This window comes from Malus sylvestris, chromosome 5 (assembly GCF_916048215.2).
Source record: "Malus sylvestris chromosome 5, drMalSylv7.2, whole genome shotgun sequence".
NCBI lineage: Eukaryota > Viridiplantae > Streptophyta > Magnoliopsida > Rosales > Rosaceae > Malus > Malus sylvestris.
Window position 1 is genome coordinate 43,828,612 of NC_062264.1, and position 142,265 is coordinate 43,970,876.

At 36.3% G+C, this 142,265-nt stretch overlaps 11 protein-coding genes, 4 long non-coding RNA genes and 3 pseudogenes across 28 annotated transcripts in view; 11 read left to right on the forward strand and 7 right to left on the reverse strand.

The window, feature by feature from the left end:
* The first annotated feature begins 1,733 nt into the window (after positions 1-1,733).
* Positions 1,734-3,503, forward strand: LOC126624164 (polyphenol oxidase latent form, chloroplastic-like; annotated as a pseudogene).
* Positions 3,504-5,801: 2,298 nt separating this feature from the next.
* Positions 5,802-69,534, reverse strand: LOC126624158 (uncharacterized protein At4g04980-like). 3 transcript variants are annotated; one of them, XM_050293197.1, is made up of 11 exons: positions 69,388-69,525; positions 68,906-69,100; positions 68,610-68,705; positions 68,345-68,471; positions 66,875-68,219; positions 66,579-66,744; positions 66,352-66,476; positions 61,443-61,482; positions 60,991-61,143; positions 17,589-17,675; positions 5,802-6,080 (listed from the first exon to the last, which is right to left on the reverse strand). In XM_050293197.1, exons 1-11 carry the CDS (start codon positions 69,442-69,444, stop codon positions 5,964-5,966), a joined length of 2,508 nt encoding a protein of 835 aa, XP_050149154.1. In that variant the 5' UTR covers positions 69,445-69,525; the 3' UTR covers positions 5,802-5,963. The 3 variants fall into 3 exon arrangements, with proteins under 3 accessions (XP_050149154.1, XP_050149155.1, XP_050149153.1); XM_050293196.1 differs by lacking the exons at positions 5,802-6,080; positions 17,589-17,675 and adding an exon at positions 60,635-60,925 and having other exon boundaries at positions 69,388-69,459; XM_050293198.1 differs by lacking the exons at positions 5,802-6,080; positions 17,589-17,675; positions 60,991-61,143 and adding an exon at positions 17,817-17,925 and having other exon boundaries at positions 69,388-69,534.
* LOC126624159 (uncharacterized protein At4g04980-like) lies at positions 7,239-10,616 on the reverse strand (annotated as a pseudogene).
* On the forward strand, positions 13,820-15,792 carry LOC126624163 (polyphenol oxidase latent form, chloroplastic-like). The gene has a single exon (XM_050293202.1). It carries the CDS (start codon positions 13,864-13,866, stop codon positions 15,619-15,621), a length of 1,758 nt encoding a protein of 585 aa, XP_050149159.1. The 5' UTR covers positions 13,820-13,863; the 3' UTR covers positions 15,622-15,792.
* On the reverse strand, positions 25,231-27,184 carry LOC126624167 (uncharacterized). Its single transcript, XM_050293206.1, has 5 exons — positions 26,541-27,184; positions 26,055-26,249; positions 25,759-25,854; positions 25,495-25,620; positions 25,231-25,369 (listed from the first exon to the last, which is right to left on the reverse strand). Exons 1-4 carry the CDS (start codon positions 26,595-26,597, stop codon positions 25,594-25,596), a joined length of 375 nt encoding a protein of 124 aa, XP_050149163.1. The 5' UTR covers positions 26,598-27,184; the 3' UTR covers positions 25,231-25,369; positions 25,495-25,593.
* LOC126624170 (uncharacterized) lies at positions 34,441-47,678 on the forward strand. Its single transcript, XR_007623997.1, has 2 exons — positions 34,441-34,530; positions 46,555-47,678. It is a non-coding gene; the product is annotated as an uncharacterized LOC126624170 (long non-coding RNA).
* On the forward strand, positions 35,608-37,585 carry LOC126624165 (uncharacterized). Of its 2 annotated transcripts, none has more exons than XM_050293203.1 (2): positions 35,608-36,222; positions 36,367-37,585. In XM_050293203.1, the coding sequence occupies exons 1-2, from the start codon at positions 35,970-35,972 to the stop codon at positions 37,380-37,382; spliced, it is 1,269 nt and encodes a 422-aa protein (XP_050149160.1). In that variant the 5' UTR covers positions 35,608-35,969; the 3' UTR covers positions 37,383-37,585. The 2 variants fall into 2 exon arrangements, with proteins under 2 accessions (XP_050149160.1, XP_050149161.1); XM_050293204.1 differs by having other exon boundaries at positions 36,388-37,585.
* LOC126624171 (uncharacterized) lies at positions 46,323-46,851 on the reverse strand. Of its 2 annotated transcripts, none has more exons than XR_007623998.1 (2): positions 46,818-46,851; positions 46,323-46,482 (listed from the first exon to the last, which is right to left on the reverse strand). It is a non-coding gene; the product is annotated as an uncharacterized LOC126624171 (long non-coding RNA). The 2 variants fall into 2 exon arrangements; XR_007623999.1 differs by having other exon boundaries at positions 46,740-46,829.
* On the forward strand, positions 49,764-51,790 carry LOC126624162 (polyphenol oxidase latent form, chloroplastic-like; annotated as a pseudogene).
* Positions 69,535-71,083: 1,549 nt separating the features above from the next.
* On the reverse strand, positions 71,084-75,058 carry LOC126623615 (COP1-interacting protein 7-like). Its single transcript, XM_050292564.1, has 8 exons — positions 74,807-75,058; positions 74,389-74,565; positions 74,187-74,284; positions 73,839-73,888; positions 73,690-73,739; positions 73,432-73,584; positions 71,598-73,296; positions 71,084-71,484 (listed from the first exon to the last, which is right to left on the reverse strand). The coding sequence occupies exons 1-8, from the start codon at positions 74,857-74,859 to the stop codon at positions 71,338-71,340; spliced, it is 2,427 nt and encodes an 808-aa protein (XP_050148521.1). The 5' UTR covers positions 74,860-75,058; the 3' UTR covers positions 71,084-71,337.
* Positions 75,059-78,195: 3,137 nt separating this feature from the next.
* LOC126622947 (TIR-only protein-like) lies at positions 78,196-79,003 on the forward strand. The gene is made up of 2 exons (XM_050291615.1): positions 78,196-78,677; positions 78,922-79,003. The coding sequence occupies exons 1-2, from the start codon at positions 78,196-78,198 to the stop codon at positions 79,001-79,003; spliced, it is 564 nt and encodes a 187-aa protein (XP_050147572.1).
* Positions 79,004-81,919: 2,916 nt separating this feature from the next.
* LOC126620878 (uncharacterized) lies at positions 81,920-85,082 on the forward strand. Of its 2 annotated transcripts, XR_007622707.1 has the most exons (4): positions 81,920-82,397; positions 82,571-83,963; positions 84,052-84,187; positions 84,322-85,082. It is a non-coding gene; the product is annotated as an uncharacterized LOC126620878 (long non-coding RNA). The 2 variants fall into 2 exon arrangements; XR_007622706.1 differs by having other exon boundaries at positions 81,920-83,963.
* A 1,873-nt stretch (positions 85,083-86,955) lies between these two features.
* On the forward strand, positions 86,956-89,197 carry LOC126621020 (uncharacterized). 5 transcript variants are annotated; one of them, XM_050289386.1, is made up of 4 exons: positions 86,956-87,135; positions 87,235-88,231; positions 88,368-88,482; positions 88,585-89,197. In XM_050289386.1, exon 4 carries the CDS (start codon positions 88,591-88,593, stop codon positions 89,068-89,070), a length of 480 nt encoding a protein of 159 aa, XP_050145343.1. In that variant the 5' UTR covers positions 86,956-87,135; positions 87,235-88,231; positions 88,368-88,482; positions 88,585-88,590; the 3' UTR covers positions 89,071-89,197. The 5 variants fall into 5 exon arrangements, with proteins under 5 accessions (XP_050145343.1, XP_050145342.1, XP_050145344.1 ...); XM_050289385.1 differs by having other exon boundaries at positions 87,235-87,402; positions 88,092-88,482; XM_050289387.1 differs by having other exon boundaries at positions 87,235-87,402.
* A 2,895-nt stretch (positions 89,198-92,092) lies between these two features.
* On the reverse strand, positions 92,093-93,820 carry LOC126623665 (uncharacterized). 2 transcript variants are annotated; one of them, XR_007623834.1, is made up of 5 exons: positions 93,372-93,820; positions 93,194-93,256; positions 92,838-92,930; positions 92,683-92,762; positions 92,093-92,345 (listed from the first exon to the last, which is right to left on the reverse strand). It is a non-coding gene; the product is annotated as an uncharacterized LOC126623665 (long non-coding RNA). The 2 variants fall into 2 exon arrangements; XR_007623833.1 differs by having other exon boundaries at positions 92,093-92,329; positions 93,372-93,813.
* Positions 93,821-96,974: 3,154 nt separating this feature from the next.
* Positions 96,975-99,960, forward strand: LOC126624831 (alpha-galactosidase-like). Its single transcript, XM_050293948.1, has 12 exons — positions 96,975-97,241; positions 97,323-97,381; positions 97,808-97,864; positions 97,963-98,101; positions 98,179-98,254; positions 98,399-98,523; positions 98,665-98,748; positions 98,874-98,938; positions 99,029-99,111; positions 99,204-99,344; positions 99,458-99,598; positions 99,715-99,960. The coding sequence occupies exons 1-12, from the start codon at positions 97,084-97,086 to the stop codon at positions 99,799-99,801; spliced, it is 1,215 nt and encodes a 404-aa protein (XP_050149905.1). The 5' UTR covers positions 96,975-97,083; the 3' UTR covers positions 99,802-99,960.
* Positions 99,961-111,364: 11,404 nt separating this feature from the next.
* Positions 111,365-131,142, forward strand: LOC126624830 (alpha-galactosidase-like). Of its 4 annotated transcripts, none has more exons than XM_050293944.1 (12): positions 111,365-111,621; positions 111,709-111,767; positions 117,019-117,075; positions 117,163-117,301; positions 117,381-117,456; positions 117,601-117,725; positions 117,867-117,950; positions 119,193-119,257; positions 119,348-119,430; positions 119,523-119,663; positions 119,777-119,917; positions 120,034-120,222. In XM_050293944.1, the coding sequence occupies exons 1-12, from the start codon at positions 111,464-111,466 to the stop codon at positions 120,118-120,120; spliced, it is 1,215 nt and encodes a 404-aa protein (XP_050149901.1). In that variant the 5' UTR covers positions 111,365-111,463; the 3' UTR covers positions 120,121-120,222. The 4 variants fall into 4 exon arrangements, with proteins under 4 accessions (XP_050149901.1, XP_050149904.1, XP_050149902.1 ...); XM_050293947.1 differs by lacking the exons at positions 119,777-119,917; positions 120,034-120,222 and adding exons at positions 130,643-130,783; positions 130,901-131,142 and having other exon boundaries at positions 111,366-111,621; XM_050293945.1 differs by lacking the exons at positions 111,709-111,767; positions 117,019-117,075; positions 117,163-117,301; ... (6 more) ...; positions 119,777-119,917; positions 120,034-120,222 and adding exons at positions 128,601-128,659; positions 129,033-129,089; positions 129,177-129,315; ... (6 more) ...; positions 130,643-130,783; positions 130,901-131,142 and having other exon boundaries at positions 111,369-111,621.
* A 3,188-nt stretch (positions 131,143-134,330) lies between these two features.
* On the forward strand, positions 134,331-136,760 carry LOC126624832 (NAC transcription factor 25-like). The gene is made up of 3 exons (XM_050293949.1): positions 134,331-135,059; positions 135,168-135,490; positions 135,911-136,760. The coding sequence occupies exons 1-3, from the start codon at positions 134,876-134,878 to the stop codon at positions 136,523-136,525; spliced, it is 1,122 nt and encodes a 373-aa protein (XP_050149906.1). The 5' UTR covers positions 134,331-134,875; the 3' UTR covers positions 136,526-136,760.
* Positions 136,761-140,438: 3,678 nt separating this feature from the next.
* The window catches only part of LOC126624829 (serine carboxypeptidase-like 31), a 4,313-nt gene continuing 2,486 nt past the window's right edge, over positions 140,439-142,265 (reverse strand). The window contains exons 6-10 of the mRNA XM_050293942.1: positions 142,258-142,265; positions 141,947-142,077; positions 141,182-141,277; positions 140,986-141,091; positions 140,439-140,840 (exon numbers count right to left, since the gene is read on the reverse strand). The exon at positions 142,258-142,265 is cut by the window's right edge and continues 280 nt beyond it. Of these exons, the coding sequence (XP_050149899.1) occupies positions 140,691-140,840; positions 140,986-141,091; positions 141,182-141,277; positions 141,947-142,077; positions 142,258-142,265 (491 nt within the window). The 3' untranslated portion in view covers positions 140,439-140,690. The remainder of the gene's footprint in view (positions 140,841-140,985; positions 141,092-141,181; positions 141,278-141,946; positions 142,078-142,257) is intronic.

Here is a 142,265-nt window from a genome sequence, read left to right on the forward strand (position 1 = left end):
CAAAAGATATGATCTATGCAATATCCAATTATTAATGTGAAGTTCCAATATTTTTTTTTATTTTTAAAAAGGAACAACTGGTGGTAAGGTACGACTATCCATCTTTTTTTGAAGTCAGGAAGACTCATAGAGGCATTTCAGCTTCCTTAGGCCTACAAGTTTGACTTTCACTCCAGCAACAGATTTCGAATTTGAGACCTCCAGCTTTTAGTTTTAAAAAAATTTCATAATCCTCTATTTACAACTGAATCACTATCTCGTAGTTAAGTTCTAATATATTTAATTCGTAAATATGATAAAGAAAGTAAGAGGTAATATTTCTTCCTCGGTCGAAAGAAAATATAACATTATAATATTTAATTGTCAAACGTGTTTGGTGATGGAGTAGGTGCGCTGCATATTCTAGGTTTTGGAGATAAAAGAACAGAAAACATGACCTCATCGACAGCGAAAAGATTAACGAATCCTACACTCTGTACTCATGCATGTTCAATACCTTTTTTCTTACTTTTGTGAAAGAAGTATTTTTCTTTTTTAACTTTTGAAATTAAATAATGATATAAATTTGCAGGTAAAATTTTATAAACTAAATAATAGGGAAATTTGAAAAAATAATCAAAATTTGAACTTCATATAGAACTATAGCCACTCTTTTAAATTTATGATAATTATAACAAAAAATTGATATGTAAATACTAATATACCTTTAAAATAGAAATTGAGAGATAAGGAGAGTTTGAAAACAAATCCAAAAAACCCAAATCAAATATGAGATTATCCCAATGTCTTACTGAGTTCTTTTTTTTTGGTTCCAAAGAAAAAAAATAGACTGTGTTAATAAAAGGATTTTCTCGGTTTGATTTGTGTGTGATAAGAAAATTTTATTTATTGTCGTTCAAAAATGATCTTTTGTTGGATCCACTCCCGAAGAGCATGGTCTGGGAAGCCATGAACACTCATGGCTAAGATCACTTGGAGATCATGTCAATATATATATTTACTGCCCCACACCACACACATTGATTCGTTTACATTAGCAATTTTTGTTTTTTACAAGTTTGGGGCATCTAGCAAGCATGAAAAAAAAGATCATTACCTATTAGCTGCTTTTTGTCCATTGCAAATTTTGTATCAGCTTTCATTTGGCATTTCTCTTCTGTATTATCTGATTTCGATATGTCATTTGTCTCTGAACTTGTAGTAGAAAGGGGATTTAATTGTCAATTTTTTGTGTTTTTATTTTGATACAAAATTATAAAGGTGTATCAAAGGGTATATTAGTACTTTTATATCAATTTTGGGTTATAATTATCATAAACCTAAAATGGTGGCTATAATTCTATATGGGATCCAAAATTTGGTTACTTTTCCAAATAGAAGTTGATGATGGGTAATCACTTAAGCGACGTGCTAATTTTTATTAGTGACAAATTATTTAGTTTGCAAATTTTATTTATATATTTAATCTCTTTAGCATTACACTTTGAAATTCTTGGGAGACTAAATTTGAAGATAAAATTTGTAAACTAATGATTGAATTATTACTTAAGCGTTGATAAACATACTCATTTACTATTGATAACATATCATTTAGTTTGCAAATTTAATATCTCTAACATTACTTCACCATTAATTATGCATACGCACATTTTTAGTGTGCCGTCCCACCAGTTTCCACTATAAAAACATTGCAATCCCATTTCCTTCTTAATTGCAAAGTGGAAAGGAAAACCAATTCAACCACGGCTTCATCTCCCTTACCACCAACTTCTACAATGGCCGCCCTGCCATCCACCATAACCACCATCTTCCGCTCTCCTTTATTCCTAAACAAGTCCTAGACTTCACTGCAACGAAAACCCAAACAATCCCTTGCGAGCAGAGTGCGCTGCAAAACAACAAAAGGTGACAATGATAACCTAGACCAGGGCCTAGCAAGACTCGACAGGAGGAACATGCTAATAGGTTTAAGCATCGGGGGTTTCTACGGTGTGGCATGAAACCCATTTGCTTTTGCCACACCAGTATCTGCCTCAGACCTGACCATGTGTGGCCCTGCCGACAAGCCAGACGGGTCCACCATCGATTGTTGCCCACCTACCACCACGACCATCATCGACTTCGAACTCACTGACTCAGGCCCACTTTGCACTAGGCCCGCTGCCCAGGACGTTGCAAATGACCCTGAATACTTGGCCAAATACAAAAAGGCCGTCGAGCTAATGCGGGCACTTCCAGACGACGACCCGTGCAGTCACGCCCAACAGGCCATGGTACACTGCTCCTACTATGACGGTGGATACCCACAAGTCGGATATTTGGATTTGGAGATCCAAGTTCACTATTGTTGGCTCTTCTTCCCGTTCCATCGTAAGTACCTCTACTTCTACGAGAAAATCATGGGCGAGCTCATTGGGGACCCAACGTTCGCCCTCCCCTTCTAGAACTGGGACGCGGCAGCTGGCATGTACATTCATGAGATTTTCACTAATACGTCGTCATCCCTCTACGACAAGTACAGAAATGCAGCACATCAGCCCCCGAAGCTCCTGGACTTGAATTACAGCGGGACCGACGATGACGTTGACGACGTGACACAAATCATAGAAAACTTAACAATGATGTACCAGCAAATGGTGTCGAAGGCCACTTCTCACAGACTCTTCTACGGAGAGCCCTACAGCGCAGGGGACGACCCTAGCCTTGGCGCCGGAAACATTGAGAGCATTCCTTATAACAATATTCACTTTTGGACTAGCGACCCAACCCAGACAAACGAGGAAGACATGAGGGCTTTTTACTCTACGGGGAGGGATCCGCTATTTTACTCCAACCATTCCAACGTGGACCACATGTGGTCTATATATAAAGATAAGTTGGGGGGTACGGACATAGAAAAGATTGACTAGTTGGACACGGAGTTCTTGTTCTACGACGAGAAAAAGAATCTCGTGCGCGTCAAGGTTCGGGACTTGCTTGACACGAAAAAACTCGGGTATGTGTACGACAAGAATGCCTCAATTCCGTGGCTAGAGTTGAAGCCGACGGCTCATAAGTCGACGAATAAGAGAAAGGCCACTGTTTCATCTTCTGATCTTACTACAACGTTCCCTGTTACACTGTCGGATACAATCAGCGTCGAGGTGACGAGGCTGTCTGCGATGAAGCGGACAGCTGCCCAGAAGAAGGCGCATGACGAGGTGCTTGTGATTAAAGGGATTGAGTTTGCCTGGAATGAGACTGTGAAGTTCGACGTGTATGTGAATAATGACGCAGACTCGCTAGCCGAGAAAGACAAGTCGGAGTTTGCTGGGAGTTTTGTTCACGTGCCGCATAAGCATAAGAAAAATATTAAGATGAACCTGCGGCTGAGCATTACGAGCTTGTTGGAGGAATGGGATGCGGAGACAGACATCAGTTTGGTGGTGACTTTGGTGCCAAAAGTTGGGAAGGGGCCAATCACCATCGAAGGGTTTAGCATTGAGCTTATTAATACTACCTGAGTATTCATGTTATTGTTGTTCTTGTTGTTGTTGTTGGGTTGGCTTAATCGTGGTTTTCTAGCTAATTAATCTTAAACGTACGTAATATGCTCATCTACTGCTTACGTGGCAGATGATGGTTGGTGTTCCTCGTGAATAAAAGCACTATTGTGTTTCAGTGTGTTTATTTATTGAATAAAGAATTGATGGTGGAGTTTAATCATAGTTTTCCAGAATTATTGATGGTAGAGTTCTTGAAAAATTAATGACCGTAATTGTGTGTAAAATTGTTTATAAAACTAGTACACTACTTTACTATTATTATTATTTGTGATAATGGAGAGGACTAACAATTGAGTCAAATTCTTGCGCAAAGAGAAAGATAACAAACATGTAAGCCAAAAAAGTGTAGGGGTAAAACCACAATAAAGCTAAATATGTGGTAGCGACTAGCATAAAAAGTTCTTTTTTTTTTTTTTTTGGAAGAAAGGTAAATTTTATAACAAATAACTATTTAGGGACTCTAACCTTCACATTTAAGTACTCATTTAAGTACTTAACTGAAATCTTTATATTCTTAAAGGAATATTGCCTCCAATTGGAGCGTCTTATAGTAGAATTCTTAAATTTGAAGTTTTTATGATTTTATATAATAATTTGATTACGTGCACATTTTTTGTTTATATTAACCTTTTATAATTAATTAAAAGCTTCAATCAAAATTGTAGGCCCCGTTTTCAACTCAAGGTACACATTTTTGCTTAGGGTATTACTAGATAGACTAAATTTGTAGACGGATGAGTAGACACATCCGTCGCCTACATACCGTTGAGATGGCACTATCAAAATCCAGCTAAGGCAAGAAACTCCGTGTCGTGGCTGCTCCACTCTGCAAAGACAAAACTTTGTAAACTAAATGACATGGAAGTTGATGATTGATTATTACTTAAGCGTTGATAAAAATTCTCATTTCTATTAGCGATACATCATTTGGTTTGCAAATTTTGTCTATAAATTTAGTCTCCTTAGCATTTCCTTTTGTGGGTAATGCTAGGGAGATTAAATTTGTAAACAAAATTTGCAAACAAAATTTGCAAACCAAATGATGTGTCATCAATAGGAATGAACACATTTATCAACGCTTAAGTAATAATCTAATCATCAACTTATATATCATTTAATTTATAAAATTTTGTTTACAGATTTAGTCTCTCTAGTATTACCCAAAAGACAAAATATACAATATTTGACACCCATATTTCGTTGACTATTCATTAAATCAAGTGATTCATCCATCAACTTTTACAACCACCTTTCCCTTTACTGACTTATTCTTTATATAGTCACTACCTAGGTTATCTTGCAAGTTAACTACTAACAACTTTCTCTAACAGACTTAAGGTTCATTTGGAAGTATTTTTAAAATGACTGAAAACGCTTTTGATAAAATTGATTTTGGGTTCCAAAAGAACTTTAAATGCTTTTTGAAGAAGCACAAAATATGTGCTTCTTGCAGGAAGCACATAAAGTGTTTTTCCATTATCTACTTAGATTTTTACTAAGGATTTGTTTCATAAATATTTTCACTTAAAGAGATTTCAGTTATTTAAAAAAAAATCCAAACGAGCCCTTATCCACTTAGCAACTATCTGTTATCCTAGTTAGCACTTCTACATCTCTGATTCAACATGCTGAGTCAGCAATTACATAGAATCCTATCACATGGCCATGTCTCCTTTTTTGTGTCTCTCATTGTAATAACTCTTTTGAGAATTCAACAAAAAAAAATGATATATATTGTAGCACTTAAATGGTAACTGGTTAGTAAGTTAGAATGACATTATATTTAACATGAATTATTTACCAGGGAAGGAAGCTTATCTGTTAGTTTCTTTTTTCTTAGACCATCTCTAACTGAAGTGACTAAATATAGCTCAGTTAAAAATTATAACCCTGCAAGAAATTATTTTCTATGAACAATGCCAAATTATATTCATTATTCATATACCATTTCCAACTAAAGTGACTAAACATAACCATACTAAAATAAAAATATCTTTAAATTTATTAAACATAACTTCCTCAATAATTTTTTTATTTTATGTGTTATTTAAATTTATTAATTAATTTAATTAAAGTACTACAACTTATACCATATTAAAGTAAAAATATCTTTTTCGGATATTATCGCGAGACACATGTCGAGCTCATGGAACTAATGTAACAACTAAAGCATATATGTATATATAAGAATATACAATTTACAAGGACACAACAAAGACAAGATTTGTATTCATTTCTGCCCGGATGTGGTACTAATTAATTCCAAAATCAAAACCATACTCATACATACAAAGCCTTAGTTTTTACAAGATTTTCTTCGGACCGGATTATTTACAAGGGTCACAACAAAAGAAAAAAAATCTTTTTTTTTTTTTTTGGTATTGCAAAAACAGTGCTATTTACAAGGAAATTAGGGTTTCAGTTATGTTGGGGACCTTCAGACTCGATTTCTTTAGCCAGTTCTTTTGTGAGCATGTCAGCCCGATCATCATGTCCACCAGCGAATGTGTAAACCCTAAAAGCAAACTGAAAAGCCTTCCGCTGCATTTTCACACAAATCTTTTGTTTGCTTCTGATCAGTTTTTGTTCCAGTCTTACCTGCGGCCTTTGCTTCTCTCCTTTCCTGCATCATTTAACATTTCAAAGTCAAAACTCCCTTTTCAAATCATTGTTATTTGTTTTTTAAAGTAGTTAATTCTGAGTACTAACCTTTAGTGCCATCTCCATGCAGCTTGAGGAGACATCCACCATGGCTTCTTTGATCCGGATGAGGATATTAAAGTCGAAATGGATATTCTGGCTCTGAAACTTCTTGGCTTCGTCGTCTTCAGTTCGTTCCATCGTGTCTATTTCTCCTTTTATCTGTGTATTACCTTTTTTTATTAGTTATGGAAAATGGAAAGAGACAATTAAGTTTTTTTATATAAGAAACGATAGTGAAGACAATTAAGTAAGGAGAGATTATATTCACATACCCCAAATTATTTCTCCCACATCCTTTTAAAATTTTTAATATTTTCTCACACCCACTAACACTTCCCACTAACACTTGATAGAAAAAAAATTAAAAAATTAAAAGGGTGTGAGAAAAGTAATAGTAGTAAGTTTTTTATATAAGAAACGATAGTGGAGACAATTAAGTAAGTAAGATTGTATAAAATGAACATTTGTGCACCTTTATCAAAGTAGCGTTCGGCCTTGTCAAGGAGCTGACCCAATGGAACCACTAGTTTCCAGTTTTGTAGTTCATTGAGCATTGTATTTAAATTTGTGTGTAGTGCTGCTGCCATCCTTATTGCTTCCAACTTCTTTGTTGGGAACCCTTCAAACCTGGAGAGCACCTGCAATTCAGAAAACGGCATGTCACAAAACACGATTATGAAGTGATCATAGAATTAGAATGGAAATGAACAAAAATAAAGCGGACAATTAATGGTATTGACCTGTGACTCATCAGTCAAGTGTTCAAGGACGGATTCGACTTTCTTGTGAAACTGCATCAACCCATTCATGTCTTTTGTTTTGAAAGAACCATGATTAAATTCGGGCTGGGTCAAACTTAATAGAGATGGTAGTGTAAGGGGAATTGCGGGTATTGCCACAGGAGGGGGTTTGCTTAGGGATGACAGTGGAAGATGGATCATGGGCTTTGGACTCAATATAGGAGGAGTATGCCCTGTGACCGCAGCAGAACTTTGGGCTTTATACCATGGGCTGGAACTGGCCTGGGCTGAAGGCCTCAGGAAAATCTCAGTGGCCGTGGATTCCACCGCTTTGTAGATTCTCCTTTCGGTAAAACCACTCATTTCTTTTCCTTGTCGAAGCCATTCTCTTCTTATCTCATTTCCGTGATAGGCTTTGCATACTTCTGAACATCTTCTTCAGTTTGTTGAAAGTATGCTGATCTGAGACACAAAAATTAGAAACATTATATGCATGGTTTTCGCATTATTTTGAGTACTTAGATTACTTATCCATACAATAAATACCTCTTTGTAATCTCTGCTAGAGCATCAGCCATTCCTTGTTTTCCACCAGAGCTGCTTCCAATTCCACTCTTTCTCCCGTTGGATGCCTTGCCATCCAAGCTAGATCCTTTCACCTTTCTCTTGAGAAGACGGTAGAGACTACCCATCTGAGGTGATCTCTTCAGTTAGTGTCTGTCTTGTGGCGCAAGGATCTTCCTGTGCCGAGTGCGGGAGGTGGGGGTGGAGCAGCTCCATTTGATGGGCCTTTTATCATGGGTGGTGGCTGTGGAGGACCTCCATTTGATGATCCTGGTGGAGGTGGTGGGGGTGGAGGACAGCCAATTGACGGTCCTGGTGGAGGTGGTGGTGCTGGAGCTCCATTTGATGATCCTGGCGGAGGTGAGAGTAGGGGTGGAACCACTTTTGTTGACCTTGGTATCACTGGTGTTGGTGGAGGGGTTGGATTTACTGACACTGGTCCTGGTTCCATTGGTAGAGGCGGTGGGGGTGGTGGCCCCCTAACTGCTACTACATTATGTGGGGTTAATGTTGGTGGTGGTGGAGTTGCTGTAACTTGTGGCCGCATGGCGGGTAGTGATGGTGGTGGCGGCGGTGGTGTTGCAACATTTAGCTTCAAAGTGTGTAGTGGTGGTGGTGGAGGGGATGTTGGTATTCTTGTTGCTGTTTCTGTATTGGGCAGTGAAAGTTGTTGCGTTGGTGGAGGTGGAGGTGGATGCGGAGGCGGAGGCGGAGGTGCTGATTTTGGTTGTGGAAGTGTAGGTGAGGGTGAAAGCAATGATGCTCCTGTGGTGTCTGCTTCCAATGCTTCAGAGGCCGTGGTTGGAGTTTCAACATCATCACTTGTGTTGTCGATACCCTGTCCACTAGACTTCTCATCCAAACTAAGATTTGGGGCTACTACTTCCTCATCTCATCTGTTGCTGCAATTGTCTTTTGAGGGTTGCTCTCTAATTCTGTCCCAATTGGTGGGTCTTCAAACAAATTTTCAATCTTGTCCAGGCCATTGTTGGTACCATGAGCTCCTTGTTTTGATAAGTGAAGAGACAAGTTCTTAACATCAATCGGATTTAGCTTCCCAACTGCTTGCACTCTCAGAGTCCAAAGTAATGGTGATTTGGAACCAATGTTGGCCTTCTTTCGTGCTCTCGGAGAACCATCAATCTCGGGTAGGACAGAAGATGGAGTGATCGGAGAAGGACAGGTGGAACCTGAGGCGTAGCTCTCCGAATCGCTCAAGAACTTCCCAAATGAGCAATTCCGAGGGCTGTAATCTTCTCTTTTCTGGCCATCCTCATCCATCATATCAAACTTGTCCAGTGCCATCTTCATCAAGCAATCAAACGTTTCCAGCACCGTGTCAACTACAAAATCGTATAGAGAATCAGCCTTAACTTAAAATTTCACAAATGGAAATAACAATTAGGCTGTTGCTTCCATTTCCAAATGGGAGGCCTCGACTAGTCCTCGAGAAAAATTTGTAGCATACCGAGTTCATCCTGATTGACATTCTCCTTGGGTGATGGGAAATCATATCTCGGTTTGTCCAACCTGTCATAACTTGTCATCCAAGACTCTCCAATAGATTTCAATGCCTTGCAGAAGGAGGCCATGACCTGATTGTGGATGTTTAATTTGAGAAATTAGCTTAATGGTCTCGAGTATAATTACATATGCGTACTAAGCCATTTCTTATGGATCTTAAATCCTTAATTACCTTCTCTGTACATGCTTCCTTTATCTCCGACAATTGTTTATGCAGCACAATTTCAGGGAAAAGCTTCTGTAGATCTCCCATCAACCTCATTACCATCTGCAAGCAGAAAATAATTGGAAAATTAAACAAATTGTGTTTTAATCCTGAAATTGAAGTACAAGATTTCAACGGGAAAAAAGGAAATGTTATTAGCAATCCAAAAAATTCATTCTGCGCTCCATCTTTTAATCTTCATTAGGGAAGAGTGTACTATAACATGTTTAGAGTTCCTATAAAAGCGCTTTGGAAAAAATAAAAAAGGGGGCACATACCTCAGTTATTGCAGCAGAAGCATCACATGCTGGTAGGTCGATGATGCCTCTAAAGATGGTGATCTTCTTCCGGAGCTCAGTCATCCAAACCTCATTGGCTGAATCTCCGCAAGACCTATCTTTTGGCATGCCTCCTCTCCTAGAAGCATTCTTCTGTTTCACAGGCAGACTCTTGGTTGGCCCCCTTGGAGTCTTTCATTGCCAGAAAGAACAACTCTATTCATGTTAACCATTTTCTAGTCTACACCTTATTGTGAATCGATTCATTTTCAGTGATTATTTATTTTATGAACCTTAATCAAAGATTTATGGCTGCATTCAACAAACTTAATCTAGACAAGAAACAATGCTGCCATGTTTCCATTTATATAGATTATTAGCATGCCTAGATGTAGATGGTCAGTTTTTACTCGACCTCATCCTCAATGTGACTAGGATTCTCTCCATTCCTCTTTCCATCCTCTTTCATCTCCTCCTCTTACATTCTCTTACATTCTCTTTCTCTTGCTATAAAAAATTAATATAAGATGTTAACATGGTTTAATTGTGACCGTTCAAATAGAAGATGAGGGAAAAAAATAAGGAAGAGAATCCTACTCCCCTCAATGGTGCTATGAATAATATGAAGTTTAAAATAATAAAGTTTTGTGAAAAATTCTTGGTGACAGCCAAATCGTATAGAACAGAACCAAATGCGCCCTCTGTGTGAAATACATTTTCAAATATGAACCACGGCTTTTTTCTTCTTCTTTCTTTTTCGAAATATAGCAACGGATTTTCTTAGGATACTCCTACAATTCATCTTTAGAAGAGACTAGTCATTTAAATTGAAGAAGCTAAATCTGGAAAAGGACAAAAAAAGAAGGGGGCTGCAAATCGAAGAAGCTGAAAAGAAAAGGAAAAAGGGCGTTAAGGGAGTAGCCAAATAGCTTCGAAAGCAATTCAATAGTTGATAACAACCCATTTAAATTGAACCCAAGAAGCTTCTACCATTTAAAATTCAACAAAACACAATCTATACAGTCGGAAAAAAACAAAAAAACGATTCCATAAGATTCAGGAAAAAGAATAAAAATTATATACCTTGTTGATAAAGAAAGAGCTTGCAAAGCTGCAGATAAAAACTGGAAAATTCGAGCAACAACTTTTGCTGCAACTAAAAATCAAAGCAGTTCAGAAAAGTACACCCAAAGCTTGAAAAAAATTAAATCACACACAATCAGAAAAATAGAAAACTCACCAGTAAACGTTTGATCATATCGTTAACTTTTCCTGAAATCAAAAATCAAAACACATAAGAGAACTCACCACAATCCATATAGTTGCATAAAAAACTTGTAGATGCAAGATTAGAAGAACTCACCACAAAACTATCCACTTTGAGACCAGCAGAGGCGAAGAGAGGGGAGAGCAAACGGCTACGGAAGAAGCGAAGCAAGAGAAGTGGGAAAAAAATTGGGGAATCATTGCAGAAAGAAGAAAAGGAACCGGACAAAAATGTTGAAGGGCAAAGTTGAAATAACAAAAACGAAGCAAGGGCATTTGGTCCGCACACTGCCCTAGAACAGTGGCACACGAGTTTGTAATTTTAGTGGTGTTTACTCTGAATCAATACTTACCACGTGATTAGAAAGTGATTTGTTCATCTAATATAAACTTGTCACATGATAAAATAATTGTACGAAAGAATCTCTCTTTTCATCGAGACCGGAATTATTGAATTATGATAGGAAAATTCTACGCATGCTTTGAAACACATCAATCAGTCTATACTATTAACCACGTATTTCTTCATTGTTGGGGAAATTCTACGTAGCATGTTTTTCATGATTACATTATCTTTAACATTCGTAAACAAAATAGAGGTCTAGATTCGCAGACTCGATGCCTACCTATTATTTTTCATTGATTATTGGTCATGCTACTAGCTGACTAGGAAGATCGAGTCTCCCTTACTGTTATTAAAATTTCGAAATTTTCTAATTCTCATTTGTTTTTGTTGCATAAGGTTTTTTTTTTTTGGTTAATTGTTGCATAAGTAATTTGGCATGTATTTTTTAATAATGTTGGATGAGAAATCTAATGGTTTAAGAATTATAAATAAGAATTTAAAAAACATTTAGTGACATTAAAAAAAAGTATTTCTTTGTAATTTTAGTGGTGTTTACTTTGAATCAATATTTACCACGTGATTAGAAAGTGATTTATTTATCTAATATAAACTTGTCACATGATAAAATAATTGTACGAAAGAATCTCTCTTTTCATCGAGACTGGAATTATTGAATTTATGAGATTTAATTGCAATGTGTCCATTTTATGTGCGGTAGTTGTTGATTTTTGCGCGGCGGGTTCGAATCATATAAACCTATAAATAAAGATTAAATTGCAATGTTTGTATGACATTTAAATTAGTCTGGACTTGTAGTTTAGAAGTAATGTTTCTAACATGGTGTATGAAACTTAAATATCCCATATATTTTTTTCATCCACTGTATAAAAAATGAAAATACATGTGTTAATCACTTATACAATACATCCAAACGAGAATAAGAAAATTTCAGAATTTGAATAAAAAATTATGGGAGAGTCAATATGCACATGATTTTTGCTTTAGTACCGTGGGATAATAGCTTACCGTAAGCAAAAACACAAAATATAAATTATAAATATAATAGAAGGATAACTGGAATCGCTCCGGGGGTCTCTCACCCGTCCTTGACCTCTTACCAAGAATTTTGGCTTCTATCCCATCCCAGGGCTAGAATTTTAATCTCTGGAAGGCAAAGCTTTTCTATTCAACTCTTCATTGTTTGTTAATCTGAATTACAAGGTATGTTTATAAAGCCTAAAACCTAATGACCGCATGAAGGTAAACTTATTATAGTAAAGAAATCCTAATCCAAAATAAAATAGGACACTATATCTAATCCTAATTAAACTGGAAAGAATTATAGAGCTCGTTGGAAGTGATTTTAAAAGCTAATAGTGTTTTTGGTGAAAATGATTTAGGAACCAATGCTTAGTAAAAATGCAAGTAAATTCTAAAAAAAAAACACTTAGTGTTTCCTTAAAAAAGCATATAACCGGTGGTTCTTATAATAAGCACTTCAAGTGCTTTTGAAATCCAAAAATATTTTATTTAAAAACGTTTTTAATCATTTTAAAAGTACTTTGAAATCAACCTTTAATTCTTATAAACTAAGCAATCATAAAACTACCCCCTAGATATTAAAATACTAAGGACTAAAGACTAAAAAGGCTAAAATACCCTTTAATTTAGGAAGTCACCACTCTTGTTCCACGTGACTTAGCTATTACTAATTTACTATCACCAGTAATTGATGAAAGATAACATCAAAATAGAGAGGCATATAGAGTCAGCAAATCTAGAACCTCTCTTTTTCATGCAAATTTTCCTCATCGACGAAGAAAAATGTGCTATATATTTTTTATTCATGTGTTTCAAAAGTGGATGGTCTCTTCCGTAAGGTGGTGAACTTAAAGAAATTTGAGGTTGTATTGTAAAATTAATTAGTAAATAGAGAGTGGTTTAATTCTTTATAAGCTCTTGTATGATTTGATTTCTCACCGATGTGAGACTTTGTCTTTACATTCTTACACTATTCTCGCACGTGGCAAATTTTAAAACCTAACATGCGGACAATACAAATTGGGTGACGTGGAACATGTGTAGCCATTGGACTTCACACGTGGGCTAATATGAAGATTAGTCTAACTCTTCATAAGCCCTTGCATGATTTGGTTAATCACTGATGTGGGACTTTGTTCTCACATTCTCACACGCTCCATCATGTGTGGCGAATATTCAAACCTAACATATGAACAATACATAAAATCTCAATTTTCTACAAAGTATCAGAGTTGGTTGAATCAGATGTTTAATTATTCTTTCGTAGTATGAAGTCAATTGAACTACGTGTTTGATATGTAAGGATGTAAATGTTGATCCACATCAAAAAGTTAAGAGACCGTTTACGATTTTAATTTGTCCTGAAAGATGCATTTCACCACTTGATGTAGCTCGTATGGGAAGCCTAACTTTTTTCTTTCTTTTTTTTTTTTCTCACAATATAGATTGTTAACTTTTTCTTTTAATTTGAGGGATTCTCCTTGTCTTAATGATGTTGACATCAGAGTGGTATGGTTCATGAATCTTGACTAAGAAAACCCTGCATTCATACACACATTTTTAGTGTGCGGTCCCGCCAATTTCAACTATAAAAACATCACAATCCCCTTTCCTTCTTAATTGCAGAGTGGAAAGGAAAACCAATTCAGCCATGTCTTCATCTCCCTTACCAACTTCTACAATGGCCACCCTGCACTCCACCACAACCACCCTCTTCCGCTCTCCTTTATTCCCAAACAAGTCCCAGACTCCACTGCAACGAAAACCCAAACAATGCCTTGCGGGTAGAGTGCGCTGCAAAACAACAAAAGGTGACAATGATAACCTAGATCAGGGCCTAGCAAGACTCGACAGGAGGAACATGCTGATAGGTTTAGGCGCCGGGGGTCTCTACGGTGCGGTAGGAAACCCATTTGCTTTTGCCGCACCAGTATCCGCCCCAGACTTGACCACGTGTGGCCCTGCCAACAAGCCAGACGGGTCCACCATCGATTGTTGCCCACCTACCACCACGACCATCATCGACTTTGAACTCCCTGACTCAGGCCCACTCCGCACTAGGCCCGCTGCTCAGGACGTTGCAAATGACCCTGAATACTTGGCCAAATACAAAAAGGCCGTCGAGCTGATGCGGGCACTTCCAGACGACGACCCGCGCAGTCACGCACAACAGGCGATGGTACACTGCTCATACTGCGACGGTGGATACCCACAAGTCGGATATTCGGATTTGGAGATCCAAGTTCACTATTGTTGGCTCTTCTTCCCGTTCCATCGTTGGTACCTCTATTTCTACGAGAAAATCATGGGCGAGCTCATTGGGGACCCAACCTTCGCCCTTCCGTTCTGGAATTGGGACGCGCCAGCTGGCATGTACATTCCTGAGATTTTCATCGATACGTCATCATCCCTCTACGACCAGTACAGAAATGCAGCGCATCAGCCCCCAAAGCTCCTGGACTTGAATTATGGCGGGACTGACGATGACGTCGATGACGCGACACGAATCAAAGAAAACCTAACAACGATGTACAAGCAGATGGTGTCGAATGCCACTTCTCACAGACTCTTCTACGGAGAGCCCTATAGCGCAGGGGACGAACCAAGTCCTGGTGCCGGAAACATTGAGACCACTCCCCATAACAATATTCACCTTTGGGCTGGTGACCCAACCCAGACAAACGGGGAGGACATGGGGACATTTTACTCTGCGGCGAGGGATCCACTGTTTTACTCTCACCATTCCAACGTGGACCGCATGTGGTATATATATAAAGATAAGTTGGGTGGTACGGACATAGAAAATACCGATTGGCTGGACGCAGAGTTCTTGTTTTACGACGAGAAAAAGAATCTCGTGCGCGTCAAGGTTCGGGACTCGCTCGACACGAAAAAACTCGGGTATGTGTACGACGAGAATGTCTCGATCCCATGGCTGGAGTCAAAGCCGACGACTCGTAAGTCAACAAATAAGAGAAAGGCTGCGGTTTCATCTTCTGATCTTTCTACAACGTTCCCTGCTACACTATCAGATATAATCAGCGTCGAGGTGACGAGGCCGTCTACGACGAAACGGACAGCTGCCCAGAAGAAGGCGCAGGATGAGGTACTGGTGATTAAGGGGATTGAGTTTGCCGGGAATGAAACTGTGAAGTTCGACGTGTATGTGAACGATGATGCGGACTCACTGGCCGGGAAAGACAAGTCGGAGTTTGCTGGGAGTTTTGTTCACGTGCCGCATAAGCATAAGAAGAATATTAAGACAAACCTGCGGCTGAGCATTACAAGCTTGTTGGAAGAGTTGGATGCGGAGACAGACAACAGTTTGGTAGTGACTTTGGTGCCGAAAGTTGGGAAGGGGCCAATCACCATCGGAGGGTTTAGCATTGAGCTCATTAATACTACCTGAGTATTAATTAATGTTATTGTTGGTTCTTCTTGTTGTTGTTGGGTTGGCTTAATCATGTTTTTCTAGCTAATTACTCCTGAACGTTCGTAATGTGCTCATCTACTGCTTATGTGGCAGATGATGGTTGGTGTTCCTCGTGAATAAAAGCACTATTGTGTTTCGGTGTGTTTATTTATTGAATAAAGAATTGATGGTAGAGTTTAATCATAATTTTCTAGAACTAATGATGGTACACTACTTTAATATTATTGTTATTTGTGATAATGGAGGACTGACAATTGAGTCATAATCTTGCGCAAAGAGAAAGATAACAAACATGTAAGCCAAAAAAGTGTAGGGGTAAAACAACTATAAAGCTAAATATGTGGTAGTGACTAGCATAAAAAGTTTTTTTATTTTTTATTTTTGGAAGAAAGGTAAATTTTATAACAAAGAACACTAACTTACATAGAAAATACCCACATACAAATAGATACAAAGCAAAAATGGACCTCCCAAGCTAACCAAAAAGGGCCCAACCAAGAGGCCCAAACCAAAAACAAATCGAAAGAAAATTCGAGAAGCCTGCTACCACTGCTGCAACATTGCGTCACGATCAACCCGATTCGGCTCCCCCAATAGACACCTAAAACCCAACCATGCAGCAACACACTCATTTTCGGTGTGATGTAATCGAATCCAACGTGATACAACCCTTACGCGGCTGCTTACTCAATGTAACAGTAACTGGTATATTTCATTACAATATCAACTTTTACAACAACCTTTCCTTTTACAGACTTATTCTTTATATAGTCACTACCTAGCTTATCCTGCAAGTTAACTACTAACAACCTTCTCTAACAGACTTAAGGCTCGTTTGGAAGTACTTTAAAAATGACAAAAAACGTTTTTGGTACAATTGATTTTGGGTTTCAAAAGCACTTTAAGTGCTTTTTGAAGAAGCACCAGATATGCGCTTCTTGCAAGAAGCGCATAAAGTGATTTTTCATGATCCACTTAGATTTTTACTAAGGATTGGTTTCATAAACATTTTCACTAAAAACGCTTTCAATCATTTAAAAAACACTATCAAACAAGCCCTTATCCACTTAGCAACTATCTGTTACCCTAGTTAGCCCATCCACTTCACTGATTCTATATGCTGAGTCAGCAATTACATAGAATCCTATTATAGAGCCAAGATATGCTGTCTCCTTTTTTGTGTCTCTCATTGTAGTAACTCTTTGAGAATCAATAAAAAAATGATATATATTGTAGCACTTAAATGGTAACTGGTTAGTAAGTTAGAATGACATTATATTTAACGTGAATTATTTACCAGGAAGAGAAGCTTCTCTGTTAGTTTCTTTTTTCTTAAGCCTCTCTAACTGAAGTGGCTAAGTATAGCCCAGTTCAAAATTATAACCCTCCAAGAAATTATTTTTTATTAACAGTATCAGATCATATTCATTATTCATATACCATTTCCAACCAAAACGGCTAAACATAACTCTTTCAATAATTTATTAATTTTATGTTTTCTTTAAATTTATTAAAAAAATATCTTTTTCGGATATAATCGCGAGACACATGTCAAGCTCATGGAACTAATGTAACAACTAATACATATATGTATATATAAGAAAATACAATTTACAAGGACACAACAAAGACAAGATCGTATTCATTTCTGCCTGGATGTGGTACTAATTAATTCCAAAATCAAAACCATACTCATACATACAAAGCCTAATTTTTTACAAGATTTCTTTGGACCGGATTATTTACAAAGGTCACAACAAAAGAATAAAAATCTTTTTTTTTTTTGGTATTGCAAAAACAGTGCTATTTACAAGGAAATTAGGGTTTCAGTTGTGTTGGGGACCATCAGACTCGATTTCATTAGCCAGTTCTTTTGTGAGCATGTCAGCCCGATCATCATGTCCACCAGCGAATGTGTAAACCCTAAAAGCAAACTGAAAAGCCTTCCACAGCATTTTCACACAAATCTTTGTTTGCTTCTGATCAGTTTTTGTTCCAGTCTTACCTGCGGCCTTTGCTTCTCTCCTTTCCTGCATCATTTAACATTTCAAAGTCAAACTCTCTTTTTCAAATCATTGTTATTTGTTTTTTAAAGTAGTTAATTCTGAGTACTAACCTTTAGTGCCATCTCCATGCAGCTTGAGGAGACATCCACCATGGCTTCTTTGATCCGGATGAGGATATTAAAGTCGAAATGGATATTCTGGCTCTGAAACTTCTTGGCTTCGTCGTCTTTAGTTCGTTCCATCGTGTCTATTTTCCCTTTTATCTGTGTATTACCTTTTTTTATTAGTTATGGAAAATGGAAAGAGACAATTAAGTAAGTTTTTTATATATATAAGAAATGATAGTGAAGACAACTAAGTAAGGAGAGATTATATTCACACACCCCAAATTATTTCTCCTACACTTTTTTAATTTTTTTAATATTTTCTACACACCACTAACACTTGATATAAAAATATTAAAAAATTAAAAGAGCGTGGGGAAAGTAATAGTAGTAAGTTTTTTATATAAGAAACGATAGTGAAGACAATTAAGTAAGATTGTATAAATGAACATTTGTGCACCTTATCGAAGCAGCGTTCGGCCTTGTCAAGGAGCTGACCCAATGGTGTTGAATAGTAATCTTGTCTTAGGCCCAAGACAAGTGATCCAACCCAAAACCAATGAGAAAATGCTAGAAAACTCTAGCAAAGAAGGTAGAAAGTTGGAAAAGTTTAAGAAAATCTAGAAAAATGGTTTGTATGTAGAAAAGGCTAGAACCATCATAAATGTATAGGTTATTATGTAATGCCCATGTCGGTGGCATGCATAATAAGCTAGAATAATCTAGCAAATGCCTAGGTTGGTGTAGTATGTGCATGATCATGCACTAGAAAACTCTAGTGATGGCATAGGTCGGCAAACATGCCTATAAATAGGTGTGTGATGCTATGCAACCATGTAACAAAGTGTGAAAGTAATCAAGAACTAAGAAGAAGTGAGAGCAAGTAAGAGAGCAAGAAGTGTGAGAGTGTTTCCTCTTGTACTAAGTTTGTGTGAGAATAAAAATTTTTGTATAACACTTTGAGTGTTCTTTCTCTTGCCTATCAATTCCGTTGCGTTACATTCCTTTTTTTTTTTTGTGAGATAAACATCTCCAAATTAGTGAAGTCTTTTTAAGCCCCAACAAAGTGGTACCAGAGCTATGGCTAGCAACGCTATGGCAGCCTTCCAAGTTCCAGTGCTCGACAACAACAACTTCGATAATTGGAGTATCAAAATGAAGGCCCTTTTGGGAGCACATGATGTCTGGGAAGTCGTGGAGAAAGGCTACACTGAGCCAGAAGATGAAGCTACTCTGTCCCAACCCCAGAAGGAGAGTTTGAAAGATTCAAGAAAGAGAGACAAGAAGGCTCTCTACCTCATCTACCAAGCATTAGATGACAATGGCTTTGAGAAAGTCTCAAGTGCAACCTCTGCCAAGCAAGCATGGGAGAAGCTTCAAACCTCTTACAAAGGAGCCGAACAAGTGAAAAAGGTTCGTCTTCAAGTACTAAGAGGTGAGTTCGAATCTCTACAAATGAAAGGGTCTGAATCAATCTCTGATTATTTTTCAAGAGTCTTAGCCGTTTCCAATCAATTAAAAAGAAACGGAGAAAAGTTAGAAGATGTTAGAATTATGGAGAAGATACTACGCTCGTTGGACCCCAAGTTCGAGCACATTGTCGTGACGATTGAAGAAACAAAGAACTTGGAAGAAATTAGTATAGAGCAATTAATGGGTTCGCTACAAGCATATGAAGAGAAACATAAGAAGAGGCAAGGGAATGATGAGCAGCTCCTCAAGACACATGTTCAGCCAAAGAAGAAAGAAGGAAGCTTCGACAACGAGAGAAGCCAATACGAAAGAAGTCGTGGCCAAGGTCGCGGACGTGGGCGTGGATATGGACGTGGACGTGGTTGGAACTTCAACAACCAAAGCAACTACGATAGAGGAGAAAGCTCAACAAAAGGTCGTGGAAGAGGGCGCTCAAATTTGAGGTATGAAAAATCTCAAGTTCAATGCTACAATTGTCAAAAGTTTGGGCATTTTGCTTGGGAATGTAGAGCTCCAAGCAACAGGCTTGATGAGAAGGTCAATTATGTGAAAGAAGAGAAAGAAGACAATGGCGTTGTGCTACTAGCATGCCAGAACAATGATGGAGACCAAGACTATACATGGTACCTTGACACCGGCGCTAGCAACCACATGTGCGGAAGAAGAAGCATGTTCGTAGAGCTCAAAGAATCAGTGAGTGGCAACGTTTCTTTTGGAGACGAATCCAAAATACCTGTAAAAGGAAAAGGTAACATCCTTATTCCCTTGAAAAATGGCGGTCACCAATTAATTTCAAATGTCTACTACGTGCCCAATATGAAAAGCAACATTTTGAGTTTGGGTCAACTCTTAGAAAAAGGTTATGATTTTCATACGAAAAATTATATCCTTTTTCTTAGAGATGACAAAGGAAGATTAATTGCCAAGGCAAAAATGTCAAAGAATAGGATGTTTCCCATGAACATTCAAAACGATGTTGCAAAGTGTCTCAAGATATGTTACAAAGACATATCTTGGCTTTGGCATCTTCGTTTTGGGCATCTTAACTTTGGGGGATTGGAGTTATTATCTAAGAAGGAGATGGTGAGAGGCTTACCGTGCATCAGCCACCCTGATCAAGTTTGTGAAGGATGTTTACTTGGGAAACAGTTCAGGAAAAGCTTTCCAAAGGAGTCGACCACAAGAACCCAGAAGCCACTTGAGCTCATTCACACCGATGTGTGCGGCCCAATAAAACCAAGCTCTTTAGGTAAAAATAATTATTTCCTTCTCTTCATTGATGATTTTTCAAGGAAAACCTGGGTGTATTTCTTGAAGCAGAAATCAGAAGTCTTTGGAGCATTCAAGAAGTTCAAAGCCGCTGTAGAAAAAGAAAGTGGTTGCAAGATCAAAGCCATGAGATCTGATCGAGGAGGAGAATTCACTTCGAAGGAATTTCAAGAGTTTTGTGAAGAAAATGGAATTCGTCGACCTTTGACAGTTCCAAGATCCCCTCAACAAAATGGTGTGGCGGAAAGAAAAAATCGAACTATCCTCGACATGGCTCGAAGTATGCTCAAAAGTAAGAGATTACCTAAAGAGTTATGGGCAGAAGCTGTAGCATGTGCTGTCTACCTATCCAATCGGTCTCCAACAAGAAGTGTGTGGGGAAAGACTCCACAAGAAGCATGGAGTGGAAGAAAGCCAGGTATTTCCCATCTAAGAGTTTTTGGAAGCATAGCCCATGTACATGTACCAGACGAGAAGAGAACCAAACTCGACGACAAAAGTGAGAAGTTCATCTTCATCGGCTATGACTCAAATTCAAAAGGCTACAAGTTGTATAATCCAAACAATGGGAAGACGGTGATCAGTCGAGATGTGACGTTCGACGAAGAAGGAGAATGGGATTTTGGCTCTCATGCAAGTGATCTCAGCTTCTTTCCTCAATTTGAAGAAGAGAATGAACAAGGGACGATGGAGCAAGCAAGAGAAGTTCAACAAGAATCCACTACTCCACCTGCTTCACCAACATCAACCAATCATGGTAATTCACCAGCATCAGCATCATCAAGTGGGAGTCTAAATGAAAGAGAAGTACCACGCACAAGAAGTCTACGAGATCTCTATGAGGTAGCTGAAAGACTCGATAATCCTACACTTTTCTGTCTCTTTGCTGATTGTGAACCAGTTGACTTCCAAGAAGCAGTGCAAGATACTAAGTGGAGGAAAGCAATGGATGAAGAAATTGAAGCAATCCAGAAGAATGATACATGGGAACTCGCTATTCTTCCTAAAGGATACAAAGCCATCGGAGTCAAGTGGGTGTACAAGACAAAGAAAAATGCCAATGGAGAGGTCGAAAGATACAAGGCGAGATTAGTGGCGAAGGGCTATAGTCAAAGAGCTGGAATTGACTATGATGAGGTATTTGCACCTGTTGCTCGGTTGGAAACTATACGATTACTAATTTCGTTGGCAGCTCAAAACAAATGGAAGATTCAACAAATGGATGTGAAGTCCGCTTTCCTAAATGGAGTCCTTGAAGAAGAAGTCTACATTCAGCAACCATCAGGCTATGAAATCAAAGGGCATGAAGACAAAGTTCTAAAGTTGAAGAAAGCCCTCTATGGGTTAAAACAAGCGCCACGAGCATGGAATAGTCGCATTGACAAGTACTTCCAGGAGAACAACTTCACCAAGTGCCCTCATGAACATGCTCTCTACGTCAAAGTCAAAGATGGAGATATTTTGATTGTGTGCTTATATGTGGATGATCTAATCTTCACCGGAAGTAATCCAAGCATGTTTGAAGAGTTCAAGAGAGTGATGACCAAAGAATTCGAGATGACGGACATCGGGTTGATGGCATACTACCTAGGCATTGAAGTCAAGCAGAACGAAGAAGGTATTTTCATCTCCCAAGAAAGCTACACAAAGGAGATACTGAAAAAGTTCAAAATGGACGACTGCAAGCCCATAAGCACGCCAGTGGAGTGCGGAGTCAAACTAACCAAGCATGACGAAGGAGAAAGTGTAGATCCAACATTTTTCAAGAGTTTAGTTGGAAGCTTGCGTTACTTGACTTGCACAAGACCAGATATTCTCTATGCCGTCGGATTAGTCAGTCGCTACATGGAGAATCCCACAACTACACATTTGAAGACAGTCAAAAGAATTCTTCGATACCTTAAAGGTACTGTTAACTTTGGCTTGCTCTATTCAAGTTCTAGTAACTACAAACTTGCTGGATATAGCGACAGTGATTGGGCAGGAGATTCCGATGATAGAAAAAGCACTACTGGATTTGTGTTCTTCATGGGAGACACTGCATTCACATGGATGTCGAAGAAGCAACCGATTGTCACTCTCTCTACCTGCGAAGCTGAATACGTAGCTGCTACCTCATGTGTCTGTCATGCAATTTGGCTGAGAAACTTGCTAAAAGAATTAAGCATGCCACAAGAAGAACCAACAGAGATCTATGTTGACAACAAGTCTGCAATAGCCCTAGCAAAGAATCCAGTATTCCATGACAGGAGCAAGCACATAGATACTCGTTATCACTACATAAGAGAGTGCATTGCAAGAAAGGATGTGCAAGTGGAATACGTGAAGTCACAAGACCAAGTCGCCGACATATTTACCAAACCACTTAGGCAAGAAGACTTTGTCAGACTGAGAAACTCAATCGGCGTCACAAGACAAGATTAAGGGGGGATGTTGAATAGTAATCTTGTCTTAGGCCCAAGACAAGTGATCCAACCCAAAACCAATGAGAAAATGCTAGAAAACTCTAGCAAAGAAGGTAGAAAGTTGGAAAAGTTTAAGAAAATCTAGAAAAATGGTTTGTATGTAGAAAAGGCTAGAACCATCATAAATGTATAGGTTATTATGTAATGCCCATGTCGGTGGCATGCATAATAAGCTAGAATAATCTAGCAAATGCCTAGGTTGGTGTAGTATGTGCATGATCATGCACTAGAAAACTCTAGTGATGGCATAGGTCGGCAAACATGCCTATAAATAGGTGTGTGATGCTATGCAACCATGTAACAAAGTGTGAAAGTAATCAAGAACTAAGAAGAAGTGAGAGCAAGTAAGAGAGCAAGAAGTGTGAGAGTGTTTCCTCTTGTACTAAGTTTGTGTGAGAATAAAAATTTTTGTATAACACTTTGAGTGTTCTTTCTCTTGCCTATCAATTCCGTTGCGTTACATTCCTTTTTTTTTTTTGTGAGATAAACATCTCCAAATTAGTGAAGTCTTTTTAAGCCCCAACAAATGGAACCACTAGTTTCCAGTTTTGTAGTTCATTGAGCATTGTATTTAAATTTGTGTGTAATGCTGCTGCCATCCTGATTGCTTCCAACTTCTTTGTTGGGAACCCTTCAAACCGTGAGAGCACCTGCAATTCAGAAAATGGCGTGTCACAAAACACGATTATGAAGTGATCATAGAATTAGAATGGAAACGAACAAACATAAAGCGGACAATTAATGGTATTGACCTGTGACTCATCAGTCAAGTGTTCAAGGACGGATTCGACTTTCTTGTGAAACTGCATCAACTCATTCATGTCTTTTGTTTTGAAAGAACCAAGGGTGGTTCTCATTTCCATGATAGGCTTCGCATACTTCTGAACATCTTCTTCAATTTGTTGAAAGTATGCTGATCTGAGACACAAAAATTAGAAACATTATATGCATGGTTTTCGCATTATTTTGAGTACTTATTAGAAACATTATATGCATGGTTTTCGCATTATTTTGAGTACTTAGATTACTTATCCATACTATAAGGACCTCTTTGTAATCTCTGCTAGAGCATCAACCATTCCTTGTTTTCCACCAGAGCTGCTTCCAATTCCACCCTTTCTCCCATTGGATGCCTTGCCATCCAAGCTAGATCCTTCCACCTTTCTCTTGAGAAGGCGGTAGAGACTACCCATCTGAGGTGATCTCTTCAGCTTAGTGTCTTTCTTGGGGCGCAAGGATCTTCCTGTGCCGAGTGCGGGAGGTGGGGGTGGAGCAGCTCCATTTGATGGGCCTTTTAACATGGGTGGTGGCGGTGGAGCACCTCCATTTGATGGCCCTTTTAACATGGGTGGTGGGGGTGGAGGACTGCCAATTGACGGTCCTGGTGGAGGTGGTGGTGCTGGAGCTCCATTTGATGATCCTTGAGGAGGTGGGGGTAGGGGTGGAACCACTTTTGTTGACCTTGGTATCACTGGTGTTGGTGGAGGGGTTAGATTTACTGACACTGGCCCTGGTTCCATTGGTTGAGGCGGTGGGGGTGGTGGCCCCCCAACTGCTGCTACATTATGTGGGGTTCATGTTGGTGGTGGTGGAGGAGTTGCTGCAATTTGTGGCTGCATGGCGGGTAGTGATGGTGATGGCGGCAGTGGTGTTGCAACATTTAGCTTCAAAGTGTGTAGTGGTGGTGGTGGAGGGAATGTTGGTATTCTTGTTGCTGCTTCTGTATTGGGCAGTGAAAGTTGTTGCGTTGTTGGAGGTGGAGGTGGAGGTGGAGGTGGAGGCAGAGGCGCTGATTTTGGTTGTGGAAGTGTAGGTGAGGGTGAAAGCAATGATACTCTGGTGTCTGCTTCCAATGTTTCAGAGGCTGTGGTTGGAGTTTCAACATCATCACTTGTGTTGTCGATACCCTTTCCACAAGACTTCTCATTCAAACTAAGATTTGGGGCTACTACTTCCTCATCTGTTGCTGCAATTGTCTTTTGAGTGGTTCTCTCTAATTCTGTCCCAATTGATGGTTCTTCAAACAAATTTTCAATCTTGTCCAGACCATTGTTGGTGCCATGAGCTCCTTGTTTTGATAAGTGAAGAGACAAGTTCTTAACATCAATCAGATTTAGCTTCCCAACTGCTTGCACTCTCAGAGTCCAAAGCAATGGTGATTTGGAACCAATGTTGGCTCTCTTTTGTGCTCTTGGAGAACCATCAATCTCGGGTAGGACAGAAGATGGAGTGATCGGAGAAGAACAGGTGGAACCTGAGGCGTAGCTCTCTGAATCGCTCAAGAACTTCCCAAATGAGCTATTCCGAAGGCTGTAATCTTCTCTTTTCTGGTCATCCTCATCCATCATATCAAACTTGTCCCGTGCCATCTTCATCAAGCAATCAAGCGTTTCCAGCACCGTCTCAACTACAAAATCGTAGAGAGAACCAGCCTTAACTCAAAATTTCACAGAAGGAAATAACAGTTAGGTTGTTGCTTCCATTTCCAAATGGAAGGCCTCAACTAGTCCTAGAGAAAAATTTGTAGCATACCGAGTTCATCCTGATTGACATTCTCCTTGAGTGATGGGAAATCATATCTCGGTTTGTCCAACCTGTCATAACTTGTCATCCAAGACTCTCCAATAGATTTCAATGCCTTGCAGAAGGAGGCAGGACCTGAATGCCGTTGTTTAATTTGAAAAATTAGCATAATGGTCTCGAGTATAATTACATATGCGTACTAAGCTATTTCTTATGGATCTTAAATCCTTAATTACCTTTTTTGTTCCAAAAAAAATAAAATTCCTTATTTACCTTTTCTATAGATGCTTCCTCTATTTCCGATAATTGTTTATGCAGCACAATTTCAGGGAAAAGCTTCTGTAGATCTCCCATCAACCTCATTACCATCTGCAAGCAGAAAATAATTGGAAAATTAAAAAAATTGTGTTTTAATCCAGAAATTTAAGCACAAGATTTCAACAGAAAAAAGAGAAATTTTATTAGCAATCCAAAAAATTCATTTTGCACTCCATTTTTTAATCTTCATTAGGGAAAAGTACTATAACATTTTTAGAGTTCCTATAAAAAATAAAAAAAGGGACACATACCTCAGTTATTGCAGCAGAAGCATCACATGCTGGTAGGTCGATGATGTCTCTGAAGATGGTGATCTTCTTCCGGAGTTCGGTCATCCGAATCTCGTTGGCTGAATCTCCGCAAGACCTATCTTTTGGCACGCCTCTCCCAGAAGCGTTCTTCTGTTTCGCAGGCAGACTCTTAGCCCCCTTGGTGTCTTTCATTGCCTGAAAGAACAACTCTATTCATGTTAATTAACTATTTTCTAGTCTAGACCTTATTGTGAATCGATTCCTTTTCAGTGATTATTTAATTTATGAACCTTAATCAAAGATTTATGGCTGCATGCAACAAACTTAATCTAGACAAGAAACAATGCTGCCATGTTTCCTTTTATATAGATTATTAGCATGCCTAGATGTAGATGGTTAGTTTTTATTAGCAGCTAGATTTAAGGATGATGGGTCACATAAATCGGACATGTTTAAGGAATTAAACATGGAAACACAAAACTGTACCTTAATTCCAGAAGGTTTACGACGAAACAATGGACTGAAACAGCTTCCGATAGTCATGGCTTGAACCTACGCTGAGATTTGTAATAGACTTGAACTGGGCAAAAGTGATGGTGATGATGATGAAAGAATGACGAAGAAAACGACAACGACGAAGCCAAAGACGATGGTGATGATGATAATATTGTTAAATGATCATACAATTGGGTGTCAACCATTACTAGCCAGCACACCCTTAAAGCTTAATGTGGTTTTGAAAACAACTCCAGAATGTAAAAATTGTAATGTGTTCAACAACAAGAAGAGAACTGTTCAAAAAATTCAACTTATTTGAAAAAGAAAATGAGATGAAGACACAATTACGTGCGAGACACTTAGTTTTTGTGTTAATTAGTCTGTACAAGAAACTGGAAAATCCATTTCTTTTCTTTCAGCCTTTGAACTTTCTCTGAAAAGAGAAGACAAGGAAAGACAAAAGGGCAAATTCCCTTCTATTAAGGAAGATCTTCCAGTAGGCTGAAGCTGTATCAGACCTAAAGTTTCCTCTTTTTTCTTTTTCCATTTTTCTATTTTATTTTTAATTAGGCGTTTTACTTAATTAATTAATGAATTACCTGTTTAGTTATCTAAATCGTGCATGCAATGATTGCAGGAACTGGTCCTAGATTTTTATTGCTTGCAGCTATTTATAGAATGATACAGCTTCTCACTTGTGTAAGATGAGGTTATGGTTGTAATACCGTTGTACCAGAAAATTTTAAATTTTCAAATTTTATCTTCTGTGTCGATTATCCATTTAAACAAACTTGATACACCATAATAAACAAATTGCATTCTAATCAAAAGTTTTGTTTGAAAAAGTCCATATTATAATAGTAACCCTACATGATTGATGTTAATGTCATACCTAAAACTTTTTTCTAATTTTACAGGATGTAAAAATATATATTTTTCGTTTAACTTTTCTAAGAGAGGTTTTTAATTAAAATATTATCTGAAATATCCAACACATCTTACTAGGTCAAAATAAAAATAGATAAAAGTCAAATAAATAGTAGCTAAGGTCTTGATTACCTATCACCTCCTGCAAAATAGCTTGCTTAAATGTAAAATCTAAAAGTCTTGCTTACATACAAAAGTTACTCCGTGACAGACAAATACTACAAAAAGATCACCCAAAAAACATGGTGTTATTAGTCAACGTTCATACCTAATACCCCATTTGACGATTAGAAAGTTGGAACCTGGACAATTTCTATCCGCTTCTTTTCACCAAATTTGGGCAATGAAGCCTTCATATACTAGGTCGTTTGCCTTGGTCAAACTGAGAGTCCCTGGTAGCCTGGGCAATGAAGCCTTCATATGCTAGGTCGTTTGCCTTGGTCAAACTGAGAGTCCCTGGTAGCCTGGGCAATGAAGCCTTCATATACTAGGTCGTTTGCCTTGGTCAAACTGATAGTCCCTGGTAGCCTTTGCAAAGGAAGATGATATTGTAATTTCACCATATATAAAGAGGGCCAAGTTTGTTCGTGTAGTTTGTATAGAGTGTAGCTATAAACACTTCAACCTATTTGGTGAAAAATCCAAGTGCGACCTTGGACTGCATGGACAAGGGAAATTCTAAAGTCCAATTAGGGTTATATTTTCTTTGAGTTACGTAATTAGGAAGACACTCACGTAGAAATACTTGAATTTAGATGGCAACAACATTCAATATATGGAGAAGAATATACAGACATTGTGCATCAGCCTATCGTATGGCAACAACATTCAATATATGGACAAAAATGTTGAAGGGCAAAGTTGAAATAACAAAAACGAAGCAAGGGCATTTGGTCCGCACACTGCCCTAGAACAGTGGCACACGAGTTTGTAATTTTAGTGGTGTTTACTCTGAATCAATACTTACCACGTGATTAGAAAGTGATTTGTTCATCTAATATAAACTTGTCACATGATAAAATAATTGTACGAAAGAATCCCTCTTTTCATCGAGACCGGAATTATTGAATTATGATAGGAAAATTCTACGCATGCTTTGAAACACATCAATCAGTCTATATTATTAACCACATATTTCTTCATCGATGGAGAAATTATACGTAGCATGCTTTTCACGATTACGTTATCTTTAACATTCGTAAACAAAACAGAGGTCTAGATTCACAGACTCGATGCCTACCTATTATTTTTCATTGATTATTGGTCATACTACTAGCTGACTAGGAAGATCGACTTTCCCTTACTGTTATTAAAATTTCGAAATTTTCTAATTCTCATTTGTTTTTGTTGCATAAGGTTTTTTTTTTTTTTTGGTTAATTGTTGCATAAGTAATTTGGCATGTATTTTTTAACAATGTTGGATGAGAATTCTAATGGTTTAAGAATTATAAATAAGAAATTAAAAAACATTTGTGACATTAAAAAAAAGTATTTCTTTGTAATTTTAGTGGTGTTTACTTTGAATCAATACTTACCACGTGATTAGAAAGTGATTTATTTATCTAATATAAACTTGTCACATGATAAAATAATGGAGAAATTAGGTTCTAATCCCTCTTTTGACTACTTCATTGATTAAAATCTTATTCCTTTTCAATTTTTGATCAAGGTCTTTGGGTATTAATAACATCATTAATTATTTCAATAATAAAATATTTTTTTTATTTCTAAATATATTCATTTAATGTTAAAAATGTTACAATTAGTATATTTATATTTATGACTAAGTTTTTTTATCAGATATTTTTAGTTTTAGTTTGTACCCATTTTTAATTTGTAATTCTTTTTTAATTTGTACCAATTTTCTTTTTAGTTTTAATTTGTACCCATATATTAATTTCTTTTTGTGCCCATATTTTTTAAAGTTTATTTGTATTTGTACCCATATTTTTTTTTATTTGTACTTTTTATTTTGCTAAATGTACTCGTGCTAATTATATGCACCCATTCATATAAAACTTTTAAATCTAAAAATGTACTCATTCTTAAATATATCAATTTGTTATATGTAAAATGTACCTTTTTTTATACAAAATCTATTCAATTTTTTTTAATCCATTTTTAAACTTATATGGGTACATTAATTCTTTTTTCTTTGATTTTAAAATGTATCCATGTCAAGTTTAATCTAAGAAATTTACTAATGTTATTAAGCCTAATATCTTCTCCTTCTTCTTTTTTTTTTTTGTGATTTTGAAGAATGTACCCATGTTTTGATACAATAATTTTTTTGGATAATTTTGATGAATGTACCCATGTTTATATATATACACACACACACACAATAGTATATTTATATTTTAATATTTTTAATCCCACAAATTATGGTTTTATATTTAAAATCTCATTTATATAAACCACTAAATTTTCTAATTTTTAATTTAAAAAATATAGTAACGTACATAGAAATAAATTATCACATTAATTTCAGGGACTTCGATCAAAAATTAAAAACCAACAAGGTTTTAATAAAAGAATATTCATAGTTAAGGACCATATCCAAAGTTTCCCTAAAATAATTGTACAAAAGAATCTCTCTTTTCATCGAGACCGGAATTATTGAATTTATGATAGGAAAATTCTACCATGCTTTGAAACACATCAATCAATCTATACTATTAACCACATATTTCTTCATCGATGGGGAAATTCTACGTAGCATGCTTTTCACAATTACATTATCTTTAACATTCGTAAACAAAACAGAGGTCTAGATTCGCAGACTCGATGCCTACCTATTATTTTTCATCGATTATTGGTCATACTACTAGTTGACTAGGAAGATCGACTCTCCTTTACTGTTATTAAAATTTCAAAATTTTCTAATTCTCATTTGTTTTTGTTGCATAAGGTTTTTTTTTTTGGTTAATTGTTGCATAAGTAATTTGGCATGTATTTTTTAACAATGTTGGATGAGAAATCTAATGGTTTAAGAATTATAAATAAGAAATTAAAAAACATTTAGTGACATTAAATAAAGTATTTATTTATAAAACTATTAAATTCCTCTTTTCACATTTTCCTTACTTGTTGTGTGTCTACTGTCTACAACCCATTCGACCTTGAACCTAATTTAATTGTGTATCAAATGGCAGGTTGGTGTTTTTTGTAAAATCGTATTTGTCTATTTTTCTTTATTATAAAAAAAATGTCTTAATAGTTTAGATATATTTTTTTTAAAGGAAACGATAAGAGATTAATTGATTGAAAACGTCATTACATGGTTTGAAGTACAAGAAGCCCCATTAAGGCAGCACACATTGTTCTAATAGTAAGTCAGAAATGAACAAAGGAGGAGACTCAGCACATTCACACTCCTGGCTCAAAGAGAGACAAAACGTGCTAGCCTATGGACAATAGAGTTAGCTTGACGGTGAGTATGGTAAGAATAGCATCAGTGCTTGATGGGAGTAGCACCTTGATATCTGTCATAATTTGTTCAACTGAGAATAGATTGATAGACGATACGATGTGGGTGGCAAAGTGTGTGTCAAAAAATGGATGTCCCAAGATGCTAACGATATGACACACACTTTGTAGGGCTCATTCCATAACATTTTCAAGAATTTGAATCATCTATATTTCAATTCATCATTCATATATGTCCTTGCCAAAAATTAAAAAGATCCAAAATCATTAAAACATTAATTTGTAAGGAAGAAAATACAGATGGGCGTCACAACCCCCCCCCCCCTCGTTGGTTCTTGTTCTGGCTCGAGATGGGTTTCCTTGCCCCCTTGTAATTAGGTTTTTTTTTTTTTTTTGGATGGCTTTGCGCCATCCTTTTGTGCCTTTTGAGGCTTGATTGTGATTTCCTATTTCTTCTGAGAGTTTAAATGTATTAAGTCCTTGAACATAGGATATCATGGTCTATGTTTAGTTATGTTTCTTGGAGTACTTGTTCTGTTTTAATACAATGACCTCTTTCTGAATTAAAAAAAAAAAAATTGACTTTGCCAATTTTTCCCCAATCAAACATTTAACACACTTAACTGGCCTTCTACCATAGTGATGAAAGAAGTGTTACCTTTACACTACTACATGAGTTCGAATTCCGTTGGCTCTCTTATTTAATAAATCTATCTTTTGATATATAAAAAAATAAAAAAACTCAAAACGCAAATGAGTTGTGCATCATAGTATTAGATAATGTTGTATAATTCAACAGACAACTGTTTTTTTTTTTTTGTTATGAAAAAGCAATAGAGAATTAGGTAAATACGATGTAAAACATTTCTACTCAAGAGGCAGATTGTCTGCCCCTTGTTTGGATGCCCTTTTTATTCCCTCATATTTTATGCGGTCACAGTTAATACACGTCAATATTTTATATTAATTTTTTTATAGAGATAATAAGATAAAAACAATAAAAATATATAATATTGACATAACTTACTGTTTAACCATGACCGCACAAATAAAAAAGGATGGGTAGAGCATCCAAATAGGAAGACAGACAATCTGCTTCTTTCTACTCATCTTCTAAGTGTCATGTCATATAATGACATGTGATAAATGCATGACCCACCACATGAATAAATAGTCCTCAAAACACGGCACGTGGAAATGATTTAGCAAGTGACCACCAAGATTATATTCTTCTGGCAAAATGCGACATGTTTATATTTTTCTGGCAAAACAACATGATATTGATGTGCCTTTGGCTTCTCTATTGTTGGCGTCTAGTGTAGAATGATTAAAAAAAGTAAATCTAAAGAATAATTTTTTTCGACGTCTTAACCTCAATCTTCTTTTCTTACCAATTAATCAAGAAAAATGCTAAGGACCTATCTCAAAAGTAGAACTTTGGAATTCTTTGTTGATTCTTATTTTTTATAAAATATTTTATTATATTCTTACAAGAATTGAGATGACAAAAAGTTCATGAAGAGTCGTACTTTTGAAATAATCACTTGACATTTCCTTTTATACAAACATGACTACATGAGTTAATTAATAACTAATTTAATTTCATGTTTTTCATAACTAATAATTTTTATGTACCCATATATATAATGTATTTGTTTACTAACTAGCCCAAAAATATGATTGTCCCTTGAAAAAAAAAAATTAATATTTTATTTGATGTATGATGAATGTATTCGAACTCGTAATCTTTTTCCAAATCTCTTCTAACATTTATCAACTCACTTAAAACTCCATCTCTACTATAATTGTCGATACAAATTTCCGCCGTTTTTAATCTTGACGAAAATGCACCTGCAAAACAATCAACTTTTTTGATCAAAGACCTAAGCCTCATGCGCCCACGAGGTGGGGGGGGGTTTAGGTCAACGGATCTCCGACGCCTAAGTTAGTTTATCTGAGAGTAAAGTGTTTAAGGCTTTTTAGGGTTGCAAAAGCTCTCTAAGTTTGGTAGAATATGGGGTATTTATAGCGCTAGGGTAGGCCATATAGGGTTTAATGGAGAAATATTCTCTAAATATTCCCAAGATATTTAATAGGATTACTTACTTGATAGGAGTCAATCTTCAATTAGGAATGTATTAAAGATAGGATTTGGGTAATTAATCCTTATCTTTAATTCCTTACCATGGGCAGTTGTGCTCAGTTGCTGAGTCATTCAGGGATGTGAGCTGCACGTGGGAGAATATGAGAAGTTTGCTCATTTATTGAGGACCATTTTGTCCTTTTTGAATTAAACATTTAACACACTTAACTGGCCTTCTACCATAGTGATGAAAGAAGTGTTACCTTTATACTACTACATGAGTTCGAATTCCGTTGGCTCTCTTATTTAATAAATCTATCTTTTGATATATAAAAAAATAAAAAATAAAAATAAAAAAACTCAAAATACAAATGAGCTGTGCATCATAGTATTAGATAATGTTGTATAATTCAACAGACAACTGTTTTTTTTTTTTTTTGTTATAAAAAAGCAATAGAGAATTAGGTAAATACGATGTAAAACATTTCTACTCAAGAGGCAGATTGTCTGCCCCCTGTTTGGATGCCCTTTTTATTCCCTTATATTTTATGCGGTCACAGTTAATACACGTCAACATTTTATATTAATTTTTTTTATAAAGATAATAAGATAAAAAACAATAAGAATATATAATATTGACATAGCTTACTGTTTAACCATGACAGCAAATATAAAAAAAGATGGGTAGAGCATCCAAATAGGAAGACAGACAATCTGGTTCTTTCTACTCATCTTCTAAGTGTCATGTCATATAATGGCATGTGATAAATGCATGACCCACCACATGAATAAATAGTCCTCAAAACACGGCACGTGGAAATGATTTAGCTAGTGACCACCAAGATTATATTCTTCTGGCAAAATGCGACATGTTTATATTTTTCTGGCAAAACAACATGATATTGATGTGCCTTTGGCTTCTCTATTGTTGGCGTCTAGTGTAGAATGATTAAAAAAAGTAAATCTAAAGAATAATTTTTTTCGACGTCTTAACCTCAATCTTCTTTTCTTACCAATTAATCAAGAAAAATGCTAAGGACCTATCTCAAAAGTAGAACTTTGGAATTCTTTGTTGATTCTTATTTTTTATAAAATATTTTATTATATTCTTACAAGAATTGAGATGACAAAAAGTTCATGAAGAGTCGTACTTTTGAAATAATCACTTGACATTTCCTTTTATACAAACATGACTACATGAGTTAATTAATAACTAATTTAATTTCATGTTTTTCATAACTAATAATTTTTATGTACCCATATATATAATGTATTTGTTTACTAACTAGCCCAAAAATATGATTGTCCCTTGAAAAAAAAAATTAATATTTTATTTGATGTATGATGAATGTATTCGAACTCGTAATCTTTTTCCAAATCTCTTCTAACATTTATCAACTCACTTAAAACTCCATCTCTACTATAATTGTCGATACAAATTTCCGCCGTCTTTAATCTTGACGAAAATGCACCTGCAAAACAATCAACTTTTTTGATCAAAGACCTAAGCCTCATGCGCCCACGAGGTGGGGGGGGGGGGTTTAGGTCAATGGATCTCCGACGCCTAAGTTAGTTTATCTGAGAGTAAAGTGTTTAAGGCTTTTTAGGGTTGCAAAAGCTCTCTAAGATTGGTAGAATATGGGGTATTTATAGCGCTAGGGTAGGCCATATAGGGTTTAATGGAGAAATATTCTCTAAATATTCCCAAGATATTTAATAGGATTACTTACTTGATAGGAGTCAATCTTCAATTAGGAATGTATTAAAGATAGGATTTGGGTAATTAATCTTTATCTTTAATTCCTTACCATGGGCAGATGTGCTCAGTTGCTGAGTCCTTCAAGCAGTGGCGAAGCCACGTGAGGGTGAGGAGTGGCGACCGCCACTCCCCTCGCCGGAAAACACAGCCCCAGCGCTGGTTTAGCTCCTCCCCTCCCGCTCGAAAACCCAGCCCCTCCGCAGCTCCGCTTCCTGTCTCTCTTCCTTCGAACTGGTTCTGCTACACAACAGCAGAAAAGAACCGTTCTGTTTTGTTTTAATCGGAGCAGAAATTCAAATCACTGAGATTTTCAATTTTCGAGTGATACAAAAATTTAATCGAGATTTTCCCAAAAAAGTGACGGAAAATCCTAATTTTCTGTTTTGGTTGGCATTTTAAAAGATTTTCCGGGAAAGTGTATATTTATATGGCACTGTCAGAGTGCGTAAGTTGGACTGGGGTGTGACTGCTTTGGTAGGTAAGAGCAATTCCACCCCTAAGGACTTTGCGCCAGCACCCAGCGCATTTATCCACTCAAATGAACAGTAACAGACTCCAATGAACAGTAATAGGCCAAGGCATCTCCACCCCTAAAAAAATGCGCTGGCACCTAGTGAAAAAATGCGCTGGCACAAACGATCTTCATCCTTACAAAATGCGCTGGCACCCAGCCCATTTAAGATATTTTTAAATTTTGTCTAAAAGAATAAAAAAATAAAATAGTTTTAATTTCGGATAGGATTTTTAACCAATCTCGTCACGCCACATGTCATTATCTGAACGTACTATTTTGTGAATAGATTTCCGCTAAGATTTTCAACCAATCTCGACACGTCACGTGTCACTTCCGTTTTACAATAATTTAGCCAAGATTTCGATAAGATTTTCAACCAATCACGTCATGCCACGTGTCATTATCTGAACGTACTATTTTGTGGATAGATTTCCGATAATATTTTCGACCAATCCCGACATGCCACGTGTCACTTCCGGTTTACAATAATTTAGCCAAGATTTCGATAAGATTTTCAACCAATCACGTAGTGCCACGTGGCATTGTCCAGAACCTCATCCTTTCTTTTTTTGTCCATATAAACCCTACATCCCTACATCCATCCTCACACCAAGCTCAATCATTCTTTTTAGCTTAGAATCCTTGTTCATCGTTTTCAAATCTTAAGTTCTTATTATCGTTTTCAAATCTTAAGTTCTTATTACAATGTCTTCTTCAAGAAGGGTGTATAAACAGTTGCAGGAGCAACAACAAAGGTTGTTGGCACAACAGGCAGAATTGGCCAATCTCGAGGAAGGTGGAAGTGGAGGTGGAGATGAGGCTTTCTTCATGGAGGAGGATGAGGATGATCACCATAGAAGGCAGAAGGCCTCACATTCCCGCCTTGTCATGGAAGCCGTGGGTCAGATAGCCAAACCAAGACGTGTTGCAAACCTCGATAGAAAAAGGGAAAAACGAGGTAAAAATCTATTGGAAGATTATTTTATTCCCAATAGCAAATTCCCTGATCATATTTTTAGACGGCGTTTTAGAATGCAACGAAATTTGTTCAACAAAATCATGAGTGATATTTGCAACCATGATTCATACTTTGTGCAAAAAGAGGATGCTTTTCATGTTCTAGGTCTTATTCCCGAGCAAAAAATTACGGCATCCTTGCGAATGCTTGCATATGGAGCATCTGCAGATCAAGTGGATGAGATCGCGAGGATGGGAAAAACAACTGTTTTGGAGTCCCTGATGCGTTTTTGCTCTGCAATTGAAGCCCTCTACACCAAAGAGTACCTCCAGACACCCACGCCAAGGGACATGCGAAGGCTTCTGAGGAAGGGTGAGATGCGAGGCTTCCCTGGCATGATTGGAAGCATGGACTGCATGCATTGGACTTGGAAAAACTGTCCAAGTGCGTGGCAAGGAGCATATGGCAACAGAAAAGGAGCCAAAAGCATCATTTTGGAAGCGGTGGCTTCATTTGATACATGGATTTGGCATGCTTTTTTTGGTGTTCCAGGAGCTCAGAATGACTTAAATGTCCTTGCCCAATCCCCAGTGTTCGACGAACTGCTGCAAGGAAACTCGCCGAGATGCACATATACCATTAATGGTACCCAATACGAGGGATCATACTACCTTGCATATGGCATTTACCCAAGGTGGTCAACATTTGTCAAAACAGTGCCACATCCACAGACTGAAAAGGAAAAACACTTTGCAAAATGTCAAGAAGGGTGTAGGAAGGATGTCGAGCGTTGTTTTGGTATCCTACAAGCTCGTTGGGCGATTATCAGGGCTGCAGCTAGAATGTTTGATGTCGAGGCTCTTCGATCCATCATGATGACGTGTATTATTCTCCACAACATGATTGTTGAAGATGAGTATGATTATGATGGCGTCGATGAATATGAGCCGGATCCGATGAACAACTCAAGAACACGTATCTATTGTGCTCATGATGGGACCGAAGATCCAGTGCAACACGAGCCGTTGGAACGCGATGGACGTTACAATGAATTGATCGTTCAACGTTACACTAATGTGCAAGAGCCATACTGGCACGTAACCCGCCAGAATGACTTGATTGAGCACCAGTGGGGATTGCATGAAGGCGAAGATAATTAGAATGAGGCTTGTGGTTGAAGAATAAATTGTATTTTTTTTAAGTTTATGTAATTCTATGTAGTGTGTTTTGTTTTTAAGTTTATTTAGTGAGTTTATGTAATTCTATGTATTTGGTGAGTTTATGTAATTCTATGTAGTGTGTTTTGTTTTTAAGTTTATTTGGTGAGTTTATGTAATTCTATTTATTTGGTGAGTTTGTGTAATTCTATGTAGTGTGTTTTGTTTTTAAATTTATTTGGTGAGTTTATGTAATCTTATTTCATGTGTTTAAATAAAGTACAAAAGAAATAAAGTTTTAAAAATAAATAAAGAATTACATTAAAATTGCATAATAAATTAAATAAAAATAAATAAAGTTTTTAAAATAAATAAGGAATAACATAAAAATTACATAAGAAATTAAATAAAGTTCAAACCTAAAAAAAGAAAAAAACATAAGAAATTACATAAGAAATTAAATAAAGTTCAAAAGAAAAAAGAAAGAAAAAACATAAAAAAAACATAAAAATTATACAAAGTCTCTCGAGTTAGGATATGTGGTGCGAGGATCTTGGTTGTCACAAAAGTTGCTAGAACCCCCTTGACTTGTTTCCGCATCTCTTGCACGCCTCCTTCGCATGGCATCTCTTTTTTCCGAAGTCCAAAAATATTTAGAATTCGGAGACAGTCCTACTAGAGACTTGCTCATAGTGTCACGATCTGCTTGAGCCATCCTTTCTTCTCAAAGCAATTCATTTTCTCGATGAAGTGCTTCTCTAACCAGCTCGTTCTCTCGATTAACTACTTCTCTTTGTCTCTCAGCCGCCGCATCACGGGCCTCAGTAGCTGCTAATATTGCTGCCATAGCAGCAACTTTTTCCTCATCTCTAACCTTTTCTCGTGCCATGTTCAGTTCACCTTGGCGAGTAAGTTCCTCCATATATTTAGTGTAGTCATTCTTGGAAGAACTACCTTTTTTCTTTGACGCCTTTTTACCTACGGGCCTGAGGGACTGACGAGTCGGTTGGGTCTCGGGCACTTGTTCAGGCATCCCTTCCGTGTCTTGAAATGTGTCGGCTTCTTGTTCGGCCATGTCTGGTTCTGGAGAACTATGTAGACCCATACGGTGCATGACAACTTCTGGACCAGTTGCCACAATTTTGTATTTAGGACAATCTTTGACAATTTGCCAACATTCCCATCTAGTGAATGATTTGTTCCCGTTCTTTGAATTGTAGAATGCTTGAGCTTGTAGTGTCTATAAAAATGTGGGATAACATAGTGTTAAAAAATGCGGGTGTAACACAAATAAATAAATTCAAAATATTAATACGGGTGGAATGCATATAAATTACATAAAAATGACATAAGAAATTAAATAAAAATGACATAAGAAATTAAATAAAAATTACATAAAAATTGTATAAGAAATAAGATAAAAATTACATACGAAATTAAGTAAATCAAAATATTAATGTGAGTGGAATGCATATAAATTACATAAAAATGACATAAGAAATTAAATAAAAATGACATAAGAAATTAAATAAAAATTACATAAAAATTACATAAGAAATAAGATAAAAATTACATACGAAATTAAATAAATCAAAATATTAATGTGAGTGGAATGCATATAAATAAATAAAAATATTGTCACCTGATCCGCTAAACTTGTCCCACTACGGAGGTTACCGGAAGCATGAGAGATGGCGTTTTTCCAACAAGTAAATGATGCGTTGAGTTTTTTCCAACGACCTTGAAGACCTTGACTAGTTCTGGCGTTTTCTCCATGTACATCACAAAACGCTTTCGTAATTTTACTCCACATTTCTCGCTTATCCATCTCATTACCTGTAATCGGATCATGAGTAGTGTGAACCCAACATTCACACAACGTAACATCTTCAATGAGCTTCCACGAAGACATTTTTTTCTCTTAAAGTGTAGAAAATATTGAAATGTAGATAGTATAGAAAGTGTAGAAAATATTGGAATGTGGTGTAAAGGTAGAAGATGAGGGTTAGGTATTTATAGGAAAAAAATTAACATTTTTCAAAATTTTCTGTAATTTTTTTAAATTTTTTTGTATTTTTTAATATTTTTTCTGTATTTTTTAATAATTTTTAATGAATTTTAATATAGTTAATTAATCTGGACCGTTGGATTTGAAAAATATTCAAATCCAAGAGCTAGGGAGTTGCCACGTGGCCAACGGTCATATTTCTGACCGTTGGGCCCTTTTTTTTTTTATTTATTTACTTTTTGTGAAAAAAACGTGGACCGTTGATCTTTGATCCGACGGCCTAGTTTAAAAGTAAAATTTAAAATTTTTTTACCGTTGGAAATCCAACGGTCTAGAAAACTAGCCGTTGGAAATCCAACGGCAGAGAGAGAGCCACGTCGCAAACTCGGGGGGTGGAACTGACAGCACCTGCACGCGGGCCCGAGCTCTGAAAGCTTGTCGGGCACTCGCGCCACGGCTGCGTGAAGCGCACGCGCCAGGCTTCCTCCCCGGTTTCTGTCTCAGTCTCTTTTGGGCTGGGCTCTTGCCCAGCTCGGGCTGGGTACCAGTCAATTTGTTGGGGTGGACTTGATTGACTGAGGCCTGGCTTGGTTTTTGGACTGAAGGCTGGGACATTTGGTCCCCGCTGGAATTGCTCTAAGCGGAAGGGCTTTGGTGATGGACGGTGGTGACGTGGAGCCGGTGGATAGGACGGGTGACTGGGAAATGCTGGTTTAGGTAGTGCGGATCCTGCGTGGAAAGTTGTTATTGGATGGTGCGAGTCATTAGGTTGTGTCCTCGTGTGCCACCATCGATTTGGAAATTGGTAGACATGTAGGGTGGTAAGATACCACTCTTATCCTTGACATAAATGCATACGTGGAGTAAGCTTAAGGCATGGTAGAGTAATTATCCACTATAACGCAAAGCACCAAATCATCACTTTTTATGTCTTTATTCGAATTTTTTCAAAAGAACCTATCCTTTTTCCGGGGATCCTGAAAATTCCGTGATCGTGATCATTCATCGTATATCGTGCGATCAGTTTTCGCTAGTTACTATTTATATTTAATTTTAAATTTTAAATTTTAAATGATTTTTGACTGCACAATATACGATGAACGATCACGATCACAGAATCCTCAGAATTCCCGAAAAAAGGATCCGACGAGAATCATTTTCCATTTTTAAATGACAAGTTTCACATCAATTTATTTATTCACCCATTAGTTTAAATGACAAAGTGAATTTTTGCTTCGAACTGGCTCTCCCCCCCCCCCCCCAAACTCAGCAGCCAACGAACGGAACGGAACGGAGCCATCTCACAGGCTCACTCCAGCCGAGCTGCCGTTTACTCGCACACTCACTCTCAGTCTCACATACTCACTTCAGAGAGGGGATGAGGTCACTTGGTACGCAGACGGCGATAAGATTGTGAGGAATGAGTATAATCCAGCTACACCCTATGCATTTGGTAATATATTAGTTAGTATATATTGTTATTTTGAATTTGGAAATTTTGATGTGGAGTTAATTTCGATTTCGGTTAGTTTATGGAAAATGCAAAAGAAAATGTGTTGGAATTAATCTGCATTTAACGTAGTTACAGGGTTTTGAAAACTGATTGGATTTGGGGATGGTTTTGTTGTGGCAGATAGAGTTTTTGGACAGCATGCCAATTCGATAGAGTTTCAGTAAAGCTCCGTTTGTGAGTTGTGCAGAAAAGGTTATAATGACCAATGTTTACACTCTCTCTTTGATTCCACACTAGGGGACTGGATTTAAGCTTGCCTTCCATGGCCCTGAAAATATTAATATCAAATGATTAGTGAGAAACTGCTTTTATGGGGGGGCACCATTGCGTGGAGATCAATGGTTGAGTGATAGCATGCTTATTTACATTGAGAAAGATGTGTTTGTTTTTATTGATAATGAGCCTATTATGCGACGTTTTCATGACCTGAAACTTCGCCGGCAACAATTGTAATTTGTTTGTATTGATTAATTATGGAAGACATTACTATATAAAAAGATTTAGTTGTTGCCATTTTTCTTTAACCTTGCATTCTTTTAAGTTCGCTCCTCCCCCCGAGAAATCCTGGCTTCGCCACTGCCTTCAAGGATGTGAGCTGCATGTGGGAGAATATGAGAAGTTTGCTCATTTATTGAGGACCATTTTGTCCTTTTTGAATTAAACATTTAACACACTTAACTGGCCTTCTACCATAGTGATGAAAGAAGTGTTACCTTTATACTACTACATGAGTTCGAATTCCGTTGGCTCTCTTATTTAATAAATCTATCTTTTGATATATAAAAAAATAAAAAATAAAAATAAAAAAACTCAAAACACAAATGAGCTGTGCATCATAGTATTAGATAATGTTGTATAATTCAACAGACAACTGTTTTTTTTTTTGTTATGAAAAAGCAATAGAGAATTAGGTAAATACGATGTAAAACAATTATACTCAAGAGGCAGATTGTCTGCCCCCTGTTTGGATACCCTTTTTATTCCCTTATATTTTATGCGGTCACAGTTAATACACGTCAACATTTTATATTAATTTTTTTATAGATAATAAGATAAAAAACAATAAGAATATATAATATTGACATAGCTTACTGTTTAACCATGACCGCACATATAAAAAAAAGATGGTTAGACCGTAGAGCATCCAAATAGGAAGACAGACAATCTGCTTCTTTCTACTCATCTTCTAAGTGTCATGTCATATAATGGCATGTGATAAATGCATGACCCACCACATGAATAAATAGTCCTCAAAACACGGCACATGGAAATGATTTAGCTAGTGACCACCAAGATTATATTCTTCTGGCAAAATGCGACATGTTTATATTTTTCTGGCAAAACAACATGATACTGATGTGCCTTTGGCTTCTCTATTGTTGGCGTCTAGTGTGGAAATGAATTGTCACATTCGTTTATAGTTTCTAGATAACTAGTAATACCGTATGTGCTTTTTTCTTTTGTTTTTTTTTTTTGTTGGAAACTACCCTATGTGCTTTTGGAGTATTATTATTGGACATTACACTTTGAGCAGCAAGAGTTTCTTGCATTTTAGCTTTTTTTCATGTGTCCATTTTATGTGCGGTAGTTGTTGATTTTTGCGCTACGGGTTTGAATCATATAAATCTATAAATAAAGTTTAAATTGCAATGTTTGTATGACATTTAAATTAGTCTGGACTTGTAGTTTAGAAGTAATGTTTCTAACATGGTGTATGAAACTTAAATATCCCATATATTTTTTTCATCCACTGTATAAAAAATGAAAAATACATGTGTTAATCACTTATACAATACATCCAAACGAGAATAAGAAAATTTCAGAATTTGAATAAAAAATTATGGGAGAGTCAATATGCACATGATTTTTGCTTTAGTACCGTGGGATAATAGCTTACCGTAAGCAAAAACACAAAATATAAATTATAAATATAATAGAAGGATAACTGGAATCGCTCCAGGGGTCTCTCACCCGTACTTGACCTCTTACCAAAGAATTTTGGCATCTATCCCATCTCAGGGCTAGAATTTTAATCTCTGGAAGGCAAAGCTTTTCTATTCAACTCTTCATTGTTTGTTAATCTGAATTACAAGGGATGTTTATAAAGCCTAAAACCTAATGACCGCATGAAGGTAAACTTATTATAGTAAAGAAATCCTAATCCAAAATAAAATAGGACACTATATCTAATCCTAATTAAACTGGAAAGAATTATAGAGCTCGTTGGAAGTGATTTTAAAAGCTGAAAATGTTTTTGGTGAAAATGATTTTGGAACCAATGCTTAGTAAAAATGCAAATAAATTCCAAAAAAAAACACTTAGTGTTTCCTTAAAAAAGCATATAACCGGTGGTTCCTATAATAAGCATTTCAAGTGCTTTTGAAATCCAAAAATATTTTATCTAAAAACGTTTTTAATCATTTTAAAAGTACTTTGAAATCAACCTTTAATCCTTATAAACTAAGCAATCATAAAACTACCCCCTAGATATTAAAATACTAAGGACTAAAGACTAAAAAGGCTAAAATACCCTTTAATTTAGGAAGTCACCACTCTTGTTCCACGTGACTTAGCTATTACTAATTTACTATCACCAGTAATTGATGAAAGATAATATCAAAATAGAGAGGCATAATAGAGTCAGCAAATCTAGAACCTCTCTTTTTCATGCAAATTTTCCTCATCGACGAAGAAAAATGTGCTATATATTTTTTATTCATGTGTTTCAAAAGTGGATGGTCTCTTCAGTAAGGTGGTGAACTTAAAGAAATTTGAGGTTGTATTGTAAAATTAATTAGTAAATAGAGAGTGGTTCAATTCTTTATAAGCTCTTGTATGATTTGATTTCTCACCGATGTGAGATTTTGTCTTTACATTCTTACACTATTCTCGCACGTGGCAAATTTTAAAACCTAACATGCGGACAATACAAATTGGGTGACGTGGAACATGTGTGGCCATTGGACTTCACACGTGGGCTAATATGAAGATTAGTCTAACTCTTCATAAGCCCTTGCATGATTTGGTTAATCACTGATGTGGGACTTTGTTCTCACATTCTCACACGCTCCATCATGTGTGACGAATATTCAAGCCTAACATATGAACAATACATAAAATCTCAATTTTCTACAAAGTATCAGAGTTGGTTGAATCAGATGTTTAATTATTCTTTCGTAGTATGAAGTCAATTGAACTACATGTTTGATATGTAAGGATGTAAATGTTGATCCACATCAAAAAGTTAAGAGACCGTTTACGATTTTAATTTGTCCTGAAAGATGCATTTCACCATTTGATGTAGCTCGTATGGGAAGCCTAACTTTTTTCTTTCTCTCTTTTTTTTTCTTGCAATATAGATTGTTAACTTTTTCTTTTAATTTGAGGGATTCTCCTTGTCTTAATGATGTTGACATCGGAGTGGTATGGTTCATGAATCTTGACTAAGAAAACCCCTGCATTCATACACACATTTTTAGTGTGCGGTCCCACCAATTTCAACTATAAAAACATCACAATCCCCTTTCCTTCTCAATTGCAGAGTACAAGAAGCCCCATTAAGGCAGCACACATTGTTCTAATTGTAAGTCAGAAAGGAACAAAGGAGGAGACTCAGCACATTCGCACTCCTGGCTCAAAGAGAGACAAAACGTGCTAGCCTATGGACAATAGAGTTAGCTTGACGGTGAGTATGGTAAGAATAGCATCAATGCTTGATGGGAGTAGCACCTTGATATCTTTCATAATTTGTTCAACTGAGAATAGATTGATAGACGATACGATGTGGGTTTGGCAAAGTGTGTGTCAAAAAATGGATGTCCCAAGATGCTAACGATATGACACACACTTTGTAGGGCTCATTCCATAACATTTTCAAGAATTTGAATCATCTATATTTCAATTCATCGTTCATATATGTCCTTGCCAAAAATTAAAAAGATTCAAAATCATTAAAACATTAATTTGTAAGGAAGAAAATACAGATGGGCGTCACAACCCCCCCCCCCCGCGCCCCCCGCGCCCCCCGGTTGGTTCTTGTTCTGGCTCGAGATGGGCTTCCTTGCCCCCTTGTAATTAGGTTTTTTTTTTATTTTTCTGGATGGCTTCGCGCCATCCTTTTGTGCCTTTTGAGGCTTGATTGTGATTTCCTATTTCTTCTGAGAGTTTAAATGTATTAAGTCCTTGAACGTAGGATATCATGGTCTATGTTTAGTTATGTTTCTTGGAGTACTTGTTCTGTTTTAATACAATGACCTCTTTCTGAATTAAAAAAAAAAATTGACTTTGCCAATTTTTCCCCAATCAAACATTTAACACACTTAACTGGCCTTCTACCATAGTGATGAAAGAAGTGTTACCTTTATACTACTACATGAGTTCGAATTCCGTTGGCTCTCTTATTTAATAAATCTATCTTTTGATATATAAAAAAATAAAAAATAAAAATAAAAAAACTCAAAACACAAATGAGCTATGCATCATAGTATTAGATAATGTTGTATAATTCAACAGACAACTGTTTTTTTTTTTTTGTTATGAAAAATCAATAGAGAATTAGGTAAATACGATGTAAAACATTTCTACTCAAGAGGCAGATTGTATGCCCCCTGTTTGGATGCCCTTTTTATTCCCTTATATTTTATGCGGTCACAGTTAATACACGTCAACATTTTATATTAATTTTTTTTATAGATAATAAGATAAAAAACAATAAGAATATATAATATTGACATAGCTTACTGTTTAACCATGACAGCACATATAAAAAAAGATGGGTAGAGCATCCAAATAGGAAGACAGACAATCTGCTCCTTTCTACTCATCTTCTAATTGTCATGTCATATAATGGCATGTGATAAATGCATGACCCACCACATGAATAAATAGTCCTCAAAACACGGCACGTGGAAATGATTTAGCTAGTGACCACCAAGATTATATTCTTCTGGCAAAATGCGACATGTTTATATTTTTCTGGCAAAACAACATGATATTGATGTGCCTTTGGCTTCTCTATTGTTGGCTTCTCTATTGTTGGCGTCTAGTGTAGAATGATTAAAAAAAGTAAATCTAAAGAATAATTTTTTTCGACGTCTTAACCTCAATCTTCTTTTCTTACCAATTAATCAAGAAAAATGCTAAGGACCTATCTCAAAAGTAGAACTTTGGAATTCTTTGTTGATTCTTATTTTTTATAAAATATTTTTTTTTATATTCTTACAAGAATTGAGATGACAAAAAGTTCATGAAGAGTTGTACTTTTGAAATAATCACTTGACATTTCCTTTTATACAAACATGACTACATGAGTTAATTAATAACTAATTTAATTTCATGTTTTTCATAACTAATAATTTTTATGTACCCATATATATAATGTATTTGTTTACTAACTAGCCCAAAAATATGATTGTCCCTTGAAAAAAAAAAATTTAATATTTTATTTGATGTATGATGAATGTATTCGAACTCGTAATCTTTTTCCAAATCTCTTCTAACATTTATCAACTCACTTAAAACTCCATCTCTACTATAATTGTCGATACAAATTTCCGCCGTCTTTAATCTTGACGAAAATGCACCTGCAAAACAATCAACTTTTTTGATCAAAGACCTAAGGCTCATGCGCCCACGAGGTGGGGGGGGGGGTTTAGGTCAACGGATCTTCGACGCCTAAGTTAGTTTATCTGAGAGTAAAGTGTTTAAGGCTTTTTAGGGTTGCAAAAGCTCTCTAAGATTGGTAGAATATGGGGTATTTATAGCGCTAGGGTAGGCCATATATGGTTTAATGGAGAAATATTCTCTAAATATTCCCAAGATATTTAATAGGATTACTTACTTGATAGGAGTCAATCTTCAATTAGGAATGTATTAAAGATAGGATTTGGGTAATTAATCCTTATCTTTAATTCCTTACCATGGGCAGTTGTGCTCAGTTGCTGAGTCATTCAGGGATGTGAGCTGCACGTGGGAGAATATGAGAAGTTTGCTCATTTATTGAGGACCATTTTGTCCTTTTTGAATTAAACATTTAACACACTTAACTGGCCTTCTACCATAGTGATGAAAGAAGTGTTACCTTTATACTACTACATGAGTTCGAATTCCGTTGGCTCTCTTATTTAATAAATCTATCTTTTGATATATAAAAAAATAAAAAAACTCAAAACACAAATGAGCTGTGCATCATAGTATTAGATAATGTTGTATAATTCAACAGACAACTGTTTTTTTTTTTTGTTATGAAAAAGCAATAGAGAATTAGGTAAATACGATGTAAAACATTTCTACTCAAGAGGCAGATTGTCTGCCCCCTGTTTGGATGCCCTTTTTATTCCCTCATATTTTATGCGGTCACAGTTAATACATGTCAACATTTTATATTAATTTTTTTATAGATAATAAGATAAAAAACAATAAGAATATATAATATTGACATAGCTTACTGTTTAACCATGACCGCACATATAAAAAAAGATGGGTAGAGCATCCAAATAGGAAGACAGACAATCTGCTTCTTTCTACTCATCTTCTAAGTGTCATGTCATATAATGGCATGTGATAAATGCATGACCCACCACATGAATAAATAGTCCTCAAAACACGGCACGTGGAAATGATTTAGCTAGTGACCACCAAGATTATATTCTTCTGGCAAAATGCGACATGTTTATATTTTTCTGGCAAAACAACATAATATTGATATGCCTTTGGCTTCTCTATTGTTGGCGTCTAGTGTGGAAATGAATTATCACATTCGTTTATAGTTTCTAGATAACTAGTAATACCGTATGTGCTTTTTTCTTCTTTTTTTTCATTTTTTTTTTTGGATACTACCCTATTTGCTTTTGGAGTATTATTATTGGACATTACTCTTTGAGCAGCAAGAGTTTCTTGCATTTTAGCTTTTTTTCATGTGTCCATTTTATGTGCGGTAGTTGTTGATTTTTGCGCTACGGGTTTGAATCATATAAATCTATAAATAAAGTTTAAATTGCAATGTTTGTATGACATTTAAATTAGTCTGGACTTGTAGTTTAGAAGTAATGTTTCTAACATGGTGTATGAAACTTAAATATCCCATATATATTTTTCATCCACTGTATAAAAAATGAAAAATACATGTGTTAATCACTTATACAATACATCCAAACGAGAATAAGAAAATTTCAGAATTTGAATAAAAAATTATGGGAGAGTCAATATGCACATGATTTTTGCTTGAGTACCGTGGGATAATAGCTTACCGTAAGCAAAAACACAAAATATAAATTATAAATATAATAGAAGGATAACTGGAATCGCTCCAGGGGTCTCTCACCCGTACTTGACCTCTTACCAAAGAATTTTGGCATCTATCCCATCTCAGGGCTAGAATTTTAATCTCTGGAAGGCAAAGCTTTTCTATTCAACTCTTCATTGTTTGTTAATCTGAATTACAAGGGATGCTTATAAAGCCTAAAACCTAATGACCGCGTGAAGGTAAACTTATTATAGTAAAGAAATCCTAATCCAAAATAAAATAGGACACTATATCTAATCCTAATTAAACTGGAAAGAATTATAGAGCTCGTTGGAAGTGATTTTAAAAGCTGAAAGTTTTTTTGGTGAAAATGATTTTGGAACCAATGCTTAGTAAAAATGCAAGTAAATTCTAAAAAAAAAACACTTAGTGTTTCCTTAAAAAAGCATATAACCGGTGGTTCCTATAATAAGCACTTCAAGTGCTTTTGAAATCCAAAAATATTTTATCTAAAAACGTTTTTAATCATTTTAAAAGTACTTTGAAATCAACCTTTAATCCTTATAAACTAAGCAATCATAAAACTACCCCCTAGATATTAAAATACTAAGGACTAAAGACTAAAAAGGCTAAAATACCCTTTAATTTAGGAAGTCACCACTCTTGTTCCACGTGACTTAGCTATTACTAATTTACTATCACCAGTAATTGATGAAAGATAATATCAAAATAGAGAGGCATAATAGAGTCAGCAAATCTAGAACCTCTCTTTTTCATGCAAATTTTCCTCATCGACGAAGAAAAATGTGCTATATATTTTTTATTCATGCGTTTCAAAAGTGGATGGTCTCTTCAGTAAGGTGGTGAACTTAAAGAAATTTGAGGTTGTATTGTAAAATTAATTAGTAAATAGAGAGTGGTTCAATTCTTTATAAGCTCTTGTATGATTTGATTTCTCACCGATGTGAGACTTTGTCTTTACATTCTTACACTATTCTCGCACGTGGCAAATTTTAAAACCTAACATGCGGACAATACAAATTGGGTGACGTGAAACATGTGTGGCCATTGGACTTCACACGTGGGCTAATATGAAGATTAGTCTAACTCTTCATAAGCCCTTGCATGATTTGGTTAATCACTGATGTGGGACTTTGTTCTCACATTCTCACACGCTCCATCATGTGTGGCGAATATTCAAGCCTAACATATGAACAATACATAAAATCTCAATTTTCTACAAAGTATCAGAGTTGGTTGAATCAGATGTTTAATTATTCTTTCGTAGTATGAAGTCAATTGAACTACGTGTTTGATATGTAAGGATGTAAATGTTGATCCACATCAAAAAGTTAAGAGACCGTTTACGATTTTAATTTGTCCTGAAAGATGCATTTCACCATTTGATGTAGCTCGTATGGGAAGCCTAACTTCTTTTTTTTTTTTTTTTCTCGCAATATAGATTGTTAACTTTTTCTTTTAATTTGAGGGATTCTCCTTGTCTTAATGATGTTGACATCGGAGTGGTATGGTTCTTGAATCTTGACTAAGAAAACCCCTGCATTCATACACACATTTTTAGTGTGCGGTCCCGCCAATTTCAACTATAAAAACATCACAATCCCCTTTCCTTCTTAATTGCAGAGTGGAAAGGAAAACCAATTCAGCCATGTCTTCATCTCCCTTACCAACTTCTACAATGGTCGCCCTGCACTCCACCACAACCACCCTCTTCCGCTCTCCTTTATTCCCAAACAAGTCCCAGACTCCAATGCAACGAAAACCCAAACAATGCCTTGCGGGTAGAGTGCGCTGCAAAGCAACAAAAGGTGACAATGATAACCTAGATCAGGGCCTAGCAAGACTCGACAGGAGAAACATGCTGATAGGTTTAGGCGCCGGGGGTCTCTACGGTAAGGTAGGTAACCCATTTGCTTTTGCCGCACCAATATCCGCCCCAGACTTGACCACGTGTGTCCCTGCCAGCAAGCCAGACGGGTCCACCATCGATTGTTGCCCACCTACCACCACGACCATCATCGACTTTGAACTCCCCGACTCAGGCCCACTCCGCACTAGGCCCGCTGCCCAGGACGTTGCAAATGACCCTGAATACTTGGCCAAATACAAAAATGCCGTCGAGATGATGCGGGCACTTCCAGACGACGACCCGCGCAGTCACGCACAACAGGCGATGGTACACTGCTCATACTGCGACGGTGGATACCCACAAGTCGGATATTCAGATTTGGAGATCCAAGTTCACTTCTGTTGGCTATTCTTCCCGTTCCATCGTTGGTACCTCTACTTCTATGAGAAAATCATGGGCGAGCTCATTGGGGACCAAACCTTCGCCCTCCCCTTCTGAAACTGGGACGCGCCAGCTGGCATGTACATTCCTGAAATTTTCACTGATACGACGTCATCCCTCTACGACCAGTACAGAAATACAGCGCATCAGCCCCCGAAGCTCCTGGACTTGAATTATGGCTGGACCGACGATGACGTCGACGATGCGACACGAATCAAAGAGAACCTAACAACGATGTACAAGCAGATGGTGTCGAATGCCACTTGTCATAGATTATTCTACGGAGAGCCTTACAGCGCAGGGGACGAACCAGATCCTGGCGCCGGAAACATTGAGACCACTCCCCATAACAATATTCACCTTTGGGTTGGCGACCCAACCCAGCCAAACGGGGAGGACATGGGGACCTTTTACTCTGCGGCGAGGGATCCGGTGTTTTACTCTCACCATTCCAACGTGGACCGCATGTGGTCTATATATAAAGATAAGTTGGGTGGTACGGACATAGAAAATACCGATTGGCTGGACGCAGAGTTCTTGTTCTACGACGAGAAAAAGAATCTCATGCGCGTCAATGTTCGGGACTCGCTCGACACGAAAAAACTCGGGTATGTGTACGACGAGAATGTCTCAATCCCGTGGCTGGATTCGAAGCCGACGGCTCGTAAGTCAACAAATAAGAGAAAGGCTACGGTTTCATCTTCTGATCTTTCTACAACGTTCCCTGCTACACTATCGGATATAATCAGCGTCGAGGTGACGAGGCCGTCTAAGACGAAACGGACAGCTGCCCAGAAGAAGGCGCAGGATGAGGTGCTGGTGATTAAGGGGATTGAGTTTGCCGGGAATGAAACTGTGAAGTTCGACGTGTATGTGAACGATGACGCGGACTCGCTGGCCGGGAAAGACAAGTCGGAGTTTGCTGGGAGTTTTGTTCACGTGCCGCATAAGCATAAGAAGAATATTAAGACGAACCTGCGGCTGAGCATTACAAGCTTGTTGGAAGAGTTGGATGCGGAGACAGACAACAGTTTGGTAGTGACTTTGGTGCCGAAAGTTGGGAAGGGGCCAATCACCATCGGAGGGTTTAGCATTGAGCTCATTAATACTACCTGAGTATTAATTAATGTTATTGTTGGTTCTTCTTGTTGTTGTTGGGTTGGCTTAATCATGTCTTTCTAGCTAATTACTCCTGAACGTTCGTAATGTGCTCATCTACTGCTTATGTGGCAGATAATGGTTGGTGTTCCTCGTGAATAAAAGCACTATTGTGTTTCAGTGTGTCTATTTATTGAATAAAGAATTTATGGTAGAGTTTAATCATAATTTTCTAGAACTAATGATGGTACACTACTTTAATATCTTCTCCTTCTTTTTTTTTTTTGTTGTTGTGATTTTGAAGAATGTACCCATGTTTTGATACAATAATTTTTTTGGATAATTTTGATGAATGTACCCATGTTTATATATATACACACACACAATAGTATATTTATATTTTAATATTTTTAATCCCACAAATTATGGTTTTTTTTTTTAAATCTCATTTATATAAACAACTAAAATTTCTAATTTTTAATTTAAAAAATATAGTAACGTACATAGAAATAAATTATCACATTAATTTCAGAGACTTCGATCAAAAATTAAAAACCAACAAGGTTTTAATAAAAGAATATTCATAGTTAAGGACCATATCCAAAGTTTCCCTAAAATAATTGTACGAAAGAATCTCTCTTTTCATCGAGACCGGAATTATTGAATTTATGATAGGAAAATTCTACGCATGCTTTGAAACACATCAATCAATCCATACTATTAACCACATATTTCTTCATCGATGGAGAAATTCTACGTAGCATGCTTTTCACAATTACATTATCTTTAACATTCGTAAACAAAAAAGAGGTCTAGATTCGCAGACTCGATGCCTACCTATTATTTTTCATCGATTATTGGTCATACTACTAGTTGACTAGGAAGATAGACTCTCCCTTACTGTTATTAAAATTTCAAAATTTTCTAATTCTCATTTGTTTTTGTTGCATAAGGTTTTTTTTTTTGGTTAATTGTTGCATAAGTAATTTGGCATGTATTTTTTAACAATGTTGGATGAGAAATCTAATGGTTTAAGAATTATAAATAAGAAATTAAAAAACATTTAGTGACATTAAATAAAGTATTTATTTATAAAACTATTAAATTCCTCTTTTCACATTTTCCTTACTTGTTGTGTGTCTACTGTCTACAGCCCATTCGACCTTGAACCTAATTTAATTGTGTATCAAATGGCAGGTTGGTGTTTTTTGTAAAATCGTATTTGTCTATTTTTCTTTACTATAAAAAAATGTCTTAATAGTTTAGATATTTTTTTTAAAAGGAAACGATAAGAGATTAATTGATTGAAAACGTCATTACATGGTTTGAAGTACAAGAAGCCCCATTAAGGCAGCACACATTGTTCTAATAGTAAGTCAGAAATGAACAAAGGAGGAGACTCAGCACATTCACACTCCTGGCTCAAAGAGAGACAAAACGTGCTAGCCTATGGACAATAGAGTTAGCTTGACGGTGAGTATGGTAAGAATAGCATCAGTGCTTGATGGGAGTAGCACCTTGATATCTTTCATAATTTGTTCAACTGAGAATAGATTGATAGACGATACGATGTGGGTTTGGCAAAGTGTGTGTCAAAAAATGGATGTCCCAAGATGCTAACGATATGACACACACTTTGTAGGGCTCATTCCATAACATTTTCAAGAATTTGAATCATCTATATTTCAATTCATCGTTCATATATGTCCTTGCCAAAAATTAAAAAGATCCAAAATCATTAAAACATTAATTTGTAAGGAAGAAAATACAGATGGGCGTCACAACCCCCCCCCCCCCCCCCCCCCCGGTTGGTTCTTGTTCTGGCTCGAGATGGGCTTCCTTGCCCCCTTGTAATTAGGTTTTTTTTTTTCTTTCTAGATGGCTTTGCGCCATCCTTTTGTGCCTTTTGAGGCTTGATTGTGATTTCCTATTTCTTCTGAGAGTTTAAATGTATTAAGTCCTTGAACATAGGATATCATGGTCTATGTTTAGTTATGTTTCTTGGAGTACTTGTTATGTTTTAATACAATGACCTCTTTCTGAATTTAAAAAAAAAAAAATTGACTTTGCCAATTTTTCCCCAATCAAACATTTAACACACTTAACTGGCCTTCTACCATAGTGATGAAAGAAGTGTTACTTTTATACTACTACATGAGTTCGAATTCCGTTGGCTCTCTTATTTAATAAATCTATCTTTTGATATATAAAAAAATAAAAAATAAAAATAAAAAAACTCAAAACACAAATGAGCTGTGCATCATAGTATTAGATAATGTTGTATAATTCAACAGACAACTGTTTTTTTTTTTTTTTTGTTATGAAAAAGCAATAGAGAATTAGGTAAATACGATGTAAAACATTTCTACTCAAGAGGCAGATTGTCTGCCCCCTGTTTGAATGCCCTTTTTATTCCCTTATATTTTATGCGGTCACCGTTAATACACGTCAACATTTTATATTAATTTTTTTTATAGATAATAAGATAAAAAACAATAAGAATATATAATATTGACATAGCTTACTGTTTAACCATGACCGCACATATAAAAAAAGATGGATAGAGCATCCAAATAGGAAGACATACAATATGCTTCTTTCTACTCATCTTCTAAGTGTCATGTCATATAATGGCATGTGATAAATGCATGACCCACCACATGAATAAATAGTCCTCAAAACACGGCACGTGGAAATGATTTAGCTAGTGACCACCAAGATTATATTCTTCTGGCAAAATGCGACATGTTTATATTTTTCTGGCAAAACAACATGATATTGATGTGCCTTTGGCTTCTCTATTGTTGGCGTCTAGTGTAGAATGATTAAAAAAAGTAAATCTAAAGAATAATTTTTTGCGACGTCTTAACCTCAATCTTCTTTTCTTACCAATTAATCAAGAAAAATGCTAAGGACCTATCTCAAAAGTAGAACTTTGGAAGTCTTTGTTGATTCTTATTTTTTATAAAATATTTTTTTTATATTCTTACAAGAATTGAGATGACAAAAAGTTCATGAAGAGTCGTACTTTTGAAATAATCACTTGACATTTCCTTTTATACAAACATGACTACATGAGTTAATTAATAATTAATTTAATTTCATGGTTTTCATAACTAATAATTTTTATGTACCCATATATATAATGTATTTGTTTACTAACTAGCCCAAAAATATGATTGTCCCTTGAAAAAAAAAATTAATATTTTATTTGATGTATGATGAATGTATTCGAACTCGTAATCTTTTTCCAAATCTCTTCTAACATTTATCAACTCACTTAAAACTCCATCTCTACCATAATTGTTGATACAAATTTCCGCCGTCTTTAATCTTGATGAAATTGCACCTGCAAAACAATCAACTTTTTTGATCAAAGACCTAAGGCTCATGCGCCCACGAGGTGGGGGGGGGGGGTTGGGGGGGGTTTAGGTCAACGGATCTCCGACGCCTAAGTTAGTTTATCTGAGAGTAAAGTGTTTAAGGCTTTTTAGGGTTGCAAAAGCTCTCTAAGATTGGTAGAATATGGGGTATTTATAGCGCTAGGGTAGGCCATATATGGTTTAATGGAGAAATATTCTCTAAATATTCCCAAGATATTTAATAGGATTACTTACTTGATAGGAGTCAATCTTCAATTAGGAATGTATTAAAGATAGGATTTGGGTAATTAATCCTTATCTTTAATTCCTTACCATGGGCAGTTGTGCTCAGTTGCTGAGTCCTTCAGGGATGTGAGCTGCACGTGGGAGAATATGAGAAGTTTGCTCATTTATTGAGGACCATTTTGTCCTTTTTGAATTAAAGTCCACGTGTCACCTCTAGAATTTTTAGAATTATTTTAGGCTCCACAATAATAATATTAAATTTTGAAACATCACCTTATATTTACTTCTTGAGCAATAAATAGTGTGTTCTCATGTGACCAGTACGTTATATTCATACAATGTGCAATATAGTCAGTAGTGAATAGCTATATCCCCCGATTCCCCCGCCCCTGCTTGATAAATGAAGGATAAATGATCATGGGTTTTTCAGCCTTCACCAATAAACCGTGTCTAATGATTACGTAAAGCCACGATGGGTAATCCGTGGCAATGACAACCATGGGCTATTGCCTTTTCATTTTATTTCACGGTGGAAGCTGCTATAAGAAGCCCTTCGAATTGTCGGGCTCCAACCCATTAAACAGTGGACACACACTTCAATCTTTTTCATGGATATTTGTGAAAGCTTTTGTGAATTGTGACCATGAATATGCATGCAGTTGCTCGAACCACGTAGAGATGTGATTTCATATATGTTTGATTGGGCTAAAACTTCCACAGTTCTGAGTCTTTCAGTTGGATGATCTTTCGGGTCCTAGAGTCAAAAGTTATTGATTGAGCTGCGAAAAGATACCTTTATTTCTGAAAAATTTAAAACTCTAAAGGCAATTTTGATTACTTAATTAAGCGAAAAGGCAAAAGGACCTTTGTACGAGTACGAGGACACGTCTGGATTGTATATCAATCAACAACCAACATTTTATTATTACTTTTTTACAATCAAAATTTGTCATCATTCGATGACGTTCCTGTTTTGATTATTGAATTATCACATTCGTTTATAGTTTCTAGATAACTAGTAATACCGTATGTGCTTTTTTCTTTTTTTCCTTTTTTTTCTTTTTTTTTGGAAACTACCCTATGTGCTTTTGGAGTATTATTATTGGACATTACTCTTTGAGCAGCAAGAATTTCTTGCATTTTAGCTTTTTTTCATGTGTCCATTTTATATGCGGTAGTTGTTGATTTTTGCGCTACGGGTTTGAATCATATAAATCTATAAATAAAGTTTAAATTGCAATGTTTGTATGACATTTAAATTAGTCTGGACTTGTAGTTTAGAAGTAATGTTTCTAACATGGTGTATGAAACTTAAATATCCCATATTTTTTTTTCATCCACTGTATAAAAAATGAAAAATACATGTGTTAATCACTTATACAATACATCCAAACGAGAATAAGAAAATTTCAGGGCATCTATCCCATCTCAGGGCTAGAATTTTAATCTCTGGAAGGCAAAGCTTTTCTATTCAACTCTTCATTGTTTGTTAATCTGAATTACAAGGGATGTTTATAAAGCCTAAAACCTAATGACCGCATGAAGGTAAACTTATTATAGTAAAGAAATCCTAATCCAAAATAAAATAGGACACTATATCTAATCCTAATTAAACTGGAAAGAATTATAGAGCTCGTTGGAAGTGATTTTAAAAGCTGAAAGTGTTTTTGGTGAAAATGATTTTGGAACTAATGCTTAGTAAAAATGCAAGTAAATTCTAAAAAAAAACACTTAGTGTTTCCTTAAAAAAACATATAACCGATGGTTCTTATAATAAGCACTTCAATTGCTTTTAAATTTCAAAAAGATTTTATCTAAAAACGTTTTTAATCATTTTAAAAGTACTTTGAAATCAACCTTTAATCCTTATAAACTAAGCAATCATAAAACTACCCCCTAGATATTAAAATACTAAGGACTAAAGACTAAAAAGGCTAAAATACCCTTTAATTTAGGAAGTCACCACTCTTGTTCCACGTGACTTAGCTATTACTAATTTACTATCACCAGTAATTGATGAAAGATAATATCAAAATAGAGAGGCATAATAGAGTCAGCAAATCTAGAACCTCTCTTTTTCATGCAAATTTTCCTCATCGACGAAGAAAAATGTGCTATATATTTTTTATTCATGTGTTTCAAAAGTGGATGGTCTCTTCAGTAAGGTGGTGAACTTAAAGAAATTTGAGGTTGTATTGTAAAATTAATTAGTAAATAGAGAGTGGTTCAATTCTTTATAAGCTCTTGTATGATTTGATTTCTCACCGATGTGAGACTTTGTCTTTACATTCTTACACTATTCTCGCACGTGGCAAATTTTAAAACCTAACATGCGGACAATACAAATTGGGTGACGTGGAACATGTGTGGCCATTGGACTTCACACGTGGGCTAATATGAAGATTAGTCTAACTCTTCATAAGCCCTTGCATGATTTGGTTAATCACTGATGTGGAACTTTGTTCTCACATTCTCACACGCTCCATCATGTGTGACGAATATTCAAGCCTAACATATGAACAATACATAAAATCTCAATTTTCTACGAAGTATCAGAGTCGGTTGAATCAGATGTTTAATTATTCTTTCGTAGTATGAAGTCAATTGAACTACATGTTTGATATGTAAGGATGTAAATGTTGATCCACATTGAAAAGTTAAGAGACCGTTTACGATTTTAATTTGTCCTGAAAGATGCATTTCACCATTTGATGTAGCTCGTATGGGAAGCCTAACTTTTTTCTTTCTCTCTCTTCTTTTCTCGCAATATAGATTGTTAACTTTTTCTTTTAATTTGAGGGATTCTCCTTGTCTTAATGATGTTGACATCGGAGTGGTATGGTTCTTGAATCTTGACTAAGAAAACCCCTGCATTCATACACACATTTTTAGTGTGCGGTCCCGCCAATTTCAACTATAAAAACATCACAATCCCCTTTCCTTCTTAATTGCAGAGTGGAAAGGAAAACCAATTCAGCCATGTCTTCATCTCCCTTACCAACTTCTACAATGGCCGCCCTGCACTCCACCACAACCACCCTCTTCCGCTCTCCTTTATTCCCAAACAAGTCCCAGACTCCACTGCAACGAAAACCCAAACAATGCCTCGATCGACACGAAAAAACTCGGGTATGTGTACGACGAGAAAAAGAATCTCGTGCGCGTCAAGTTTCGGGACTCGCTCGACACGAAAAAACTCGGGTATGTGTACGACGAGAATGTCTCGATCCCGTGGCTGGATTCGAAGCCGACGGCTCGTAAGTCGACAAATAAGAGAAAGGCTACGGTTTCATCTTCTGATCTTTCTACAACATTCCCTGCTACACTGTCGGATATAATCAGCGTCGAGGTGACGAGGCCGTCTACGACGAAACGGACAGCTGCCCAGAAGAAGGCGCAGGACGAGGTGCTGGTGATTAAGGGGATTGAGTTTGCTGGGAATGAGACTGTGAAGTTCGACGTGTATGTGAACGATGACGCGGACTCGCTGGCCGGGAAAGACAAGTCAGAGTTTGCTGGGAGTTTTGTTCACGTGCCGCATAAGCATAAGAAGAATATTAAGACGAACCTGCGGCTGAGCATTACAAGCTTGTTGGAAGAGTTGGATGCGGAGACAGACAATAGTTTGGTAGTGACTTTGGTGCCGAAAGTTGGGAAGGGGCCAATCACCATCGGAGGGTTTAGCATTGAGCTCATTAATACTACCTGAGTATTAATTAATGTTATTGTTGGTTCTTGTTGTTGTTGCTGGGTTGGCTTAATCATGTTTTTCTAGCTAATTACTCCTGAACGTTCATGATGTGCTCATTTACTGCTTATGTGGCAGATGATGGTTGGTGTTCCTCGTGAATAATAGCACTATTGTGTTTTGGTGTGTTTATTTATTGAATAAAGAATTGATGGTAGAGTTTAATCATAATTTTCCAGAACTAATGATGGTACACTGCTTTAATATTATTGTTATTTGTGATAATGGAGGACTGACAATTGAGTCATAATCTTGCGCAAAGAGAAAGATAACGAACATGTAAGCCAAAAAAGTGTAGGGGTAAAACAACAATAAAGCTAAATATGTGGTAGTGACTAGCATAAAAAGCTTTTTTATTTTTTATTTTTGGAAGAAAGGTAAATTTTATAACAAAGAACACTAACTTACATAAAAAAGACCCACATACAAATAGATACAAAGCAAAAATGGACCTCCCAAGCTAACCAAAAAGGGCCCAACCAAGAGGCCCAAACCAGAAACAAACCGAAAGAAAATTCGAGAAATCTGCTACCACTGCTGCAACAGTGCGTCACGATCAACCCGATTCGGCTCCCCCAATAGACACCTAAAACCCAACCATGCAGCAACGCACTCATTTTCGGTGTGATGTAATCGAATCCAACGTGATACAACCCTTACGCGGCTGCTTACTCAATGTAACAGTAACTGGTATATTTCATTACAATATCAACTTTTACAACAACCTTTCCTTTTACAGACTTATTCTTTATATAGTCACTGCCTAGCTTATCCTGCAAGTTAACTACCACCAACCTTCTCTAACAGACTTAAGGCTCGTTTGGAAGTACTTTAAAAATGACAAAAAGCGTTTTTGGTACAATTGATTTTGGGTTTCAAAAGCACTTTAAGTGCTTTTTGAAGAAGCACCAGATATGCGCTTCTTGCAAGAAGCGCATAAAGTGATTTTTCATAATCCACTTAGATTTTTACTAAGGATTGGTTTCATAAACATTTTCACTAAAAACGCTTTCAATCATTTAAAAAACACTACCAAACAAGCCCTTATCCACTTAGCAACTATCTGTTACCCTAGTTAGCCCATCCACATCACTGATTCTATATGCTGAGTCAGCAATTACATAGAATCCTATTATAGAGCCAAGATATGCTGTCTCCTCTTTTGTGTCTCTCATTGTAGTAACTCTTTGAGAATCAATAAAAAATGATATATATTGTAGCACTTAAATGGTAACTGGTTAGTAAGTTAGAATGACATTATATTTAACGCGAATTATTTACCAGGAAGAGAAGCTTCTCTGTTAATTTCTTTTTTCTTAAGCCTCTCTAACTTAAGTGGCTAAGTATAGCCCAGTTCAAAATTATAACCCTCTAAGAAATTATTTTTTATGAACAGTATCAGATCATATTCATTATTCATATACCATTTCCAACCAAAACGGCTAAACATAGCTCTTTCAATAATTTATTAATTTTATGTTTTCTTTAAATTTATTAAAAAAATATCTTTTTCGGATATAATCGCGAGACACATGTCAAGCTCATGGAACTAATGTAACAACTAATACATATATGTATATATAAGAAAATACAATTTACAAGGACACAACAAAGACAAGATCGTATTCATTTCTGTTCTGCCTGGATGTGGTACTAAATAATTCCAAAATCAAAACCATACTCATACATACAAAGCCTAAATTTTTACAAGATTTCTTTGGACCGGATTATTTACAAAGGTCACAACAAAAGAATAAATTTTTTTTTTTTTTGGTATTGCAAAAACAGTGCTATTTACAAGGAAATTAGGGTTTCAGTTGTGTTGGGGACCATCAGACTCGATTTCATTAGCCAGTTCTTTTGTGAGCATGTCAGCCCGATCATCATGTCCACCAGCGAATGTGTAAACCCTAAAAGCAAACTGAAAAGCCTTCCACAGCATTTTCACACAAATCTTTGTTTGCTTCTGATCAGTTTTTGTTCCAGTCTTACCTGCGGCCTTTGCTTCTCTCCTTTCCTGCAAACTCTCTTTTTCAAATCATTGTTATTTGTTTTTTAAAGTAGTTAATTCTGAGTACTAACCTTTAGTGCCATCTCCATGCAGCTTGAGGAGACATCCACCATGGCTTCTTTGATCCGGATGAGGATATTAAAGTCGAAATGGATATTCTGGCTCTGAAACTTCTTGGCTTCGTCGTCTTTAGTTCGTTCCATCGTGTCTATTTTCCCTTTTATCTGTGTATTACCTTTTTTTATTAGTTATGGAAAATGGAAAGAGACAATTAAGTAAGTTTTTTATATATATAAGAAATGATAGTGAAGACAACTAAGTAAGGAGAGATTATATTCACACACCCCAAATTATTTTTTCTACTCTTTTAATTTTTTTAATATTTTCTACACACCACTAACATTTGATATAAAAATATTAAAAAATTAAAAGAGCGTGGGGAAAGTAATAGTAGTAAGTTTTTTATATAAAAAACGATAGTGAAGACAATTAAGTAAGATTGTATAAATGAACATTTGTACACCTTATCGAAGCAGCGTTCGGCCTTGTCAAGGAGCTGACCCAATGGTGTTAGACGAAGTCATGAATCCACGTGAATCCACGTGACTCCAAACCCTAAAGAAAGGTCCACGACAGAACCTCCACCTTCTCGCTGTACAACCTGACAGAAGGAATACTTCACATGGTTTCTGGCACTTGTATTATTTATTGCATGCGTGTATTAAACTTGTATATAAACCATGCTGTCAGTACAGCAAGGGTAAAGGACATTATTATTATTTATTGCATGCTTGTAAACTTATATAAACCATGCTGCCATTGCAGCAGATATGGTTTTGAGTAAGCTTGATTATTCATCAGTAAAGATCATATTCTTCATGGTATTGAGCCCTACCGTCTAACGACTCGATCCATCCTTCGTTTTATTTTTTTTTTCTCACGCTTCCATGGCTGACGAAAATGGCATATCCTCCCAGTCCACCATCACCACCAATCCCTTCCATCCTTTCTCCACAGTGGTCCATATTAAGCTTGATAGATCCAACTACCCACTGTGGTTGGCTCAAATTCTCCCAATTCTCCGAAGTCGAGATCTGATGGGATATGTGGATGGTACCTTGGTGTGTCCTCCAAAACACTTGCCTGGTATCACCACTGTCAATCCACAGTATGCTGCTTGGGTCCAACAGGATCAAACGATCCTTAGTTGGATAAATGGCTCCTTAACTGCTTCTGTCTTGTCTACTGTGGCCAGCAAGAGGACTGCTCGCGCCACTTGGGAAGCCTTGGAGCAGAGGTATGCCTCGACATCCCAAAATCGAATTTTGTTCCTGCGAAATGAATTGTTGCAGACCAAGAAAGGTGATCTCTCTGTTGCGGATTACCTGGATCGCATGAATGCGATATCTGATAACCTAGCCCTAGCCGGGCAACCTGTCTATGATGATGAACTTGTACAGATTGTGTTGAACAATCTAGGACCTGCATTTGAAATGACAGTGAGTGCTGCTCAAGCTCGGGATACTCCTATTACTTATCCCACACTTGAGTCACTACTGTTGACCACTGAACGTCGAATGGCGGAACAAGCAGCTTCCTTGGCCGGGACTGCATCTGTGAATGCCTTTGTTGCTGCTCGCGGTCGTGGCGGTGGAAGATCGAGAGGAAATGGGAGAGGTGTGTCTTCCTCCAATCGTGGAATTCCATTCAATCCCCGAGGTTACAACCCTCGTCCCAACCATCAGCGTAACCCGCCAAATGGTGATCGTGTTCCTTGTCCCGGTGAGCGCATTGTTTGTCAAATTTGTGGCAAACCAGATCATCCTGCCCTTGATTGCTACCAGCGAATGAATGCGGCGTATGAAGGTAGGATTCCTACAAACAAACTTTCAGCTATGACCTCCTCTCCTAATACTCTGAACAAGCAACAGAATTGGCTTCTGGACACCGGTGCTAATGCACACATTACTCCTGATCTTCAAAACCTTATCAACCCTAAGGAGTATACTGGTAATGAAACTATTGGAGGTGTAGGTAATGATTCTGCCATCCCTATTTTGCATTCTGGTTCCAATCAATTACGTACTAAAGCTTGCTCATTTAAATTAACCAATATTCTCCACTGTCCCACTGCTTCTCAACATATAGTTTCTGCCCATAGGTTTACATTAGATAACCGATGCTACCTACTAATATTTCCATATTTTTTCCTTGTTAAGGACCTCAAGACCCGGAAGACGCTTTTCCAAGGGAGATGTGAGAATGGGTTATACCCATTTCAAAGTGGCAGTGGACAACTCCAGTATCCCATTTCATCCTTTGTTGGAGTCCGGTGTTCTGTGAAAACATGGCATGCCCGTCTAGGTCATCCGTCTCATTCCATCATTAAGTTTTTAATTTCAAAAAAATTAGTACCAATTCATGGTACTTCTGGTGTTAGTTTTTGTGAGACTTGTCCCTTAGGAAAGAGCACTAGATTGCCTTTCTATGCGTCTGAGTCTGTTTCTCAATTTCCTTTGCAACTGTTGCATTCTGATGTGTGGTCTTCTCCAGTTATTTCTAATGAAGGTTTTCGTTATTATGTTTTATTTGTGGATGACTATTCTCGCTATTCTTGGACTTTTCCTATGAAAAACAAAAGTGAAGTTTTCGAAATTTTTGTTAAATTTAAAGCTTGTGTTGAGAAAATGCTTAATCTTTCCATTAAAACATTTCAATGTGATGAAGGAGGTGAATATAAGAGTCGTGCATTTCAAAATTTCCTTAGTACAAATGGTATTTCTCAACGATTTTCATGTCCTAAACATCCGGAACAAAATGGACTTGCCGAAAGAAAACATCGACACATTGTTGAAACAAGTGTGGTTATGCTTTCCCAATCTCACTTGCCCAATCGTTTTTGGTTTGATGCGTGCTCAACTGCAACATATTTGGTGAATCGAATGCCCACAAAACTTTTGTCTCATGTGTCACCGTATGAGAAACTGTTTAACAAAACCCCAAAGTATGACATGTTGAAAGTTTTTGGTTGTCGATGCTTTCCTTGGTTGGTACCTTACACAAGCAATAAACTTCAACCCAAATCCAAATCTTGTGTTTTCTTAGGATATTCACTCAATCATCAAGGCTATAGGTGTTTGGATGTGTCCACACGACGAGTGTACTTGTCACGCCATGTCCTATTCGATGAGGACTCCTTCCCTTTTAAGGGACTCACATCTTCCTCTGCAGACGTCATTCCACCAGGTAACCGTGTGTCCCCTGAACTTTTATTAACCTTTAATATGCCTGCTAGGTCAAGTCCTTCCCAACCCCACGCATCACCTTCTTCATCAATTACTTCCTTTCAACCTCAACCGATCTCTACCCGTGACCAAACATGTCCTTCAATCACTACTCAGTTGCAACCTGAACAAAATAACTCCCTAGCCCAACCTCATTCTATTTCTACGACCCATTTGTCTTCCTCGCCCATCCAATCAATCTCCCCATTGCCACCCACCCTACCCTCAAATGAGCAAGTCACGGTATCCACAGAACCGATACCAATGGTGCCTGAACCTCAGGGCAATCGTATGACCACACGTTCACAGTCCGGAATTCACAAGCCCAACCCTAAATATGCCATGCATGTCACTGTTGACAAGTTTCCTCTTGAACCCAATTGTTTTAGTCAGGCTGTGAAGTCTCCAGAATGGAGAAATGCTATGGTTCATGAGTTTAATGCGCTGCAGCAATGTGGGACATGGACCTTGGTTCCGTTTCATCCCAGCATGAATTTGCTTCCTAATAAGTGGGTTTTTAAGCTGAAGCGACGTGCAGATGGCACGATTGAACGTCATAAGGCGCGTCTTGTGGCAAATGGGTTTCATCAGAAAGTTGGTGTGGATTACACCGAAACATTCAGTCCTGTTGTGAAACATACAACTATTCGGCTTGTTCTCAGTCTTGCTGTCTCAAAAGGTTGGCATGTTCGACAGCTTGATGTCCAGAATGCCTTTTTGCATGGATTTTTACGTGAAGATGTATATATGAAACAGCCTTCGGGGTTTACTGACAAGCAATTTCCCTCTCATGTTTGTAAGCTTCAGCGGAGTATTTATGGTCTTAAGCAGGCACCGAGGGCGTGGTTTGAGAGATTCTCGGACTTCTTGCTCCAACTTGGTTTTCAGGAATCAAGCTGTGATTATAGTTTATTTGTCTACAGTCACTCCGGTGTTTACTTAATCCTTCTAATCTATGTGGATGATATTTTAATCACTGGCAACAGTCCTCATCAAATATCTAGGTTGATTAAAAGGCTCGGCACCTTGTTCTCGATGAAGGATTTAGGACCCCTTAATTATTTTTTGGGTGTGGAAGTCAAGTATGATGGCACGACTATGCATCTTTGTCAAGCAAAGTATGCGTTGGACTTGTTGTCACGTACCAAGTTCACAGATGCAAAACCAATTTCAACGCCTGCTGTATCTGGTCAGAAACTCAGTGCACATGTTGGTGATCCGTTCGAACACCCCGATCTGTATCGGAGTGTGGTTGGGGCCCTACAATATCTAACGGTTACACGTCCCGATTTATCCTATGCTGTTAACCAAGTCTGCCAGTTTATGCATGCCCCCACTACTCATCACTGGATGGCGGTGAAACGGATTCTTCGTTATTTGAAGGCCACACCTAGTCATGGTCTTCTGTATAAACCAGGCTCGGCACAACTTTCAGCATACTCTGATGCGGACTATGCGGGGAATCCCGATACTCGACACTCTACTGGAGGATTTTGTATTTATCTCGGCTCCAATCTTGTTTCTTGGAGCTCCAAGAAGCAGAAAACCGTGTCTCGGTCGAGTGCTGAGGCCGAGTACCGGCAGTTAGCCTACACAGCCGCCGAGCTTTCATGGTTACGTTCCTTGTTCAAAGACCTGCAGTTGTATCTTGTGTGTCCACAGATATGGTGCGACAATGTCTCTTCAATTGCCCTTGCTTCTAATCCTTTGTTTCATTCACGGACAAAGCATTTGGAAGTTGATTATCACTATGTTCGAGAGAAGGTCGTTCGTCGTGAATTACAGGTTAATTATATTTGCTCGCAGGATCAGCTCGCTGATATCTTTACCAAGGGCTTGTCTTCGTCTCGCTTCACATTATTAGTGTCCAAGCTACCTGTTGTTTCCCCACCTGTTCGCTTGCGGGGGGGGGTGTTAGACGAAGTCATGAATCCACGTGAATCCACGTGACTCCAAACCCTAAAGAAAGGTCCACGACAGAACCTCCACCTTCTCGCTGTACAACCTGACAGAAGGAATACTTCACATGGTTTCTGGCACTTGTATTATTTATTGCATGCTTGTAAACTTATATAAACCATGCTGCCATTGCAGCAGATATGGTTTTGAGTAAGCTTGATTATTCATCAGTAAAGATCATATTCTTCAAATGGAACCACTAGTTTCCAGTTTTGTAGTTCATTGAGCATTGTATTTAAATTTGTGTGTAGTGCTGCTGCCATCCTGATTGCTTCCAACTTCTTTGTTGGGAACCCTTCAAACCGTGAGAGCACCTGCAATTCAGAAAATGGCGTGTCACAAAACACGATTATGAAGTGATCATAGAATTAGAATGGAAACGAACAAAAATAAAGCGGACAATTAATGGTATTGACCTGTGACTCATCAGTCAAGTGTTCAAGGACGGATTCGACTTTCTTGTGAAACTGCATCAACTCATTCATGTCTTTTGTTTTGAAAGAACCAAGGGTGGTTCTCATTTCCATGATAGGCTTCGCATACTTCTGAACATCTTCTTCAATTTGTTGAAAGTATGCTGATCTGAGACACAAAAATTAGAAACATTATATGCATGGTTTTCGCATTATTTTGAGTACTTATTAGAAACATTATATGCATGGTTTTCGCATTATTTTGAGTACTTAGATTTACTTATCCATACTATAAGGACCTCTTTGTAATCTCTGCTAGAGCATCAGCCATTCCTTGTTTTCCACCAGAGCTGCTTCCAATTCCACCCTTTCTCCCATTGGATGCCTTGCCATCCAAGCTAGATCCTTCCACCTTTCTCTTGAGAAGGCGGTAGAGACTGCCCATCTGAGGTGATCTCTTCAGTTTAGTGTCTTTCTTGGGGCGCAAGGATCTTCCTGTGCCGAGTGCGGGAGGTGGGGGTGGAGCAGCTCCATTTGATGGGCCTTTTAACATGGGTGGTGGCGGTGGAGCACCTCCATTTGATGGCCCTTTTAACATGGGTGGTGGGGGTGGAGGACTGCCAATTGACGGTCCTGGTGGAGGTGGTGGTGCTGGAGCTCCATTTGATGATCCTTGAGGAGGTGGGGGTAGGGGTGGAACCACTTTTGTTGACCTTGGTATCACTGGTGTTGGTGGAGGGGTTAGATTTACTGACACTGGCCCTGGTTCCATTGGTTGAGGCGGTGGGGGTGGTGGCCCCCCAACTGCTGCTACATTATGTGGGGTTAATGTTGGTGGTGGTGGAGGAGTTGCTGCAATTTGTGGCTGCATGGCGGGTAGTGATGGTGATGGCGGCAGTGGTGTTGCAACATTTAGCTTCAAAGTGTGTAGTGGTGGTGGTGGAGGGAATGTTGGTATTCTTGTTGCTGCTTCTGTATTGGGCAGTGAAAGTTGTTGCGTTGTTGGAGGTGGAGGCAGAGGCGCTGATTTTGGTTGTGGAAGTGTAGGTGAGGGTGAAAGCAATGATACTCTGGTGTCTGCTTCCAATGTTTCAGAGGCTGTGGTTGGAGTTTCAACATCATCACTTGTGTTGTCGATACCCTTTCCACTAGACTTCTCATTCAAACTAAGATTTGGGGCTACTACTTCCTCATCTGTTGCTGCAATTGTCTTTTGAGGGGTTCTATCTAATTCTGTCCCAATTGATGGTTCTTCAAACAAATTTTCAATCTTTTCCAGACCATTGTTGGTGCCATGAGCTCCTTGTTTTGATAAGTGAAGAGACAAGTTCTTAACATCAATCATCAGATTTAGTTTCCCAACTGCTTGCACTCTCAGAGTCCAAAGCAATGGTGATTTGGAACCAATGTTGGCTCTCTTTTGTGCTCTTGGAGAACCATCAATCTCGGGTAGGACAGAAGATGGAGTGATCGGAGAAGGACAGGTGGAACCTGAGGCGTAGCTCTCTGAATCGCTCAAGAACTTCCCAAATGAGCTATTCCGAGGGCTGTAATCTTCTCTTTTCTGGTCATCCTCATCCATCATATCAAACTTGTCCCGTGCCATCTTCATCAAGCAATCAAGCGTTTCCAGCACCGTCTCAACTACAAAATCGTAGAGAGAACCAGCCTTAACTTAAAATTTCACAGAAGGAAATAACAGTTAGGTTGTTGCTTCCATTTCCAAATGGAAGGCCTCAACTAGTCCTAGAGAAAAATTTGTAGCATACCGAGTTCATCCTGATTGACATTCTCCTTGAGTGATGGGAAATCATATCTCGGTTTGTCCAACCTGTCATAACTTGTCATCCAAGACTCTCCAATAGATTTCAATGCCTTGCAGAAGGAGGCCAGGACCTGAATGCCGTTGTTTAATTTGAAAAATTAGCATAATGGTCTCGAGTATAATTACATATGCGTACTAAGCTATTTCTTATGGATCTTAAATCCTTAATTACCTTTTTTGTTCCAAAAAAAATAAAATTCCTTATTTACCTTTTCTATAGATGCTTCCTCTATTTCCGATAATTGTTTATGCAGCACAATTTCAGGGAAAAGCTTCTGTAGATCTCCCATCAACCTCATTACCATCTGCAAGCAGAAAATAATTGGAAAATTAAAAAAATTGTGTTTTAATCCAGAAATTTAAGCACAAGATTTCAACAGAAAAAAGAGAAATTTTATTAGCAATCCAAAAAATTCATTTTGCACTCCATTTTTTAATCTTCATTAGGGAAAAGTACTATAACATTTTTAGAGTTCCTATAAAAAATAAAAAAAGGGACACATACCTCAGTTATTGCAGCAGAAGCATCACATGCTGGTAGGTCGATGATGTCTCTGAAGATAGTGATCTTCTTCCGGAGTTCGGTCATCCGAATCTCGTTGGCTGAATCTCCGCAAGACCTATCTTTTGGCACGCCTCTCCTAGAAGCGTTCTTCTGTTTCGCAGGCAGACTCTTAGCCCCCTTGGTGTCTTTCATTGCCTGAAAGAACAACTCTATTCATGTTAACTATTTTCTAGTCTAGACCTTATTGTGAATCGATTCCTTTTCAGTGATTATTTAATTTATGAACCTTAATCAAAGATTTATGGCTGCATGCAACAAACTTAATCTAGACAAGAAACAATGCTGCCATGTTTCCTTTTATATAGATTATTAGCATGCCTAGATGTAGATGGTTAGTTTTTATTAGCAGCTAGATTTAAGGATGATGGGTCACATAAATCAGACATGTTTAAGGAATTAAACATGGAAACACAAAACTGTACCTTAATTCCAGAAGGTTTACGACGAAACAATGGACTGAAACAGCTTCCGATAGTCATGGCTTGAACCTACGCTGAGATTTGTAATAGACTTGAACTGGGCAAAAGTGATGGTGATGATGATGAAAGAATGACGAAGAAAACGACAACGACGAAGCCAAAGACGATGGTGGTGATGATAATATTGTTAAATGATCATACAATTGGGTGTCAACCATTACTAGCCAGCACACCCTTAAAGCTTAATGTGGTTTTGAAAACAACTCCAGAATGTAAAAATTGTAATGTGTTCAACAACAAGAAGAGAACTGTTCAAAAAATTCAACTTATTTGAAAAAGAAAATGAGATGAAGACACAATTACGTGCGAGACACTTAGTTTTTGTGTTAATTAGTCTGTACAAGAAACTGGAAAATCCATTTCTTTTCTTTCAGCCTTTGAACTTTCTCTGAAAAGAGAAGCCAAGGAAAGACAAAAGGGCAAATTCCCTTCTATTAAGGAAGATCTTCCAGTAGGCTGAAGCTGTATCAGACCTAAAGTTTCCTCTTTTTTCTTTTTCCATTTTTCTATTTTATTTTTAATTAGGCGTTTTACTTAATTAATTAATGAATTACCTGTTTAGTTATCTAAATCGTGCATGCAATGATTGCAGGAACTGGTCCTAGATTTTTATTGCTTGCAGCTATTTATAGAATGATACAGCTTCTCACTTGTGTAAGATGAGGTTATGGTTGCAATACCGTTGTACCAGAAAATTTTAAATTTTCAAATTTTATCTTCTGTGTCGATTATCCATTTAAACAAACTTGATACCATAATAAACAAATTGCATTCTAATCAAAAGTTTTGTTTGAAAAAGTCCATATTATAATAGTAACCCTACATGATTGATGTTAATGTCATACCTAAAACTTTTTTCTAATTTTACAGGATGTAAAAATATATATTTTTCGTTTAACTTTTCTAAGAGAGGTTTTTAATTAAAATATTATCTGAAATATCCAACACATCTTACTAGGTCAAAATAAAAATAGATAAAAGTCAAATAAATAGTAGCTAAGGTCTTGATTACCTATCACCTCCTGCAAAATAGCTTGCTTAAATGTAAAATCTAAAAGTCTTGCTTACATACAAAAGTTACTCCGTGACAGACAAATACTACAAAAAGATCACCCAAAAAACATGGTGTTATTAGTCAACGTTCATACCTAATACCCCATTTGACGATTAGAAAGTTGGAACCTGGACAATTTCTATCCGCTTCTTTTCACCAAATTTGGGCAATGAAGCCTTCATATACTAGGTCGTTTGCCTTGGTCAAACTGAGAGTCCCTGGTAGCCTGGGCAATGAAGCCTTCATATACTAGGTCGTTTGCCTTGGTCAAACTGATAGTCCCTGGTAGCCTTTGCAAAGGAAGATGATATTGTAATTGCACCATATATAAAGAGGGCCAAGTTTGTTCGTGTAGTTTGTATAGAGTGTAGCTATAAACACTTCAACCTATTTGGTGAAAAATCCAAGTGCGACCTTGGACTGCATGGACAAGGGAAATTCTAAAGTCCAATTAGGGTTATATTTTCTTTGAGTTACGTAATTAGGAAGACACTCACGTAGAAATACTTGAATTTAGATGGCAACAACATTCAATATATGGAGAAGAATATATAGACATTGTGCATCAGCCTATCGTATGCCACATTTTTAATAGTTCAAAACAACTCATATATTCCAAATTGCCAAACTCAGCATCCATTAAATAGAGAAGCAAAAAGTAGAGGCGTCATGCCTAAGGTGTATCTGTATGAAAATATATAGCTGGGGCTATTATACAAACAGATTATAACTATGAACAAATATATATTGCAGTTTGAAGAACTCATGGGCTCAACTGCTTTGTATCCATTTACAGATTCAGAGTTCTCTTGGTAGGTTGAAGTTTACTCTTGTCACTCTTAATGGGGGAGCCCTTTTCTGTTTTGCCTTCTAATGAAGCTCTTTTGGGGTGCTATCGGAGAAAAGCCAGCCGCTGCAGTTTTCTCAGCAATTCGCTTTTGGCGTTCTATCCGCATTTCCTCCATCTTTTGCCGAATTTCTTCTTCCTGTATACAAGCACACATTCCCATCAGATTTCATAAAAAACAAATCAAAAGTATGAAGAAAATAGACAATGAGAGGTAGCCAAATAAACACTACATAAATACTCATTATTTACCTTCTCGAATTTGCTCTTTTGTATTATAGGCCCTCTTGCAGGAAATACTTTCTTGCTTTTAATATCAGGTCTGTTGTTAACTAGGGATCTCCGTACGATGCTAGACTTTGCTTCTTTACCGCGTTCTTTTGCTCCAGGAACTTTATTGCTCTTCACATTGGTGTCCACACCGTTCGAAGCAGGCTTCTTATCCACGCCATCAGCTGTCTCAACACCAGAAGATCTTCTATTTGCCTCAGTAAATGAAATGTCTGCTTCATAGTCTATAGTCCAAGAAATTTCAGCAGACTCCAAGTTGGAATCCCTTTCAAGAATCATGCAAAGGTCATCTGGCTCAGATGTTCGAGTCTGTGGAATATCTATAACTCCATTTTCCTTCTGGGCAGCTAAACTCAGATCGTTAACCATGCTTATTTCTGTTTTCCATGGAGATTCATACATATCATCAACTGCTGATCGAGACTGTATAAAGAAAGAATCATCTACGCACATATTGCTTTTTCTCTCCAATGCAAAGATGCAATCACCATTAAAAACTGTTTGCTTCATTGGTACTTTCTGGTCTTCTGTACTTTCTGAATGATTGACGACAAACCAATCTTCTCCCCTCGAACCCCTGGTTACAGTAGACTCAGCAGCAGAAGCAGAAAATGCAGACCTATTTTCAGTTTCTGATGTTACCGATCTCTGTAAAAGTAATATGTCCTCAGCTGCACAATCTTTTCTCTCCATAACTGAACTGAAATTTTCTTCATTCCGAAAATCTTCCAATTTAACTCCATGGTCATTTGTTCCATTCCTCTCCATCGCAACCAAAGGATCAGCTGCAGCTGAAACTGTTAGTTTATTTGGAGTTCTCTCGAAATTGAGCCCCAAAGTAGGCCTTTCTGCTAATGAATTACCACCTTCAGACCTCGCTATAAAATGTCCATCTTGAACATCAATGGCAACTACAGCCTGAACAGTCAAATCCTCACTACTTGATCCATTAAACATAGAGTGACTCTTCTCTACGCCTCTTTCTTGTGAGTGTGACTCATGGGATATCTCCAATACTTCTGCTTTCTCAGTCTTCTCATCCGAAAAAGATTCATCAGAAACTCCGTCTTTATTCCCATCCCTCCTCTTGGGTGTGATGTAGTTGATGTTTTCAATGACCACTTTCCGCGAGGATTTCTTCTTAAACTTCTTTTTGGATGAATTCTCCATATCAGAATGCTTTCTCTCTTGAAGTGTCTCTGAATCAGAATCAGTCGCAGAAGTGGAGTCACTGGACTCAGTTTGGTTGCCTTCCCCTGAGTATTTAGTTTGTGTTTTATTCTTCTTCTTTCTTCTTGAAGATGACTTTTGAGTCCTATGATAATTCAGTTCCCAACCACAGTTTGCTTCATCCATGCTGGGAGGCCATTGCATGTTCCTTGGATAATGAGGAGGAAAAGACTGCATAGTAGGGAAAGGATATCCATGATACGGAGGCAATTGGTTTGAACGGCCTAGTGAACCATAAAAGTACTGAGGATTCTGATTCGGCATAACATTTTGATTAGTGACCTCTGGCTCATTTGTAAGTGTAATTTCAGACGCTCCTGTGAATTGCAGATCTGATGATGAACAGGCCACTACTGCTGCTACTTCTTGTATCCATAAACCATCTGTGTGCTTTTGCTTGTATAATTCCTTGAAGTTAATGCATGCTTCCCTACAAATAACCAGTACTTGATCTTAAGAGACTCCAGCAAGCTCAACATTACGGCAAAATAAAATGAACTACATCTAATTCTCCAAAATGACGTGAAAAGTAATGAAATCAACATTACTGGTTATGAGTTCATACCTTAAGCGTGAAGCTCCAAATGCATCTGAAAAAGAAATGACATCATCCATATTGTAGATCTCAAAACCAGCAACAAGGCCACGCGCATAAGCCATTGCTTGCTGTTTCCGAAGCAATGCCACTCGAGTTTCCAGAAGGCGTCGAAGGTAAACCCTGTCATATTACAATAAACTGAATGAATTAATGATAAAGATACTGACTGACACTGCAAGTGAGACTATTTCATTCACAATTGTAGCCATCCAAAAGAATAGTTACTTGGAGTTTTCATTTTCTACATCCCCTGCTTCTTCAAGTTCACCTCTTTTCTGAAAAGAAAAAATGTATATATTAGCTTAAGTAATGATATATAATTCTTCAAAAATGCCTCACTTATGTTACAACTTGTGAATGTATATGTAAAATACCTTCAAAGAACCAGTTGACTTCCTTGTACTCTGATTAGCAGAGACAACTCCTGATAAACCAAACTTAATTAGGAATCAAATTACAAAACAAGTCCTCATTCGATCTAAATCGAAGAACATTCTTTCCATGATGTAAGGAAATTATAGAGAAAAACAACGGTTTTTAATGCAGGAAAACAAGCAAGATGATTAATCCCGAGAGTTGAATTTTCTCTCATATTACTCACATTGTCTCAGCAACCACACAAAACAACAGAACTTAACCAATACCGCATCAGAAAGATTGATCTTTAAATCGGAAAACTAACAATTGAAAAATGAAAAATTCAAAAGATTTTGATGAGATACCTTCCTCCAGTTGAACTGAACTCTCAATCTGCAAAATCTCCTTTTCAATACTGACAAACCTCTCCAGAACTGCTGGGGTGCTAACAAACCGCACAAATCTGCCCCAAAATACAAAATTAAAGAGAAACAATTAAAAAAAAATTATCCAAATTAGCAAATTACCAATTGCATAATTGGCAAATGTCACAGATTTGAGAAATACCTTTGAAATGTGGATTTGGTGAACCAGGGTGCCATTTGGGTGGGTGGGCGAAGAGTAATGGAATACCCAGCTCTGGAAATCTCATCTTTTACATATTTGAGGTGCGAAACAAAAGGTTGGAACAACCCAGATGCTAGTTTTTCAGATTTGCCTCCATAGAAGATCACCAAGTCACATCTTCACTCATTTAATTTAGAAGCAAAATTAGAAAGAAATTCGAGATTAAGCACTAAGCAGAGTTGAACTACAAGTTAGGCATAGTGGACAGAGAGAATGATTTCCACACGACCTTGTTGGATTGAATAAATCAAAGGAGAATGAATAAATCAAAGGAGAATCTAGGAACATAAAAAAAATGGGAAATAAACAGGGTGTGCCGAAGGAGAAAAGGGTTGTGCGGAGATCATTTTCCAAGTACCTGGTTCGAGTTGGAGTTAGCTGAAACAAGGCGTAGTCGAGGCGAGCTTCCATGGCGGAAAATGGAAGAAGAGAGAGACTACAGCTGCAAGTGCAAGAGCATAGCTTCAGTGTGTATATTGCAAACGGTAGAACGTCATATTGTTTGAATGTGATGTTGAACGTGCGTGTCACATTCCCACAGTTGTTCCAAGTTGAAATGGAAGAGACAGAGAAAGAGCAAACAGTCCAGAGACAGCTAGAAGTGACGAAGCTTTACACATGCCAATCATGAAGGCGGGCGGGATTATAGAATCATAAATACTATTTTGAGATATTCGTCATGTGGTACAGCTTCATATCAAAATATCTTAAATTTCAAGTAGACGGATCATGGATCTATTCTAATAACATCGATATTGTCTATACTTGACCATCTGCTTAATTCGTCAAGTGTGAGGTTTTAATACAAAAAGTCTCGGTAATAGTTAGACTGGGTAATTCTATTTAAAAGGCTTGTTCTCAAGCTTTTTGGCCGATGTGGGACAAATGAATTCTAACAAAATACATTAGAATCCAATAACCTGCTATTACAGAATGACTTACATAAAATGAGTTTACGGCTACGTAGTCTAATAATGTTGTATAGAAAAACTTACACATGATTGTGAACGTAGCCATAATAGAGGTATATATGTTTGCCGTAACATCTTCAAAATGTTTTTGTAAAACTTTGTAAAACCAATTAAAAATCCTAAGTTACTGGCTCACAATTTTTTTTAAATACAATTCTAGAATTTTCACAAGATCTTTTCCGTGACTAATAAAGAAAGATAATTGTTATTAACACTTCAAAATTTTCATTATACATTCCGAACTTTCTATATTAAGAAAAAAAAATACATTGTGAGGAATGTACAATATAATTTTTAAAGCGCCAATAAAAATTCCCATAAAGAAAATGTCATAAGCTGTTTGCTTGCATTGCTAAACTAGTGTGTGTTGGGTTTCCAGGAATTGATCGCGTAGACAGTGGGAGATATTCAAGGGAATTAATATATCTGTGGAAGGAAAATAAGTAGTATATACTTAATTTGAAATGTATTTCTTTTCCTTCCCCATTCTTTTCCGTGAGCAAGTACTGAACAAGACTATTGGTTCATCAATTAGAATTATTTTTTAAAAAGGAAAGTTATTGGTAAAGAGGAAATTAGACCACTCCACCAATTGCCGTATTTGGTTTAAGCACATGACTGAATTCCAAAGATCTCTGAATTTGGTCTCAACTCTACCACCCCTCTTAAACTGGCTTTGAATGAAGAAAAAGAGCATAAAGTAAAAAGGTTCAGGATGTGCGTATTTGTATTTAGTTGGTTGGTTAGAACAGTGTGCTCTTTATTTTAAACTCAAATTCGAATTAATCCGATCCCCCCCTAAGTTCGATGAACTTAGTGTAAATCTTATTCTTCGTTAAAAGGATTTAGAATTTAACCTGCTGGGAGACACCAACCCAACTGTATAAAATGCATTTGTAATTTCTCAAGGCTGGTGCTGCATTCAAAGCTCATATTGATGAACTTTTAATTTCAAGTTTCATCGGAAGCCAATTTCAAATAACACATCTATTATTGAGTAATTGACATATAGAGCACGAGGAGTTTACTAAGTAATTATATGATAATTGATCTAACCTTAATTAGTTTCCAAAAGATTCCAGAATAATATCCAGCTGTTCCCAACCGTTACATGCATAAAAAATTTCCTTCCTACCTGTAGTCAATGTCCCAGGAGCTTCATTTGCTTTAAATTCATGTTAATTTATTGCATGAGTGGAACCCTTAGAATTACTTTTAAGGCTTTTTAGTTAAAATCTTTGAAATTGTTATTCTTTACTTTAGTATGTGACAATGAAAATCGATATAAATGATGTTTGAGTTTGTTTATCATAAATTATTTTAGTCATTTTATGAAAAATTATCAATATACTCGTTAAGTGAAGGGGTTTGTTTAACAAAAATACCCTTAAAAATATGGTCACATGGTCATTCATGTGACAATTTAAAGATTTTCATGAAATGACTAAAATAATTTACGATAGACAAAATCAAAGACCATTTTAACTGAAAAAAAAAGAAAAAAAAAACCTACTTTTAAAGACTTAAACATCTTAAAATTTCGTTTTTATGGAGGAGCAAGTTATTATATATTCACATTGGCTGTGTGCGGCTTTATAAGTTTAGTTTGTGGACGAACTTTTAATTTTCATATAGCGCCAACAAGCTGCTTTACAAGAAAGAAGAATTTATCGTCTAAAAGTATGAGATATATAATAATGTGGTGCATGCTATATATGCATGAATTTAAGGCCATTTTATTCCTTTTTTTTTTTTTTTTTTGACAATGAGTACAGGACACATGGGTTCCTCATTCTTTGAATTTCAAACACGTTCCATTTTATTATAATTATACTTATGTTGCTTACCAAATTAATAATATTTTATTGTAATAGAGACAACTCTATAACAAACTCACTGTTTCATATATTTTATAGTTTAGAAAAGTGGGTATCTCTCATGAGCCACATCAGCACATTAATAGAAGATTATACAAAATTATAACGGAAGAACGAGATTGATTTGCGGCATCGATATTCAAGGACGACATTTATCTATTTTCTATTTCAGAAACCATTTTGATGGAGTGAGTCAATTTTAAGGACCATTTCTGATAAAAACTCTATGTACTATTAGGTAACAAGCTATTGTTACTTTCTCTCTAATCTTATTTCCATTAAATCTTGAGTTTCTTAAACTCGTTAGAGTTTCAAAAGTTTGTAAGGGGTCCATGTGTGATAGTGAAAAGAGATTATCTTAGAAAAACAAAAAAGAAAACACACTAAGAGATTATCTTAGTGAAAAAGATTAACCCTAATTCTAACCATTAATTTTGGCACTTGATTTTCCTAAAAACAAAAATATTCCATGCGGTTTTATATGTATTGGCAAAATTTTAATGTTTATACAAAAACGTCGAGTGACCCAGTAAACAGCACATAAAATATTTAATGACGTGTTTGAAGGTGTATACTGTTCTATTAAGCCTAGATAGTCAAGATTTTCAAGGCTCGCCTTCGTGCTTACTCCTATTTTCTGCGTCTTCTCAAAATAACTACCAGGTATTTTCTCAAGTCCAATATTAAAACTTGGACCGCAAAAATCAAAATGAAACCCTCTCCGAACCTATATAAATAAGCTACGCCCTGTCGGTCCATATAGCTCTCTCACACCCACAAACAAAATCATAACCCTTAGGAATTTACAACAAAAACCACAACCCTTAGCCGAAACGAAAAGTACATAAAAACCATATCTCATATCTCATCATTTTTTTGGTTAGCTTCTTCAAGGAGCCATGCAGCGTTCGCCAGCTTTGGTTCGCAATTTCCTCCGCCAGGGAAGCAACCAATTTCTAACCGTTAAATCACGCCCGCCATGTGACGTGTTCATTAACCACCGTGGGATCGACACCAAGAGAACCGTGGCCGGGTTGCTCTTTTACCATTTCTCAAGGCTCAACTTGCATCCTTTCTTGGACAGCAAGAACATGAAACCTGGGGATAAGTTGTTCGACAAAATTGACGCGGCGATCCACAAATGTAAGGTGGGGGTTGCCGTGTTTTCACCTCATTATTGCGAATCTTACTTTTGTCTCCATGAGTTGGCTCTGCTCATGGAATCTAAGAAGAGGGTGATACCAGTTTTCTGCAATGTAAAGCCGTCTCATCTTAGGGTCAGGGACAATGGAACTTGCTCCGCAGTTGAGCTACAAAGGTTCAGTTGGGCACTTGAAGAAGCTAAGTACACGGTTGGACTCACTTTCGACTCCTCTAAAGGGTACGTATATCTTATATATCATAATTAAGGAATAATTAGATTACCATTTTTCTTAAATAAGATCATATAATTAAGTTATAAAATATATATAGTACTAACTAAGTGCTTGGAAAGTGCCTATATGTGCGTGCTTGCATGGGTTTCATCTCTATACCTAGTTTTTTTATCGAAAGATGTACTAGGTTTATTTGATCAAACACTAAGATCGATTTTTGCTAACTTCGTGATGTTTTGGGTGTTTTAGGGATTGGTCGGAGTTCCTAAGAGAAGCTTCTGATGCAGTGCTGCAGAACTTGGTGGAAGTGGAAGGAGTATACCGACCGTAAATACCATGTGCAGGATCAATGTTAATATGACACACACAATCACTTGATTACTTGACAATTTCACAAGAAAAATATAATACTTTACAATTATAAAATACACACACATTTATTTATTTGTTTTTTTTATTACAAATTTATTGATTCTTTTGTATAGGAGATCATCAATAAAGAATATCTTCTAAGTTTCTAACACTGTAGATTTGTCCTTCGTTGGTTATGATACAATAAATGGTAAACATCTTTATCCATGTATTATAATCTAAGATGTACTGTAATTGTAACAAATTCATACTTCTTTAAAAAAAATGCGAAGTTCAATTCATTGTATCCTAATTGTTAATTTCCTTTTCAGTTTGCTACATTGATCCAATCCTCTCTTGTCTACATGTTTGAGAGAGGAAAAGAAGATAAAGAAACAAAATATAGTAACATTGTAAATCAATTGATAGAAATGGGAGTTTTTTAGACAATGTAACATCGTAAATGGATTGATAGAAACAGGAGTTTTGTAGACAATGTGCGCAAACAAATTGGAATCAAATATATAGTAAAATTGGTTATGATCAGCATAGCAAACGTTTCATCCAAAGAAATCTTGATGGGAGATGACATAAAAAGGACCGAGATCAGACTGCATATTAAACGTTATAGAAGTACTGCAACCGAGACTGAGATGCATTGTCGTGAAATGACATTTTACATGAGATTTTGGTTATGGGACTGTTTATTTAAAAATAAGCCATCATGCACTCATGTTTTGTTGAACACATGCATGAAAGAGAAATTCAGTCATTACGAGCTCGTCCTTTATAGAAAAAGTATAAGAGATACGGTAGAGTACATGATGAACATTCTGAAGTGTGTCAATCAATAGCAGCTCTCTAGGTTTGTTTGATATTAATTCTTCATTCTTGCATTTTTTTTTTTTAGAAAACCTCGACGATACGAGGGATACTTTTTTGGATAATGAAAAAAGAAGTTACATCTGGTAAAGAGAAATATAAACCTTATTCCTCATAATAAATACCAAGAAAAGGAGAAAAATCATTCTTGCAAATTGACTATGTTATTTTTGGCTTGCAAATAATATAAATTATTTGATGATGTTAGAGAGACCTTTTACTTAAACCATATTTTGTATGCCACATGATGTGGCATTTGATGAATGGATTTGTTGTCTAAATCACTAAACAAGGTATAGCAACCATAGAGAATTTTTTCAGTGTGCTAGAACCATGATCAAGTACACCAAGTGTCAGAATATAATTTGTTATTGGAATCTTTTTTCAAATTTCCCACAAATTATATCATGACACTTGGTGTTCAGGCAATATGGCACACTGAAAAATCTCTCCTAACTATCAATCGCCACATTATGTGATTTCCAACAACCTTTTTTTGTTCCCAACTAGCTAGTTAAGAAATGAGTGATGAGAAATGTTAAAAGGAGATTATCAAAAGTGAGACTTTTTATGCTCTTGATTACCTTATGTTTTTTACAGCATATTTTATAATGTTAACACATAAATTAACGTGGAATTGTAAGATGACAGTGTCCATGAATAGTCTCATTTTGAAAGAGTCTCTTTATTTCATGCGTGATTAATAGTCATGCAGATCCAAACTTTAATGAGTAATGCTACACTTACCACCTAGTTGTACCATCATTTGTCTAATAGAGATAGGGTCTGCCTACGCATATGAGTTTCACCTCTATTAGAGAGATGGTGCAAATGATGATACAACTAGGTGATAAGAATAACATTTTTGGACTCTAACATGCGTATAAAAATGTGGGATGGTAGTCTTTTCAATAACAATTTACTTCAGTATACTCAACCAAAGGTCCAAAACGTGTGAAAATTCTCTGAAAACGGCAAGAAAACACAAAGAAAGTCAAGTAACTCAAATCTTCAACACCATGTAGGCAATGAATTTTAATTTTATAAACAGTTTGATTTTTAAAATATTTCTCGCTAAATTAAGGACTATCAACGGAAGCAAGACTAATCAAACAATTATATACATACATACATATATATATATATATATATATATATATATATATATATATTACGATTGCTTTTAGTCAGTTAAACTTATTGGACAAAGTCGCAATGGATATATTTTAGGGAACTTTAACGAAAAGCACTCGGTACTGTTCACTTTAACGAAAAACCACATTTTTATACTAAAAAGTCAATCATGTTACTATTCACTTTACCCTTTATTTTGTCCTTATCATTAAAACTCAAAGTTTTCAAGCCCTTTTCATTAGTTTTCCTTATATTTTAGGGGTAGCAATAACATTTTAACATTATTAAATTGAAAGACAAAAGTTGGGCAGATCAGATGTCAACCAAACTAGGATACGGAAGAAGTAGCACAGAATTTATACTGTGATTACCACGTAGCTATCAGTGGCCAGCGGAGCAGTATACCTAACAAGCAAAAGAAACCCAGAAGCGCCGCCCGCCGCCCAGCAGAGCAGTAAGTACCGGAGAAATTAAGAAAAATATATAAATGTGTTGTTTGGAAAAATTGACCTATTTGAATTGACTGCACCAGAATTTCATCCTCTTCAACTCTAACCACCAGTCAGTCACCATACATTTCCAACCAAAAGAAACTTCTCAACAAATTTTTTTAGGATGTGATATCCACACACTCTATTTTGCTTTTCACACATTCTTGATAATTTCTGCCCGTTGATCTTCTTCAATTCATCCTATTTTTTAGCAGTCGGATCGGATGAATTGAAGAAGATCAACAAATAGAAATTATCAAGGATATATAAAAAGTAAAATGAGGTATGTGGATGTCTTATACATAACATCTACAAATTATTTTTTTAAAGCACGTTGTATTCTATTTCTGTGGAAATTTCATTTTGCTTTAGACAAAGAGAAATTAATATCTAAAGTACGTATTGTGATATGGGCCCCCAGCATAAACAAAGGAAAATTGTTTGCACAAGGACGAGGTCTCCTCTTTTCACATTTATGTCTTTTTTCTAGGAACTGTTATTCCAAAAAAGAAATGAAATCAACTCAGGATCTTTCCTTCCAGACGGACTAAAAAATCCAAACTATTTAATTTATGAAAATTTTATTTGAATCCATGTAACTTTTTATACACCAAACTTACTCTTTAAATCCTTATTATTTTTAATTAAAAAATTAATATCTCTTTAAACCTAAAATTATTACCTAAATTACCCTCCCAAACCCAATTAAAAATATAAATTTATCTTTACACCCATTTAAAACATAAAATCCAAAATTAAATAATTTGGTGAAGTTTTCTACTAGTACAAAAACATGTTTGCGCGACGCAGAAAATTTAGTCGCGCAAAGTATGTTTGCGCGACGCTAAACACAAAACGTCGCGCAAAGTGGCTTTGCGCGATGATACTTTGAGCGACGTAGGTGTACGTCACGCAAAGCTGTTTTGCGCAACGAATGAATACGTACGTCGTGCAAAACAGCTTTGCCCGACGTACACCTACGTCGCTCAAAGTATCGTCGCGCAAAGCCACTTTGCACGACGTTGGCTACGTCGCGCAAGATTTTGGCGCCAAACTAAGAATGTTTTACTGCTTTTTTTCCTAAGTTTGTGCGACGCATGAGCACTTACGTCGCGCAAAACAGCTTTGCGCGACGTAGGTGGTGTCGCGCAAAGTCGACGACTTTTTTCTCTAATATAACCACACACAGGGGCCTTTTTCTTCACACTCAACATCTCTGTTTCACTCTCTTTCAGACTCTCTATCTCTCTCAACCCTCACCATCTTCACCTTCAAGTATTGTATTTATTTGATTAGTTAATTAACTATTTATTGATTACATTCATGTTTGGATTTTTTTATTTTTGTGTATTTATGTTTTTCTTTAATTATCTTTGTCAATGCTTATTTTTAACAAGATGAGTTTTGGTTTTGAACAATTGAATGAGTAGAATGAATGACTATGAGTATGAAGGATTTTGATAGGTTTAGGGAAACAAAAGCTAAGAAACTGCAAATTGCTCAGTTAACTTGATCTAATTTAGGGATAGATTGATGTGTGCTAAAAAATGGATAGATTTCATTTCTCACCAAATTGGGAGGAGGAAATTAGAATGTTAGAGATTTAGAGAAGAAGCCAGTTTATAGCTTTGTCAAACCACTGTTCTATTACGTGGTTAGTAATCATTTTAGGTGTATTCTCTACCCTTTACGATTTAGAATACGTGGTCTCATCATATAGGTCCTTAAACAATAATTTTAACGTAGGAGTGGAAGGGGTAAACAAGAAGTTAAAATTGTGGAACATAGAAATTTTGGGTGATGTCAATATGGAATCGTCCCATTTTTTTGGTTGAAGGATTAATAGTTTGTGTCTATTATATTTAGTTTCATTAATTATTGTGATTTAATTTATTTGTATGCACATATTTTTGTACATCAAGTACAAAATTGTTTTGTGTTTTACGAAGTTAATACTACTTAACTTCGTACACTTTTTTCAAGAAAAGCTTAGTTTTACGTTTGAGAATTTGTTGGATTTCGTGTATGGATGCGAAAGCATGACTGTGGTCCAATTAATTCTTGAATTGTCCCATTTTTTGGACAGTTTGGGAATGCATAGTTATGTGTTGTAGTTTACGGTTCACGGATTAGGTTTCGATAGTAGAAATTTTGGTAACATTTCCTGATGTTCTTCGAGTACACGGTGGATATTATGTATCTACGACGTGCACTTGAAGAACTATAAGGAGATGCTGCCGAAATTAGCCCACGTCGAAATTTAATCCATTGGAATCGTAAATTACGGCACATAACTGTGCATTCTTGAATGGGATAGGGCCCTTACCAGAGGAATAAGGTGACAAGACAATAGTTGAAGTTGTTGTAATTCTTGTACTTTTATTGGGATTGTAGACAAAATGGACAAGAGATGCTCAGCTTATAAAATTAAAGGTATTTATTGATGTCTCTTTAACCCATTTGATCATTTTTTGAGTTATGTACCTGTCTTTTTGTAAAAAAAATTCCCACCTCGGTACAGAGTAAATTTGGAGAAGCACAAGACAAAGAGCAAAGAGCAAAGCAGCTCCATATATAAATCCAAATTTGATAGAAGTAGGAGAGAGAGTTATCACCAAAGAAAAACCAAAGGATCCAATTCCAAAAATCGAGTGGTGGTAAGTAGATTGCCCTTTCATTTGTTGTGGTTTGCTGAATGATTCTTATTCTTGCCTTCTCATTGTTCCGATATTTATGTAATTTTACTTTACCGCCCCTTTTTTTCTCTTAATGTTTTGTATCCGTTGAATAGGTATAATTGACCAAGAAGGTCACTGAACAAGTAAGACTGCTAGCAAAAAATGAAAATGAGGAACTTACAAAGACAAGCCCAGATGAATAGCAGTGCACCATGTGTTACCCCTGCAGGCTAGGTTGAAGGAGATTATTACTTCTGTTGATGCACAAAATCAGCGAGGACTTTGGTACAACAGAAAGTGTCAGGTTTGTGACCTTCGCTTGGTTGCTTCGATCACTAGTGAAGATAAGTATGTAAATGAATAGGGACAGAGAAGCAAACACAAGATGTACGTGGTTCACCCAGATCGGCTACGTCTACGGAGTAGAGGAGTTCTCATTAATTGTGAAGGGTTTACACAAATACATAGGTTCAAGCTCTCATTTTGTGAGTTCTAGTGAATAGTTTAGTACAAAATGACATTAGAGATTATTGTGGGAGAATGATCCCTATTTATAGAAGAGAGTTTCTAGTTTTGTTCTAACATTGACACGTGTCGCGCTGTGATTGGCTTCTGGTGTTGACACGTGTCGCGCTGTGATTGGCTTCTGATGTCGACACGTGTCACATTGTGATTGGCCTCCTGGTTGAAGGGAAGCTCTTCTGGGTCCTTGACGGTATAACGTTGACCGGTGCTCAGTAGTTTCGGGATTGGTCAAGTATGGTACAAACAACTTCTGTTTTAAAGACGGGTAATAACTGTGTAATGCTAAAGAATACAATTCCTATCTTTCGAGCAAATAAAATAGCAATGCACCATGTGTTATCTAATGATACATCAACTCTTAAGTTGTTGAGTTGTTAACATGATTAGATTTTGTGGTATCCACTTATGTAAATTTTTTAAATTGACAATCGAATTTTTTTGTTGTATTCATATATGGTCAATGAGTATAGCTTTAAAAAATCATCAAAATCGGAGTTAAAATAACCGTGAAATCGTGATTTTTCGTTTATAACCATCGAAAAATTTTGTCCCGTTACTTGAGTTCTGACTGTTTGTTTTTTGCGATTTTTGGCAAATATGATCTCAAAATATATACAAACAAGTTTGACGGTTTAATCGTTGAAACTAATTACGTACAATGCGTTTCCCATCAAGTTCAATAATATATATATTTAGTAAGTAGATTTTAATTTGGGAAGTGTTATTGACACTTCAAATATAGAAAGTTTGGAGTGTAGAATGTGATTTTTAGAGTGCTAATAACAATTCCCTTTAATTTATTTATTTTGTACTCATAAGCAAAATGGCAAAAGGAAAAAAAAAAAAACTTTGCGCGACGTAGGTGTACCTACGTCACGCAAAGTTGTTTTGCGCGACGCTGGTGTACCTACGTCGCGCAAAGTTGTTTTTTTTAAATTGACGATCAAATTAGTTCATTGTATTCATATAGGGTTAAAGAATGTAGCTCTAAAAAATCATCAAAATCAGAGTTAAAACTACCGTTAAATCGTGTTTTTTCGTTTATAACCGTTGAAAATTTTTGTCCCGTTACTTGATCTTTGAATGCTTTTTTCTGCGATTTTTGGCATACAAGATCTCGAAGCATATACAAATACGTTTGACGGTTGGATCGTTGAAACTAGTTTCGTACAATGCGTTTCCCATCAAAACGATACATTTACTAACACTTAAGAGTTTATTTATACTTTCATCAAGTATAACATAAGATTTTGTGGTATCCACTAGTGTAAATATTTTAAATTGAAGATCGAATCAGTTCATTGTATTCATATAGGGTCAATGAGTGTAGCTCTAAAAAATCATCAAAATCGGAGTTAAAACTACCGTTAAATCGTGTTTTATCGTTTATAACCGTAGAAAAGTTTTGTCCCGTTACTTGATCTCTGAATGTTTGTTTTTTGCAATTTTTGACATACGCGATCTCGAAGCATATACAAATACATTTGAAGGTTTGATCGTTGAAACTAGTTTCGTACAATGCGTTTCCCATCAAAACGATACATTTACTAACACTTACTGTTTATTTATACTTTCATCAAGTCTAACATAAGATTTTGTGGTATCCACTATTGTAAATATTTTAAATTGAAGATTTAATTAGTTCATTGTATTCATATAGGGTCAAGGAGTGGAGCTCTAAAAAATCAACAAAATTGGAGTTAAAATTATCGTTAAATCGCGCTTTTTCGTTTCTAACCGTCAAAAAGTTTTGTCCCGTTACTTGATCTCTGAATGTTTGTTTTTTGCAATTTTTGGCGTACGCGATCTCGAAGCATATACAAACAAGTTTGTCGGTTGGATTGTTGAAATTAGTTTCGTACAATGCGTTTCCCATCAAGTTCAATGGTATATATATTTACTAAGTAGATTTTAATTTATTTATTTTATACTTATAACACTTAAGAAATTGAATGATATATATGTAAACAAAATTATTGTGGGGTTTTATTAGAAAAATATATTATTGTTGGATTTATGTAAAAAAAATTTAAATTTAAAAAGAGTAAAGTCACATTTTCAATAATTTTCAATAATTTTTCTAATAATTTTTTAAAAAATAAAAAACCTTGCGCGACGTCAAATTCTAAACCTACGTCGCGCAAGTTGTGAAAATTTGGGCGGAACAATAGTGAAAAATGGGAGCTTTGTTTTCGATTTTCCAAGTTTAATTGGACCTCTTTTCCCTCTCGCTCATCTCTCCCTCTTTCTTTCCCGTAGCCCCCTCTTTCCTCTCGCTCATCTCTCCCGCTTTCTTTCCCGTAGACCTCTCTCTCCTCTTCGCAAGCTTTCCTCTTCGGCCACGCCACTACGGACAACCACCCGAATCTCGAAGCCGACTCGAATCAAGTCCCAAAATCAAGGTAAGGGTTTTTGATTTTCGAAGGGTTTTGTTATTTAGGGTTCAAATTGCATGTTATTTAGGGTTTCTGATAAAATTGGATGTTGGTTCTGGTTTGCAGAGGGGTTGATGGGTTGCAGGTAGAGAGAGCGATCACACTCTCAGTCGCTACCAGAACCTTTTCGTTTCTACTCCTGCTGCAATTCAATTTCACCTCATCGTTTTTTCTCCGTTCTGAGAGAACGGTTCGCGCGACCATACCGAAAGCATCACAGCGCCTCAGCTCAAGGTCCTTCTTCTTCGTCTTCATTCTTTTGGCCCTAAACTTCTCAAAATCCCCAATTTTTGTTTTGTTATATGTAAACAGGGCTTCTGTAAAAGTTTCAAATTGAGTGCTTAGTTGAAATGGGGTATTTGGATATGAATTTTTTTTTGCTTTATTCTTCTTCTCTTCCCATATACTTCCCAAAATCCTAATTTTTGCTTTTTTATATGTGATTTTTTTTACGGGATTTCTCATAATTTCAAATTTCAATGTAATTTTTGTGTGAAAATTTTATTGCTTTTTTATGATGTCGTCTTGGTTGATTGACATTTGCTTATTTGAAATGGGTATGTTGGATGTCAAAATTTTATTGCTTTTTTCTTCTTCTTCCTCAAATCCCCAAGTGCTTATTTTGTGTGTTCTTTCGATTTCTGAGTTTAATTAATTGGTGCATTTTTCTGAGTTTAATATCATCAATATAGTGCTTCTTAATATATATCGTCAAATATGTAATATTGAAATATGATGCTATGAAATGCTTAAGATATTGACAGTATAGTACATTAATGCAATCTCTTTATCACACCCTGCAATTCATGAAGTGTAAGCTTGAGATATGTATCCTTACAGTTTTTACAAGAAAGTTAACTTTATCCTTTCTAGGAACATTCCTACCCTGGTGACATTTTCGCTGTATTTCTGATGGATTCCAGATTTCTAGTGGATTTAGCTTAGGGTTTTCGTTGGATTGTGGTCTTAGTGTGGTGAAGAAAAATCAGAGGACAGGGAGGGGAAACTTATGCTTCAAGACGAAACTAAAGTTTTAACCTATTCCAGCTTCATTTTGATCTAGGTAGAGATATATGAATAGATTAGTAATCTCGATGCTTTTAGATTTAGTAAAGAACTGTTTGTTAATAAATTATCTTGAATCAATTATTTTTGAAACATTTTTTATTCTGGTTATTACGTACATCTTCAAATTCCAGTTCAAGATACTTTAGGGTTAAAGATAGACTCATTTGAAGACTCAAATTTCTAGTTGAGTTGTTACCGGATGACATATTCAAATTTCCTGGTGATGAGACCGCTAAGCAGCTTCATGTAAGTATATGTAATTGTTATTATTCTTATATGTATGAGTTGTTCAACTATTATTTATATTCTGTTATTAAACATTAAATGTTTTTTTCTTTATTATTACAGGTTGCTATGGTGGAACAACGCACTGCTGTTCTCCAAGAAGCAACATCGCAGCTTCCCCCGGAGACCCCGATCGAGGATGTCACGGTACCCGAGGATGCAGGTTTTCAAATCCTGACTAATGTCATGGATCAGAACTTCGGTCGTCGTCATGGCAAGGTTGTTTGGTGTATGGGGAAAGCGCGAGTTCGTGAGACGGGTGCCTCTTCTTCCAGATCGAACATAGTAGAGGTCAGTGCATTGAAGGAGGAAGTGATAACCTTAAAGGGTCAGCTTGGGGTCCAGGGCAAGAAGATGAAGGCTCGGGACGAGCAAATGAAGGCCCAGGAAGAGCAGATTAGGGCCCAGGGTGAGAAGATGAATGCCTATGTTGGGCACGTGAGAGACCTTGTACGAGCCATACAGATGTTCGGCCTCCAAATTTCGCTAACAGAACCTGATCTTGATACACCTTCGACCTTCGAGCCATTTCACCCTGCCGATACCTAGTAGCTTGATGAATCAAACCTATAAGACTATTTGTAGTTTTTTCTTTTTTTTGTTCGAACATCTTGTATGTATATTTTCATATATTTTATAATTAAATACTTTTCCTTAGTTAATTAATAATTAATAATTTAATTACAATATTTATTAAAAAATTAAAAAATAATATTTTTGATCAAAACATAAAAAAGGGGTTTGTGCGACGAAGATTCTACCTACGTTGCTTAAAGGCACCTACGCCACTTTGCACGACGCATGTCTTTACATTGTGGAAAAAGGATTAGGTGGCTTTGCGCGACGTAGGCTGCGTCGCGCAAAGTGGCTTCGCGCGACGAAGAAGAAACATGCGTTGCGCAAAGCCTCTTTGCGCGACGTAGGCTGCGTCACGCAAAGCCACCTTGCGCGACATAGACTGCATCGCGCAAAGCCTCCTTGCGCGACATAGACTGTGTCGCATGTTTCTTCTTCGTCGCGCAAACCCTTCTGTCACTGCCTTGCCGCGACGGTTATCGCACGCCGAAGATGTGTTGAGCTAAGTTTTGCGCGACCTTTTTTGACTTTGTGCGACGAATGACCTACGTCGCACAAAGTGTTTTTTTACTAGTCTACTTGTTTATAAATCTTCCACATACCTAACACTTTTCAATTTCTTGTTTTCTTGATGTACCAGTGATTTTATTTGCATGTACGAATAATAGATTTTCTTGAGCAGAAGAAGTGATTTTATTTGCATGTACGAATAATAGATTTTCTTGAGCAGAAGAAGATGCTTCACTGCATCTTATTTGATTTTTTCGTTAAGTTTCAAATTTCCAACTGGAGCTTTTTTACAACACTATGGCATCTCTTATGTGTGCATCTTATTTGATCTTTTTTGTATAATCTTCCTAGTGAAACAAAGTCCCCTCAATTTTCATGGGCTATCAACTTATTCATGAAAGCATGGTAACTAATGCTTGCTTAATATGGGAGGACAAATTAGTACGGCAACAAATTGTAATGCCAAAGAAACGGTTTTTTCTTTCTAATATGCCAAACAAATTATTAATACTTCTACTTTTCATAGAAAGGGTTTAGTCCAAGAAATTTGGTGTTTGCAACAAATTATTAAAACTTTCACTGCGGTTGTTGCAGACAGGATTTTGTATCAAGTAAATTTGGTGTCTGCAACATCTTTTGTAACATATGCACTATTTCCCATAGAAAGTTTAACAAACTATGTGCAACCTGGATTGACGAAAAAATAAAATAAAACCCAAATACTCATCTTCTAAACTAAAAAATTGAAATTAAACGATTTTTTTTTTCACAAAATGATTTAGTATTCAAAATTTCAAAATCACCATCTATCGATAAAAATAAATAAATAAAAAAAATAAAAAAACTTGTTTGTCTCTCTATAAGAGCTATTAGGGTTTTAGCCGGATTGAACGTAGAATAAATAAGGAGTGATGGTGGGGTTAATTATAGGGTATAGGTTTATTAATAAATTTAAGTTTTATTATTAATTTTATATTATATTTGATGGTAATTATACATTATGATAAAAAAGACAATTAACATTTAAAATTTAAGTTGGGTGTAAAAAGAGATTACGTGGGTTCAAATAAAATTTCCCTTTAATTTATATTTTGCAATCTTCATTAGTCCATTTTACTAGTTCAGCACACACACAAACCCACATCCTAATATATATATATCTATCTATCTATGATCTCATCACTAAAAAAATAGGAAATTATTATTAGTACTTAAAAAATCTTATTTGGTACTCCAAATTTTCTATAATTAGAAAGAAAAATACACTTGTAAAGGAGTATAAAATAAGATTTTTGGAGTGCTAATAAAAATTTCCAAAAAATAATGCTATTTTGACTCAATTTATTAACGACCTTACGAATCATCTCTCTAAATAGGGAGAAAAATTTGTGTGGAGCTTGGCTTGCCACTGGACTTCGCTGAGTGGCACTACAGTCCACTCAAAACTCGTCACGTGGAAAATCTTAAATATAATCTTTTATCTTTCTTTTATATTTAAAATTTTTAAAATTATTTTTTTTAACTAATGAATATATTGAAAAATTAAAAGAATTTCAGGATTCAGTCTCTGTTATGCACATCCTCTTACCTCGTGTGAAGGCAATCTCTTTTAGGACCATATGATCAGTTTTTTTATGTTGTATTTTATTTCAAGCCACTAGTTTCTTTATGCCTTTATAGATTCTTCTCCTCACGCTTTACTTGTTGCTTGCATGCCGTACTTTGTGTAGCCTCAAACCCTCAGTACGTGTCTAGTTATTTTGCAAGCGCATGAATTCACGTCACGAGGATGTGTGTGATGCTATGATCACTCAAGTTTTCTCACTTGTGTCATGCTATGATCAATAGGTTTAACATTTTGTGCAACAATTAAGAGCATCTTCAATAGAGACTCTAAGTGGAGTCTTATAATCGTATGGTTCTTAATGTAGGGACAAAATGATCGTATGGTTCTTAATGTAGGGACAAAATGTTTCCAATGAGTCTTATAATCGTATGGTTCTTAATGTAGGGACAAAATGCTTCAAATGAGTCGGAATAGAAATCCTAGGTATCCCAATATATAGGGCTGGTTTGGTATTGCTGTATTTTGAAAAAAAATTGATTCTGCTATGCTGTGAGAATAAGCTTATTTTTGCTGCTTCACGTTTTTAGCTTTTTTTTCACCCAAAACTGTAAAAATAAGCTGTTTTTAAATGTTTACCAAACATTTTTTTGAGCTCAGCTTTTTTTTATACCCACTTTTTATAAAAACACCTCAGTACCAAACCAGTACATAGTCTTGCTGAATACTTCAAAAAAAAAAATCTCAAAAATCCTAGGTATCCCAATATATAGAGTCCCGCTGAATACTTCCAAAAAAAAACATCTCAAATATGAAGACTCCATTTATAGTTCCCAGTGTATAGGGCCTCCACTTATAGTTCCTAAACTAGTAAATTTTAGCCGCACGTTGTTGCGGGAGCAAAAATATAACTATAGACTATTTTTAACATATAAATAACCAAAGACTAAGATAAGCATGTAGAAAATGGAGCAAATATTTTTACAAAATTGTCTAAGTTTATATAACTTACAGAAAAGACATTGTCAAATGCCTTGTCATTGATATACAAAAATGGCTAGTCTAGTATTCCTCATTAACAGTCATCCCAGTGCTTCATTTGTATAATTACTTGAACATGGAATATCCCATAAGAGCACATTTTCCTTTAAGCGTTCACTGCAAATAAAACAATCTGGATCATCCGGAGGAAAAAAAAAAAGTTACAACTGAAACAAAATGTTAATGCAGTTGTAATTAATTAGCAGTAATACTTTTACATGAATGAATCGGACAGATGATGGCAAACTACGATATCAATAAATGAAAAAAAATTCAACAACCATCATTCATTTATATGTAGGAATAATAAAATCCATTTGCATTAGCTCTGGATCAAGTTCAACTCAAGGCTACAAAAATTTTAAACCCAAGATTCAGATAGCATTATTCAACCCCAAAAACCAAATAGTACATTTAACCGACTTAACACGATTGAAGGCATAAATCAAATCTAGGAAATTATACTCAACCTGCAATGTAGAAACGAACATTGTAGCTTATATACATTCTCAATGTCCTCAGCAAGTCCTCTCTCCAATGGCTCTGCAATCTACAAAAGGTTTTTAGAATATTATAATTTAAAAACTGAATCACATAAAATTTCTGAAATTAGGTTGCTTCTTACCATAGTTATTTTATTCTTCTTATTGGATGTTTCAGCAAAGCATTTGATTGACAAAGGCTACACTGTTTCACAAAATGAAACAACATGATCAACCTACAAACAAAAGCATATCCATCAAGAAAAGAAGAAAATAAATTTTACTTTAAAAAGAAAAAACGTGAAGATCACGAAGATCATTGGAGACCGATTCCAAAAACAAATACAAACCCAGTAAAATTCAGCTCAAATTCGTGCAATATAATATAAGCCAAACAACCCCAATTTTCTCAGGAAACCAAGAAAACCCAAGAAAAAAAAATTGAAAATGTGAATTCCAAAATCTAATAAAAAGCACAGTGCAAAGATAAATTATATACCTGGCCCAGAAAGGGTTTGCAAACTCCCACAACAAAACCCTAAAGTTGGAAGATAAACGTTTCCTGCAACCAAAAACAAAATCAGACAAAAGATCCACACGCAAAATAGGAAAAAAAAATAAAGGAAACACTTAGCAGGAATCGAATTTTACAACAATCAATTAAAAAAATTTCTTACCAACCAAGCACAGAATAACGGCACACATCAACCAACGCACCCAAACCGTTGCGATTCCTCCGCGGAAAACAGCGGGAAAAAACAGACCAACCACCCTTCTAAACGATCGGATCGTGATGAAAATAGCGAGTCACACACAGAGAAACGCAAAGAGAGACGGAAAAACAGAGAGAAGAAAAGAAAAGGAAATGAAAAAGTGGAAGATGTTGGAAGTGGAAGTAAAGGTGTAATGCTCTTCCAGTATCTTTCCTACAAAACGCAACGTGGCCAAAGCTCAACCAAACACCAAAAAGCACCTTTCAAACGGGAGCAACAACTGCAAACAAAAATGAAAGAGGGGTAAAACCGGATGGGCACTGTTAATGAACAGTACCCATCCACTGAGCTTTAGTATATATAGAATAGAATATCATTTTTTATCCTTTTTGTGCCACAATCATGTGGTCGGGTTGAACATCTGATATTTTTTAATCAGTTTTTCGTCCTACGACCGATTTTTTTTATCATTTGTTTATCTTTTTCTGTACCACATATCATGTGTGTGGGTTTAAAAAGCCAAGGACAGGTTAAAAGAAAAAAAAAACTAATGAAAAGACCTTGAAAACTTTGAGTTTTAATGATAAGGACAAAATAAAGATAAAGTGAATATTATCAAGTTTGACTTTTTAATGTAAAAATGTGATTTTTTTGTTAAAGTGAACATTATTGTGAGTTTTTTGTTAAAACTTTCAAAAAAAAAAGAAAGGCTTCACGGTCACGGATGGTGGACACGTGGTGTAGAAGAGCACCAAACCGGTCTCACCATTTTTAATCATTTTCTTTCCCTGCATCTAATTTTTTTTATAAATTTTTATAGTTTGTCGTGCCACACAACATGTGGCCGGATTTAATTCACATTTTTAATATATTTTTAGCCTGCCATCAATTGTTTTAAACACGATGACAGAAGAATGGCCTAGAAGGGCAAACACGTCTTTTCGATGTAGCAAAGTTGGAAAATTGGCCAACAACAAAGGAATTTGAGGGTGTTTTCGGCTGTTCATTGCTGGTGAACAATGATTTTTCACCGGGTTTTAGTATATAGATAATATCCCAATATATAGGAACCACTTATGGTTCCTAAATATAGACGCAACGAGTGAGGACACTGTTGATTTTGAGTGGAAAACAAACCCACCCTTGTCTGAATGCTGCAGCTTCTTTTTGTTGAGAGCAGTTCCACCCCCAGCCCTTTAGGCTGGCACCCAGGCCAAAAAATGGACCGGCACCCCTCTTTTCTCCTCCGGCCCAAGCCATGCCATAGACCGGCCCAAAATGTGCTGAGCAATCAGCTGGCCTCTGTAACGTCACGCTGGCGTCAGCATGACGTCGCAAGCCAGCTTCTACCGTGTCTCACTTCGTTCTCTAGTTTCTGGTTTCCCGGCGCCACCAGAAGACCCCCTTCGTCGTCTTCTCTGTTGGACTCCGCAACCACAATCCCAACAGCAACCACCCCTGTAATCAGGGCTCATCAAGCTCTCGATGTAAACCGACACGCCGTGAAGAACGGAGTTTCCTTCTTCGTCTTCATCACCGCGCTAGATCCGAGCCATACGGTTGATTTCTCACTGTTGAAGAAGTCGATTTCTCATTGTTGAAAAAATCACTGGCTTGTGGTTTTGGTGGTGAAGGGAGAGGGAAGGACAAAGGGGGGAAAGAGGGTGAGGATGTATGGCGGAGAGCTCGAGGATGCAGATGAAGTTCTGCTTTGCCATTTTTTTTTCTTAAGTTTTAAAATAAAGTCATAAATTAAAAATAAAATTATTTTATAATAAAAATAATAATATTTTAATAAAATTAACTAGGTTATTTTTTGTTAGGGGTAAAGATGCATTTGTCATATTACTGTTTATTGAGGTCTATCACTGTTTATTAAATGAATTAAATAGGCTGGATGCTGATACATTTTTTTAAGAATGAACTTGCTCTAAGAGATGCGTACAGTCACAAGTAAAAGAATATTAGGCGGCCCTTTTATTGAAAAGGGGGTAAAATTAGCACCTCTACTTGTGTTCAATTAGTGGTAAAAAAGTTAGTTAATCCATTTGAGGATTGTAATTGACCAAAAATCACGCAGTTTTACCAAAGAAAGGCAGTCATCTAAATTATAAAAACATTCATTAATAGTTAAAAGCATCTCTATCATCAAAAGTTCCAACAGGTTTTTTTTTTTTGGAAATCAGTTCCAACAGGTTTGCCATACCGGATATGCTCACCATTGGCGTCAGAATTTGAATTTTTTTTATCAAAAAGTTTACAAAAATATTTGCGGCAATGTAATGTTGTCAAAAACAGCTCACACAATTTTTTTTTTTTTGCACCTAATAAAAAATTTTAAATTTAAGTATTCTATTATAAAGGTTCTTCCATTGCAGACAATTTTTTTTAAAGATACAAAAATTCCCTTTAAGTATCTAATGAGTCTTCAAATATGGTGGTGGGAGTCGTAAATAGAAACTCTCATTGAAGATGTTCTTGGTTTTCTGTACACTCATATTTATTTTTAACAAAGCGTAATTTACTTTTTATAGAAAAAGATTATATGAATTTATGTTTAATGGGATTGACACATCGTCCTGGTCTACTGACTCATATGTGCACTCAAAACAAAATTATATGAGTAGGCAAATATAAAATATACATCTAACCCCATTACAATTGGTAATGATCTAGTTTGAATCGAGGATCCTTCTAATATAATATTATATACAACGTTATCATCCAAGACTCCCTTTTGTGATTCAGTTTTATTAAAATAAAGTTGTTGTTTCCTTTAAAAATAAATATGACAGCTAAAGCATTTGTAAAATAGGACAATCATATAATTATTTTTGTGTTTGGTGAGAAAGTGTGGCTACGTGTATGTCACGTTAGTAATTAACTGACAAATTAATAGATAAGGAGACAGAAATTTGATACTGCAATAAATTCGTAAGTTGATGTATAACGTTACAATGTTCAAAAGATAAGGCATGAATATGTTAGAGTAAATTGTAGCAATGGTCCATGAACTTTAATCAAATTGGAGCAATGGTCCCTCAATTAAAAATCCATTACCATTGGTCCCTCAACTTATCAAAATGTGTAGCTATGGTCATTTTCATCAATTTCTTCAAAATTTTGTCAAAATAAGTTATGTTAGAATAACCATTTATATAATTAGGGTCCCTCAACTCATCAAAGTGTGTAATTATGGTCATTTTCGTCAACTACGTCAAAAAATTTGTCAAAACGAGTTATATTGGAAGGACCATTGTTACAATTGAGTTAAAGTTAATGGACCATTTCTCTAGTTGAATTAAAGTTGAGGGACCAAAGGTAATAAATTTTTAGTTAAGGGATCATAGCTGCACGTTTTGATGAGTTGAAAGACCAATAATAATGGATTTTTAGTTGAAGGATCATTGCTCCAATTGAGTTAAAGTTAAGGGACCATAGCTACAATTTACTAAATATGTTATGTAACTCAACATTTACCACTTGATTAAATTTTGTATGAAACCTAAAGAATATTTGTGGAGCATGCTTATTATAATGTTGTTATCTAGTAGGTTGTGTCGGTACTCTCCCCCCCCCATTAAAACTTCCACCACACTCAAAAATCCCTCCTCACTCCTACTCTTCCCAAACTCATTTCTTGATCCTCTTCAGAGCTCTTGGATCAGACACCACAATGGATTGGAAAGGCAGGAGCGCACTCTTTGTTCAGCTCATTGTTGTCACATGTATTTTCAATGTGATTGATGCTCTGAACTACAAGAACAATACCCATCAAGCAGAATACGGTCAGTTCCTCATTGCCAATGGCGTTGCTCGTACACCTCCAATGGGGTAAGATATCAAATTTTCAGGTGAAAAGGAAATGCCTTTTTATTTCAATTTGGTAAGCTAACTTTTGGAAATTGGATTCAGTTGGAACAGTTGGAATCACTTCCACTGCAATATAAGTGAAGCCACAGTGAAGACCATTGGTAAAGTACTTTCAGACTACTGTTTATTTGTATTCCGATCATTTTTCTCTCTTCAACATACACAACATCACAATAGTATATATATTGTACAGTTCCAGTACTTGCTTTTGTAATATGTTTTATCAGTTGGCTCGTTTTAATACGAGTATCCAACCATAGCCAATTGACAATAGCCAAAGAGGCTCAAAAAAGTTGAACTACTTTAGCTAGACTTCCATATTTCCTTCTTGCTAATTCAGTCATGATGCACCATTTTGTGTTGTGTTACATTGATACAAGATCTGCATGGTCTGATGTTTGCTAGCTATCTCATAATATTATGTTTATAGTAGTTACTAGTAGCCAAATTGTGAATCCAAGCTTCTTATAAAGAGTATTTCGGTATTAACCTTTGCGGTTTTGTTTGAATTTTGGACTATATATCAGCGGATGCTCTTGTTTCGACTGGCTTGGCAGCACTTGGATACAAATATGTCAATCTAGGTCAGCAGCATCCTCACATCATTTCCTTTGTTAATTTGGTTCTGGGTGTGCTTTTTGCTTGTTATTGTATGATATATTGACGTGAATTAAAAAAGCAGATGATTGTTGGGCTGAAAGAAACAGAGACAGTAGTGGTAACCTAATAGCAAAATCGTCAACTTTTCCTTCTGGAATCAAGGCCCTTGCTGATTACGTTCACGCAAGGGGTTTACAACTCGGCATATACTCTGATGCTGGGTAAAAATTATCTCCGAAAATTTTGTTTATCTGAAATAGCACTCGATGTCTCATTTCTCATCTTTCTGCATTTTTAGTTATTATACTTGCAGCAACACAATGCCAGGCTCACTTGGGCACGAAGAGCAAGACGCTAGAACCTTTGCTGAATGGGTTTGTGTCTGATACTATTCTACGTTAACATATGTAGTTTGGTATGATGAGTAGTTTGTTTTGTTTTCTAGTTTAGATGAAACATCAACACAACTAATTCGATAAAAACGATGAACTTGAGCTGATTGGGGCATTTGGCTGTAGGGTGTCGATTATTTGAAGTACGATAACTGCAACCATGATGGTTCTAAACCTCAAATCAGATATCCTATAATGAGTTCTGCATTGCTAAAGACTGGAAGGCCAATCCTGTACTCCATATGCGAATGGCAAGTCACCTGTACTTCAAATCATTGTATACATTCCGCTTCAAATTTGTTTTCAAAATACATGTATTTGCATCACTAGAAGGTTAAAAACTGTTTGGTTTTGACAAACAAAAATTTGATAAGAGAAATATGTTCTTAAAGGGGACAAGAGGATCCTGCGACATGGGCTGGTCAGTATGGCAATGCTTGGAGAACTACGGGAGACATTGAGGACACTTGGGAAAGGTTCGATCGAAAGTTCCCTTCTTCTTTCAAGATCTCAAGCTGAATCCTAATATGACAGAGATTTCTAACCCTGAAACATTTTGTTAGTTTGCTTTGAATTAATCTAATTAATGTTATGATTTTAGTATCACGTCGATTGCAGACCAAAACAACATTTGGGCTACTTATGCAGGCCCTGGCAAGTGGAATGGTAAATTTTTATGTTGTTTACAGTCCTGTTTTCTTATCTCTGTTAAAAAATTGTTGGGTAATTATTTTAAATTTAATGTAATCGTAACAGATCCTGACATGTTGGAAGTGGGAAACGGAGGGATGAGTGTAGAGGAGTACCAATCTCATTTTAGCATTTGGGCAGTCATGAAAGTATGTACTCTCCACATTTTCGAAATAAATTTCAGTTTGTTGGTTTGACTTGCCTATATATACTGATGAGCCCAAATCTATGATTGCAACAGGCTCCTTTACTTATCGGATGTGACATCCCATCTGCGAGCAAGGAAGCTCTTCAGATTCTCGGAAACAAAGAGGTTATTGATGTTAATCAAGATTCACTTGGAGTTCAAGCGAGGAAACTGCGATCCAGAGATGACCTAGAAGTATATTGCCATGGCAAATGCTGCCCTTTTCCTTCACTTCAACAATTTGTTTTAGATTACTGATTAATCATGCTTGTGCTGCAAGGCATGTGATGACTTTCAATTTGATGCAGGTGTGGGCAGGACCGTTATCAAGTAACAGAGTGGTGGTAGTGTTGTGGAATAGAGGCGGGTCATTAGCTCCTATAACTGTGACATGGAAGGAAATTGGACTCTCGCCAAATACGTTTGTCATTGTCAGAGACTTATGGACGGTAGGATTGCCACATTAAAAAATTTCTTTCTAGTATCATACTTTAATGTCGTATAAATAGATGAACTATATCTTAAGTCCTCACTGACAGAAAACCCTGATGTCATTTGTTTGCAGCATTCATTTGTTTCGAAGAACATGCATACTAGTCTGACTGCAAATGTTGCTCCTCATGGTTGTAATATGTATGTCCTGACTCCTTAATTAGTCCGGAATACAAAGTATAAGATGACTCAATAGCCCATACCATATGGGACTAATATCTCCAAATACTTAATAAATTAAATAAATATCTGTTGAATTTTATGGTTTGACTTGAGATATATTTAGTAAATTGAATGAGAAATCAAGGGATTGCTTGAATGAATTTCTCCATAGCTCTTTTTAGAAACCTTACCCCATTTTAGGGAAAAATAATATAATCTCATGGAACATAAACACAAATTTGTATAATTTGATTTTTGAAATATAGGTAATGGATTTTAATTTTATATACAATTCGATTTTTGAAATATTTCTCACTAAATTAAGGACTATTAACGGAAGCAAGACTAATCAAACAATTAGATACATATATATTAATATCACGATTGCTTTTAGTCAGTTAAACTTATTGGACAAAGTCACAATGGATATATTTTAGTGGTAGCAATAACATTTTTTTTAGCATTATTAAATTGAAGAAAGACAAAAGTTGGGCAAATGACATCCAAACTAAGATGCGGAAGAAATAGCACAGAATTTACCAAGAAGCTATCAGTGGCCAGCGGAGCAGTACACCTAGCAAGCAAAAGAAACCCAGCACCGCCGCCCGCCACAAGCGGAGCAGCACTACTACAGAAATTAAGATAAATATATAAATGTGTTGTTTGGAAAAATTGACCTTGAATTGAATTGACTGCACCGGAATTTCATCCTCTTCAACTCGCACCACCAGTCAGTCACCATCCATTTCCAAGCAAAAGAAACTTCTCAACAATTTTCTTTTTTTCTTTCTTTGTTTTTCAGTCAAAGGTTACTTTATTAACAAAAATAAAACAACGATGTTACATAATTAGAGGCCTAACAACAACATTCACACAAACAAAACAATGGACCTCAATAGTAACCCAAAACATAGTTGTGGGCCTAAAACAGAAAAATCACAGAAGCTAACCCTAACTGCTTCCTTCCAACTCCATTGCCGAAAGCATCGGGACAGCTCTCCACAACGATTACGAACATCCACCACCAACTATCGCCAGAAATCAGCTCCTTAGAGATGGAAAGAAGATGAATATTGTCTTCCATTTGAAAGCATCTTACCGATCGTAGTTGAAGATAGCAATAGTTCGCGATTAAAATTGATTGTAGATTGGGATGGAGATGGAAATTATGGAAGCCAAATGAAGGACATGAATATGGATGGATGGATGAATTGATCTCAGATGTTTAAAAATCATATATACTTTGGCCGGACAAAGAAAATTATTGATATTATCTCAGATGTTTCTCAACAATTTTCATTGTCTGGCCAAACTATATATAATTTTTAAACGTAAGAGTAAGAGTAATTGTTGACCCAACTATGTACAATCTTTTTTAAAGCACATGTAGTATTCTATTTCTGTGGAAATTTCCTTTTGTTTTAAAGTAAGAGTAATTGTTGACCCTAAAAACTATAAAGCCTACGTGGCGTGCATGCCAAGTAACTAATGAGCTAACTACGTCATTCAGTTATATGCGGGGCGTGCCAGCTCGTCGGCCGAGTTCGGCAGGGAAGTAAAATATGCCGATGTCGTGTTGAGCGCGATGCTGACATCTTGATCTTGCGACTGTGGCCAATGAAGGAACATGTCTTGGCCTTCGAGTTCTAGAGCCTGAAGACAAGGCTGCTAGTTTTGCGAAGTTCAATTTCAAATTCGACTTTCAATGTGCCGAATGTAGTAACCTGGTAACACCTCACTTTGCCGATAAGACTGATGAGATGACCTCTACCAACAAGGACTCCGAAATCCTTATTGACCGAGACTCGGATAAATAACCAGTCGATCTCAAAGCAGTGCTATTTATCTAAACTGAAGGTGTTCCTCGGTTGGCTGATTCTACAGCTCCAATATTATTTATCCAAACTGAAGATGTCGCCGGTTGCCTTCACAGTGCTGTTTATCCAAATTGAATATGTGTTGGCAGGAAGAAAGGGGAGAAGGATAAAATCTCAAGTTGTTGAGAGCAACTCCAGTGTTGCAAAGGCCCCATAGGGCAACTCATTATTGAATTCCCCCAGTGAACAGTAACTGCCTTTAATGAACAGTAACTGCCTTTTGCAACTCCACCCCTAAACTGAATAGTTGTCACATCCCCGCTAGAGGCGGATCACTTCCCGGGCCCGCTCCACCACCGTAGCACGATATTGTCCGCTTTGAACTTACCATTCCCTCACGGTTTTGTTTTTGGGAACTCACGAGCAACTTCCCAGTAGGTCACCTATCTTGGGAGTGCTCTGACATCCTTCTCGCTTAACTTCGGAGTTCCTACGGAACTCGAGGCCAGTGAGCTCCCAAAAGGCCTTATGCTAGGTAAGGATGTGAATATACATTTAAGGATCACTCCCCTGGGCGATGTGGGATATTACAATCCACCCCCCTTAGGGGCCCGACGTCCTCGTCGGCACACTTTCGGCCAGGGATTGGCTCTGATATCATTTGTCACATCCCGGCTCGGGGCGGATCACTTCCCGGGCCCGCTCCACCACCGTAGCACGATATTGTCCGTTGGGCTTACCATTCCCTCACGGTTTTGTTTTTGGGAACTCACGAGCAACTTCTCAGTAGGTTACCCATCCTGGGAGTGCTCTGGCATCCTTCTCGCTTAACTTCGGAGTTCCTACGGAACCCGAAGCCAGTGAGCTCCCAAAAGGCCTCGTGCTAGGTAGGGATGTGAATATACATTTAAGGATCACTCCCACATCGCCCAGGGGAGTGATCCTTAAATGTATATTCACATCCCAACCTAGCACGAGGCCTTTTGGGAGCTCACTGGCTTCGGGTTCCGTAGGAACTCCGAAGTTAAGCGAGAAGGATGCTAGAGCACTCCCAATATGGGTGACCTACTGGGAAGTTGGCTCGTGAGTTCCCAAAAGGTCTCGTGCTAGGTAGGGATGTGAATATACATTTAAGGATCACTCCCAAAAGGTCTCGTGCTAGGTAGGGATGTGAATATACATTTAAGGATCACTTCCCTGGGTGATGTTGGATGTTACAATAGTCCTGGCAATAGGCAATAAAATATTAGTATTTTTTATTTTATAAAATAATAAAAAATAATTTTATTTCAAATTTCGGATATGATTTTAATTGGTCTCGTTGTACCACGTTTCATTAAATAAGAAATTACAACCCAAAGTATTTGAGAAAATATAAAATTGTGGTGTAAGGTGGAAGATAATGATAAGATATTTACAGGAAAATTAAATCTTTTATTTTAATTTTAAAAATTTTCGGATTTTTTTATTAATTGTTTATATATTTTTAATTCTTTTACATTTTTTATTAATTTTATAATGTGGCTGACGTTAGTCTTGCATCATGTGGCCTCAGGCTCTTGGGCCACCAATTCAAGTCGGGCCTCTCACTCGGGTTTTCATCGAGCCCCATTGCCCGCATGGGCTAAAGCATATTGCTAGGGCTATTGGGTCATTTCTGTCGCCGGTCCATCAAGCTCCAGCTCCCACTAGAGTTGCTTTGAGAATCTTTGCGCATGGCAATTTTTGTGTTGATTTGGAAAGGGATTTGAATGATACTCCGAGTCTTGTATTTATAGGATTGGATATCTGCTTGGCACGGCCTGATGGTGCTTGTAGAGTCCAATCAACAATCCAACAATAGGGATCATCATCCTGTATTCAAACTCTATCTCAAGTTCTACCGTCCACTTTCTTCAAGATAATTCAAAGCATATGCCTCCCAATTTCTTAAAGATAATGTCGAAAACTTCATAACTATAAAGCCTTCCACGTGATTAAAGCTTCAAAGCTTTCCTGGAGCCTCATGCACCAATGAAATCGCATCATCTTAGACCCAGACCCACACGTCCACATGCAACTCCATCATTTGACTCTTTATTCTCATCTTTATTTTCCTTATTCCCTTATCTGACAAACATTCAATTTGCATGCAAATTGATGTTTTGATCAGATAGGAAAACAAAAGGAATATTCTTTCATTCTTTACCAATTCTTATCTCTTCAAAACCCATATGATCACACCACATCACCATTTCAATTATCTTTTGGTAATATCTAGAAAAATATGAAATCCAACTGTCTAGAACCCACTTATTTAACGATCTCGATTGCTCAGACCAATATTGTAAATCGGGTCCAAATAATAATTAATATCTAAAGTACGTATTGTGCTACGGGCCTCCATCCTAAACAAAGGAAAAACAGTTTGCACAAGGACAAGGTCTCCTCTCTTTCACATTTATGTTTTTTCTAGGAAATGAGATCATCTTTGGATCTCTACCTCTATGGCGCGTTTACTAATCCGTAGTCAGATTGAAGGGAATTCAATTGAGGAGGAATTGGATTGAGGAGGAAACAGAATTAGATTTCTGTTAATTTTGTTTACTATACTAGCTGGAATCGAAGTAAAAATAATATCGATTTCATATAACTTGTTTACTAATTCACCTGAATCGAAATTAAAACTAGCTTGATTACTAAACTACCCTTGTATAACATAATTTTTTTCATGCTAGTTAATGAAATTTAATTTTATATCATATTAATAAATTTCATCACGTAAGGTTTTGTGTTAATAAAAAGTATAGTTATTTAATAAAAAATAAAAATATTATACCATCCTTATCCCCCATTTTTGCCCAGATGCATCCTCATCCATTCCCACCCCTTTGTTATTTGATAAGAAACTCTTTCTTCTTCCCGATCTTCATCATCCTCATTCCACCCCTTTGCCCAGATGCATCCTTAACCTTTTCTTTCCCAACTACCCTTTCACTTGTTTCAGATGCATAGACCCCACGCCTTCCCCTTTCATTATGATCACTTCTCTTTCTCGTCTTTTCTTTTCCAATAGCCCTCCCGTTTGCCCAAATGCATAAACCTTGACGACGCCTCCTATCATCCTCAATCAATTATCGTTTTCGTCAATAGGTTCTGCAAGCAACCAAGAAAACAGGGTCCGTTGGCTTGAGCCCTGAGCCTGAGTCCTCCAATGGAAATTGGTGGGATTGGAGAAGATGGAGTTAGTGTCTGCCTGCTGGTGGTGAAGTTATTGATTATTTTGTAATAAGCAAAATTATAAGAGGGCAATCTAGGAAGAAAAGTTGTATTTCGGATGACCTCCAATATCCGGAACTCAAATACTAGCGTAATCTAGAGAATCTCACTCCACCAATTTTAGGAGTCCAATTCCAGAATTGGTGCGGGTCCCACACGGAACCTGATTCCTGCCCAACTAGTAAACACGTGCAATTCCATTACCGTCACCTCCATTCCTCTTTAGTAAACACGCCACTAAAGCAGATGGATTCGAAAATTCAGACCATTCAATTTAAATTATGCGGCCTCCATTAGCTCATTCATTGACCCACCACACACACAAACCCATGCTTTGATCTCTCTCTCTCGGTTGGCCCATATTTCTGGATCCGTATGCTCTGAGGCAAAAGAATAATGCTAATTTTTTTTGTTATACAAAGGGGCTAATAACCAAACAAAAGAGAAATTGCAAAATAATATCGCGAGGTCTAATGTTAGATAATAATAGCTGCTTACAAGAAGATGTAACTTGTTCAAAATAGACCGAACTCAAAGGATAAGAGAGGCTTGGGTTGACCAACTCATCATCCACAAAATTCACCTCGCGATAGGTATGTCATATATTTCATTTCCAATTAGACAGTAACATCGTACGACAAGCTTGAATCAATGCACCAAGTAGTACTATGTAATATCAGTTAGACAGTAATTGCAAAATCAGCTTCCACTAAAGGGCATCAAAATTTTGACTCAATTTACTAAAGACCTTACAAATCACCTTTTAAAACAACTCCAAACAATTTAAAGGCAGAAATAAAGTAACTGAAATTTTTTTAAAAAAAATTCATGATTCAGTCTCTGTTATGCACATCCACTTTACCTCGTGTGGAGGCAAGATCTTTTAGGACCATTTGATCATTTTTTTGATTTTGTATTGTATTTCAAGTCACTGGTTTCTTTATGCCTTAGATTCTCCACACGCTTACTTGTTTGCTTGCATGCCTTTGCGTAGCCTCAAAGCCTCAACACGTGTCTAGTTATTTTGCATGCGCTATATGAATTGATGAGGACGTGTGTGATGCTATCATGCTATGTTCACTTAAGTTTTAGAAAAATACCAAGGGAATATTTAAAAAATGAGACTTTTTATAGATTTTTTGTAACTTTCAATTTAACATCAATTTTCGTGTTCACATTATAAAATAGTGTGTCAACAATATGAGGTAAAAGTGTCCATAGCATTTCTCTAACACTATGTTTGGAAGAGGGAATTAAACTTGGAATTTGGGTAAAAGTGAGATTTTATAAATTGACATGCACTAATTCCCTTGCTTGGATTTATAACCATAGAAATTTAGAATTTATGCGTGAAAAAAAAACTTGAAATTTGGGACCTTCAATTCCCAAGTTTAAATTCCATGTAAATATGTATCATTTCTCAATTTCTATGATTTAGAGTTTAAAAAAAAATTTCGTATTCAATTCCATTATTCTTTTAGGTTAAACAAACAAAAAAATTCACAAATTCTAGAAAATAAAATCCGTTATTTCAATTTATGGATCCGTCATTTTGAAATTCCTTAGTAATCTTAAATTTCTTTATCTAAACATGGGGTAAGTTATATCACTTTTTCTCACATGTGTCATGCTATGATCAATAGGTTTAACATTATGTGCAATACTTAGCTTTTTGTACACTTGTGTTTAATGCGCAATTTATTTTTTTTTAAGTTATAAAGAGGATTATGTGAATTTAGGTATAATGAGATTGACACATTGTCCTGATGGACGAGTTTGACTCAAATGTGCACTCAACAAAATTATATCAGCAGGAAACCATAAAACATGCATCTAACCCCCATTTCAATTGGTAATGATGGATTTGGATCCTCGCCAGGATTTTAGGGATCAACGCACGTGGATCGTTGATAAAAAATTATGAGGCTATAATTTTTTCCTTCTTTAAATTTTCACACAAAACGAGATTATTTTACATTTAAAAATATATAAAATATTTAATTAGGACCACACGATTTTTTATCAACGGTCCACGTGCGTTGATTTATAAGATCCCCGGGGAAGGGATCCAGAGAGATCCACATCCGGTAATGATAGATTTGAGGACCCGACTAATATAATATTATATGCAACGGACTAATATAATATTCTATGCAACGGTGTCATCCAAGACTCTCCTGTATGATTGAGTTTTATTAAAATAAAGCAATCGTTTCCTTGAAAAAAAAAATATTACAGCTAAAGCATTTGCAAGATTGGGACAATTGCACAATTATTTTTGTACTAGGTTTAGTGTCTGCTCTGTGTTTGCCACGTCAGTAGTTAATAGACAAATTGACGAGCAAGCAGACGGAAGGTCTGATATTGCAACAAATTTTCACTATTCTAAAAATCCCCGTTTACCTAGATGTTATGTGGCTGGCTACCGCCCTAATTAATCACAAACATTTGAAAATTATGAAAGAACTCCTAAATCTAGCTAGACAATTTTTTTTTTAATTTTAATTAAATTTATTAATATAATATGTAAGTAAATGTGCATTGATACTTTAAAAATACAATTAGCATCCCTATTATAACTAGGGGTGGGCACGGTTTGGTTCGGTGCGGTTTTGAGTGAAACCGAAACCGAAACCAAAATTTTTTGCAGTTTGGTTCGGTGCGGTTTTGAAGCCAAAACCGAAATGAAACCAAACCGTTTAGTTCGGTTTGGTGTGGTTTCAAACGGTTTCGGTTTGATTTTTAAGAAAAAATGTACAATTTTCAATTTAACATATTAATAAGCATTTCCTAATAGCAATAGGAAAAAGAGATTTTTTATGTAAACAATTAGCATGTTGCATGTAGTTGTGATGTTAAAATATGTTTGTGCAACAAAAGGGTGTCCCTTACAATGTTTATCATAAAACAAGTTGAATAAATTTGAATTCATTAAACATGAGCGAAACTTTGATACTAGAATATGTAATATCATACTTTCAAATGAGTGGACTTTATTAGATCATTGTTCGACTCTTAATAACAAGTTAGTCCACCCTTGTACATATATGTGTGTGATGGTATAAAATAACAAAGGTCCTTCAAGTTAATGAACGAAAGAAAGTGATGAATGATGATATTCTAGTGTGGTGGAGTACTAAACTAAGTGTATGGATTCTAACAAACAACAAATTAAAACATGAAATATAATATGGACATTTAATTAAATGTTTATTAATATTTGCGGTGCGGTTCGGTTTCGGTGCGGTTTTCAAAAGCCAAAACCGAAACCGAAACCAAACCGTTTTCTATGTTGCGGTTTGGTTTCAAAACCGAAACCGTTTCAAAACCGCAAAACCAAACCGTTTGGTGCGGTTCGATTTGGTTCGTGTTTCGGTTTCGGTTTTCGGTTCTAAGTGCCCACCCCTACCTAAAACTCAAGTAAGAGGTAGGATAGAATAGAAACAAATATGTTATAGAGAATAATAGAGTTTTACCAACCTTATTGTCTTTATTCAATAAATTTGGAATTTAGAATGGCTAAATATATGAAATTCAAGAAGAACAGGGGGAATAGCTCTACCAGGGCATAAGTGAAAGACAATTATTTTTTTAATTAAAGTGAGTAATGGGTTTTAATTTAAATGTTATTGATTTGTGATAAATGATCATTTGAAATATTATACTTAATTTTGGGATGAGATATGTTGGATGAAAAAGATCGATAATGATTGATTTTTTTATTTTAAGTATTGAGAAGGGTTGCAAAGCAATAGAAATAAGTGTACTACTAATCTTATTTTTTAAAGTCAGCTAGGGTAGGCCTTGGACTACTACAGTCCTTATGTGCCTCCGTCAGTGGTTTTACCATTGTTAGTTTTGTGAGTTTATGTTTCCTTAGAGCAACCTTGATCTAGATTGCATGTGTGACTCTCTATGCCAATTGAAGGCTCCAACAATCATCCGAGAAGACCTGATACGACTATTTCTTAAGCTTTACACATCAAGAGAAAGTATCGTAGTTAATATTATTTAGGAGTGTGGTTTTGTAAATCTAGAAGTAGGATTCCAATAAGATTTGGAAATCAAATCCCTATATGGCTTGTATTACTTGTAAGGCAAGTAAAACCCATGTAATTAATATAATTAAAGGTGTAAGGCTACAAGAGAAAAAAAGTAATTACAGACAGTTGAGAGCGCTTTCTCTCTTGTAGTCCCTTTCCTACCCTCACTCTCTAAATTTTTTCTTAAGAAGTTTATTAGAAAGTTATATATATATATATATATATATATATATATATATATATATATATATATATATATATATATTAATAATGCGATAGAGTTGATGGGTTAGACAAATAATTGTTAGGTGCAAGGTCAGTGAAAAAGTTTGATATTTTGATAAAAAAAAAACATTTCTAATTTGAAATCCAAACTGGCAATGTCCAACACTAAGACCTGGTTTGGGAGTGAGGTGCTTAAAAAAAAAGCACCCATGAAAAAAAGCTGTAAGGGTTTTAGGTGTTTGGTAAACTGAAAAAAAAGGGCTTATTTTGGAAGCTGCTGTGAGAATAAGCTGAAATCAAAGGAAAAAGCTGAAGCTGCTATTTGCAGCTTTGGAAAACTGGTTTTTTTTCAAAGCACACGGAGCTACAGTGCTCATTTACTGAAAAGACCCACTATCATATTGTTTTTTTTTCCAAAAGCACTTTTACAAAAATGTTTACCAAACACTCTGCTGCTTTATTTCATAGTCGCTTATTCTCACATCAATTTTTTTTCAAAGCACGGCAATACCAAACCAGCCCTAACTTGACCCAGTCTACGAGCACACATTTTTTCCAACTTAACGTGTAAGGTAAGCTGGAAAATAGAAACCAAACCAACCCCTTATTTAAAGCTTGTCGGCCAGTAATGATTTATGAATGCCAGCTATATATCTACCAGTTTACCATGGCACTGTCAAATACTAGAGTCTAGAGACACTATGGTCAACCCAGATATATCAAGTCAAGTCCATAATATATACATATATATATATATATATATTAAAACTACAGTGGTTGTGAATTAAATAAATAATTGTTAATAAAGAAAAAAGTCTGCTAAAATTATATGGATGGCAATTTCCAACCCTAACTTGACCATGGCAAAGTCTACTAGCACACTTTTTCCAACTTAGCTTGTAAGCTAAGCTAGAAAATAGAATCAAAACAGTTTAGAAGCTACTTTCCAACACTTATTTCGAGCCCGTCGGCCAGTAATATTTGATGAATGCGACAGCTATATATCAACCAATCTACCGTGGCACTTTCCAACATCAGAGACAATATAGTTGACCCAATGAGTCAAGTCCAAATATTTTAAAATTCGGTTTCGGTGCGGTTTTAAAAAGCCAAAACCGAAACCAAACCGTTTTCTATGTTGCGGTTTGGTTTCAAAACCGAAACCATTTCAAAACCGCAAAATCAAACCGTTTGGTGCGGTTCGATTTGGTTCGTGTTTCGGTTTCGGTTTTCGGTTCTAAGTGCCCACCCCTAATTATAACGTTATTTCTCACAATTAGAGTCTAAATTGGTTGTATCGGTACAGCCAACCTCATATTTTTTTAATTTTAATTAAATTTACTAATATACCATATAAAAATGTCCATTTATACTTAAAAAAAATACAATTAACATCCTTATTATAACGTTATTCTTACTAAAAGAATCTAAGTAGGTTGTGTCAGTACAGCCAACCCCATAATTTTTTTAATTTTAATTAAATTTACTAATATACCATATAAATAAATGTTCATTTATACCTTAAAAATTCAATTAGCTTTCTTATTATAACATTATTTCTTACTAAAAGAATCTAAATAGGTTGTGCCGGTACAGCCAACACCATATTTATTTTTTTAATTAAATTTATGGCTAAATTGGATTGTTCATCCCTGTGGTCATAGGACACTTGCATGATGACCCCCGTGGTGAAAAAACTAGGAATTAAACCCATGTGGTCTAGAATGTTAGCAAATTTAGTCCAAAAGTAAGATTTCTGTTAAATGACTGTTAAAAGTGGGGGTAAAACTGTATTTTCAGTTCCAATTGACATTGAATTGGCACTTTTTTTTATTTAAAAAAATAAGCATTATTTTTTTTGTTAATTGTTATAAAAAAATTATTTATTTTAAATGTCAATTGGAACTGAAAATATAGTTTTACCTATACTTTTAACAATCATTTAACAAAAATCTTACTTTTGGACTAAATTTGCTAACATTCTTGACCACAGGGGTTTAATTCCTAGTTTTTTCACCACGGGGTCATCATGCAAGTTTCCTATGACCACATGGATGAATAATCCAATTTGGCCTAAATTTATTAATAACACATAAACATATGTCCATTTATACTTAAAAATACAATTGTAGCATCCTTATTATAATTTCTTACTAAAAGAATCTTAGTTGGTTGTGTCGGTACAGCCAACCCCATATTAATTGTATAAATATGGCGTTATCTGTTTGTATTCCCCCACTTTCACATTAAAAATTTCCGCCACACTCAAAATCCCTCCTCACTCTCTTCAGAGCTCTTGGATCAGATACGTACCCCAATGGATTGGAAACGCAGGAGCTCACTCTTTGTTCTGCTCTTTGTTATCTCCTCTATTTTCAATGTGATCGGTGCTCTGAACTTGAAGAATAATACCCACCAAGCAGAATACGGTCAGTTCCTCCTTGCCAATGGCGTTGCTCGTACACCTCCAATGGGGTAAGATATCAAGTTTTCAAAGTTTTAGGTGAAAAGGAATTGCCTTTTCTTCAATTTGGTAAGCTAACTTTTGGAAATTCGACGCAGTTGGAACAGTTGGAATCACTTCCAATGCAATATAAATGAAGCCACAGTGAAGACCACTGGTAAAGTACTTTCAGGGGACACTTTGGATGCGGTTCCTAGCTATCAATATTCTTTGATTGAAACCTTGTTAGTTTTTAGTTTTTGATTGAGGTCCCTGACATTAATATAATAATATAAGTTACTATATTTTTAAATTAAAAATTAAAAATTGAAATTTGTAATTGTTTATATTAATGACATTTTAAATAAAACCCATAATTTATGGGATTAAAAATAATAAAATATAAATTATACTCTCTATTACATTGTGTGTGTGTGTACCAAAATTAACAAAAAAAAGGTATTGTACCAAAATATGGATACATTCTCAAATCAACGAAAAAGAATGTACCCATATAAGTTTAAACATGGATAAAAAATTTTGAATGGATTTTATATTAAAAAAAGGGTACATTTTACATATAACAAATTGATATATTTGAGAATGGGTACATTTAAGCTTTAAAAAATTGAAAAATTATATGAATGGGTACATTTAAGATTAAAAAATTGAGAATCTTTATATATATATATATATATATATATATATATATATAAACTAATAGGTACAAACTTAATTTAATTTAATTTTTTTTATTTTGGAAATGTTTGAATTGAAAATTAATTATGTTGATGCACAAAACCGGAGGTATTGGAACAACGTAAATCCGACCGTGAATCTGCATGAAATGTAAATGACACAAGATGTATCGTGGTTCACCCCAAGGTTTGGGCTACGTCCACACTGATTGTATTGTATTTCTCTGTTGAAGAGGGAGAGAGAGAGATTAGAGCTTAGGGGGTGTGAGGAAGCTTCTGAGGGTGAGAGAGGGGATCTCAGGCCTAGGAATTGGCCTCTCCCTAATTGTGAGGATGAGGAGTCCTTTTATAGAATAAGGGCTCTTCCCCTAATTACATATTTGCCCCTTCCTTTATTACATAATTACATTTAAGTCCCTCGAGTATTTATACGAGGTCTAAATACGAGGCCTTAAATATGGTATAAACAGTAGTCCCCCAAGTCTTCAGTCAAGAGAGTCTTTTGGCTGGAGACTTTGAAATTCAGTCCATGTGTGGGCCGAAGTAACTAGATGCTGTTCTTGAACTGATGTTCGATATAAGGCAGTGCTCAATCTGAAATGACGCTCAACTAGAAGTAGCACACGCTGCGAGGCTGCTCGGCTCATGGCTTATGTTGCCTTGGTTAGCTCGGCTTGCGGCGTTTGAAGGTGAGGGAGTCCCTTTTATAGAATAAGGGCTCACTCCTCAATACATGGATGATGGGTTAGAGTTGATGCTCTCTAATGGTGGTGAGGGGAGTCCCTTTTATAGAATAAGGGTTTGCTCCTCAATACATAAATATGGGTTCGGAGTGATGCTCACGGCGAGACGGTTGCTCAGCTGGCGGCGTTGCTCTCTAATGAAGGTGAGGGAGTCCCTTTTATAAAATAAGGGCTCGTTCCTCAGTACATGAATAATGGGCTAGAGTCCCCCAAGTATTTTTCATAAGGCCCAGTTGAGGCCCAATATATGGTACATAATGTAGTCCCCCAAGTCTTCGGTCAATAGACGCTGTTGGCTGGAGACTTCAAATTCAATCTATGTATGGGCTAAAATGGCGGTTGTTCGGAGGCGGTCTTTGTAGACCATGCACTGAAGCTTTGTAGGTGAAGCTTTTCAAGTGAAGCTTTGAAGCTAGAGTTCTGTAAATGAAGCTTTCGAAACTGGAGCTTTTGTAGATGAAGCTGTTGAAGCTAGAGCTCTGTAAATGAAGCTTTTGAAGCTGATTGACATGAGTGATGCTCATGAATGTTTATGTTGATTGACATGAGTGATGCTCATGGATGTTGTCATGAGTGATGTTCATGAATGTTAACATGAGTGATGCTCATGAATGTTGACATGAATGATGGTCATGAATGTTTATGTATGATTATCATGAGTGATGCTCATGAATGTTTATGTATGAATGACATGAGTAATGCTCATGTATAATTTGGAGTAGTAGGCGTACTTTTGATCACCTGGTTGGTGGCATGAAGAAGAGTACGAGTTGTACATTTCATCACCTGGTTGTGGCATGAATGGCTAGTTGCCAAATGAGAGTACGGGTTGTACATCTCATCACCTGGTTGGTGGCATGAATGGCTAGGTGCCAGATGATATAGGTTGTACATTTCATCACCTGGTTGGTGGTAATAGCGGCGGGTTGCCGAATAATTTTTGGAGTACTGGGCGTACTTTTAGTCACTGGTTGGTGCTATTTCAAGCTTATGGGTCTTCGCCTTCCACAACATGTCAGCCCATTTGTTTTGGGCTTTTCCTTTTTTTTTTTTTTTTTTTTTTTTTTTAGTTACCCTCTGATGGGGTTTATACATATTACCCTCTTATAGGGTTTATACAAATGTCTTCAAAAGATAAAAATAAATCTCATCATACAAAAACAAAAAAAGTAGATCACATCATTCTGGTAGTGTGTTTATTCCTTGCTTTTGCTTTCTCTTTTGCTTTCTGCTTTTATTTTTTCTCTTTTCCACCGCACTGCATTTATTATTCTCTTGCTGAGGTCCAAGTGCATTAGCCTTTGCAGATGGCAGACAAAAGTAAAGTGAAGTTCTCTTTACTTTGCTTTACTTTGCAAATTGCAAGTGGCGGGGGCATGACTTGTCTTTACAGCATCTTCTGGAAAGTCAAAAAGCAGCTTTCAGGGCCACTAGCAGCAAGAGTTGTCCTCTCGCCAGCGCGGCTCCCCGGAGCTCGTCGCGCTTCTGTTGTCTTTGAAGGTGAGTACCGAGACCTCGCCAGAGACATTTGTCGCGGACCATCAAACCAGCTGTTCCTTTCAGAAAAGGGTCTGTGATGGTGAGATCGTACTTTCCGGTGAGCGTGAGAGTGACCGGCAGTGAGAGAATGGCAGAGTGCTGCTTGCGTCCGCAAGACGGAGTCCGACTGCGCCGACGAGGGCTGTAGCTTCTGCTTCGGCTTCTGCACCTGGCCATTGTTGCAGCTAGAACTTGAACCTTGAGCGCGCAAAACCCTAACCCTAGGTTCCTAGTCTGATAGTTGGTGGATCCATGGCAGATCCGCGCAACCTTCCTGGCAGATCCCAACGAAACTCCGGATACGATACCCAGATTTTCTGGACTTCTTGAAGCTTTGATCTCACGGCTTCCAGCTGGGCCACCCTCAGCAGTTTCTTCGTTTCCTTCATTGTCAATCCCGATTTCTCCATCGGCGAGCTCTTCGACTCGGGTTCTGGCGGGGCCAAACCGTCCAATTGGATCCGGTCCAGGCCGACGACCACGACTTTGAGCTTCTCCATCAGGTTTGCCCCCATCGGCAAAGACCAAATCTCCTGCTTCTGGAAATTCCCCGCCGATGACCTTTTGTGGAGGAACTTCCTGAAAATGGCAAAGACCAGATCTCCTGCTTCTGATGTTGGACAAGTAAACAGCTCGGGACAGTAGAGATTTGGCTTCTTCATCCCCTAGTTTAATGGCTTATTCATCCCTTATGTTTCAAGTGGACAGAGTAGAAGGAATGGGACAGAGGGTTTTCAATTGCTTCCTACAGAGCTCATTGTTTCCTGCAAACTGATATGTTTTCTGACTGAACAGAGGCCGCGAGTCCGGTATCGATCCGGTCAAGTTTGTTGAAAGGGAGATTAATAGTGGAGTTCTCCGGAACCCTTTTCGTGAAACCAACTGGAAATTTCCCAGAGATTTTGTTGTAGGAGAGGTCCTCATGGACAAAGAATGCTTGCTGACCATTAATGTGGATTTGAAAATCGGAGACGTGTGGCATGGCAGCAGTGGAGAGGACGAGAGCTAAGACGAAGAAGAAGCTCGACCTGTCGATTGTCGACTTGGCGCGAAGTTCTTTACAACGTCATCGAATGGGGCCGCTCTGGCGTCGTTTATCAAGTCACCATTTCCGCCGAGATGAGGAGAGAGAGAGCTTACGAGATGCATATGGGCTTTGATGTGCCTGACCAGAGCCGATGTCCCCTGGTTTTTTCTGGGTCCGTGCCTGTGGTGTCTCCATATGTACTCCACTTCCATCGAATCACCATCCCCGCTGCTCATTTTTCTATTAAGTATTGTTTCTTTTTAATCTCTTCATCCCTCAATCCTTCAAACCGACAACGGGAGAAGGAAGCAATACTGGAACCGCCTCTTAGAGAGAGAATGCTTTTCTTTATTTCCTCAGAGAGAGAGCGAGAGACTTTTGAGTTTCTGGGTTTTTGTGTGTATTTTGCAGATTCACCGTGGAGTGTGAAAAATTGAGAGAGAATCGACATAGCTTTTCGTGTCGATTCCCACAGACGGCGCCAAATGTTGATGCACAAAACCGGAGGTCTTGGAACAACGTAAATCCGACCGTGAATCTGCATGAAATGTAAATGACACAAGATGTATCGTGGTTCACCCCAAGGTTTGGGCTACGTCCACACTGATTGTATTGTATTTCTCTGTTGAAGAGGGAGAGAGAGAGATTAGAGCTTAGGGGGTGTGAGGAAGCTTCTGAGGGTGAGAGAGGGGATCTCAGGCCTAGGAATTGGCCTCTCCCTAATTGTGAGGATGAGGAGTCCTTTTATAGAATAAGGGCTCTTCCCCGAATTACATATTTGCCCCTTCCTTTATTACATAATTACATTTAAGTCCCTCGAGTATTTATACGAGGTCTAAATACGAGGCCTTAAATATGGTATAAACAAATTAGAAGTTTAATAGAGGTGTGAGTATTAAACCCTAAATTAATTACTAATTTTTATATTAAAAATTATATAATAAACATGTAAATTCATTATCAAATTAATGATAGGGACTTGAATCAAAATTTGAGAACTAATAAGGTCTTAGTTAATGAACAGTAAGAACTAGGGACCGGATACTAATTTTTCCTACTTTCAGATTATGCTTCATTTGTACAGTTGCAGTACTTGCTTTTGTAATATGTTTTATCAGTAGGCTCATTTTAATATAAGCATCTTTACCCATAACCAATTAACAATAACTGAAGAAACCCAAATAATTTGAACTACTTTTGCTAGACTTCCATATTTCCTTCAACGCTTCTTGCGACTTAAGTCATGATGCACCATTTTGCGTTGCGTTACATTGATATAAGCACATGCATGATCTGGTCTTTGCTAGCCATCTCATAACACTATGTTTCTAGTAGTTACTAGTAGCCAAATTGGGAATCCAAGCTCTCTGTATTTCGGCATTAATCGTTGCGATTTTGTTTGATTATTTTACTATATATCAGCGGATGCTCTTGTTTCGACTGGCTTGGCAGCACTTGGATACAAATATGTCAATATAGGTCAGCATCCTCACATCATTTGCTTGGTTAATTTGGTTCTGAATGAGCTTTTTTCTTGTTATATATTGATGAGAACTAAAAAAGCAGATGATTGTTGGGCTGAAAGAAACAGAGACAGTAGTGGTAACCTAATAGCAAAATCGTCAACTTTTCCATCTGGAATCAAGGCCCTTGCTGATTATGTTCACGCAAGGGGTTTACAGCTCGGCATATACTCTGATGCTGGGTAAAAAATATCTTCGAAATTTTTGTTTATCTGAAATAGCACTCGATGTGTCATTTCTCATCTTTCTGGTTTTTTTTAGTCATTATACTTGCAGCAACACAATGCCAGGCTCACTTGGGCACGAAGAGCAAGACGCTAGAACCTTTGCTGAATGGGTTTGTGTCTGATACTATTCTACATTAACATATGTAGTTTGCTATGATGAGTAGTTTGTTTTGTTTTCTAGTTTAGATGAAACATCAACACAACTAATTCGATAAAAACGATGAACTTGAGCTGATTGGGGCATTTGGCTGTAGGGTGTCGATTATTTGAAGTACGATAACTGCAACCATGATGGTTCTAAACCTCAAATCAGATATCCTGTAATGAGTTCTGCATTGCTGAAGACTGGAAGGCCAATCCTGTACTCCATATGCGAATGGCAAGTCACCTGTACTTCAAATCATTGTATACATTCCGCTTCAAATTTGTTTTCAAAATACATGTATTTGCATCACTAGAAGGTTAAAAACTGTTTGGTTTTGACAAACAAAAATTTGATAAGAGAAATATGTTCTTAAAGGGGACAAGAGGATCCTGCGACATGGGCTGGTCAGTATGGCAATGCTTGGAGAACTACGGGAGACATTGAGGACACTTGGGAAAGGTTCGATCGAAAGTTCCCTTCTTCTTTCAAGATCTCAAGCTGAATCCTAATATGACAGAGATTTCTAACCCTGAAACATTTTGTTAGTTTGCTTTGAATTAAGGGAGACTTTGGATGCAGTCTTTAGTCATGAATATTCTTTGATTGAAACCTTGTTAGTTTTTAATTTTTGATTGAGATCCTTGAAATTAATGTGATAATTTATTTTTGGGGAAGTTTAACGAAAAGCACCTGGTACTGTTCACTTTAACGAAAAACCACATTTTTACACTAAAAAGTCAATCCTGGTACTATTCACTTTACCCTTTATTTTGTCCTTATCATTAAAACTCAAAGTTTTCAAGCCCTTTTCATTAGTTTTCCTTTATTTTTATGTACGTTACTATTTTTTTTAAATTAAAAATTAGAAATTTTAGTTGTTTATATAAATGAGATTTTAAATAAAAAACCATAATTTGTGGGATTAAAAATATTAAAAAATAATCTACTATTGTGTGTGTGTAAACATGGGTACATTCATCAAAATTAACCAAAAAAATCAAAACATGGGTACATTCTTCAAAATCACAAAAAAAAAAAAAAAAAAAGATATTAGGCTTAATAACATTAGTAAATTTCTTCGGTTAAACTTGACATAGATACATTTTAAAATCAAAGAAAAAAGAATGTACCCATATAAGTTTAAAAATGGATTAGAAAAAAATTGAATAGATTTTATATTAAAAAAATGGTACATTTTACATATAACAATTTTGTATATTTAAGAATGAGTACATTTTAAGATTAACAAGTTTTACATGAATGGGTACATATAATTAGCATGGGTACATTTAGCAAAATAAAAAGTACAAATAAAAAAAAATATGGGTACAAATACAAATAAACTTTAAAAAATATGGGCACAAAAAGAAATTAATATATGGGTACAAATTAAAATTGAAAAGAAAATTGGTACAAATTAAAAAAAATTACATATTAAAAATGGATACAAACTAAAACTAAAAATATATGAAAAAAAATTTAGTCATAAATATAAATATACTAATTGTAACATTTTTAACATTAAATGAATATATTTAGAAATAAAAATTATTTAATTATTGAAATAATTAATGATTTAATAATACCAAGGACCTTGATCAAAAATTAAAAATGAATAGGATTTTAATCAATAGAGTAGTAAAAGGAAGGATGAGAACCTACTTTTTCCTTGAATTAATCTAATTAATGTTATGATTTTAGTATCACGTCGATTGCAGACCAAAACAACATTTGGGCTACTTATGCAGGCCCTGGCAAGTGGAATGGTAAATTTTTATGTTGTTTACAGTCCTGTTTTCTTATCTCTGTTAAAAAATTGTTGGGTAATTATTTTAAATTTAATGTAATCGTAACAGATCCTGACATGTTGGAAGTGGGAAACGGAGGGATGAGTGTAGAGGAGTACCAATCTCATTTTAGCATTTGGGCAGTCATGAAAGTATGTACTCTCCACATTTTCGAAATAAATTTCAGTTTGTTGGTTTGACTTGCCTATATATACTGATGAGCCCAAATCTATGATTGCAACAGGCTCCTTTACTTATCGGATGTGACATCCCATCTGCGAGCAAGGAAGCTCTTCAGATTCTCGGAAACAAAGAGGTTATTGATGTTAATCAAGATTCACTTGGAGTTCAAGCGAGGAAACTGCGATCCAGAGATGACCTAGAAGTATATTGCCATGGCAAATGCTGCCCTTTTCCTTCACTTCAACAATTTGTTTTAGATTACTGATTAATCATGCTTGTGCTGCAAGGCATGTGATGACTTTCAATTTGATGCAGGTGTGGGCAGGACCGTTATCAAGTAACAGAGTGGTGGTAGTGTTGTGGAATAGAGGCGGGTCATTAGCTCCTATAACTGTGACATGGAGGGAAATTGGACTCTCGCCAAATACGTCTGTCATTGTCAGAGACTTATGGACGGTAGGATTGCCACATTAAAAAATTTCTTTCTAGTATCATACTTTAATGTCGTATAAATAGATGAACTATATCTTAAGTCCTCACTGACAGAAAACCCTGATGTCATTTGTTTGCAGCACTCATTTGTTTCGAAGAACATGCATACTAGTCTGACTGCAAATGTTGCTCCTCATGGTTGTAATATGTATGTCCTGACTCCTTAATTAGTCCGGAATACAAAGTATAAGATGACTCAATAGCCCATACCATATGGGACTAATATCTCCAAATACTTAATAAATTAAATAAATATCTGTTGAATTTTATGGTTTGACTTGAGATATATTTAGTAAATTGAATGAGAAATCAAGGGATTGCTTGAATGAATTTCTCCATAGCTCTTTTTAGAAACCTTACCCATTTTAGGGAAAAATAATATAATCTCATGGAACATAAACACAAATTTGTATAATTTGATTTTTGAAATATAGGTAATGGATTTTAATTTTATATACAATTCGATTTTTGAAATATTTCTCACTAAATTAAGGACTATTAACGGAAGCAAGACTAATCAAACAATTAGATACATATATATTAATATCACGATTGCTTTTAGTCAGTTAAACTTATTGGACAAAGTCACAATGGATATATTTTAGTGGTAGCAATAACATTTTTTTTAGCATTATTAAATTGAAGAAAGACAAAAGTTGGGCAAATGACATCCAAACTAAGATGCGGAAGAAATAGCACAGAATTTACCAAGAAGCTATCAGTGGCCAGCGGAGCAGTACACCTAGCAAGCAAAAGAAACCCAGCACCGCCGCCCGCCACAAGCGGAGCAGCACTACTACAGAAATTAAGATAAATATATAAATGTGTTGTTTGGAAAAATTGACCTTGAATTGAATTGACTGCACCGGAATTTCATCCTCTTCAACTCGCACCACCAGTCAGTCACCATCCATTTCCAAGCAAAAGAAACTTCTCAACAATTTTCTTTTTTTCTTTCTTTGTTTTTCAGTCAAAGGTTACTTTATTAACAAAAATAAAACAACGATGGTACATAATTAGAGGCCTAACAACAACATTCACACAAACAAAACAATGGACCTCAATAGTAACCCAAAACATAGTTGTGGGCCTAAAACAGAAAAATCACAGAAGCTAACCCTAACTGCTTCCTTCCAACTCCATTGCCGAAAGCGTCGGGACAGCTCTCCACAACGATTACGAACATCCACCACCAACTATCGCCAGAAACCAGCACCTTAGAGATGGAAAGAAGATGAATATTGTCTTCCATTTGAAAGCATCTTACCGATCGTAGTTGAAGATAGCAATAGTTCGCGATTAAAATTGATTGTAGATTGGGATGGAGATGGAAATTATGGAAGCCAAATGAAGGACATGAATATGGATGGATGGATAAATTGATCTCAGATGTTTAAAAATCATATATACTTTGGCCGGACAAAGAAAATTATTGATATTATCTCAGATGTTTCTCAACAATTTTCATTGTCTGGCCAAACTATATATAATTTTTAAACGTACAGCACATGTACAATCTTTTTTAAAGCACATGTAGTATTCTATTTCTGTGGAAATTTCCTTTTGTTTTAAAGTAAGAGTAATTGTTGACTCTAAAAACAATAAAGCCTACGTGGCGTGCATGCCAAGTAACTAATGAGCTAACTACGTCATTCAGTTATATGCGGGTGTGCCAGCTCGTCGGCCGAGTTCGGCAGGGAAGTAAAATATGCTGATGTCGTGTTGAGCGCGATGCTGACATCTTGATCTTGCGACTGTGGCCAATAAAGGAACATGTCTCGGCCTTCGAGTTCTAGAGCCTGAAGACAAGGCTGCTAGTTTTGCGAAGTTCAATTTCAAATTCGGCTTTCAATGTGCCGAATGTAGTAACCTGGTAACACCTCACTTTGCCGATAAGACTGATGAGATGACCTCTACCAACAAGGACTCTGAAATCCTTATTGACCAAGACTCGGATAAATAACCAGTCGATCTCAAAGCAGTGCTATTTATCTAAACTGAAGGTGTTCTTCGGTTGGCTGATTTTACAGCTCAAATGTTATTTATCCAAACTGAAGATGTCGCCGATTGCCTTCACAATGCTGTTTATCCAAATTGAATATGTGTTGGCAGGAAGAAAGGGGAGAAGGATAAAATCTCAAGTTGTTGAGAGCACTCCAGTGTTGCAAAGGCCCCATAGTGCAACTCATTATTGAATTCCCCCAGTGAACAGTAACTGCCTTTAATGAACAGTAACTGCATTTTGCAACTCCACCCCTAAACTGAATAGTTGTCACATCTTGACTCGAGGCGGATCACTTCCCGGGCCCGCTCCACCACCGTAGCACGATATTGTCTGCTTTGGGCTTACCATTGCCTCACGGTTTTGTTTTTGGGAACTCACGAGCAACTTCCCAGTAGGTCACCCATCCTGGGAGTGCTCTAGCATCCTTCTCGCTTAACTTCGGAGTTCCTACGGAACCCGAAGCCAGTGAGCTCCTAAAAGGCCTCGTGCTAGGTAGGGATGTGAATATACATTTAAGGATCACTCCCCTGGGCGATGTGGGATGTTACAATCCACCCCCTTTAGGGGCTCGACGTCCTCGTCGGCACACTTCCGGCCAGGGATTGGCTCTGATATCATTTGTCACATCCCGGCTTGGGGCAGATCACTTCCCGAGCCCGCTCTACCACCGTAGCACGATATTGTCCGCTTTGGGCTTACCATTCCCTCACGGTTTTGTTTTTGGGAACTCACGAACAACTTCTCAGTAGGTCACCCATCTTGGGAGTGCTCTGGCATTCTTCTCGCTTAACTTCGGAGTTCCTACGGAACCCGAAGCCAGTGAGCTCCTAAAATGCCTCGTGCTAGGTAGGGATGTGAATATACATTTAAGGATCACTCCCACATCGCCCAGGAGAGTGATCCTTAAATATATATTCACATCCCTACCTAGCACGAGGCATTTTGGGAGCTCACTGGCTTCAGGTTCCGTAGGAACTCCGAAGTTAAGCGAGAAAGATGCCAGAGCACTCCCAGGATGGGTGATCTACTGGGAAGTTGCTCGCGAGTTCCCAAAAGGTCTCGTGCTAGGTAGGGATGTGAATATACATTTAAGGATCACTCCCCTGGGCGATGTGGGATGTTACAATAGTCATGTCAATAGGCAATAAAATATTAGTATTTTTTTATTTTATAAAATAATAAAAAATAATTTTATTTCAAATTTCGGATATGATTTTTAATTGGTCTCGTTGTACCACGTTTCATTAAATAAGAAATTACAACCCAAAGTATTTGAGAAAAAATAAAATTGTGGTGTAAGGTGGAAGATAATGATAAGATATTTACAGGAAAAATTAAATCTTTTATTTTAATTTTAAAAATTTTCGGATTTTTTAATTAATTGTTTACATTTTTATTAATTTTATAATGTGGCTGACGTTAGTCTTGCATCATGTGGCCTCGGGCTCTCGGGCCACCAATTCAAGTCGGGCCTCTCACTCGGGCCTTCCTCAAGCCCCATTGCCCGCATAGGCTAGAGCATATTGCTAGGGCTATTGGGTCATTTCTGTCGCCGGTCCATCAGGCTTCAGCTCCCGCTAGAGTTGCTTTGAGAATCTTTGCGCATGGCAATTTTTGTGTTGATTTGGAAGGGGATTTGAATGATACACCGAGTCTTGTATTTATAGGATTGGATATCTGCTTGGCACGGCCTGATGGTGCTTGTAGAGTCCAATCAACAATCCAAAAATAGGGAACATCATCTTGTATTCAAACTCTATCTCAAGTTCTACCGTCCACTTTCTTCAAGATAATTCAAAGCATATGCCTCCCAATTTCTTAAAGATAATGTCGAAAACTTCATAACTATAAAGCCTTCCACGTGATTAAAGCTTCAAAGCTTTCCTGGAGCCTCATGCACCAATGAAATCGCATCATCTTGGACCCAGACCCACACGTCTACATGCAACTCCATCATTTGACTCTTTATTCTCATCTTTATTTTCCTTATTCCCTTATTCGACAAACATTCAATTTGCATGCAAATTGGTGTTTTGATCAAATAGGAAAACAAAAGGAATATTCTTTCATTCTTTACCAATTCTTATCTCTTCAAAACCCATATGATCACACCACATCGCCATTTCAATTATCTTTTGGTAATATCTAGAAAAATATGAAATCCAACGGTCTAGAACCCACTTATTTAACGATCTCGATTGCTCGGACCGATATTGTAAATCGGGTCCAAATAATAATTAATATCTACAGTACGTATTGTGCTACGGGCCTCCATCCTAAACAAAGGAAAAACAGTTTGCACAAGGACAAGGTCTCCTCTCTTTCACATTTATGTTTTTTCTAGGAAATGAGATCATCTCTGGATCTCTACCTCTATGGCGCGTTTACTAATCCGTAGTTAGATTGAAGGGAATTGAATTGAGGAGGAATTGGATTGAGGAGGAAACAGAATTTAGATTTCTGTTAATTTTGTTGACTATACTAGCTGGAATCGAAGTAAAAATAATATTGATTTCATATAACTTTTTTACTAATTCACCTTAATCGAAATTAAAACTAGCTTGATTACTAAACTACCCTTGTATAACATAATTTTTTTTATGCTAGTTAATGAAATTTAATTTTATATCATATTAATAAATTTCATCACGTAAGGTTTTGAGTTAATAAAAAGTATAGTTATTTAATAAAAAATAAAAATATTATACCATCCTTATCCCCCTCCTTTTGCCTAGATGCATCCTCATCCATTCCCACCCCTTTGTTATTTGATAAGAAACTCTCTCTTCTTCCCGATCTTCATCATCCTCATTCCACCCCTTTGCCCAGATGCATCATTAACCTTTTCTTTCCCAACTACCCTTTCACTTGTTTCAGATGCATAGACCCCACACCTTCCCCTTTCATTATGATCACTTCTTTTTCTCGTCTTTTCTTTTCCAATAGCCTTCCCGCTTGCCCAGATGCATAAACCTTCACAATGCCTCCTATCATCCTCAATCAATTATCGTTTTCGTCAATAGGTTCTGCAAGCAACCAAGAAAACAGGGTCCGTTGGCCTGAGCCCTGAGCCTGAGTCCTCCAATGGAAATTGGTGGGATTGGAGAAGATGGAGTTAGTGTTTGCCTGCTGGTGGTGAAGTTATTGATTATTTTGTAATAAGCAAAATTATAAGAGGGCAATTTAGGAAGAAAAGTTGTATTTCGGATGACCTCCAATATCCGGAACTCAAATACTAGCTTAATCTAGAGAATCTCACTCCGCCAATTTTAGGAGTCCAATTCCAGAATTGGTGTGGGTCCCACATGGAACCTGATTCCTGCCCAACTAGTAAACACATGAATCCATCGAAGAGCGTGCAATTCCATTACCGTCACCTCCATTCCTCTTTAGTAAACACGCCACTAAAGCAGATGGATTCGAAAATTCAGACCATTCAATTTAAATTATGCGGCCTCCATTAGCTCATTCATTGATCCACCACACACACAAACCTATGCTTTGATCTCTCTCTCGGTTGGCCCAGATTTCTGGATCCGTATGCTCTGAGGCAAAAGAATAATGCTACTTTTTTTTTGTTAAACAAATGGGCTAATAACCCAACAAAAGAGAAATTGCAAAATAATATCGCGAGGTCTAATGTTAGATAATAATAGCTGCTTACAAGAAGATGTAACTTGTTCAAAATAGACCGAACTCAAAGGATAAGAGAGGCTTGGGTTGGCCAACTCATCAGCCACAAAATTCACCTCGCGATAGGTATGTCATATATTTCATTTCCAATTAGACAGTAACATCGTACGACAAGCTTGAATCAATGCACCAAGTAGTACTATGTAATATCAGTTAGACAGTAATTGCAAAATCAGCTTCCACTAAAGGGCATCAAAATTTTGACTCAATTTACTAAAGACCTTACAAATTACCTCTTAAAACAACTCCAAACAATTTAAAGGCAGAAATAAAGTAACTGATTTTTTTTTTTTTTAAATTCATGATTCAGTCTCTGTTATGCACATCCACTTTACCTCGTGTGGAGGCAAGATCTTTTAGGACCATTTGATAATTTTTTTAATTTTGTATTGTATTTCAAGTCACTGGTTTCTTTATGCCCTTAGATTCTCCACACGCTTACTTGTTTGCTTGCATACCTTTGCGTAGCCTCAAAGCCTCAATACGTGTCTAGTTATTTTGCATGCGCTATATGAAATGATGAGGACGTGTGTGATGCTATCATGCTATGTTCACTTAAGTTTTAGAAAAATACCAAGGGAATATTTTAAAATGAGACTTTTTATAGATTTTTTGTAACTTTCAATTTAACATCAATTTTCGTGTTCACATTATAAAATAGTGTGTCAACAATATGAGGTAAAAGAGTCCATAGCATTTCTCTAACACTATGTTTGGAAGGGGGAATTAAACTTAGAATTTGGGTAAAAGTGAGATTTTATAAATTGACATACACTAATTCCATTGTTTGGATTTATAACCATAGAAATTTAGAATTTCTGCGTGGAAAAAAAACTTGAAATTTGGGACCTTCAATTCCCAAGTTTAAATTCAATGTAAATATGTATCATTTCTCAATTTCTATGATTGAGAGTTTAAAAATAACAAATTTCGTATTCAATTCCATTATTCTTTTAGGTTAAACAAAAAAAAAATTCACAAATTTTAGAAAATAAAATCCTGTTATTTCAATTTCTGGATCCGTCATTTTGAAATTACTTAGTAATCTTAAATTTTTTTTATCTAAACATAGGGTAAGTTATATCACTTTTTCTCACTTGTGTCATGCTATGATCAATAGGTTTAACATTATGTGCAATACTTAGCTTTTTGTACACTTGTGTTTAATTTTAACAAAGCGCAATTTTTTTTTTTAAAGTTATAAAGAGGATTATGTGAATTTAGGTTTAATGAGATTGACACATTGTCTTGATTGACTCAAATGTGCACTCAACAAAATTATATCAGCAGGAAACCATAAAACATGCATCTAACCCCATTTCAATTGGTAATGATGGATTTGGATCCTCGCCGGATCCCCTCTTTGGGGATTCTAGGAATCAACGCACGTGGACCGTTGATAAAAAATTATGATGCTATAATTTTTTCCTTCTTTAAATTTTCACACAAAACGAGATTATTTTACATTTATAAATATATAAAATATTTAATTAGGACCGCACGATTTTTTATCAATGGTCCACGTGCGTTGATTCATAAGATCCCCAGAGAAGGGATCCAGCAAGGATCCAGATTCGATAATGATATAGTTAGATTTGAGGACCCGACTAATATAATATTATATGCAACGGACTAATATAATATTCTATGCAATGGTGTCATCCAAGACTCTCCTGTATGATTGAGTTTTATGAAAATAAAGCAATCGTTTCCTTGAAAAAAAAAATTACAGCTAAAGCATTTGCAAGATTGGGACAATTGCACAATTATTTTTGTACTAGTTTAGTAAATTACGTTTTTGTGTTTGGGGTGAGTGTTTGCTCTGTGTCTGTCACGTCAGTAATTAATAGACAAATTGACGAGCAAGTAGACGGGGGGTCTGATATGGCAACAAATTTTCACTATTTTAAAAATCCCCGTCTACCTAGACGTTATGTGGCTGGCTACCAACCCTAATTAATCACAAGCATTTGAAAATTAAGAAAGAACTCCTAAATCTAGCTAGACAATTTTTTTTTTAATTTTAATTAAATTTATTAATATAATATGTAAGTAAATGTGCATTGATACTTTAAAAATACAATTAGCATCCCTATTATAACGTTATTTCTCACAATTAGAGTCTAAATTGGTTGTATCGGTACAGCCAACCTCATATTTTTTTTAATTTTAATTAAATTTACTAATATACCATATAAAAATGTCCATTTATACTTAAAAAAAATACAATTAACATCCTTATTATAACGTTATTCTTACTAAAAGAATATAAGTAGGTTGTGTCAGTACAGCCAACCCCATAATTTTTTTAATTTTAATTAAATTTACTAATATACCATATAAATAAATGTCCATTTATACCTTAAAAATTCAATTAGCTTTCTTATTATAACATTATTTCTTACTAAAAGAATCTACATAGGTTGTGCCGGTACAGCCAACACCATATTTATTTTTTTAATTAAATTATTAATAACACATAAACATATGTCCATTTATACTTAAAAATACAATTTTAGCATCCTTATTATAATTTCTTACTAAAAGAATCTTAGTTGGTTGTGTCGGTACAGCCAACCCCATATTAATTGTATAAATATGGCGTTATCTGTTTGTATTCCCCCACTTTCACATTAAAAATTTCCGCCACACTCAAAACCCCTCCTCACTCTCTTCAGAGCTCTTGGATCAGATACGTACCCCAATGGATTGGAAACGCAGGAGCTCACTCTTTGTTCTGCTCTTTGTTATCTCCTCTATTTTCAATGTGATCGGTGCTCTGAACTTGAAGAATAATACCCACCAAGCAGAATACGGTCAGTTCCTCCTTGCCAATGGCGTTGCTCGTACACCTCCAATGGGGTAAGATATCAAGTTTTCAAAGTTTTAGGTGAAAAGGAATTGCCTTTTCTTCAATTTGGTAAGCTAACTTTTGGAAATTCGACGCAGTTGGAACAGTTGGAATCACTTCCAATGCAATATAAATGAAGCCACAGTGAAGACCACTGGTAAAGTACTTTCAGATTATGCTTCATTTGTACAGTTGCAGTACTTGCTTTTGTAATATGTTTTATCAGTAGGCTCATTTTAATATAAGCATCTTTACCCATAACCAATTAACAATAACTGAAGAAACCCAAATAATTTGAACTACTTTTGCTAGACTTCCATATTTCCTTCGACGCTTCTTGCGACTTAAGTCATGATGCACCATTTTGCGTTGCGTTACATTGATATAAGCACATGCATGATCTGGTCTTTGCTAGCCATCTCATAACACTATGTTTCTAGTAGTTACTAGTAGCCAAATTGGGAATCCAAGCTCTCTGTATTTCGGCATTAATCGTTGTGATTTTGTTTGATTATTTTACTATATATCAGCGGATGCTCTTGTTTCGACTGGCTTGGCAGCACTTGGATACAAATATGTCAATATAGGTCAGCATCCTCACATCATTTGCTTGGTTAATTTGGTTCTGAATGAGCTTTTTTCTTGTTATATATTGATGAGAACTAAAAAAGCAGATGATTGTTGGGCTGAAAGAAACAGAGACAGTAGTGGTAACCTAATAGCAAAATCGTCAACTTTTCCATCTGGAATCAAGGCCCTTGCTGATTATGTTCACGCAAGGGGTTTACAACTCGGCATATACTCTGATGCCGGGTAAAAAATATCTCCGAAATTTTTGTTTATCTGAAATAGCACTCGATGTGTCATTTCTCATCTTTCTGGTTTTTTTTAGTCATTATACTTGCAGCAACACAATGCCAGGCTCACTTGGGCACGAAGAGCAAGACGCTAGAACCTTTGCTGAATGGGTTTGTGTCTGATACTATTCTGCATTTACATATATAGTTTGCTAAGATGAGTAGTTTGTTTTGTTTTCTAGTTTAGATGAAACATCAACACAACTAATTTTATAGAGACGATGAACTTGAGCTGATACGGCATTTGGCTGTAGGGTGTCGATTATTTGAAGTACGATAACTGCTACAATGATGGTTCTAAACCTCAAATCAGATATCCTATAATGAGTTCTGCATTGCTAAAGGCTGGAAGGCCAATCCTGTACTCCATATGCGAATGGCAAGTCACTTGTAATTCATGAAATCATTATAATACTCTGTTTGCATCACTAGAAAGTTAGAAACTGTTTGGCTTTCACAAACAAAACTTTGATAGAGAAATATGTTCTTAAAGGGGACAAGAGGATCCTGCGAAATGGGCTGGTCAGTATGGCAATGTTTGGAGAACTACGGGAGACATTAAGGACACTTGGGAAAGGTTCGATCGAAAGTTCCTTTCTTTTTTCAAGATCTCAAGCTGAATCCTGACATGACAGAGAATTCTAACCTTGAAACGTTATGTGAGTTTGTTTTGAATTAATCTAATTTATGTTATGATTTCAGTATCACGTCGATTGCAGATCAAAACAACATTTGGGCTACATATGCAGGTCCTGGCAAGTGGAACGGTAAACTTTTATGTTGTTTACTGTCTTGTTTTCTTATCTCTGTTAAACAAAATTGTTGGATAATTATTTGAATTTTAATGTAATCGTAACAGATCCTGACATGTTGGAAGTGGGAAATGGAGGGATGAGTGTACAGGAGTACCAATCTCATTTTAGCATTTGGGCAGTCATGAAAGTATGTACTCTCCACATTTTCCATATAAATTTCAGTTCGTTGGTTTGACTATATTTATCGCTGATCCCAAATCTATATTTGCAACAGGCTCCTTTACTTATCGGATGTGACATCCCATCAGCAAGCAAGGAAACTCTTCAGATTCTCGGAAATAAAGAGGTTATTGATGTTAATCAGGATCCACTCGGAGTTCAAGCGAGGAAACTGCGATCCAAAGATGACCTAGAAGTACGTTGCAGTGGCAAATGCTGCCCTCCTCCTTCACTTCAGCAATTTATTTTAGATTACTGATTAATCATGCTTGTGCTGCAAGGCATGTGATGTATTTCAATTTGATGCAGGTGTGGGCAGGACCATTATCAAATAAAAGAGTGGTGGTAGTGTTGTGGAATAGAGGCCGGTCATTAGCTCCTATAACTGTGACATGGAAGGAAGTTGGACTCTCGCCAAATACACCTGTTACAGTCAGAGACTTATGGGCGGTATGACTGACACATTAAAAAGTTTCACTTTTCAGTATCATGCTTTAATGTTGTATAAATAGATGAACTATATCTTAGTCCTCACTGACAGAAAACCGTAATGTCATTTGTTTGCAGCACTCATTTGTTTCAAGGCGCATGCTCACTGGGCTGACTGCAAATGTTGCTCCTCATGGTTGTAAGATGTATGTCCTGACTCCTTAATTAGTCAAATATGAAGATGACTCAATAGTCCATACCATATGGTGCTAATATCTGCAATTCTTATAAACTAAATACACCAATATCTGTTGAGTTGAATGGTTTGACTTAAGATATTTTATTTAATAAATTGAATGAGATGGGATTGCTTCTATGGATTTCTCCATTGCTCCTTCCAGAAACCTTACCCCATTTTAAAGAAAAAACAATATAATCTGTTGGAAAATAAACGCAATTTGTAAATCTGTCTTATTAATTTGAAATGTGAAATCATTTTGAAAGAAGTAAAGATTACGTTCCAAAATGAAATTTCTCAATATGTTCTTTATTTGAGCAACCCTGACCCAATCATAAGGCCTGCTAAGGGCCATGAATAAAAATAATAAAATAATAGCTTCATGGAGGCCGCATGAGATATCGGTTTAGGAGTTTGTTCTATTGATCACCTAGTGACTAAAGATTCGATATCATCCACCATAGGATTTCATATCAAGGTTGAGATTAAAACATTAAAAATCATCTTCATTCATTCTTCATATCTTTAATATCAAATCCAAATGTGAGTGACTATTTCTAATCGATTTAAAGGACAAGTTGAGTGAAAATGACTTGCTAAAGACAAACTGGAATTGGAGACTTCTATCCGGAAACATTATTCATTAAGCCTTAAGTTAATCCGAACTTTGAAGTCGGACCAAAAATGATTAATAATTGTTTGAACTTGCAGCCATATGTTTTAGATACTATCTGACCTTCGAGCATATATGTTCATGTGCATGTTTACACAATTTTGCACCATGATCTAATGAAGTGTGATGGGTCGCAGATTTTAAGCCACAAAACACCATGTTGTAATACACATGATAATGGCAGGGCAGCTATAATTTTAATTAGGAAAAGAAAAACTTCGATGTTCACGGACATCTGGGCCAACCCACTTGTTGTTAATTACCTAATCAAACAAAGCCGAAAGGTAAGGGCTTGTTTGGTATCTTATTTGAAATTTTTTATCATTTCTCAAAACATTTCTTAAGAACATTTCTTAAAAACAATTTTTTTTAAGATTAAAAAACTTGATTGGTTTGTGATTTAAAATTTTTAAATCTTACAATTTAAACTAGACAAAGAAATCTAAAAAGAGGGAGTCACAAGAGAAGGAGAAAGAGGAGAGAGAGGAGGAAATAAAATAAAAGATGATTGAAGGAAAGAGAAAAAAAAAGAGGATTGGACGAGATAGAGAGGAAGAGAAGTGAGAAAGAACCGAGAAAATGAAAAAAGTGGATTGGAGGGGAGACGAAAAAGGTAAAAAAAAAAAAAGAGGAGAGAGAAAGAAGAAAAGAGATAGATTTGGAGTGAGAGGAGAGGAGGGAGAGAAAAGAAACGAGTAAGTTTAAGTTTAAAAATTCTAAAAACTCACTTTTTATGTTTTTAGATAATAGACTATATTTTTGAGTTAGTCTTGAATTCAGTTTTTGAAACTAGTCATACCAAATAAGTTTTTAAGGTCTAAAACTTGAAAATTGTTTTCTAATAAAAAAAGTTGGATTCAAGTAGAATACCAAACAGACCCTAAATTTTTCATTTATGATTGTCTATGAAGCACTTATATTATGAAGCGGTTTAAGTTTTTCACTATTTTTATTAGATATTTAAATAAATATTCTAGAAAGCGCTTCTTAGCCCATAAACGGTTTAAGTTTCTCATTCAAATATAGTGATTTTAGCTCTTCCAAAAAGCATTCCAATTAACACACTAGTGTGCATTTAAAAATCGGATTTTCTGACTACATTTGAGAAAGTGTATCATCATCATGCATATCAACTCTATGGTTGACCCTGAATAAGCTTTTAATTAAACATCAGATAATGAAGAAATTAATTCCACATACCCCAATCATAAGCTGATCACCGATCACTAAGATAGAGCTTATATTATGTATGCCACATGGCTATTAACAATTTTAAATACATCGCATCAGGAAAGTTTGGATTTTGTGATGCACAAAGCATCCCAAGTCACAGATCAATGCGATGTGGGCAGAATCAAAACTGCAAAAATATATAAAGCTACAGAAGCAAAGCAAATGACCTCTTTTTTTTTTTTGTTTTTTGTATAATTTGTGGATAGTGATGGATGGTTTGGTTATTGAAAGCAAATTGAGAGGAAAAAATAACATGGACCGTTCATATATAGTCAAAGTCCATGCTTGCATGATTAGGCCTAAATATTGATTCCACGAAGTAGAAATGCACGTCGCCCATGTGCTGATATGTAGAAATTAAAGTAATAATATAACCAAATGAGCCAAGAGATGGTTGCGTTTTAATTACCTATATGGAAATTAGAAAATAACATTCAACTGAATCTTCTAGCTATAGCTACGCCGTGTTATTATGTGCTAAATGGGTACATTGCTCTAGTGATCAAGAAATTAGATTAGTCATTTTCTTATAAATAAAAAAAGAAATTAGATTGATCAATTTTTTTTAGATTGAAAAATTTATCACTCAATACATATTTCTTCTTAAACTTATCATAACTAGCCGTATTTCAAATAAGTAAACATATTATATGTGTGATTATAAATTCATTGAAGGTCGAGTAAAGTTTGTCGCTGTGTTACAAAGAATTACAAGTCAATCACATAGATACATCTAGTCTAATATCATAGTGGATAAAGTGTTGAGTTTCTGCCCATGTGTTCCGAGTTCAAATCTCCCCCTCGCCCTAATTATTGTGTAGTTTCAAACTCTCCTCCTTCTCTCCTAATAGTTAAAATAAATAAATCAATCATATGGTGTTATCCACACACTCATTACCTTTCACTCTATTAATTTACGTCATGCGATACTCTTCAATTGATTCAATCCACCAAAAATTAAAAATTAAGAAAAGTATATCGAAATTAAAAAGAATTTGTGGATAACATCACTCTAAACTCAATCACCTGGTAAACAAAAGTAAAAGACAAGTTCAAGAGGTAGGTGTAATTTTCCCTTACGTTTTCAGTTTATCAACAAACTAAGGGGTGGTTTGGGAGTAAGGTGTTTAAAAAAAAAGCACCCATGAAAAAAAGCTGTCAGGGTTTTAGATGTTTGGTAAACAAAAAAAAATGGCTTATTTTGGAAGCTGCTGTGAGAATAAGCTGAAATCAAAGGAAAAAGCTGAAGCTGCTATTTGCAGCTTTGGAAAACTGGCTTTTTTTCAAAGCACACGGAGCTACAGTGCTCCTTTAATGAAAATACCCACTATCAAATTGTTTTTTTTTTTCCAAAAGCACTTTTATAAAAAAATTTACCAAACACTCTCCTGATTTATTTCACAGTCGTTTATTCTCACAGCACAGCCGCTTATTCTCACAACAGCTTTTTTTCAAAACACAACAATACCAAACCAGCCCTAAGAAAATGAAATCTACACCATATACACGTGCAGACTGACACACACACACACACATAAAATCTGACACACACACACACACACACACACAAAATCTGTTATTTGGAGGGAGTGTTCGGCCGTTCGACAAGAAAAGCATGACATGAAAGGCGTACAGGCAGTTCCAAACCTCCGACCGACAAAACCTGCCCCTCCCCCATTTCGTTTCTCCCTCATATCCCCTGCCTTTACATATTCGTGGTCCCCATCCCTCATTTCCTTCCAAGTGTCGCCAAACCATTGCGTAACAAATCCACGTGTCGACCGATCACCGGTGCCGCTTGTGCCTTTTATATTAGCACCTAACCGCCACCCTCCCTCAACCCCATTCCCCTTGTTAGTATCCAGCTCCCACTGCCAACTCTCAAACCCTCTCTAATTCTTCATCAATTCATATTTGTATTCTTCTTTTCTTTCAAAAATTAATTATTTGTAAAGAGGGAGTAGTTTTGATGGAGAGCACAGATTCATCATCGGGTTCACAGCACCCGCAGCTCCCACCGGGGTTCCGCTTCCACCCGACAGACGAAGAACTGGTGGTCCATTACCTCAAGAAAAAGGCCGCCTCCATCCCGCTTCCAGTCACCATCATCGCGGAAGTAGACTTGTACAAGTTTGATCCATGGGAACTACCAAGTACGTTTTTTTCTTTTGTCTACCAGATACACAACCATGTCCAACTGACCTAACTCGCATCTGAAATTATATTTCAATTTTGGGAAAATTTTGATTTTGGTGATATAGGTAAGGCAACGTTTGGGGAGCAAGAGTGGTATTTTTTCACTCCAAGGGACCGGAAGTACCCGAATGGGGCACGGCCAAACAGGGCAGCAACTTCAGGATATTGGAAGGCAACTGGGACCGATAAGCCTATTCTAACATCAATCGGAAACCACAACGTCGGTGTGAAAAAAGCTCTTGTTTTCTATGGAGGGAAGCCCCCAAAAGGGATTAAAACCAATTGGATTATGCATGAGTATCGCCTTATCAACAACACCACAACCGCCAAAATGAGTTTTAGTACCACTAAGCCTTCTGATGCAGCTAACAAGAAAGCCTCCCTAAGGGTATGTGCTTTTTTTGTACAACATATTTGACATATATCTGTAGCACAAGACGGATTGACTGAAAGTGTACGGCATATCGTGTTATCAAACACGGTCCATGAATAGCACTTTTTTTTTTCTTTTATAAAGGGGATCAGTTGGTGGCTCCGTCACGGCAATCAACATTTTCGAATGCCGAAAAGACTTACAAAGATATTTTAGCTTCCTTCTGACTACTATCGTGTGATTCACCACCGCTAATAATCGAAACCAAAAAGTATCGTATGAGATTCAGTCTATGGATAGCACTCACTCGGGCCATCCTGTGCCACATATATCTTGCGCTCATTTTTTTTTGTAATGATTGTATGATCTATTAATTGGTTTATTTTGTATTTCTTATTTTTAAATAATGTATTGTTGGTCATGTTATTGTTGTAGCTTGATGATTGGGTTTTGTGCCGGGTTTATAAGAAAAACAATGCACAAAGGCCTACGATGTCTATGGAGGGTGATCATTTTCTTCACAAGGCTGAGGACTCTAATAGTTCTATGGAAGAGGGTATGTTTCTACACCCATCAATATGGCCAACTCAAAAACCATCGCCGTTCCCGCCACCACCATCATCAAAGCTGCCAACTACAAATTACACGGCGTTGCTTGAAAGCGATTATCACGAGAGCTTTTTCGAGGGCATACTATCGTCAAGCGATCATCAGCAAGGCTTTCATTCTCATCATCATGACCATGATCATGATCAGTTTGGCGCCATATCAACTTCAGGCTCAAAAACCAGCATACCCTTGAAACGTCAACTTTCATCGCCATTTTGGAACGACGTGGGATCGATAGGGTCTGCTGCTGCTACTACTACTTCATCGAGCAAAAGGTTTCATGCTGATCTCAACAGTGAAAACAACTCATTTGTTTCTATACTGAATCAGATGCCAGAGGGTACCGCGCCGTTGTACCCTAATCCTGCACTTCTTGGACCACTAGGAGATGGGGTTTTGCGCCCACAGTTTCAACTCCCAAGCATGAACTGGAATTCATAGTTTGGTTTTGGATGATGGGTATAAGATTCAGAATCAGAATTGTTGGATTTTAACTAGCAACGATATACGGGTAACGTTTCATAAATTTTTATCTTTTTTTTTTTTTTTTGAAAAACATGTAATTTAATTTTTAGTTTAGTGTCACTCTCAACTTATATACTTGTTACGTAGGCAGTGTAAAATATGTTATACGTAGATATTTGGAACTATTGGAATTTTATTTTATTTTGATGCATGATTTATCCAACACTAATTTGTATTAGATGTGAATTACTATGTAGAAACCTCGATGAGCCATATCTGCAATTATCGTAAGAGACTTCTAGCTATCATCGCCATTCCTTAAGCCACATGAGATGTTTCTCAATTATGAATAAACCCAGAAGAGACGTTGTTTACATTTATGTGCACTTACATTAATTTACACTGAAAATTTTCAAATTTACAGAACAACCCGTAGTCAATTCGATTTGTTTTAGGGATCTTGAGCAAAACATATATTTACATCAAGAGGTGAAAGATTTGAGTTGAGTCACATAATAAGGCAACTATAATAATTTAGTATTGAAATCTCTATTTATGAAAGTTGAACTTAAAAACATTTTACTTACAAATAAAAAAATACTCCTAAATTGTAATGATATGTGGAATCTTAAAAGCCAAAAACCTTTGATTAAAAGCCAGACTTTTTGACTGTTTTGCATTGTTTTTTATAATACTTTCTCACTTTAAAAAAAAAAAAATCTACTCTTTTTCCAAAAAAAAAAAAAAATCTACTGGAGTAATGACGTTATCTCTAATTACAAAGGTAAAAGTTAAAAGTTACGAAGTTATTTTGACTCTCAATGCATATAGAATCCAATTTAACGTTTAATTTTCAATGCATATGGAGTTAATTGCTTTTAGAAGTAAAATATAACATTCGTATGTTTTAAAGGTGTGGGGTTCACCTTTAACTCCAAATCACTATAACTTTATATATAGCACCAAAGTTATATATGATCCCAACTTTTCTATACCTTAGAGACGGAGTTAGTCAAATATAACTTTTGACTCCTAACTTTTGTCGGTGCATTCCTTAGCTAGCATGCAGCAAACTACGCACGAGGCTTCTTTGTTTCTTTAGTAGTATAGTCTCCAATGCTCTTTCTTTTGACTAGCTAGGGTTAGCTATCGGATACCACAGCCTTCTTTTAATTTCTTTAGTGGTCTCCAAAATCTCTTTTAACATGAAGGAATAATTCATATATCTTTGGAATATTGATGTAAACTCACATCATTGTATGCCGTTATACTTTTATAAAACTTAAACACTTTATCAATAAGAGTTTTAATTATATAATGGGGTGCAACTCGACGCTATTCATGATGTTTTCTTCCATGATCGAGTTGTATTTGATTCTAAAGTTTAATGCAATCGCTTATGCTTAAAAAAAACAACAATTTATCAAGAAATTTTTCAGTGTGTTCGAAATACTGGACGGAACTCTACGTGTCATTATACAGTTAGAGAGACATTTGAAAACAATAAATTTTCCTCCAATTGTATAATGCGTGGAATTATGCTCCGTGTTACGAGAAGACTGAAAAGTCTCTCCAATCTATCAATATGATTAATTAATTAATTAGTACTAGCACAAAATTCTGGAGACTTCATAAGACATACTAGATAAATGCTAAATAGATTATTTCAAAAGTGAAACTTTCTATGAATTCTCTGACACCTTATAGTATAACATCAATTATCGTCTCAACATTATAAAATATTTTGCAAAAAACATGAGGTTGTTATGAGTATGTGGAGAGTCCTTAGCATTTCTCAACATATTATATGGACACAAATCATAATACAAAATATATATATATATATATAAACAGACTCAGTGTGATTGTTGATAGCCAAGTGGTCCAAATCTAACTTTTATTTAGGAAGCAAAGCCTAATTAAATAATATATGAAGATATGGAAAATGGAGGAGGATTCACTCCCTTCATAATCTCTCTCATCTTCCATCCCTTCATATTTGAACGGTCACGGTTAAGCTACGTCAACATTTTATATTAATTTATTTTATAAAGACAATAAGACAAAAAATAATGTGTGAAATGAGGGAAATGAAGAAGATGAGAATAGAATGAGAGATAATCTTACTCTATGGAAAATTGTGAGAGAATCAGTGAGGCCAATATTTTCCACAAAATGACGCATGATTATTCTTTGTCGCTAACAGCTGTTGATTACAAGATGAGATTTTGGGTTTGAAATGTCAATATGGCAAACATTGGCATTTAATTACACGATAGAATGTTTCATCCTAGCTAATTTTTTCTATAATTGTAGCACATTATGTATCGCCCTGGCATTGGCTTATCTCAAAAGCACTCCCACCTAATTATCGCGTTTTCTTGAATGGTCTCAATTCAAAGCGTACGTGTCATTGGCCTATTCACCCTAAATCCTGATTGATGTAGCAGAAGGAATATGTAATGTCACGTCTTATGTCTAATAAACGAACAATATGGGGTCTCAAAGTTCATCAGATTCTTGTAGGGCATAACACATAAGGGGTGGTGAAATATATGGAGCTGAATAGGATCACATACAGTGGGTTTTTTTTATTTATTTATTTTTTTTTTGTGAGAAGTGTCTCTCAACTTATGTAGGGATGAATTTCTTCAAATTCATTGTACAAAAAGTATGAATATTTTTATTTGTTTATGTAGAATTTTGCAAGGATGAGATATTTGTATCTTGTACATGATCCATGGCATAACTTTCGCTATAAGAAGACATCATATCTCCGTTACTATCTAATTAAACAAGCTTTGTAAGTGATCATTTTCCTAGTTGAGAAAGAGGACAAATTATATTTATAAAAATCTATATAATTAGTCCTCTTTTTGGAATAGATATCAAAACCGGGCACGAAAGTCGTTTGTGGATAAGGCATTTCTTGTTCGAATCCTTCTATATGTACGTTGAACTTCACCAAAATCCTGTATAGGCGTATCACTATCATCTCAAACATTGAAAAGGCGATATTATTTTTCACCAGGAGATATTTTCGTTTCCCTTAGTGACAATCAATGTTATAAATCGATGCCTCGGCCCATGGCCACACTTTCATTTGTGCACCGACTGTGTAGCTTAAAATTGTACAAAAACCATAAAAGACTTGTAGTTCAAGTGATTAAAAGTATTTAATTATTCTTGCACCTGAAGTCTTGCGTTTTAACTCCCTCTGCCTCCCATATTGCTTGTATCAATCAAAAGAAACTATGCAAAATGAAATTACCCTTGAGCCATTCCTGTAAGCTTAATGAGAGCTGCACATTTGTTTAGTACTTGCATGAGGGATTGAGATCATAAGAGTTTATGTATGACAATACTTGTTGGTTATTAAGGAATGTATAAAGACTAAAATATAACCTAAAGAAGTCCCAATGCAATTGGCATTAACCATTCTGATATGGATGCTTTGGATATTAGTGATAAGGGTTATCAAAATTGATAACTTTGATAAGGATTACATGATGGGAAGTATCCTTATCAAAGACCACTATTTACATTATAAATAAAGAGTCCCTACTCTCGCACAAAAAAAAAAATGCAAACAAAAAGATCAAGCCCCATTGATTGACAGTGCATACAGATAGTGTTGAGAGGAGAAGAACCTTTATTTTCTGCTGCAATGACTTCGCAAGGTTAGTGGTTAATTGGATATGTTGAGTTCTTTTGTTTCCGCTATATTTAAACTTACAATTCCATGACGGTGGCGTAATTGCCATTGAGCCCAATCAAATAAAACTAGTAATTGCAAGATAAGTTCTTTCAAACTCACCAACAGGTACTACGGAAAATTAGGTACCAAGGCATGAGAATGATATTTAAAGGGTGTATTTTGCGTTCGAGGTTCTGTATTCAATACTTGTAATTTCTTGAGACGTAGGGCCTTATTTTACATAAGAAATATTTGAAGGGTTTACCCCTCTTGATGTGTTAACTAACATTTTTTTTTATTCTCTATTTCGGCTATGGTCTTCAACTACATGTAGCCCAGCAATATATAGTTGGTATAGTACTAAGAGCAAAATCTTTTTGAGCCCTACACAGATCCATATAGGATTTTCTTAGTTAATTATCAGCATTAGTGACTTTACTATAGTTATACTCGAGCGGTTGGGAGAGGATCGCCGAGGAGAAAAGACGTGAACAATGCCAGTGAGTTGCTTGGTTTGAAGCAGGGAACTGCATGCCCAGCTCCTCTAAATGTTGCAAATGTAAGACCTTCATATTCTTGAAACCATCCACTAACCTGCAATGTATGTCACAATCCCAGTTTAATTTGGAAAGTTGAATTAATAGCGATAGAAAAAAGTTAAAATATCGTCATAGTTCTAAATTTTAATTATTTATGCCAACTTCAATGTTTAAAGCTATCTAATTAATTAACTAATTACCTGCTTCTCGTGGTACCAAGGCCTCCATGCCTTAGTAATAGGCAATCCCAGAGCACTTAAGCTGTATCTTGTGGAAAGCACTGGAACTCTTCCGTCTGTGTCTCCGCTGAGCCATCGAAAAGAAAAACATGAGCCAGGTTTTATAGTTTTCATCATATGTTATCTAATGAACAATGTTAAGGCAGGGAACATCTACCTGTACACCCATATTCTAAGTCCTGCTGCAATGAGTTTCTTGTATATAGGAAGAACAGAAGGCTTCGAATATGCCCAGTCCTCAAATATTTTTTTGCTGCAACCAAAATAGTTGAAGAACATGTTCTCAGCAAGTTGGAATATCTTGAATATACACACCTTAGAGATAAATAACCTTGGAAAATGTTGAAGATCAACACCAGCCCAATTGGTTTGAATTCTAGAGAATTCTTGCAATGGCCGGTGTATGTATATTAAACTAGAAACTTCTAGCAACATGTAAGTCAGTGGGTGTGTTTGTAATTAGAATGTACTAGAAACTAGGAAAACATAAGGCCAATTTGCAAAGCCTAGGTCGGTGTAGTGTGTGCATGATCATGCACTAGAAAATTCTAGTGATGGCATATGTCGGCAAACATGCCTATAAATATGTATGCATGTGTGTTGTTAATGTAACCAACAAGAAAATAGCCAAGTAGGCAACCAAGTGAGAGTGAGAACTAAGAGTAGTCTTGTGAGGAGTGTGAGCGGTTTAGAGTTTGTTTCTAGAAAGAGAGTGAGTGTCATTGCTTCTAAAGTGTCTTTGTGTCCTTTCGAGTGTTGTAATATTTTGTGTGTGTAAGACAAGTAATTTGTTTACTTGTGTTGTCTCTCCAACACTTGTGTTAGAGTTGTGTACTCTAGTTTTTCCTCAACAGAAAACATGCTAAAATTAATTATAACTGCTACTTTCAGAAAACAATGAGAGGGAGGCAGCGGTAATTACTTGCAGATGGTCCAGTTCTTGAGCCGGACACCATCACTAACGTGGAGGGCCTTTTGCACATCTGGTCTGTTATAAAAGGTTTTTGAATATCCATCGAGACATGGATCATAGCCACCCATAATCCTTGGCATCTGATATGAACAAATCATGAACTTTAACTAAATGTGCCTAAAACATCTGTTGAACCAAAAATTCGTAAGCATGTTCTAGTGAAACAAGCTGATATGTGTATCGCTGTATAATTAAGGACATAATATATCTGTATATTGCTGTACTGATTTATAAAATAAATTTAATAAATGTGTACTCACCATCGTAG

What these genes read in the sequence shown, in the direction of transcription:
- LOC126622947 (XM_050291615.1), top strand. Translation starts at nt 78,196, where the DNA reads ATGCAGCGTTCGCCAGCTTTGGTTCGCAATTTCCTCCGCCAGGGAAGC. An exon ending in ACTTTCGACTCCTCTAAAGG is followed by an intron (nt 78,678 to 78,921) that starts GTACGTATATCT and finishes TGGGTGTTTTAG; the next exon opens with GGATTGGTCGGAGTTCCTAA.
- LOC126624165 (XM_050293203.1), top strand. Translation starts at nt 35,970, where the DNA reads ATGTCTTCTTCAAGAAGGGTGTATAAACAGTTGCAGGAGCAACAACAA. An exon ending in TAGAAAAAGGGAAAAACGAG is followed by an intron (nt 36,223 to 36,366) that starts GTAAAAATCTAT and finishes TTGTGCAAAAAG; the next exon opens with AGGATGCTTTTCATGTTCTA.
- LOC126624163 (XM_050293202.1), top strand. Translation starts at nt 13,864, where the DNA reads ATGTCTTCATCTCCCTTACCAACTTCTACAATGGCCACCCTGCACTCC.
- LOC126624832 (XM_050293949.1), top strand. Translation starts at nt 134,876, where the DNA reads ATGGAGAGCACAGATTCATCATCGGGTTCACAGCACCCGCAGCTCCCA. An exon ending in TGATCCATGGGAACTACCAA is followed by an intron (nt 135,060 to 135,167) that starts GTACGTTTTTTT and finishes TTGGTGATATAG; the next exon opens with GTAAGGCAACGTTTGGGGAG. An exon ending in ACAAGAAAGCCTCCCTAAGG is followed by an intron (nt 135,491 to 135,910) that starts GTATGTGCTTTT and finishes TTATTGTTGTAG; the next exon opens with CTTGATGATTGGGTTTTGTG.
- LOC126623615 (XM_050292564.1), bottom strand. Translation starts at nt 74,859, where the DNA reads ATGGAAGCTCGCCTCGACTACGCCTTGTTTCAGCTAACTCCAACTCGA. An exon ending in ACCAAATCCACATTTCAAAG is followed by an intron (nt 74,285 to 74,388) that starts GTATTTCTCAAA and finishes ATTTTGGGGCAG; the next exon opens with ATTTGTGCGGTTTGTTAGCA. An exon ending in TTTGGAGCTTCACGCTTAAG is followed by an intron (nt 73,297 to 73,431) that starts GTATGAACTCAT and finishes GGTTATTTGTAG; the next exon opens with GGAAGCATGCATTAACTTCA.
- LOC126621020 (XM_050289384.1), top strand. Translation starts at nt 88,591, where the DNA reads ATGGTGGAACAACGCACTGCTGTTCTCCAAGAAGCAACATCGCAGCTT.
- LOC126624830 (XM_050293944.1), top strand. Translation starts at nt 111,464, where the DNA reads ATGGATTGGAAACGCAGGAGCTCACTCTTTGTTCTGCTCTTTGTTATC. An exon ending in AGCCACAGTGAAGACCACTG is followed by an intron (nt 111,768 to 117,018) that starts GTAAAGTACTTT and finishes ACTATATATCAG; the next exon opens with CGGATGCTCTTGTTTCGACT. An exon ending in CTAGAACCTTTGCTGAATGG is followed by an intron (nt 117,457 to 117,600) that starts GTTTGTGTCTGA and finishes ATTTGGCTGTAG; the next exon opens with GGTGTCGATTATTTGAAGTA.
- LOC126624167 (XM_050293206.1), bottom strand. Translation starts at nt 26,597, where the DNA reads ATGACTATCGGAAGCTGTTTCAGTCCATTGTTTCGTCGTAAACCTTCT. An exon ending in CTTCTGCTGCAATAACTGAG is followed by an intron (nt 25,855 to 26,054) that starts GTATGTGTCCCT and finishes TTCTGCTTGCAG; the next exon opens with ATGGTAATGAGGTTGATGGG. An exon ending in AGGAAGCATCTATAGAAAAG is followed by an intron (nt 25,621 to 25,758) that starts GTAAATAAGGAA and finishes AACGGCATTCAG; the next exon opens with GTCCTGCCTCCTTCTGCAAG.
- LOC126624831 (XM_050293948.1), top strand. Translation starts at nt 97,084, where the DNA reads ATGGATTGGAAAGGCAGGAGCGCACTCTTTGTTCAGCTCATTGTTGTC. An exon ending in AGCCACAGTGAAGACCATTG is followed by an intron (nt 97,382 to 97,807) that starts GTAAAGTACTTT and finishes ACTATATATCAG; the next exon opens with CGGATGCTCTTGTTTCGACT. An exon ending in TTGTCAGAGACTTATGGACG is followed by an intron (nt 99,599 to 99,714) that starts GTAGGATTGCCA and finishes ATTTGTTTGCAG; the next exon opens with CATTCATTTGTTTCGAAGAA.
- LOC126624158 (XM_050293197.1), bottom strand. Translation starts at nt 69,444, where the DNA reads ATGACTATCGGAAGCTGTTTCAGTCCATTGTTTCGTCGTAAACCTTCT. An exon ending in TGTCAATCAGGATGAACTCG is followed by an intron (nt 68,220 to 68,344) that starts GTATGCTACAAA and finishes ACGATTTTGTAG; the next exon opens with TTGAGACGGTGCTGGAAACG. An exon ending in CCGAACGCTGCTTCGATAAG is followed by an intron (nt 61,144 to 61,442) that starts GTGTACAAATGT and finishes GGTAATACACAG; the next exon opens with ATAAAAGGGAAAATAGACAC.